At 34.3% G+C, this 144,179-nt stretch overlaps 1 protein-coding gene, 1 non-coding gene and 1 pseudogene across 8 annotated transcripts; 2 read left to right on the top strand and 1 right to left on the bottom strand.

The window, feature by feature from the left end:
• Positions 1-27,234: 27,234 nt before the first annotated feature.
• On the top strand, positions 27,235-99,458 carry LOC131182102 (putative disease resistance protein At1g50180; annotated as a pseudogene).
• On the top strand, positions 40,569-40,675 carry LOC131182714 (small nucleolar RNA R71). Its single transcript, XR_009150975.1, has one exon. It is a non-coding gene; the product is annotated as a small nucleolar RNA R71 (small nucleolar RNA).
• Positions 99,459-136,738: 37,280 nt separating the features above from the next.
• On the bottom strand, positions 136,739-138,713 carry LOC110651949 (FAM10 family protein At4g22670). Of its 7 annotated transcripts, none has more exons than XR_009150655.1 (6): positions 138,379-138,619; positions 138,241-138,292; positions 137,987-138,136; positions 137,641-137,870; positions 137,080-137,193; positions 136,739-136,966 (listed from the first exon to the last, which is right to left on the bottom strand). XR_009150655.1 is itself a non-coding variant. In XM_058151466.1 (6 exons), exons 1-4 carry the CDS (start codon positions 138,461-138,463, stop codon positions 137,823-137,825), a joined length of 330 nt encoding a protein of 109 aa, XP_058007449.1. In that variant the 5' UTR covers positions 138,464-138,686; the 3' UTR covers positions 136,739-136,966; positions 137,080-137,193; positions 137,641-137,822. The 7 variants fall into 7 exon arrangements, 3 of the variants coding, with proteins under 3 accessions (XP_058007449.1, XP_058007448.1, XP_058007447.1); XM_058151466.1 differs by having other exon boundaries at positions 137,987-138,131; positions 138,379-138,686; XR_009150654.1 differs by lacking the exon at positions 138,241-138,292 and having other exon boundaries at positions 138,379-138,615.
• Between the last annotated feature and the right edge of the window lie 5,466 nt (positions 138,714-144,179).

Genomic DNA, 144,179 nt, shown 5'->3' with positions numbered 1-144,179 from the left:
CCACAAGCTTCATCTTCACCTCTTCTCTCTGTTTTTCTCTCCCATGGCCGGCACACACTTTCCCCCCACCTTTTCACCATTTTTGTCAAGCTTCCAAGCTTGATTTCTCAAGCTTAATCCACCCAAAACCCATAGCCCACTTTATAAAAAATACTCTCCATACCCTAAGGAAGCTATAGATACCAAAAAGAAGCAAGGAAAGTGAAGTTTAATAAGTTACAAAAAAAAGGTTAGTGCTCAAAACTCTTAATCTCTTCTTTAAGCATGAAAATCATGCTAAACCAAGTGAAGATTTACATGAAATTAAAAAGAAAAATTTGGCAAAGAAACCCTTGAATTTAACAGCCCTAGAGGAACCATGAAAATAATGGATTTTGTTGGTTTTAGTTTAGTTAGCGAAGTTAATTAACAAGGTATTATATGTGGAAATTGATTTCATGGTTATATATGTGAATTTGATGTTTGAAATTAGGGTTGTACACTTGAAAGTGGGGATTTTGTGACATTTTTGAATTTGACCTAATTGTGTTGAGATTGATGATAATAGAAGTGACATGTATGCTTATTTGGAGTTTAGAGAAGGAGGAGATTGAATTTTGGGAGTGTCAAATTTTCTGCAGGTTGGGACTCAATGAATCAAGTGTGTTTGTTGAACCCTAACTGACAATGTGTGACTCCAATTGGTATGAGGCCAACTAGAGGTGTTTTGAGACATCTAAACCTTCATTTTTCAAGAAGAAACCCTACCCAAATTCTGTCAAAATCATGACCAATTCTCTGCCCAAACCCGGATGACCAAACACTGCCAACCCAAAAAATGACCAAATGAACAGTACATGTTCATTTGGTCATAACTCTTTCTATATTGGTCCAAATGACCTAAAATTTCATCAATGGAAAGCTTAGACACAGAGCTATACTTTTCATGAAGACCACTTGACCCAGTTTTGCCTTTAACCAATTCAAATTGTTAGCAAAATTTGGGTCACTAAAACTGCCAACCCAGAAAATGACCAAATGAACAGTACGTGTTCATTTGGTTATAACTCTCTCTATACTGGTCCAAATGACCTATAATTTCATCAATGGAAAGATTAGACATAGGGTTACACTTTTCATGAGGACCACTTGGCCCAGTTTTGCCTTTAACCAATTCAAATTACTAGCATAATTTGGGTCACTAAAACTGCCCACCCAGAAAATGACCAAATGAACAGTACGTGTTCATTTGGTCATAACTCTCTATATACTAGTCCAAATGACCTAAACTTTCATCAATGGAAAGCTTAGACATAGGGCTACACTTTTCATGAAGAACACTTGACCCAGTTTTGCCTTTAACCAAATCAAATTGTTAGCACAAGTTTAGTCACTAAAACTACCAACTCAAAAATTGTCCAAAATACTGTTCCTTTGGTATTTTGACCATAACTTGAGTTCTATAATCCCAAATTCAGTGATTCAATAACTGAAATTCAAGTTTAAACATAGAGGAGCAATTGTTATGAAGGAAGTGTGACTAAATAGACATCCTAACCTAGTCAAATTCCTAGATAAAGATAACACTTCAACATGAACCTAAAGAAAGGTTCATGGGAAAAATACTATATATGATAATTAAAATACTCATAAGAAAAATTTAAATATTAAAAATGATATGAATATGTAAATTAGGACTAATGTCCTATTAATATGAAATTAATGGTACCAATGAATAGTACTAGAAAATAGTAACAGTGAATAGTGCTAAATTAATTAAAAATGTTTAATTGCCCATAGTATACCTAGACTTATTTATTTAGTTGGATAAATTGGTATACCAATTAGGGACTATAGATAGCAGTACTGCCTACCGAGAAAATCATGAACTGACAATATATGTCTTGTAATGATTGTTCTATAGGCTATATGCCTACTTACTGGCCATTGTGCCTACTTTATTTCTGGCTTTACAAGCCTGACAGCGGGTCTCATACCCGACAGCTGGCCTCATGCCTGACAGACGTATACTGGATAGACATACGGCTGTCTAACCAGTATACACCCGTGCATCCAGCTTTTATAATTTGTTATAGGTTTCTTGGGCACTGATAAAAAAATTAATTAAGACTTAAAATACAATAAGTAATCATAAAATATCCCGATAATGTTAATTACTTTCAAAGAGCAATAAAAAAAATAAAAGACCTAGAAATTATGAGTTGCAGATATTATTTCAAATTGTTAAATTATTATTATTATAAATTATGCACCACTAAGTGTTATGCTTAGCGCGTTAGTTTTCCATTGCGTAGGTACTGGAGATCAGTCCCAGCAGCCGCAGCAGCAGCACCAGTAGTGCACTGACAGAGCTCTGACCAGATCTGCCACTGTCTAGAGTCACCTCACCGGTCTTTTGTATTTTGGTAGGGTCCATGTATAGACTATTATTTTGGTTCATTATGTTTAGTCATGATGTAATTACTAGTTTATGATGTATTTCATTTTGGACTTGAAATTAAACTTGAGATTGTAATGAAAACTTGTAATTTATTATCTATGAATTTCCATATGAATGCAATAGATGATACTTCCTTTTGAGATCTCATAAATAGTTGTGAATGATATGATAAAAGAGAATATGATATGGAAATATGTGAGATGACTATGAATATGTTAACAGGTGATTAGCGAAAACTCACCAGATGCTAATAAAACAGGGGAGGCTCTGTCCGGATCTCCACAGATATAAGATATATATAAAAAAAAAAAATTCTACACATAGAATACATGTTTTAAATGACATCAAAAGTTTACAATAGATATGATAAAATAATATAGGGTGCTCCGGCACCGAATGTGGCACTCATCGCTCGGCTACACTATAGAAGAGTGAGGGGCGTCACATTTTAGTGGTATCAGAGCAGAGGTTTAGGCTGTCCTAGACCTAGATAGATAGAAAGAAATAGTTGCATCACATGCATGGGCCTTTAAATAGAGTTGAGGTGACACTAATGTAGATTTCTTCTTTGTCTGTTTTATAGGATCAATGGCATCTGATCCTTCAGGGCACGGACCTCCAGGACCGATAGAGGAGGAAGTAGAGAGTCACACACTTGCTCCTAGTTGGGGGAGAAGTGGCAGTAGAGCATAGTCATCTCGAGGTACTGTGAGTAGGGCACAGCAGGCCTTCTATGAACAGATGACACAGTTGTTCTGTCAGATCACCGGAGCCATTCCCCAGCCATAACCACCTCCACCTCCACAGCTACAGCCACAGCCACCACCACCACTACCACCTGTACAGCCACCTCCACCCCCACCCCCACAGCCACAACTTATACACAGATCTCCACTAAAGAGACTATGAAAGTATGGGGCAGTTGACTTCAGAGGTAAGAGGGATGATGATCCAGCCACAGTAGAGTATTGGTTGGAGAGGACAGAGAGGCTATTGCAGTAGTTGCACTACACCCCAGAGCAGCAGTTGGAGTGTGCTCTGTCACTGCTACAAGAGGATACATATAGATAGTGGGTGACAGTATCTAGAGTAGTATAGCCTACACAGATCACCTGGGAGTTCTTTCTGGCTGAATTTAGAAAGAAATACATCAGTCATATGTACTTAAAGGCCAAAAGGAGAGAATTCCTGGCACTGAGACAGAGGCAGCTGATAGTCTCCGAATATGAGCGAGAATTCATGAGACTTAGCAGATATGCATTAGAGTTGATACCGACAGAGGTTGATAAATGTAGAAGATTTGAGGATGGATTAAATGACAACATCAGGTTGATAGTGACATCTCACCACTTCACAGATTTCTCTCTGTTGATAGCATCAGCCCTTGATGTGGAGAGAGTAAAAAATGAAGAGCAGTCTAGAAAGGATAGGCAACGTAAGAGGGGTTCTGGGTCTGGTCAGTCCGGTTCAGCAGATATGGGTAGTAAGAGGCCCAAGGAGTCTCAGGGTCAGACTCAGGGTCGGGGCAAGAAACAGAAGTCTCGGTTTGCTCCAAGGAGAGGAGGAGGACAATCTGGTGCATCAGTGGGTAGTTCACCTGGTGCAGCTACACGGGGATCAGCCCCACCACCTGCTTGTGTACATTGTGGTAGACCCCATAGAGGAGAGTGCAGATTGTTGATAGGTGGATGTTTCAGATGTGGGTCTATGGATCACTTCCTGAAGGATTGTCCACAGAGGAACACTAGTGCTCCCACTGCTCCACCTCAGATGGAGAGGTCTGCCCCAGCAGCACAGAGGGGTAGGAGACCTACGAGGCCTGATACAGCTGGCACATCATAGAGGCCTACTGTAGAGACAGTCTAAAGGTAGGACATTAGGGTAGCACCTCGTGCTTATGCCATGAGAGCTCGAGATGAGCCAGAGCCAGCTGATGTCATTAGAGGTACATTTTCTTTTTATGACCTGCTAGTATGTGCATTGATTGATCCGGGTTCCACACATTCATATGTGTGTATCACACCACCAATTGATAGAGGGGTATAAATAGAGGAGCTAGAGGAGGACATACAAATCACAAACCCTTTAGGCCATAGTGTCATGGTGAAAAAGGTTTACAAGGGTTGTCCTCTGAAAATACAAGGGTATGAGTTTTTGGCTAACTTGATTGAGCTACCATTCCATGAGTTCGATGTGATATTGGGTATGGACTGGTTATCACGTCATCAGGCGATGGTAGATTATCAGCTAAAGAGGATGTCAATACAGACAATAGATGGGGATGTGATTACAGTTGTGGGTGAAGGAACAGGTTGTCTTTCCACCATCATATCAGCCATAACAGCCAAGAGATTGATAAGAAAGGGCTGTAAGGCTTTCTTAGCACATGTGGTTGACACCAGGAAGACTAGCCCAAGCATGCAGGAGATACCCACTGTATGTGATTTTTCAGATGTGTTTTCGGAAGAGTTGCCGGGTTTGCCACCCGATAGAGAAGTGGAGTTTGCCATAGAGGTTGTGCCGGGTACTGCACCGATGTCCATTGCTCCATATAGGATGGCACCTACTGAACTGAGAGAGTTAAAAGTTCAGTTACAAGAGCTACTAGATAAGGGCTTCATACACCCTAGTATGTTACCCTGGGGAGCACCAATGCTATTTGTGAATAAGAAGGACGGTACCCTTCGGCTATGTATAGACTACCGGCAGCTGAATAAGGTGACTATGAAAAACAAATATCCTTTACCTAGGGTAGATGACCTGTTGGATCAGTTGAGGGGAGCTGGAGTATTCTCCAAGATAGATCTCAGATCAGGCTATCATCAGTTGAGAGTGAAGGAGACAGATGTTCCTAAAACTGCTTTCAGGACCCGGTATGGATACTATGAGTTCCTAGTGATGCCATTTGGGCTAACAAATGCACCAACAGCTTTCATGGAACTAATGAACCGTATCTTTCATCCCTACTTGGATCAGTTTATTGTGGTCTTTATTGATGATATCTTGGTGTATTCTAAGAACTAGGAGGAGCATGATGAACACTTGAGAGTAGTACTACAGACACTGTGGGAAAAGCCGTTGTATGCCAAGTTATCCAAGTGTGACTTCTGGTTGGATGAGATATCCTTCCTTGGACACATTGTGTCAGCAAATGGAATCAGGGTAGATCCAAGGAAGATTGAAGCAATAGTTGAATGGAAGTCTCCCAGAAATGTAATAGAAGTCAGAAGCTTTTTGGGGTCAATTGGATACTACAGGAGATTTGTGAAGGGATTTTCCCTTATAGCAGCCCCACTGACTAAGTTACTGCATAAGAATGCAAAGTTTGACTGGAATGATAAATGTCAAACTAGCTTTGAGAAGCTGAAGGCTATGCTTACAGAAGCTCTACTGTTGACACAGCTAGAGTCAGAGAAAGACTATGTGATCTACAGTGATGCCTCTCACAATGGGCTTGGGTGTGTTCTGATGCAGGAAGGGAAAGTAGTTGCCTATGCTTCTAGATAACCAAGGCCACATGAAAAGAACTACCCAACTCATGATCTGGAATTAGCGGAAATAATATTTGCATTGAAGATATGGAGGCATTACCTATATGGCGAGAAGTGTTACATCTACACTGATCACAAAAGTCTAAAGTACTTGCCAACTTAGAAGGAAATTAATTTGAGATAGAGGAGATGGATTGAATTCCTTAAAGACTATGGCAGTGTGATCAACTACCATCCTGGGACAGCAAATATAGTGGCTGAAGCCCTAAGCAGGAAGTCCATGATGGCATTGAGAGCATTGAATGCTCAGTTGTCTTTAGCATAGGATGGGTTACTTTTGGCTGAGTTGTGTGTAAAGCCAAGTTTGTCACAGCAAATACAAGAAGCACAGTTAAGGGATGAAAAGTTGCTAACTGTTATGGGCAAAACTCAATAGGGGAAGGAGACTGATTATGAGTTGAAAGGAGATGGGTGCCTGTACTATAAAGGCAGAATATGTGTACCAAGAGATGAGGAACTGAAGAAGAATATCTTGAAAGAGGCGCACAGTAGCTTCCATGCTATGCACCAGGAAGTACCAAGATGTACCAAGACCTGAAAACACATTATTGGTGGCCTAGAATGAAGAAAGAGATTGGTGATTTTGTGACTAGATGTTTGACATGCCAGCAGGCTAAGGCTGAACATCAGGTTCCATCAGGGTTATTGCAACCTATATCCATACCAGAGTGGAAATGGGACCGCATCACCATGGATTTTGTGACTGAGCTACCATTAACACAGAGGAAGCATGATACTATATGGGTAATTGTGGATAGATTGACAAAGTCAGCTCATTTCCTACTAGTTAGAACTGACTACTCATTAAAGAGATTAGCAGAAATTTACATAGATGAGATAGTCCGGCCACATGGAGTGCCAACATCGATCATATTTGATCGAGACCCGAGATTTACTTCTAGGTTTTGGAAGAGGCTACAAGAGTCTTTAGGCACTCGACTTCCCTTCAGTATGGCTTTTCACCCACAGATGGATGGACAGTCAGAACGGGTGATTCAAGTATTGGAGGATATGTTGAGAAGCTACATCATTGATTTTGAAGGAAGTTGGGGGAAGTATCTTCCATTGGTAGAGTTTTCTTACAACAACAGCTACCAAGCCAGCATAAAAATGGCTCCATATGAAGCATTGTATAGGAGGAGATGTAGGACTTCCTTATGCTGGACAGAAATGGGTGAGAAAAAAGTAGTGGGCCTAGATTTAGTGAGACAGACAGAGGAAAAAGTGAAACTCATCAGAGACAATTTGAAAGTCACCTCAGACAGACATAAGTCATATGCCGACCTGAGGAGAAAGGATATAGAGTTTGAGGTTGGCGATAAGGTATTTCTTAAGGTATCACCTTGGAAGAAAGTGTTGAGATTTGGTAAGAAGGGTAAGTTGAGCCCTAGGTTTATTGGTCCATACGATGTCATTAAGCGTGTGGGTCCAGTAGCCTATAGGCTAGCTTTACCACCTGAGCTGGATAAGATCCACAGTGTATTCCATGTGTCGATGCTCAGGAGATACATATAAGATCCTTCACATGTCATTTCAGCAGAGGAGATAATTGTGCAACCTGATTTGACATATGAAGAAGAACTAGTCAGAATCTTGGCACGGGAAGTGAAAGAACTCAAAAATAAGAGGATCCCACTAGTGAAAGTTTTGTGGAGACACCACAACACGAAAGAAGTGACATGGGAGAGCAGGGAGACGATGAGGCAACAGTTCCCTCAGCTCTTCACATCAGGTAAATTTCGAGGACGAAATTTTTATTAGAGGAGAAGAATTGTAACGCCCTCACCATAGGTAGTCCACAAATTTTACTGTTTCGACAACTAATGTCTATTCGGACAGTCAAAATGTCTGGAACTACACCTAAACTATAGTGAGGAGGCATAAATTGAAGAAATAAAAGTTAAGAAAATATAGGAAAAATTTAGAGAAAAATAAATCAAAGTTTAAAGGATTTATAAATTGGTATAAAATAATAAAAAAAACCCAATATCCATTATGAAGGGCATTTTGGTCATTTCACCCCCAGAAGTGAATTTTGACCCAAATGTCAAATTAAAAATTTAGAGAATAAAATAATTAACATAAATTAAAATTTATGAAATAAATTAGGAAAAGAATGAGAAAGAAAAGAAAAGAAAAGAAAAGAAGAGAAAAGAAAAGCTTATGGCATTTAAAAGAATTAAAGTACACAAAAATAAATAAATATATAAGACAATAGAGACAAAAGCCACCAACCACAAGTTTCTTCTCCACCTCTTCTCTCTCTCTTTCTCTCCCATTGCCGGCACACACTTTCCCCCCACCTTTTCACCATTTTTGTCAAGCTTCCAAGCTTGATTTCTCAAGCTTAATCCACCCAAAACCCATAGCACACTTCACAAAAAATACTGCCCATACCCTCAGGAAGCTATAGATACTAAAAAGAAGCAAGGAAAGTAAAGTTTAATAAGTTACAAAAAAAAACGTTAGTGCTTAAAACTCTTAATCTTTTCTTTAAGCATGAAAATCATGCTAAACCAAGTGAAGATTTACATGAAATTAAAAAAGGAAAATTTGGAAAAAAAAAAAAACCCTTGAATTCAGCAACCCTAGAGGAACCATGAAAATGATGGATTTTGTTGGTTTTGGTTTAGTTAGGGAAGTTAATTAACAAGGTATTATATGTGGGAATTGATTTCATGGTTATATATGTGGATTTGATGTTTGAAATTAGGGTTGTACACTTGAAAGTGGGGATTTTGTGACATTTTTGAATTTGACCTAATTGTGTTGAGATTGATGATAATAGAAGTGACATGTATGCTTATTTGGAGTTTGGAGAAGGAGGAGATTGAATTTTGGGAGTGTTAAATTTTCTGCAGGTTGGGACTCAATGAGTCCAGTGTGTTTGTTGAACCCTAACTGACAATGTGTGACTCCAATTGGCATGAGGCCAATTGGAGGTGTTTTGGGACATCCAAACCTTCAGTTTTTAAGAAGAAACCCTGCCCAAATTCTGTCAAAATCATGACCAATTCTCTGCCCAAACCCGGATGACCAAACACTACCAACCCAGAAAATGACCAAATGAATAGTACATGTTTATTTGGTCATAACTCTCTCTATACTGGTCCAAATAACCTAAAATTTCATCAATGGAAAGCTTAGACATAGGGATACACTTTTCATGGAGACCAGTTGACCCAGTTTTGCCTTTAACAAATTCAAATTGTTAGCACAATTTGGGTCACTAAAACTGCCAACCCAGAAAATGACCAAATGAATAGTACATGTTTATTTGGTCATAACTCTCTCTATACTGGTCCAAATGACCTAAAATTTCATCAATGGAAAGATTAGACATAGGGCTACACTTTTCATGAGGACCACTTGACCCAGTTTTGTCTTTAACCAATTCAAATTGTTAGCACAATTTGGGTCACTAAAACTGCCAACCCAGAAAATGACTAAATGAACAGTACGTGTTCATTTGGTCATAACTCTCTCTATACTGGTCCAAATGACCTAAACTTTCATCAATGGAAAGCTTAGACATAGGGCTACACTTTTCATGAGGACCACTTGACCCAGTTTTCCCTTTAACCAAGTCAAATGGTTAGCACAAATTTAGTCACTAAAACTGCCAACCCAGAAATTGTCCAAAATACTGTTCCTTTGGTATTTTGACCATAACTTGAGTTCTATAACCCCAAATTCAGTGATTTAAAAACTAAAATTCAAGTTTAAACATAGAGGAGCAATTGTTATGAAGGAAGTGTGACTAAATAGACATCCTAACCTAGTCAAATTCCTAGATAAAGATAACACTTCAACATGAACCTAAAGAAAGGTTCATGGGAAAAATGCTATATATGATAATTAAAATACTCATAAGGAAAATTTAAATATTAAAAATGATATGAATATGTAAATTAGGACTAATGTCCTATTAATATGAAATTAATGGTATCAATGAATAGTGCTAAATTAATTAAAAATGTTTAATTGCCTATAGTATACCCAGACTTATTTATTTAGTTGGATAAATTGGTATACCAATTAGAGACTACAGATAGCAGTACTGCCTACCGAGAAAATCATGAACTGACAATATATGTCTGGTATGATTGTTCTACAGGCTATATGCCTATTTACTGGCCATTGTGTCTACTTTATTTCTGGCTTTACAAGCCTGACAGCGGGTCTCGTACTCGACAGCTGGCCTCGTGCCTGACAGACGTATATTGGATAGACATACGGATATATAACCAGTATACACCCGTGCATCCAGCTTTTGTAATTTGTTATAGGTTTATTGGGCACTGATAAAAAAATTAATTAAGACTTAAAATACAATAAGTAATCATAAAAGATCCCGATAATGTTAATTGCTTTCAAAGAGCAATAAAAAAAATAAAAGACCCAGAAATTATGAGTTGCAGATATTATTTCAAATTGTTAAATTATTGTTATTATAAATTATGCACCACTAAGCGTTATACTTAGCGCGTTGGTTTTCCATCGCATAGGTACTGGAAATCAATCCCAAGAGCAAAGAAGCAGCACTGAGTGCACTAACAGAGTTTGACGAGCCGCCATCGCCCGCAGTCACCACCGGTCTTTTATATTTTGGTAGGGCCCATGTATAAACTAGTATTTTGGTTTATTATGTTTAGTCATGATGTAATTACTAGTTTATGATGTATTTCATTTTGGACTTGAAATTAAACTTGAGATTGAAATGAAAACTTGTAATTTATTATCTATGAATTTCCATATGAATGCAATAGATGATACTTCCTTTCGAGATCTCATAAATAGTTGTGAATGATATTATAAAAGAGAATATGATATGGAAATATGTGAGATGACTATGAATATGTTAACAGGTGATTAGTGGAAACCCACCAGATGCTAATAAAATAGGGGAGGCTCTGTTCGGGTCTCCACAGATATAGGATATTAAAAAAAAAAAAAATCTACACATAGAATACATGTTTTAAATGACATCAAAAGTTTACAATAGATATGATAAAACAAGATAGGGTGCTTCGGCACCGAATGTGGCACTCATCGCTCGGCTACACTGTAGACGAGTGAGGGGCATCACAAACCGATCCCATACTTAGTTAATTGTTTTCCATTCTCTTATTAGATGGGTTCGAATCAATGTTGGGTCTCCGGACCATCCTGCTTTACCTCTGATCTCTTTTTACAAATATTGCGGAACTTCATTTGGTTAATGCTATGATTGGGCTTCTCACTTGAATGCCCTAGATTTTCCAAAGTTAAGGTTGCTATCTGGTCTAATGATGATTCCGATCTTAAGAGTTCAAATCAATGTCCAATCTTTCCAATTCTAATGTTTTAAAGTCTTGCCCGGTGCTTGGTCGGGGCTTAGTCCGATCTCAAGCTTATGTGTAATGTTTTTCTAATCTCTTATACTTAGGCTAATGTCTGCTTTTAAGTTTACCGTCAGAATAATTAAGTACCCTTTCCAATCTCATCAAGAATTTGAACAGAAAAAGGACTTCAATTCATTTCAAAATAAAATTTATAAATCATTCGGCTAGAGGGTCTCCCATAGCCTGTTCTCTTAGTACATCATCATTCTCTCTCTCTCTCTCTCTCTGGCTCCTTGTCGCTCTCATCTTCGGCCTCTGTGGCGAGTTCATTCATCCAAGAGAAGTCCTCTTCAAGATACCGCTTCCTCAGCTTGGCCAAAAGGTCATTTTGGGCATTCACATAAGCCCCGGCCTCCTTTGTGGTGCTCTCCTCTTCCTTAGCTTGGAGTTCCTCGTCCTTGGCTCGAAGCGCTTCCTCCTTCGCCCGAAGGTCTTCAGCATAACGAGCTAGATCAACAGACCGACCAGCTCGGGAGTCTTCAAGTTCTCGCTTCACCTCCGCTATCCTCTCCTCATAATGCTTCATCCGATCTTCCATTCTAGCGATGTAGTTATTAGCAGAGGAGAGCTAAGCTTGTGCAGCTGAGGCGTCTTGGACTACCTTAAGAATCTCCTTCTTTAAGGTATGGGCTTTCTTTTTGAGTACGTGCTGATTTGTAATCGCCTCTAAGCCTAAGCTCATTGTGTGAGCTAAGATATCATCCATGCTCTCCTCTGCCAATAGGTTCCGATCTTCTTGGAAGTAGATGGAAGCTCCCATGACTTTGGCCAGGCCGGGATTCCCCCTTGTAGAGCGGTTCCTTTCCAGTGATTGGATCAAAAGCTAAGCACCCCGGGAAAGTGTCCTAACCATAGGACCCGAAGATTCTCCTTCCACATTAGAAGAGATCGGAGGAGGCAGGGGAGGCGGAAGCTCGATTTGCTGAGGAGCAGGAGTGACAACCTCTACCTCAGGGATCTGTTGCTCTTGAGATGGGGGAGGAGAGCTCGGCACCTCTACTAAATCACGATGAGGGGTATGAGCATCAACAACTGTGGCCCCCTTCATTTCCCGCACTTTTCTAGAGATCTCCCTCCTTCGCTTGTGGCTCTCCTTGGAAGTGTCGCTGCCTGCCATACCTGCACAGAGAGGAAGTCAGTGAGTTCGCTAAGATTCAGAGACCAGAGATATGGGTAGTGCCAAGGCTGAGGTCAGGGAGCTAGAGCTCGTATTCTTCATCAGTAATCAGCCACATCATCCAATACTTCAGTTCGGCCATCACCGCGTCTAAATAAGAGAATTTCTGGGTGGACGCCTGAGACTTTAGCTCTTTCACCATGGTGTCTTCGTCCTTGTTTAAAACGATCTTCTTTGAGATCGAAGCGACTAGGTGTTACCAACTCTGTGGGATACCCTCAAAGCCATTCCGAATCTTGGTCCTCAAAATAAAGAACTGGTTATTCCAATTCTTCACTGAAGAAGGGAGATCGGTAAAGAGGAAGCATTTAGGCTTAGCCTAAAAGAACCATAACTCATCATCCTTCCTTCGGGCAAGCTTATATAGCTCGGCAAAGACTTTAGCTGTGGGTTCCAGTCCCTTAGCTCGGCAGAGGCCCCAGAAATCTATTAGAGTCCGCCAGGAGTTCGGGTGCACTTGAGCTACCGAGACGTGATGGAACTTTAAGATGGCCTTGTAAAATTCATCCAAAGGGAAACGAAGCCCGGCCTTTAGCTTCTCTTCATACACCATGATGAGGTCGCTCTCATCGAAGAAGTGATCAGCCCGATGATCACCGTGGCATTTCATCAGTTCAAAGGAGTCAGTCCGCAGATTGTACTCCTGACTTATAGATTGGAGATCGATTTCTCTCAAGACTGAAGGAAACTCATCAATTGGCAAGTTTTCTCTCCTCAGAGACGCCCCTCGCCTCGATCCAGTAGCCGATCCAATAACCGGAATGATGGTCGTGCTGGTTCGATCGCCTGATCTAATCATATCGCCCTCTTTCGAGGTCCACGCTCTTTGACCCTCGGCATCACTCATTTTCACAGAAAACAAAAGAAATTAACCGAAAAGGCAATCAAAAACCTTACCGGAATGTGATCGGTGCCGAAAAACTTGAGAAAACGAGAGGAAACGTTAAGATTGCTAAGAGAAGTTTTGAAAATGACATAAGGAAATGACTGACTCACTTCATCCCTATTTACACTCATCTAGGCATTTAATGCTCATCAAGCCCCAAGCGGCGCATTGATTAGTGGAATCGGCTCGCTTTCCTAACACATCTCGGGAAGGTTCCAGAGACACAATAATGAAATCGAATAAATGAGATTGATTAGCTAGGGTTATCGGATTGGGAAAACTTTTAAAGCCACAGATCGGTTAAATGACGATTTAGTTAGAGATCAGATCAGATATGCACATCAGAGGTCGGAAAAATAACTAATGCAATAATTAAATAACAACCTTCAAATAAAATCTCATTTCATTTCTCAAAAGATAGGATTACATCAGATTGATCTCAAAAGATCGGATTACATTATTGGGGCGATCTCAAAAGATCGGATTACATCATTTGGGCGATCTCTATAGATCAGCACTATATCTTACCTAGCAGTGACCTATGTCAAAGGCTAGCCTTGTGGCTGAATCAAAAGATGTGTTTGATCAGAAAGCCAGCCACAAGTGTCGGATAGATGTACAGCTCAGATAGGGTGACTATGACTCTCATGATTATGAGCGGAGTCATCGCCGCTATCATCAACCAGAACCGAGCTGCAGTTGGGATGCCTGATGTGGTAGGGAGCCAAATGAACTTCAAGAGGCGGTCACTGACATTAAGATTGAAATTAACAATTCTCTTGCTCGAGATTGGTTCACCGGTTATACCGGTAAACCGATTCGAGATCGGCATAATCGTCACTTTCGATCTTGATCGGTAAATTAGTCTAATTCCCTCACTGTCATTAGATGTTGTCCTCATGGTTCTCCGATCGCCGGGATCATAAATTTTCAGGCGAAGGGCCAAGGAAACAGTCGGAAAAAGATCAAAAACCTTCACCATAATCAGAATTGTTACCGGAGAAGCTAGAATTGGAGAAATGGAGAAACTGGGGGAGGAGAAGTGAAGCATGAAGGGGATTTCTCATTGGTGTATATATATAGGGCTTGAGCATTTATTGCATGCAGAAATCGAAGCGTATGCATCGGTAACTGAAGAATCAATTGCTTTGACTAAAGCAGATCGGATAAGAGGAAAAATCTAGAATGGGAGAGATCGGGAAGCGATGAGAGACCTGATATGAAAGATCAGAAAAGGAGCAGGTCATAATAGAGATATCGAAAGGAGTAGAGATCGGAAAGCACAAAGAGGATAAAATGACTTTTGATAATCAGTGCCAAGTTAGTTAAAGCATTGCAGGCGGATCAAATCTTCACCGCACGCCTCATCTGTAGAAAAGCCTGCCTAGCTGACAGACACCAAAACAATTATGACAATCCTGTACACCTTGATCTCCACCATTGATCATACTTGTAAGGATGGACCAGGAGCCCTTGGATCAAAAAGCAGACGACAGGTCCGGCGCTTTTCATTCCCAGTCCTAGGATCCATTTTGTAAGGCAAGACCCTGAGCTGTTGGATTAAGAGAAGAAAAGGACAGATATTCTGAATGAAATCCCAACCCTCCATTTTGATTCTCTTTAATTCTCAGACATCGGATCATGTCCTTTTGAATCTAAACCCTCCGTCTCCCCAGGAGAGATCTTGACCCTTCATTGAGAGCACCCATTCCCTATAAATACCTGCATGTAATACTGTAGAAGGGATGGACAAAAAAAAGAAGGTGGTGATTATAGTGGAAAAGCTCTGAAATTTGATTCAGTCTTGCTACTTTGCCATTCTAAGCTTTCCTAAAATCAAGAAACTTCAGAAACCAGATTTCTTAAGTATCTCCATTGAAGGAGTTTTGGACCCTAAAATTCTTCATTTTCAGTGTTGGTTCACTACCCTGCGAGCCCATTTTTTTGGTTCAATTTTGTCTTCTTCGCCTTAACGTCAGCATATTATTCTACAAGCTTGACTTCATTCCGGACCAATTACCGTCGCTTCGGCTCAACTGCATTCTGACCTAGTTCTCATCACTTCGAAGTAAGCATTAGTCCTTCGACCATTAGCATTTAACTCTATAATATTTGTGGTTCCAAAGTTAGTTCAATAGCCTCAACCTCCCACAGGTAAGTGTCTAGACTGTCATTTTGCCGAATGTTCGTGTTTTATTTTATCTGTTCTTATTCTTGAAATTTCTATTATGTTCAATCGCACTAAAATCCCAACGTAGATTATACAGGCCGATAGTTATTTCCAGAGTCTACTTCTATCCATTCGTAAACATTATTTATCTTTTCTTAGTTTTCATTTCCTTCAAAATAAGTGTTCTGGTTGTGGGCAACTTGTAGGTAACTTAAAAGACATTGGTAGAAGAATCTTAATATGAAAGTTTTCGAACAAATAAAAATGACAAAAAGATAGTCGTAACAAAAAATCATACAGTAGGTCAGAGGAATAAGTTCTGAGGTCAGGCTGCGAAATGAGCCCAGGAGATAACATAATATAGCGGGAGTCAAGATAAGATAGGGTCCCAGACTAGTGACCAAAAGGGATTAGATATCGCCAGCCAAAGAATTCTGGTAAGGAGATCACATAGGAGATCAGCAAGAAGTTCAGTCTTGTATCCGCCCCCTAGTTATAAGGCATTAGTGGGTTAAGAGAAGCCTTGCACGGGTTTCTGGCGCCTTCTGGCGCTAGAATATTTAGTTCAAGGTCCTTACGATATGCGACCATAACAAACACTCTAAGAGGTCGGAGGATAGTTCTTACCTGATTCTCATTTAAATAAAACATGGAGATCGGAGGAGAGTTCTTATCCGAGATCCTTCTCTTAAAAAAAACTTTAAACCGAATACTCTAAGAGATCGAGGGAGAATTCTTACCCGATTCTCACCTAAATTTAAATAAAACATGGAGATCGGAGGAGAGTTCTTATCCGAGATCCTTCCCTTAAAAAAAACTTTAAACCGAATACTCTAAGAGATCGGGGGAGAGTTCTTACCCGATTCTTACCTAAATTTAAATAAAATGCAGAGATCGGAGGAGAGTTCTTATTCGAGATCCTTCACTTAAAAAAAAAAAAAAAAACTTTAAACCGAAGATTTTAAGAGATCGAGGGAGAGTTTTTACCTGATTCTCATCCAAATTTAAATAAAACGTGGAGATCGGAGGAGAGTTCTTATCCGAGATCCTTCACTTAAAAACTTAAAACCAAATACTTTAAGAGATCAGGGGAGGGTTCTTACCCGATTCTCGTCCGAAATCTTAATAATGTATGCGGAGGTCGGAAGAAAGTTCTTATCCGAAATCCCCCGCTTAAAGCCTTAATAAAATGTATCAAGAGATTGGGAGAAATTCCTTACCCAAATTATCTTAACTAAAAATCCAAATTAAAATAACACAACTTCAATACACAAAATAACCCTACCCAAAACCTACTCACTAAAGGTCTTCTCATGTACTCATGTTCTCGGGTAGCCCTGAATAGTGAAATATCCAATATTCCTTTCATCCACACGAAGGATTAACATCGTCACTCCAGCCCCCCCCCCCCCCCCCCCTCAATTACCAATTTTAATTTATGAAGAGCATAATGTTAAATCTGTTTATCCTCGTTGAGGGATGAGGCGGGGTGCCTAACACCTTCCCCGCCCGTATACGGACCCCGAACCTAGAATCTTTATTTTGGAAGTGGTTACTTTTAATTTATTTTCACAAATGGTTTTCTTTAATTTCCCTCAAAATTAAAGTGGCGACTCCTCACTTTTCCCACTTCAGTGAAGAGCTCCGTCCAGGCGACCGCAAAAACCCTAGCGATAGCTTGGCGACTCCACTGGGGAATTTTTTTTTTATGCCCTGGTTTAAAGGTCCAAAAACAGATTTAATTTTATGCTCATATATATTAAAACTGTAATTAGGAGGGTTTAATTTGTAGAATTCAAAAATCTTAATGTATATTGACTGTTATTATTCTTTCTAACCATTTTTGCCTATTTTGATTGTCTTATTTGTTACAGCAACTTTCATCTAAAAAGAAACTCCCCCCCCCCCCCCCATAAAAGGGAAGAGGTAAATATGTCCCTTCACACACTGATCACTTACATGATGTCCTCACACATTTCAGCCTTATACCCGGGCTTTCTTACCTTTTTAGGAGATAGGAGGCAGTCATGTAGCGATACCCGTGGGTTTTATCCCATTAGTATCCGTGAAGCCTTCTGCTCAGATTGAAACTCGTTCCATTTGCTGTGATACCCGTGGAATTCTCCCAATAGTATCATGGTGATGGAATGGGGCTCTACTGTTTACAGTAGGGGCAATTTGGGAACCTGTGGCTTTTAGAAAATTAGACCTTGAGCTAAACTATCACAGTAGCTGGAAGCCATAGCAAACTACCTCGTAAGATAGAACTATTCAATTAGGCAGAACTTACCCGGTATTAGGATTCTCCCTATTTTAGGACAAAAGGGACATACTTGCTCTCACCCTATTTGTGTTTTCTTGTTTTTTTTAGCTTTAAGGGTATTTTTGAACTATACTGTTAGGATGATCTACACATCTTTCTACTTTGATAGATGTGCGGATGTCGCCATGCCAGCAGTATAATTCAAAATTACCTAAATTTGTTCTGCTGACAAGTTTTCTCCACAGGCGTTACAAAATTGGGGTCTGTAAAAGGATAAACAAAAATTTTAGCATGGCTTCCTCGAGTCAGTCAATAGAAGAGGTTCCTGAACAAAAACAGAATGCTAGACCATGGTCCAAATCACTTCATAGTTCAGAGTCCTCGCAAAGTGAGGCCACCGGGGAAAACACTGGCTTGTTACCTTTGTTAGATCTTGTAACACCCTCCCGGTATCAACTCCGTACATTCTACTGTTCCGGTGACCGGTGTCGGTCCGGACAGCTAGAACGTCTGGAAAAATATTTAAATTAAAGTCAAGAACCATAATTAACTCAAATATTAGTAAGAAAAATTTAGTAAAAATTTTAGAAATAAAATACAGTTAAGTCAAAAGAGCCGGTGCCCAAGCGATGGGTAACCAGAGGTAAGTTGCGGTTCTCGCAACGAGGAGCCCTAGACCCAGGGGAAAAATTATAAAATAATTTTTGGGACTTCAGAGAAGGGTTATTGAGGTTCCCATGGCATTAGAATGCCAAGAAAATACCTAGAAAAATTTTTCAATCGGTACAGACGATTTAGACCCGTTAAGCCGAACGGAGGGCATTTTGGTCATTTCGCCTTCAGAGGTGATTTTTGGCCGACTTGTCCAGTTAAGTAAATAATTAATATGACATAAAATATGAAGAAATATTGCTAAAAATTAAATTGAAATGTGGTAGAAAAGAAAAGAAAAGAAAAATGAAGGAAATTAGGGATAATGACATCACATGATGTCATTTACATACCCTCCACCAATCACCATTCAATAAGTCTTTTTTTAAACAATTAAAAGAGACAAATGGACTCAAAATTCTGCTGTTTCCTTCTTCTTCAGCCAAAACGTGAATCTCTCCCTCTTCTCCCTCCATTGATTTTCAAACAAAAGCTTCATTTCTCATGCTTCCTCACCATATTTCCTCAAGACCCCAACACTAAAATGAATCCTTGGACCTAGAGGAAGTGTTTGGCAGCCAAGAGAGTACAAGAAAATGAAGATTTAACTTGGAGAAATCTGCCCTACAAGAGGTTAAAGTGAGGTTAGTGCCTACTTATATATATACTTCTTTGATTCCATGTTAGAAGCTTGAAATAAGTGAGAAATTGTAAATTAAATGAATAAAAGTTAAGTGTATGCATCCCTTGAATTTTTGGCAGCCCTAAGGAAGGATGATTTTGATTGTTTTAATGAATTTAGAGTGGATAGAAATGATGTTTAAGGTATGAATATGCATGGATGTTGAACTAGTGTGCTAATTGAGGTTTATGGGCAAATTGAATTGGACATTAGGGTTTTGAGAAGTGAAAAATTGATTTGGCTTATGAAATTGTTAGAGCACATTTTAATGGTCAATTAGTGACCATTTTAGGTAAGTTGACCATATTATGGACTGAAAAATAGGATTGCAAAGTGAAGTTGTAGGCTGCCCTAGGACAGCAGCAGAGGGACTGAAAATTCAGTCCACTTGCACTGCCATAACTTTGGCTGTGTAGGTCCAATTGATGTTTGGCCAATTGGACATGAAACTAGGCTTATAATGGCACATTTTTGCTGAAGAAACCATGCCCAAAAGACCAAAGCAAGAGGACCAAAACTTGGCCCCAATCCGGATACCCTGCAAACAGCCCCTGCAGAAATGACCAAATGAACAGTAACTGTTCATTTGGCCATAACTCACTGTAGAGTGGTCAAATTGACCTGAAATTTTTACAGCAACAAGATAGGATATAGAAAAACAACTTTCATGAAGAAACCTACCCCAAATTATGCCATTAACCCATTCAAATTATTGAACAAAGTTGAGTTATCAAACCTGCAACTCTGCAGATTTACATTTGAACAGTAATGTTTGGATGGCTATAACTCTCTCTAGAACAATTTGATTTAGTCACTTCTTGAACATATTGAAACCTAAGTCATGGTAGAACTTTTAATATGTAGTAAGTTATACCAAATTATGAACTTAACTTGGTCAAATTATCGACCAAAGTTGGACCAAAATCTGCCAAAACCCAAAATTTCAGCAGAACGAAGACAGTGAACAGTAAACCTATTTTGGCCATAACTTGAGCTACAAAACTTCAAATGGAGTGATTCAAAAAAAGAAATTCAACTAGACAAAATAAGGAACAACTTTCATGTTTACCATTTCTTCAAATTCCCACTGTAACAGTGCTTAATGGAATAGTAAAGTTAAGCTTCAAAAACCGAAAATTTTGTTTCCCTTGGTTTAAGCCTAGAAATGGTAATGGTAATCACTTCCAACAAGTTTTAAATACAAAATGTGGTATGTTTGGGGTGTTAAAACCAATACACCTATTTTCTATCCAAAAGTCAATATTTTTGTTGACCAATGAGGTGAATAGTGACACCAAAACCAAAAATTGGCAATTTTGCCAAAATGACCTAAGCTTTGAGAAAGTGACCAAAACTAACAAGTTTTGAATACAAAATGTGGTATGTTGGGAGTATTAAAACCAATGTACCTATTGTTTATGCAAAAGTCAACATTTTAGTTGACTAATGAAATGAATAGTGACATGAAAACTTGAAATTCAAAAATTGTAAAACTTAAAAATGCAAAATGCCCTAGTAGGCCTAATGTGATTGGTTTGGATAGTTTGGCATGCCAATAGGGTATTGTTTTAGCAGTACTGCGAAAGGAAAGGCTTTATGCCTGTATTCATGGCTTTATGCCCGTATCCATGGCTTCTATGCCCGTATTCATGGCCTTTATGCCGATTATGTGATATCATGGCTTTTTAGCCATACTGACTGCATACGTGGTTGACGCTCAAGGCCCCATGGTATGACGCCCGAGGCACCGCGGTGTCCAAAGTGCCAACGACTGTTATCGATCCAGTCATCCAAAGATAGGTTACTTGGGCATGGAAAAGTATAACTGTGATTGAACTGATTATTAAAGAAAATACGAAAATTAAGTATCAGGAATGATTACAAAAATACAAAGAAGCTCAATATCATGAAGAAAATAATTAACGAAATGCATGAAGAAGTTAATATCATGAAACATGATTAGCCCTCGACTAAGCAATAAGTTAGTAATTATTCATTTCTTATGAACACAATAGCAAGGAAATTATTATTTTTATTTGCATATTGTATTTTCTTGTATTATTGGCACCACTAAGCTTTATGCTTAGCGCCGCTTTGCAACGCGTAGGTAATCAAGATTTGGACAGAGGGCCCAAGAGACCACAGATTCGTAAGGCGATCACGATTCGCATAGTGTCCGTGTCACCTCACAAAGCTGATTGCATTGGTAGGACACTAGGTGTCATTTTGGTATTTTGTAATTGATCTTATTTTCTCATGTGTAAATGAACTTATGAAATGTAATTTGATGCTCATGTAAATAATGAGAATTGTGTTTGTAAATGAAAAAGTGAATGCTTATCTGTGATATATATATGATTATCACATGTGATGGATGATTGAGAAATGAATGTGAACTGAAAAATATTGAGATTTTGATAAATGGAGTTAAGATAATGGAATATGATTATTAGAAGTGTTTTTCACAGGTTCCGAAGAACTGTTTTCTCCATTTTTAGCCGGTACTCTGCCGGATTTTCTTTAAAATTTTCGGAACCTCAAATAAATTACAATTTCAATAAATGAATTATATTTCGCAAGTTATTTTCAAAACTATGATAAAAATGAATTAAGATAAAATAGAGTGCTCCGGCACACCGAGTGGCATTGATTGCTCGGCTACACTGTAGTCGGGTAAGGGGTGTCACAGATCTGAACAAGGTCGAAGTCAGAATGACCGATCTCGAGGGTCTATCCAGCAGTTAGAAATCGCTTCTCGATCACGTCAAGGCAAAGTTCGAGGAAAAATATGGGAGGATTGCGACCTTGATATGGGTTAGAGTCCAAGTTCCGGCACTAAAAGCTATGCTGTCAAGTTGGAATCCCAAGTATGGGGTGTTCTCCTTCAACTACATTGACACGACCCCCACTATGGAGGAATATTAGGTGCTGCTAGAAATCTCGTATGTGGCTCAGAATCATATCTACCTACACCTCGAGCATAGGCAGACTTGGAAACAGTTTGCGCATATGATGGGGATCCTCGCAGAAGAAGCAAAAGCAAGAGAAACTGTTAAAAGAGACACGCATGGGTGGTATTGGACCTACCTCAAAAAGCAGTTGGACTGGCACATCCAGAACAAACATGGGAGCAAGCTTCGTTGGTGCTGGCTCTAGGAATCTATGGCCTGATCTTATTCGCTTGGCCTTTAGGAATTATAACCTGCAGTGTCACAGAGATGTTCTGGGCAGTAGAAAAGCAAAAGGTCAACCCAATACACGCAATCCTTGCAGAGACCTTATTAACCCTTACTTATTGTCGATGACAAGGCAGGGGATCTATTAAGTGCTGTTCTTAGTTGCTACACCTTTGGATCCTCAGTCACATGTGTTCTCTTGAGACTAAGGGGTTAACTTGCTATCCTGACCAGCCGTTTATTGAGAAAATGGCTAGATTAGCAATCAATCCAAAGAATGAACTGCAGTGGCAAGAGCAGATCCTAAGCTTCAACGGTCACAATTACTACTGGAGGAAATTGTGGATGTTGGGTCAACCTATTTTGTTCAGTATAGGGAATAATCAGTCAGTATCTTTGATCGGAGTGACCAGATACACGAGTTATGCCCCCGGCTTTGGTAATGAGGTAGTTCGGTTCAACCCAATCCGCGCCCAGTGTTGAAGAATACCATCAAGTTCATTTCTATCATGAGCTCGGCAGTGAGGAAGAATTGAAAGCATTCCGTAAATTCTAGGAGAGCCTCACTATGATTGAAAGATCGCCTAAAGGGTCAAGCGCCATGGAAGATTACCTTAGATGGAGGGCCAGTAGAGGTCAGGCATGCCTAATTGCCGAGCCAATAAAACCTGAAGATAGCTCCCCTCATCAGAAAATCCTTTTAGAAGGAGCTAATGCTCGTTTGGTCAGCTCTCTACAAACTAAAATGATAAACTTAAAATGAAGTAATCTATTTTGGAGCAATTCCGGAATTAAGATTTCACACCTGAATCTTACTATGGATGTTATCTTATTTATTTGTTGGTTTTGAGAATCGTTTACCTTGATGGAAATCAGTCCTAAGGTATCCTAAGTCTTCTCTCAAGGTACCTAGGATGTATTCTAATTAACTTAAACCCAACCTTCATGGCGATCAAATTAATTAAAATCCCTTAAGATCTTTGACTAATTTTGAAGTTTCACAAAGGTATCAGCCTATGTCTAGGTCAGAATTCCTAGGTTCAAGATCTTATTTTCTAATATTAATCTTCACCTTTCAGTCCTTCAATTAATATCTACAATCAATACTAAGTGGGTACCAGCACATAGCATGCATTAAGATCACAAGAAATTAAATCAAGGAACAAATCTCAAATCCAATAAATAAAATTTAATGTTTATCCATAACAATGATTACAAGCATTACTCTCCCAATTCCAGAATATAAAAACTACTCACTCATGAGTTCAGCGAACATCATGATAAAAAGGTAAAGACAATAAAAAGAAATCATATAGAAGAAATAAAACAATAAAAATCCGTTTAAGGAGATGGAATGAAGGAACCGAAGAGAGTTTGCAGCTTTGATCTTGTGGGACTTCGGCTGGAGAACTCCCCTTGATACTGATATTCTTCTCCTTAAGATGGCTGGAGAAAGTGCAGAATGCGAGTCTCTCTAAAACTCCTCAAAGTGTTGTCCAAAGATCCTCCCTTTTTGGATGTTTTCTCTTTCTATTTATAAAAGCTCTTCTAGGGTTAGGTCATTTTGAGTCTCAAAGGCCTTAGGATTCTAATTTGAATCTGTAAACAAGAGTAGGAATTATGATTTGAAAACTGGCTGCCACAAGGTACACGGCCCGTGTGTCACTACACTGCCCAGGGCTGTGTAACTTACTGGAGCAGAATTACGGAGTCTTGTATTGGCACAGAGACTTACACGGGTCTTCGCTGGCTACACAGGCCTAGTTACACGGGCCGTGTACTTTTGTTCTCAGAAAGTTCTTCAAGCTTGTGCCTAGCAGAAACTTACACGGGTCCCTGCAAATTACACAGGTCCAATTACATGACCCGTGTACTTTTGTTTCTCCATTGGCTCTCTGGCTTTCGTCTGGCAAAAGGTTACAAGGGTCTGTGGCTTGGCTTACACGGCCCGTGTACTTTGTATCAGCAGAAATTCTGAGCCTTTTGACTTCTCCAAGCTTCCCTTTTGCACTCCTATACTCTGGGGGTTCACCCAAACACCTAAAATGATGCAGAAAATATGGAATTAAGGGCTTGATAATAGAAATTATAAAAACTAATAAAATCAACTACTATGCATGAGATTACTTACCTAATTGCTATGAGATAGTATACAATTGTGCTTAAAAACATCTATACAATTCAAGTATATCAAATACCCCCAAACTCAAACTTTTGCTTGTCGTCAAGCAAAACAAAACTCTGTTTTAAAACTCAATTCAGGGGATACTTAGGAATATAACCAACAATTTAATAAGCACAAAATTGAACTCCTCCAACCTTCATACCAATTACCTCTTTCAAGGCATAAGGGTTCTAATAGCTGCCTATTTAGAACTTCACTTCCTTTTTTTGTGCTTCAACTAATTATTCCTCTTTGCAAGGCCATTAATAAGTCACAAATAACCTATGTTATTAGGGTAAACTTGAGAAAAACTTACTCCCCCAAAATTTCTTCTTTTGTGAGTAATTGTGATGAAGTAACTCAATTCTAACTCCATAGGCATATCTCAATTTCCTATCTCCACTGATGTAGCATATACTTTTTAAAAGATCGAAAGGTCTTTAAAATGGTTGTAATGGGGCTAAAGGGATAATGACTTGGTTGCCAATGAAAGGTTTATAGGGAATGCAAATACAAGGATAGCATGTATGCATGAAATATTAAGTATACTAAGTTTATTTTACTAATTTTGTATGGAGAGGAGGGGCTTTTAGTTTTTATAGTGCCAAGCATGCTTCCATGATTCTTGAGACTTCCTTTTTCTCTTCTTTTTTATTTATTTATTTATGTATTTATTTATTTAAGTCCCTTTTTGTCTTCTCCCCCAAACTCATTGCTTTTGCTGGGTTAGGAAGGCAGACTTTTCTTTTGGTTTCAATTTCACACTTGCACTCTTTCTCAAGTTCTTCATCCTCTCTCCATTTTCTTTTTGCACTTTAATATACTTTTTACTTATGCATTTAGCTTCCTCAAAAGGGTATGTACGTGTTTAGGCTTGGGGTGTAACACCCTAGGCAAATCCCACATCGACAAAACACGGAAGAGATGCTGGGTTTATAAGTTGGTGGTTCGTAACCCCTAGTGACGCGTTTTAAAACCGTGAGGGCTTCAGCCCAGAGCGGACAATATCACTAGTGGGCCGAGCCATTACATTTGTGGTATCAGACCCGCTCCGCGTGCAACCTTGAAGGATAGTGGGGCAAACCTCAGCGAGGACGCTGAGTCCCATAAGGGGGGTGGATTGTAACACCCTAGGCAAATCCCACATCGACAAAACACAGGAGAGATGCTGGGTTTATAAGTTGGTGGTTCATAACCCCTAGTGACGCGTTTTAAAACCGTGAGGGCTTCAGCCCAGAGCGGACAATATCACTAGTGGGCCGGGCCATTACATTATCAACATGAACCTAAAGAAAGGTTCATGGGAAAAATGCTATATATGAAAATTAAAATACTCATAAGGATAATTAAATATTAAAAATGATATGAATATGTAAATTGGGACTAATGTCCTATTAATATGAAATTAATAGTACCAATGAATAGTACTAAAGAATAGTAACAGTGAATAGTGCTAAATTAATTAAAAATATTTAATTGCCCATAGTATATCTAGACTTATTTATTTAGTTGGATAAATTGGTATACCAATTAGGGACTACAGATAGCAGTACTGCCTACCGAGAAAATCATGAACTGATAATATATGTCAGGTATGATTATTCTACAGGCTATATGCCTACTTACTGGCCATCGTGCCTACTTTATTTCTGGCTTTACAAGCCTGACAGCGGGTCTCATGCCCGACAGCTGGCCTCGTGCCTGACAGATGTATACAGGGTAGACCTATGGCTGTCTAACCCGTATACTCCCGTATATCCAGCTTTTATAATTTGTTATAGGTTTCTTGGGCATTGATAATAATTAATTAATACTGAATATACAATAAGTAAATAGGAAAGATCCCAATAATTTTAATTGTTTCCCAAGTGTAATAAAAAAATGTAAAAGACCCAGAATTTATGATTTGTAAATATTAATTCAATTGTTTAATTATTGTTATTATAAATTATGCACCACTAAGCGTTATGCTTAGCGCGTTGGTTTTCCATCGCGTAGGTACTGAAGATCAGCAGTCGCCACAGTAGTATTTGGACAGAGTTTCGACCAGATCTGCCACCGATCAGAGTCACCTCACCAGTCTTTTGTATTTTGGTAGGGCCCATGTATAGACTAGTATTTTGGTTCATTATGTTTAGTCATGATGTATTTCATTTTGGACCTATAATTAAACTTTGAGATTGAAATGAAAACTTGTAATTTATTATCTATGAATTTCTATATGAATGCAATAGATGATACTTCATTTTTAGATCTCATAAATAATTGTAAATGATATGATACAAGAGAATATGATATGGAAATGTGTGAAATGAATATGAATATGTTAACACGTGATAGTGGAACCCGCCAGATGCTAATAAAACAAAGGAGGATCTGTCCGGGTCTCCACAGAAATAAGGTATATAAAAAAAAATTTCTACACATAAATTACCTTATTTAAATGACATTAAAATTTACAATAGATATGACAAGACAAGATAGGGTGCTCAGGCACCAAATGTGGCACTCTTGCTTGGCTATACAATAGACAGGTAAGGGGCGTCACATTTAGTGGTATCAGAGCAGAGGTTTAGGCGGTCCTAGACCTAGATGGATAGAAAGAAATAGTTGCATCACATGCATGGGCCTTTAGATAGAGTCGAGATGACACTAATGCAGATCTATTCTTTGTCTGTTTTATAGGATCGATGACATCTGATCCTTCAAAGCACGGACTTCCAAGACCGATAGAGGAGAAAGTAGAGAGTCACGCACCTGCACCTGCACCTGCGTTTAATCAGGGGTGCAATAGCAATAGAGCAGAACCATCGTTGGGTACTTTAGTAAGGACATAACAGACCTCCCTAGAGCAAATGACTCAATTGCTCCGTTAGGTCACTGGAGCTATGCCACCACCTCCCCAACTAGTATATAGGACCCCAGTAGAGAGAGTTAGAAATGATGAGCAGTTTAGGAGAGACAGGCAGTGCAAGAGAGGGTCTGGACTGGCGATCCAGTGCATTATGCTATAAGAGCAAGAGACCCAGGGGGTCTCTGGGTTAGATTCAGAGCAGAGAACAGAGGCAGAGGTTCCGATTTGCCCCGAGGAGAGGAGGTCAGATGAGTGTATCAATTGACAATTATGTGGGTCCTAGAGCACGGAGATCAATCCCGATGCCAGTTTGTGCACATCGTAGGAAGAATCACAGAGGAAAGTGTAGATTGCTAACGGGTGGATGTTTCAGATGTGAGTCCATAGAGCATTTTTTTTTTAGAGATTGCCCATGGAGGAGTGCTCCCACAGCTCCACCACAAACTCAGAAGTCTGCCCCGACAGTACAGAGGGGTAGAAGACCGATGAGACCAGAGATAGCTGGTACATCATAGAGAGCTTCAAGACTATAGAACACCCTGAGGCTAAAGTAGCATCCCGCATGTACGCTATGGCTCGAGAGGAGCCAAATCCGATAGACGTTATCAGAGGTATATTTCCTAATTATAATACCTTTAAGTATGTATTGATTGACCCTAACTATGTTCACCCCTATATATGCATTGTACCTCCTGTTGAAAGAGGATACTGATGATGGGTCAGAAGATGACATACTTGTCACCAACCCTTTAGGTCACCAGGTGATTGTAGATTATCAACCGAAAAGGATCGTGTTAAAGATAATAGATGGAAATGAGAAGGAGGCTGTATGTGAGATGAAAGAAGATGAGTACAGAACTGGTTGAAAAAAAAAAAAAAGATAGTCTATTGGGATATAGCGTGGTAACTATGCAATGCTCTTGATGTTTGTGCTGTAAGCTGCAGATTACAGTATCGACTTGGGACTATTGTGTAGAGCTACGTATTTCCAATAGTAAATCGAGATAAGGATAAGATTGTAGAACTAGGATTAATAAGACAGACTAAAAAAAAAAAGTAAAGTATTATAACACAAAAAGGTGAAAAGACAAGGAGATAGCGGTCCCTCGATTAATTACACTGTGTAAATTTCGAGGATAAAATTTTATTTAGAGGGGAAGAATTGTAACGTCCTCACCAAAAGTAGTCCGTACATTTTACTGTTCTGATGACTAATGTCTATTCGGACAGTTAAAATGTCTGGAACTACACTTAAACTATAGTGAGGATGCATAAATTAATGAAATAAATATTAAAAAAAATGTAGGAAAAATTTTGAGAAAATAAAATAAAATTTAGAGAATTTATTTATTTGGTACAAAAATAATAAAAATAACCCGATATGCACTATGAAGGGCACTTAGGTCATTTCACCCATAGAGGTAAATTTTGACATAAATGTCAAATTAAAATTAGGAAATAAAATAAATAACATAAATTATATTTATGAATTTGAATTTGAAAAATGAGAAGAGAAAGAAGAAGAAAAGAAAAAAAAAAGGAAAGAAAAGAAAAGAAAGGAAATAGATTTATGAAATTTAAAAACAATAAAGTACACATAAATATATATATATAAATACCCACAAAAAACAAAACCCCACCAACCATCTTTTTCTTCCTTCTTCTCTCTCTCTCTCTCTCTCTCCTCACCGTCCACCATGGGAGCTCTCTCCCTCCATTTTTGTCTTCCCTAAAGCTTGATTTTCCAAGCTTCCTCCTCACCAAAACCCATAGAACCCTTCATTAAAAATTTAGCCCACTCCATAAGGAAGCCATTGATAGTGAAAAGAAGAAGAAAAGTTGAAGTTTAACAAGTTACCCAAGAGGTTAGTGCACTAATCCCTCTTCTTCTCTTTATTAAACATGAAAAGCATGTTTAGCTAAGCATAAATACCATTAAAACAAATAGAAAATCTAGAGGAAAGAACCCTTGAATTTTTGGCAGCCATGGAACTTGAAGTTTATTGCTTTTAAGTGATGAAAAATGGTTCCATGAGAATGTGTAATTAGTTGAAATGTTTGGGTGTTTGATTGTGTAGTGTTTGTGTAAATTTGAAACTTTGAAAACTAGGATTTGTGTAAATATTGAGGACTTTGTGTAAAATGTTGAAATTGACCTATTAGGATGAGGTTGTTGCTTATAGAAGTGTATTGCATGCAAATTGAAGTAAGGAAGTTGGAGGAGATTGAGTTTTGGAAGTGTTAATTTTCTGCAGGTTGTGTTTGTTGAGGGCAGTGTACATTTTAGGCCATAAATAAAATTGTGTGACCCCAATTGGTATGAGGCCAATTGGAGGTGAAACTAGACCCAAAATAGCCCATATTCTATGAAGAAATCATGTCCAAATTCTATCCAAAACTTGACCTAAATTCTGCCTAAATTCGGATTACCCTGCAACCCAACCCAGAAAATGACCAAATGAACAGTACGTGTTCATTTGGTCATAACTCTCTCTATACTAGTCCAAATGACCTAAAATTTCACCCATGGAAAGTTTAGACATAGGGCTACACTTTTCATGGAGACCACTTAACCCAGTTTTACCTTTAACAAATTCAAATTGTTAGCACAAGTTGGGCCACTGAAACTGCCAACCCAGAAAATGACTAAATGAACAGTACGTGTTCAATTGGTCATAACTCTCTCTATACTGGTCCAAATGACCTAAAACTTCACCCATGGAAAGTTTAGACATAGGGCTACACTTTTCATGAGGACCACTTAACCCAGTTTTGCCTTTAACAAATTCAAATTATTAGCACAATTTGGGTCACTGAAACTGCCAACCCAGAAAATGACCAAATGAACAGTACGTGTTCATTTGGTCATAACTCTCTCTATACTAGTCCAAATGACCTAAAATTTTACCAATTGAAAGTTTAGACATAGGGCTACACTTTTTATGAAGACCACTTAACCCAGTTTTGCTTTTAACCAAATCAAATTGTTAGCACAAGTTGAGTCACTAAAACTGCCAACCCAGAAATTATCCAAAATACTGTTCCTTTGGTATGCTTGACCAGTTTTGGCAAAAATGCCATAACTTGGTCTCCAAAGCTGCAAATTGAGTGAAACTAGTGCCAAAAGTTTTATAAGACATAGCACAACAATTTTTATGTTTTGACCAAGCTCTAGAAACCATTGCATCCTAGGGAAAATATTAGCCAAATTTAGGAATTGAAATCTAGAAAATGTTAAGTTGAACCCAGAATGCCATTTGATACCTGTGTGTTCATTTGGCCATAACACCCACTAGGAAATTCCATTTGAGATTTGCCAATATGATCTAGAAACATGATACTTAGGGCTACAATATTGATTTAGACACCTTTGCCAAATTATAAGTGTAAAGACCCTAAAAAGAGGGTCAAACATAATGCCCTGAAGCTGATTTTTGCCCTTATACGACTGAGAGTCCAGGTTAATACATTGACCATAACTCACTATACCAAGTTTGAAAAATTATGAAATTGTACCTGGGAGTCCCATAAGGGGGCTAGATTGTAACACCCTAGGCAAATCCCACATCGACAAAACACGAGAGAGATGCTGGGTTTATAAGTTGGTGGTTCATAACCCCTAGTGACGCGTTTTAAAACCGTGAGGGATTCAACCCAGAGTGGACAATATCACTAGTGGGCCAGGCCGTTACATTTGTGGTATCAGAGCCGCTCCGCGTGCAACCTTGAACGATGGTGGGGAAAACCTCAGCGAGGACGCTGAGTCCCATAAGGGGGGTGGATTGTAACACCCTAGGCAAATCCCACATCGACAAAACACGGGAGAGATGCTGGGTTCATAAGTTGATAGTTCGTAACCCCTAGTGACGCATTTTAAAACCATGAGGGCTTCAACCCAGAGTGGACAATATCACTAGTGGGCCAGGCCGTTACATTTGTGGTATCAGAGCCGCTCCGCGTGCAACCTTGAACGATGGTGGGGCAAACCTCAGCGAGGACGCTGAGTCCCATAAGGGGGGTGGATTGTAACACCCTAGGCAAATCCCACATCGACAAAACACGGGAGAGATGCTGGGTTCATAAGTTGATAGTTCGTAACCCCTATTGACGCGTTTTAAAACCGTGAGGGCTTTGGCCCAGAGCGGACAATATCACTAGTGGGCTGGGCCGTTACATTTGTGGTATCAGAGCCACTCCGCGTGCAACCTTGAACAATGGTGGGGCAAACCTTAGCGAGGACGCTGAGTCCCATAAGGGGGGTGGATTGTAACACCCTAGGCAAATCCCACATCGACAAAACACGGGAGAGATGCTGGGTTTATAAGTTGGTGGTTCGTAACCCCTATTGACGCATTTTAAAATCGTGAGGGCTTCGACCTAGAGCGGACAATATCACTAGTGGGCCGAGCCATTACATTTGTGGTATCAGAGCCGCTCCGCGTGCAACCTTGAAAAATGTGGGGCAAACCTCAGCTACGACGCTGAGTCCCATAAGGGGGGTGGATTGTAACACCCTAGGCAAATCCCACATCGACAAAACACGGGAGAGATGCTGGGTTTATAAGTTGGTGGTTCGTAACCCCTAGTCATGCGTTTTAAAACCGTGAGGGCTTCAATCCAGAGTGGACAATATCACTAGTGGGCCGAGCCGTTACATTTGTGGTATCAGAGCCGCTCCGCGTGCAACCTTGAACAATGGTGGGGCAAACCTCAGCGAGGACGCTGAGTCCCATAAGGGGGGTGGATTGTAACACCCTAGGCAAATCCCACATCGACAAAACACGGGAGAGATGCTGGGTTCATAAGTTGATAGTTCGTAACCCCTATTGACGCATTTTAAAACCGTGAGGGCTTCGGCCTAGAGCGGACAATATCACTAGTGGGCCGGGCCATTACAAGGGGCTAGGTAAATAATATGGACAAGCAAGGAAAATCTAAGGGATAAATATAGGCTTCAAGTTGGCTACAAGGGGTATACATTTTAATTAAGGGTGGCTAAGGCTTAGTAAGGCTATAGCAAAGAATGCCTTAATCATTTCTTCATTAAGCATATGCTAGGATTTCACCTTGATAGGTCCAAGAGACATGTTCTAGAGCTGCTGAAGCATTCTTAGGTTTGCTTGTATTTCAAAAAAATTTTTCTCCTAATTTCACAAGTTCAATGTGGCAGATTAATGGCTATGAAGGGGTTTAACTAGTCTAGTTCCACTAAAGAGATTAGGTATTTCACAGACAACATGTTAGAATCCCTTTTTGTCTATCCAGATATGTTCATTCCTCTATCCCGTGGAGTCCAATTATTAGCTTACTAGAAATTGGTTATAGTTCTAAGTTTCACAATTCAAAGTTTAAAATTTTCAAAAATTTTCAATATTTTTCTAGTTTCTGGAATTTTGATACACAAGAATATTATAGCTGAATTTAAACAATGTAATGATATACATGTAATAATATGCACTGCATTTCTAGTTTCTGGAATTTTGATACATAAGAATATTATAGCTGAATTTAAACAATGTAATGATGTTCATGTAATGACATGCACTGTACTTATAGCCCCCTAAACTTAAACCTGACATTGTCCTCAATGTTAACATAATATGCAAAATTAGAGAAAATGTACACAAATTATAATAAAGCATATTATTTATTAAGTATTGAAAAGTTTGGACATAAAGCAAATAAAAGAGACCTACGATTGCAATCTAGGACTAAGGTATTCAAAATTTTACAATAAAGAACCTATCCTATAGTCTTAGGTCTAAAAGGTCTCTGATGGTGATGATAGTGATGCTATCTCCTCTTCATCGACCCTCTCCATTAGCATGTCCAACTTATTGTGGGCTTCAAGGAGGTTGTCCTCGATTGCTTGCATCCTGTTGTTGATTGTGGTCTCCATGCGCTGTAGGTATGTGAGTACGGGAAGTGGGTGGTAGTGTGTATGGAAGCATTCGAGCAGGGGACTCCTGAAACATGGGCTCTTGAGTTTCCACTTGTGGCTACGAAGTCTCGCCAGGTCCTTCTTGTGCTTCGTCTCTCTGAGGGATGGCATTCCCTTCGGCATCCAACAGGTAGCAGGTGTTGCCCACCTTCTTACATATCCCCATGGATATGCAAATCAAAATCTATTCTTGATGTTCCAATGACAGAACGCAGCCTGTGATGTCCTGGAACGAATCTGAAGTGGAGCACAATGGTTGTGACAAGGCCACCAAGCACGATGTGCCCGGTAGGCTGATGACAGAGGCGGCAGAGGTGGTTGCACAAAAAGAGTCGCTGCTGCAGCGTTGCCCAGTGACCATACACCACAAGAAGAATAGCTCATTTGCATTCACCACACCAAGGCTATCACCACAGCCCATGATGGTGTAGGCTACGAACCGATGCATGTAGCGTAGGGCTGGACTTGTGATGCCCATAGATTTTGGACTTGCTAGAGTTATACGGCTCCGTGTTCAGGGCAATGGAACTCCAGAAGTTGCTGTTGTTATAAAACATGCAGTTCCTAGAGATCTCTTGGTGGCTAGCGCTATCAAAGCTAAAGATGGCTTTGAACTCATCTATGTTCATTACCCGATCGACACCCAGGAGGTGAAATTCAATTATGCCTCTGTCTTCCCTGTCGGTAGGCCATAAGGTGGCCTTAAAACTACCCAAAAACTCCAATGTGGTGTCCCGGTATGCTGGGAACTGGAGTTGGGCAAACCTTGTCCACCCAATGCTATCAAGTAGCCCGATTTTCTCTAGCAATGCAAAATCTATGTATTTAGTGGAGCTTATTTTCTGGGTGTGAAGCCAGGTGCACATTGCCTTGTGGGCATCATCACGAAATCCCTAAGGAATGGAGATTTTCGGTTAGGGAGCGGCTTGTGGTTGGTGTCACGGTGGAGGATGGGCTAGTTGAGAGAGTTAAGGAGAGGCTACCCTTGTTCTTGGGTGTTGGGGTGCCGGCTGAGGGGGAGAAGGTGAGGATTCCCCTCCGTGCCTTGAGGAAGATCCCATTCTTCGAGCAGATCTCTTTACAGGGGCCATTGATGAGTTTTTGGGAAGGAGAAAAGTAGGGTTTGGTGAAGGGAGAAGAGATTTGAGGGGTTTTTATAGACTGGGAGGGGTGGAGATGAAGGGTTTTGCGAGGGGTGCATTTAAAGAGCCATTAGGACTCTTCGTTTCATGCGTTTCGCGCCCCAAGAGTCGCGTCTGCAACATGATACATGGGTCGTGTATCACTACACGGGTCCTAACATGTAGGGCCGTGTAAATTTCTACCTAGAAATTTCAAATTCTATCATAGTACACGGCCTGTGTAAATGAAGCTCTGGGACCCGTGTAACTTACTGCCTCTCGAGTTGCTTTGTTGGACGTGTTACATGTCCCGTGTCAAGTACAAAGAGGACCCGTGTAACTTTTTGTCTTCAAGCTATTCTGCTAGCAACATTACACGGTTCGTGTAAATTAGGCTATGGACCCGTGTAACTTTCTGTCTTCCTCAGAGGTATAATTGCAAGAAATTTACAGACTTCCAGAAAGTTACACGGGGCGTTTGAAACCAGTACACGACCCGTGTACTTTCTTATTTTCCAAATTTTTCCCAAATGAAAATTTTTGTTATCACAACACATGAAATGGATGCAAAGATTAGCAAATAGAGCTACTTCCCCGGTTTTGTTCAATCTTCTCTTTTGTGATTCTGACTTGGTGACTCCTCTTCTCTCTTGTTCTCTACTCCCTTTTTTTTTCTTTTTCCAGAAGGTCCTACAAAATGAAATGCTAATGAGTATGAAGCAAAAAGTCAATATGAAAAATGAAAAGAAGAAAAATTCAGAAAAAATTTTGGGTTGCCTCCCAAAAAGCGATTGTTTATAGTCTTTAGCTAGACTTTGCTTGTTTATGGTCTGTCAGTAGGATGGTTGAGGGTGTAATTGACTCCCATTTTTATGGGTTCTCCTTGAAAGTAAGGCTTTAGCCTCTGCCCATTAACCGTAAATGCTCCTGAGGTTTCGCTCCACACTTCTACTGCTCCATGTGAAAAGACTTGAGTGACCTTAAAAGGTCCAGACCATCTTAATTTCAGCTTTCCTAAAAAGAGTTTCAATCTAGAGTTGAATAACAGGACAAGATCTCCTTCCATGCCATTCGCCTGTCATGCCATGTTTTGGTTTTATCCTTGAAGATTTTAGCATTTTCGTACGCATCCTGTCTGATTTCTTCCAACTCATTCAGTTGTAGGAGTCTTTTTTCACTAGTAGCCTTAAGGTCAAAGTTTAGGATCTGAATTGCCCAGTAAGCTTTATGCTCAAGTTCGACAGGGAGATGGCATGATTTTCCATAAACCAATTGGAAGGGTGTTGTGCTAATTGGGGTTTTATATGCAGTGCGGTATGCCCACAGTGCATCATCTAACTTCATGCACCAGTCCTTCCTAGATCTATTTACAATTTTCTCTAAAATTCGCTTCAGTTCCCTATTTGAGATTTCTACTTGGCCGCTGGTTTAAGGATGATAAGGTGTGGCCACCTTGTGAGTCACTCCATACTTTTCATTAGTGTTGCAAATTATTGGTTGCAGAAGTGACTTCCTCCATCGCTGATTATTGCTCAAGGTGTGCCAAATCTTGTGAAGATATTCTTCCCAAGGAACCTTGTGACCACTCTAGCTTCGTTGGTTGGTGTGGCTATTGCTTCTACCCATTTTGATACATAGTCAACACTAACCAAAATATACTTATTTCCATGGAAAGAGGGGAATAGTCACATGAAGTCTATCCCCCATACATCAAATATGTCACGACCCAGGGATGGGGTTGGGACGTGCTTGTTCGACCAGCTACGCACTGGGGTGGAAACTTCGTGTCCCACATCGGAAACGGGAAGAAAAGATTTGGGCCATATATGTGGAAGCTTTCCTCACCTAGTCAGCGCGCTTTTGGGAATGAAACCTCCCAAGGGATAAATCCGTGAGGCCCATGGGCCAAAGCGGACAATACTAACTGGAGAAAGGATCAGGCCGTTACAATTTGGTATCAGAGCTGGACTCCCTCTAGTACGGTGTGTGGTGCGAGGACGCACCAGGCGGAAGCTGGTGGGCTTGTCACGACCCAGGGATGGGGTTGGGACGTGCTTGTTCAACCAGCTACGCACTGGGGTGGAAACTTCGTGTCCCACATCGGAAACGGGAAGAAAAGATTTGGGCCATATATGTGGGAGCCTTCCTCACCTGGTTAGCGCGCTTTTGGGAATGAAACCTCCCAAGGGACAAATCCGTGAGGCCCATGGGCCAAAGCGGACAATACTAACTGGAGAAGGATCGGGCTGTTACAAAATAACTCTTCCTCAAGTATACCATGCAGTGGTATTTCATTCCTACTTGAAGTGTTACCTATTCTTTGGCATTGATCACAAGCTAGGACAAAGGATCTCACATCTTTAAACAAATGTGGCCAGTAAAATCCTGCTTGCAAGATCTTGGCTGCCATTTTTGAGGTGCCAAAATGTCCTCCATAGAGTGATGAATGGCAGTGATGAAGGATACTTTCCATATCTTCCTCTGGTATGCATCTTCTTATCAGCCCATCATTACATCTCTTGTACAGTAGAGGTTCCTCCCATATGTAATATCTCACATCATGTAGGAATTTCTTCCTTTGCTGATAAATCATGTTTGGAGGCAGTACCCTGCATATAAGAAAATTAACAAAGTCAGCGTACCATGGAGCCTTGGAGAATGCAAGTAATTGCTCATCAGGAAATGAGTCATCAATTGGCAAATCCTTGAAGTCTCCTGTGTACTCCGATTTCAGCCTGAAAAGATGGTCAGCCACTATATTTTTGGATCCCTTTTTATCCTTGATTTCAAGGTCAAATTCTTGCAAGAGTAGAATCCATCGAATCAGCCTTGGTTTTGCTTCCTTCTTGTTCAAAAGGTACCGGATTGCAGCATGATCTGTGAATACAATAACTTTTGACCCAATTTGGTAAGATCTGAATTTATCCAATTGCAAATACTACTGCTAGGAATTCCTTCTCTGTGGTAGCATAATTGATTTGTGCATCATCGAGTGTCTTGCTAGTGTAATAAATGGCATGGAGCATTTTATCTTTTCTTTGCCCGAGCACAGCTCCAACTGCAAAGTCACTCGCATCACACATCACCTCGAATGGTAACTCCTAATCTAGTGGCTACATTATTGGTGCTGAGATCAGGGCTTCTTTGATCCTGTTAAAAGAAACAAGGCAATTTTCATCAAAATGAAAGGGAACATCTTGGCTTAACAGGTTGGTAAGTGGCTTAGCTATTTTGGAAAAATCTTTAATGAATCTTCTGTAGAACCCTGCATGTCGTGTTGGTGGTGGCATGTTTTCAATGATCTCAAAATTTGCCTTATCAATCTCAATTCCTCTTTCTAATATCAAATGTCCCAGAACTATACCTTCCCTTACCATGAAGTGACATTTTTCCCAATTTAGGATTAGGTTTGATTCTTCACATCTTTGCAATACCTTAGATAAATTAGCTAGGCAATCATTGAAAGTAGTTCTATAGACAGAAAAATCATCCATAAAAACTTCCATGATATTTTCAATATAATCAGAAAAAATAGCCATCATACATCTTTGAAAGGTAGCAGAGGCATTACAAAGATCAAAAGGCATTCTCCTATATGCAAATGTTCCATAAGGGCAAGTGAATGTGGTCTTTTCTTGGTCTTCTGGGTGAATGGGAATTTGGAAGAATCCCGAATACCCATCTAGATAACAAAAATAAGAGTGCTTTACTAACCTTTCTAACATTTGGTCGATGAAAGGGAGAGGAAAATGGTCTTTTCTGGTAGCATTGTTCAATTTCCTATAATCTATGCACATTCGCCAACTAGTGACTACCCTAGTAGGGATTAGTTCATTGTTTGCATTTTGGATAACAGTTGTCCCACCCTTCTTAGGAACTACATGTACTGGACTAACCAATTTACTATCAGAAATTGGATATATGATACCTGCATCTAACAGTTTTAAAATTTCTTTCTTGACTACTTCTTTCATGTTTAGGTCAAGTCTTCTTTGGTGCTCGATAGTGGGTTTATCGTTTTCTTCCATGGGTATCCTATGCATGCAAATTGAGGGGTTGATTCCTTTCAGGTCTTCTATTTTATACCCTATGGCCTTGTTATGGATCCTAAGTTCTCTTAATAATTTTTCCTCTTTTAACTTAGACAGGCTAGCATTAACTATAACAGGATATTTAGAGTTTGAGTCCAGAAATGCGTACCTAGCGAGGACGGGAGAGGTTTAAGCTCTACCTGCTTAGCGTTTTCCTAGAGCTTTGTCTTGGGTTGTTCCTCCTTTAACTCCTCCATCACGGAGGCTTTAGCTAGGGGTGGTAGGGGTGGATGAGCTGCTAGCTATTATACACAGGCTGCTATTTCTGTGTTTTCATCATTCACTGTGTGGCTGTGCACTATACATGCTTCAAGAGGATCTTTAGGATATGTCTTATAAAATTCCTCTTTAACTTGTTTGTCAATTATGTCAACCTTGAAGCATTCATCAGGTTCGAATTTGTGTTTCATTGTGTCGAACAAGTTGAATTCCACTTCTTCTTCTCCTACCTTGGGGGTTAGTCGCCCATTTTTTATGTCTATGATGGCTCCAGCAATTGCCAAGAATGGTCTCCCCAAAATGATAGGGATCTAACATCTTCTTCCATTTCAAGGACAACAAAGTCTACAGGAATGAAGAATTTGCCCACTTTGATAGGGATGTTCTTAAGTATGCCCACTGGATATTTAACAGATCAATAGCCAATTGCAATGAGATTATCGTGGGCTTCAGTTCTCCGATCTCCTGCTTTTTGCATATTGATAGAGGCATTAGACTTACGCTTGCCCCAAGATCGCAGAGGGCCTTGTCTATTTTCTTGTTGCCAATGAGGCAGGGAATGGAGAAGCTTCCTGGATCTTTCAATTTTGAAGGCAGTTTGTTTTGCAATATGGCACTGCATTCCTCTGTTAGAGCTACTTTCCTATAGTCTTCCAGCTTTCTTTTTTTTTTTTTACAGAATTTCCTTAAGAAATTTGGCATAGTATGGCATCTGAGAAAGTGCTTCAGTGAAGGGGATGTTGATATAAAGTTTCTGTAAAACTTCTAAAAACTTCCCAAACTGCTTGTCTAATTTGGCTTTTTCAAATCTCTAAGAAAAAGGTAGAGGAGGCTGGTATGGCTTTGGTAACTTTTTTTCTTCTTAACTTCCTCTTCCTGATCTTTCTTAGCTTCTCCCTCCTTTTTCTCTGCTTGGCTTTTAGATTTTTCTAAGGTCTCATTTGTTCATTCTTTCTCTAATTGTACTAGAGTTCTCTCACTCCTCAATGTAACTGCCTTACAATGCTCCCTTGGGTTCATCTCTGGTTGACTAGGCAGTTTACCAGCAGCCTTACTTGAAGAACTTGCTTGCTGAGCAATTTGATTCTTTAGCATCTTGTTATGGGTAGCTAGTTGGTCCATTCTAGAAGTCAGCTATTTAATCAAGTCATTATGTTATTGTTGAGCTGCTAGGAACCCTTGCATCATGGATTACATGGTCATCTTTGGTTCAGGTTGTTAAGGTTGAGGAGGAGGTGGTGGCTGTGCAAAGTTTTGGCCTCTATTCTGAAATCCAGGGGGTGCTGGCAGTTTATACCCCTGTTGCTTGTTTATTGGCTGGTTCTATTGATTGGACCATGAGAAATTTGGGTGGTTCCTACATATAAGGTTATAAGTGTTTGAATATGGATTGTTGGGTTGTCTCTGGTTGAAGTTTCCTCCATTATTCACAGAGTTCATCTGTTTTATAGAGGGTTCATTAAAGCTGTTACATTCTGAATATCATCCTCCATAGCTGTCCTCATGTTGAGTATTCATCCCTACTGCATTGGCTTGCATTTTATCAAGCCTCCTTGTGAGCTGATCAAATTGAGTATTTATCATGCTTAGGGCGTCCACTTCCAGGATTCCTGCTGTTCTCTTTGCATTTCTTCTTTCATTTGACCACTCATAATTATGGTATTCAACCCTCTCTAGAAGTTCAAGTGCTTGTATCACTATTTTCTCCATTAAGTCACCTTCTACAGCTGAATCAACTGTACTACTTGTAGAGGGTAGTAACCCATTATAGAAATTTTGCACTAGTAGCCAATCCTCTATGCCATGGTGTGGACATTCCCTCTGCAGGTCTTTATATCTTTCCCATGTGTCATAGAGTGATTCACTTTCCTTTTGTCTGAAGGTGTTGAGCTCAAGTCTCAGTTTTACAGTCTTTGCAGGTGGAAAATACCTTGCTAGAAAAGCTTGTGAGAGGTTTTCCCAAGTGGTGAACATTCCAGCTGGTTGAGAAAGTAACCACTTCCTTGCTCTATCTCGAAGGGAGAATGGAAATGTTCTGAGTCTTATGGCTTGACCAGACACTCCATTCATCTTAAATGTGTCACAAAGGGCAAGAAAGCACTAGAGGTGATAATGTGGATCTTCTGTTGGTGAACCCGCAAACTGGGTTTGTTGAATCATTTAAAGCCATGCTAGTTTTAATTCAAAGTTGTTGGCTTCCACTGTGGGTCTAGTGACACTAGGCTGAAATCCTTAGACAGATGGAGCTCCGCAGTCTCTCAAGAGTCTTGGTCTGTCATTATTATCAGCCATGGTTGGAATTTTAGGATCTGTTTTATTGTGCTCTTGATGTTTTCTTTCTCTCTTGATGGCTCTCAGAGTTCTGTCTATCTCTAGATCACAGTCCAAAATTTCTTTTTCTGGCATTGTTCTGGTCATATACCAGATCGGGCACCTAAGAGAAAAGAAAAGGAATAAAACAAATCAAACAAAATTAGGTAATAAATACAATTGCCCAAATCAGCTAATTTGCCTATCGCTCGATATTACTAAAGCCAAAGTCCTTGGCAATGGCGCTAAAAACTTGTTTGCTGGTTTTACAACCACTGCAAGTGCATAGATCGCTAATAAGTAATAAAGTGATGAGTAAAGTATCGTTCCCATGAGGAATTTGATTAGTAAGTACCAATCTACACAGTAATTTTGACTGTTTAGGCTATCAAACAATGAAGGAATGGAAGTTGTCTATTTTAAACACTAAAATGATAAACTTAAAATAAAGTAATCTATTTTGGAGCAATTTCGGAATTAAGATTTCACACATGAATCTTACTATGGATGTTATCTTATTTATTTACTGGTTTTAAGAATCGTTTACCTTGATGGAAATCAGTCCTAAGGTATCCTAAGTCCTCTCTCAAGGTACCTAGGGTATATTCTAATTAACTTAAACCTAACTTTCATAGCGATCAAATTAATTAAAATCCCTTAAGGTCGTTGACTAATTTTGAAGTTCCACAAAGGTATCAGCCTATGTCTAGGTCAGAATTCCTAGGTTCAAGATCTTGATTTTCTAATATTAATTTTCACCTTTCAATCCTTCAATTAATATCTACAATCAATACTAAGTGGGTACCAGCACATAGCATGCATTAAGATCACAAGAAATTAAATCAAGGAACAAATCTCAAATCCAATAAATAAAATTTAATGTTTATCCATAACAATGATTACAAGTATTACTCTTCTAATTTCAGAATATAAAAACTACTCACTCATGAGTTCAATGAACATCATGATAAAAAGGTAAAGACAATAAAAAGAAATCATATAGAAGAAATAAAACATTAAAAATTCGTTTAAGGAGATAGAATGAAGGAACCGAAGAGAGTTTGTAGCTTTGATCTTGTGGGACTTCAGCTGGAGAACTTCCCTTGATACTGATATTCTTCTCCTCATGACAGCTGGAGAGAGTGCAGAATGCAAGTCTCTCTAAAACTCCTCAAAGTGTTGTACAAGGATCCTCCCTTTTTAGATGTTTTCTCTTTCAATTATTAATAGCTCTTCTAGAGTTAGGTCATTTTGAGTTCCAAAAGCCTTAGGAGTCTAATTTGAATATGTAAACAAGAGCAAAAATTTAGTTTTGAAAACTGGCTACCACAAGGTACACGACCTGTGTGCCACTACATGGCCCAGAGCCGTATAACTTATTGGAGCGGAATTGCGGAGTCTTGTACTAGCACAGAGACTTACACGGGTCTGCGTTGGCTACACAAGCCTGGTTACACGGGACATGTACTTTTGTTCTTAAAAAGTTCTTCAAGCTTGTGCCCAGCAGAGACTCACACGGGTCCCTGCAAATTACACGGGTCCAATTACACGACCCGTGTACTTTTGTTTCTCCATTGGCTCTCTAGCTTATGTCTAGCAGAAGGTTACATGGGTCTGTGGCTTGGCTTACACGGCCCGTGTACTTTGTATCAGCAAAAATTCTGAGCCTTTTGACTTCTCCAAGCTTCCCTTTTGTACTCCTATACTCTGGGGCTTCACCCAAACACCTGAAATGATGCAGAAAACATGGAATTAAGGGCTTGATAATAGAAATTATAAAAACTAATAAAATCAACTACTATGCATGAAATTACTTACCTAATTACTATGAAATAGTATACAATTGTGCTTAAAAATATCTATACAATTCAAGTGTATTAAGCAGCATATGGGCATTAGACACTACTAAAGGGATTGGGACACAAGCTACAATTATCTAAAAAAAAAAAAAAAGATGGGAGTAAAAACCTGAAAAGGCTCTCCTAGCAAAATGAGAGAAAATGGTGAAAACTTGAAAAGGGCACTTTCTGCAAGATGAGGGGAAGATGAAAATCCGAAAAGGCATCCAGAAAAGTGATTAAAAGTGGCAAAGGAAAATAAAGAAAGAAATGGAATAGAAGAAGATAAAATACCTTGTCTTTGGAACTGATATTAATAGCTTCAAGATCAGGCTTAAGTAAACTCTCAACTGAGCAAGATTTTTCATCAGATTTGCTTTGAAGTCTAAATATTAATAAAGTCTTGCATATTTTGTTCTTATTTAGTCCCATCATAGTTATTAAATTCAAAATTTACATATTGGTAAGTAGTTATTAATTAAGCATTCATTATATGCTTGGCTTTACCTTAATAAATAGATGCTCTTAGCAAGCTCAAAATCAGCATATTTATTTATTGAGAAGGTATATGCCCAGTGATAACTATTCGCCCTTACCATCTACAAACTCCAATTTGCTTTTTTTTTTCTGCATTTAATTTTCTTGTCATCAATCTCTGGACTCAAGGTCCATGTTGATTTTATTTTCTACCGTTTACTCTTTATGTCATCAACCTCTGGATTCAAAGTCCATGTCAATTTTATTTTCTATCATTTACTTTTTGTGTTATCAACTTTTGGACTGAAAGTCTATGTTGATTTTAATTTCTGCATTTACTTTTTTGTTGATTTTAATTTCTGTATTTACTTTTTGTGTTATTAACCTCTAGACTCAAGGCCCATGTTAATTTTAATTTCTACATTTAAGTTTCCTCTGGATTTAAGGTACATGTTGATTTCATTTTCTACCATTTACTTTTCGTGTTATCAACCTCTAGACTCAAGGTTCATGTTGATTTTAATTTCAGTATCTACTTTTCATGTCATCAACCTTTGAATTCAAGGTACATGTTGATTTTATTTTTTACCATTTACCTTTTCATGTCATCAAGCTCTGTGTGGCACCCCTTATACGACTACAGTGTAGCCGAGCAAAGTGTGCAATATTCGGTGTCGGAGCACCCTATCTTATCTTACTTTATTATTTTAGTAGTTTTGAATTCGTTTAATTTAATATCAATTATTTTTCTATGGAGAAACCAGAGGAGTTTCCCCTATTTTATTTCTATTTGGCGCATTTCATTATTCACTTGCTTGAAAATTCAATAATATTTTCAAAATAAAATCTTATCCACACTAATTATAATTATCTCATTAATTCGAATATCCTCTATATAATTCAATTTCATATTCATTTCCATTCATTCTCAACTCATACATGATAATTTTCAATCTTCATTAATTTACATGAGATACAATTTAATTACATATGAATTAATCAATTTATAAATTTACATCACATAAATATTACTTACAAATTCTTAATTTACATTACAACATACGAATTACAACATACGAAATATTTATACATACAAAATACATAAAGTGATATACATGGGCCCTAGCTACATGCATTGCTGAGGAGGTGACAACCTTTGACACTCTGCAGATTTGGACTTCCAAAATTCCCAGTCAAATGTCCATTGCTGCTTAGTGGTGCAATAATATAACAAGGAAATAATATACAAATAAGGATAGAAACAAAACATAATTCGGATAATTAAGATTCATTTATACTTCACATGCAGTTTCTAAAATTTAATATGTTTTATCCTAATTTAGTATTCTTTGGAAGTGTTTATTTCGCCAATTTACAGCAATAATGTACAAAGAAAAAATGATCTAAAAATAACAATTTATGCTTATATTATTATGTATGTCACGTTTGCAATATTTATTTATGTTATAATTTTCTTTGCTAATCTTTTAGCATTTTCTCAATACTTTCTAGGTTGTCTCAGATTATCTCATAATAAGTAAATTTTAATATCGGTCCAGTTCATTTTGATTCTTTCTAATAAATAACTATTCTAATTTATTTTAGGTCATCTTACTCATTTATTTTATTTAATTCCTAATATTTTTAATTGCTAATATTCTTAACTTATTTCAATAAATTTCACAGCCCAAGTAACCTACGACAGACTGACTAAACTGGATAACGGGTCGTTGGCACGGGACACCGCGGTGCCTCAAACCGTCATACCATGGGACGCTGAACGTCAACCACGTATGCAGTCAGTATGGCTAAAAAGCCATGATAACACATAATCGGGCATAAAAGCCATGAATGTGGGCATAAAGCCATGAATGCGGCCATAAAGCCTTGAGTGCGGGCATAAAGCCATGAATACAGGCATAAAGCCTTTCGCAGTACTGCTAAAACAATATCCTATTGGCATGCCAATCTATCCAATCTGACACACATGTCTAGGCGATACATGGGCACATTAGTACCATTAAGAGTTTATATTTTTCATCGTTTCATTATATTTTTCATTTATATTTTTTTATAGCATTCTAATTTTGTTTGTAGTGGAAGCATAATTTCCAAATTCACATTTCTAGGTAATTTATACATTCATCGTAATATTCATACTAATTACAATTCATATTTATTTGATTTCACGTACCATTTACATTCAAAACATCTTTCCTTTCTCTCTTGATGAGAACCTAAATCCTAAATGATACTTTTATCTCATTTATACATTCAACAATCTATTCATGTAAAGTACATTTCATACTTCAAGTTGTATTACTTATATATTATGAATTCCACTAGTGTTGGGAGTATAAGTCTCAATTACCTATTCACAAGATTTTTTGTGTTCATTAAGTCATTCAAATTCACCAATTACAATATATATATATATATATACACATTACTTATAATGACTTCTTTAATTTCTTTTATTATTTCTTATGTCTTGAATGTTACTATTCACACATTACTATTCACTCAAATTGTTGACTTTTCATATATAATAGGTGTGTTAATTCCAATTGCACTAAGATCCCTCATTTTGGGTTCTAAATTTGTTGGCATTGATTGCCAATTGCAATTCAAAGACTTCTAAAAGTATTTCCAAATTTTCAGTTTTTATGTCCTATGTTTACTGTTTCATTGGTCTATGCTAAAGTGAGAATTTGGCTAATCTTTCTCCATGAAAGTTGTTCCTTTATGTATCTAGTTTTTTTTTTTTTTTTTTTTGTTGAATCACTCCATTTGGAGTTTTGTAGCTCAGGTTATGGTCAAATGACCATAACTGGTTCATTTCCTAGTTCTGGTTCCTTAGCTAACCAAATTTTGTAGTTACACTTTTCAAAAATTTATTGACCAAGTTGCAGTCACATTTAGGTCTAGTGCTCTTCATCGAATTTGTTTCCCTATCTCTTATGGTCACTCAAAATTTTGAATCACAATTTTTCAAGTTTTGTAGAATTTATTATACCAATTTAATTGGCCTAGACTCTAGTACCCTATGTCTTCAGGGTCTAGGTTTAGGTCAGTGACTACAAGTGGATTTTTAGGGTTCTTACATTCATAATTTGAAGAAAGTTCTTAACAAAAAGTTAGAGCCCTGTCTCTTAGGTTTCTGAAAAGGTATGGTTCATCCTAAATGGAGTTTTCTAGTGAAAGATATCCTATAAACACTAATCCGGGGTCAGATGGAATTGGGTAAATTTCTAGGTTTGGATGTACCAAGTTCTTTTAAGCATTTGACCTATTCCTTTGGGTCCTGGGTTTTGGCCAAAAGACCAATATTGTAAGCCGATGTCTTATAAAACTTTTTCCATTGGTTTCATTGCATTTGGATTTTTATAGACCAAGTTATGGCCATTTTACCAAAGCTGGTCCGATGAGCTCTAGTCCAGGAAATTCTGGGTAGAATGGTTCAGGTCACTTTGGTGACCTCACTTGGGCCAGCAATTTCATTTGGTTAGAGGCATTTCTGGGCTTGGTGTCCCAAATAAAAGTTGTAGTCCTATGTCTAAAATGACACAAAATCAGGTCATTTGGACCTGTCTAGAGGAAGTTATGGCCAAATGAATATGTATTGTTCATTTGGTCAATTTTCTGGTTCAATGTCTGGACATCCGAATTGGGATAGTAAATTGGTGAACTTATAGACAGAATTTATGCATGGTTTCTCCATGAAAAATAGAGCATTTTGTCCTAGGTTTTATCTCTAATTGGCCTCACATCAATTGGAGCAACACAACTCTAATTATAACTCAAACAATACACTGGACTCAAAGGTCCGAATTTCCTGCATAAGATTCAACACTCCCAAATTCAATTCTCCCAACTCTGCAAACTTCATTTGACCTACATGGCACTTCTAATGATCATTAAATCAACTAAACATCATTACTTTTAAGACACACATCAATTTCCCCAAAGCTAGGTCAAAAACCCTAACTCACATTCCTCAATTCCTGTAAACATATGCCAATCAATTTGTTCATCACAATTACTCATCAAAATCACTAATAAACACAAATAATTTTATCAAAACCATCAAACCACAACTCTTATCATGGCTGCCAAAATTTAGTAATTTCCTATCCCTATGAATTTCTTTTAATTTCATATCAATCTAACTTAATTTAGCAAGCTTGTCATGCTTAGAAAAGAAATAAAAATGAATTAGTGCACTAACCTCTTTTAACCACTTTCTTGGCTTGTTAAAACTTTGAATTTTCTTCACTTTATAACAATCAAAAGCTTCCTCTTAGTATAGGAACTAACTTTAGTGAAGGCAAACTAGGGTTTTGAGGTGAAGAAAGCATGGAAATCAAGCTTAAAGCTTGATGAAAATGGAGGAATTAATGGATGGCCGGCTACTTGAGGGAGAGAAAGTGAGAAGATGAGCTGAAATTTTATGTATTTATCTCTAATTTTATCTCTTAAATAAATTTGTTAAATGGTGTGTCACACCTTACCCCTCTGTAAGGGATAACATGATCCCGTAGTATACCTAATGAATTACCAACTCCGTCTACTGATAACCCATTAAATACACTACAAGGGATTTTAAAAACTTTTCTTACTTCTTTTACAGTGGTGAGCACTATTTACAGGTGTTAAAAACTTTGGTGAACTGAGGTGAAACAACTAACTCATTTGATTTATTTGGAATTTCTGTAGAAATTTTGGCAGAGTGCCATCTGTATTTTGGACAAAACAGTTATTCAGAAAACCTGTAAAAAGCACTTCAATAATTTTCCCAAATCTCAACTCCAATGCATTTCTCAACACAACAATTTATCAACACAATTCCATAGGAATTTTTCAAAGTCCGAGATAAGGAAATATAATACAACTTTTACAATCCAAAACACTCATAATTAATTTACAACTTCAAGGTATAATTTAATTTACAACTGCTCAAAACCAAAAACAATATGTACATACAGTGTCATACATTACAGTACAAAATGCAAAATACTGGTATACTCATAATACCAGGAAATCCTCATTTGGATGTATATGCGGCCTAGTCTGCTGCCTGTCTCTCTACTGCGGCGACAATAAAGCTATCATTTGAGACAATGTCTCAGTGGTGCACAACATTAACCAAATCCAATTTAAATCACAATTCATAAGTCATGTAAATAGTGGATACTTAAAATCATAATTAAATTCAAGACAATAATTGTCAACAAGAATTTAAACTCCATTTCTCAATATCACAATAATTTTCCATAAGTCAGATCAGGTTTGAATTCAAAAGACAGTATATGTCAATGAGAGTTTAAATCCATTTCACAATCTCACAATACACATCAATAAATCACACACAGCTTAATCATGATCCATAATTCAATTCATCCCAAAAGTCGATGACTAATGAGGACTAACATGGCTAGCTAGCAAAAATATGAGTACTCATTCTATTCGTCCTCAACAGCACACACCTCAACACTTCACCAGAGGGAATTCAATTCATCCCACTAGACAAGCTAGAGAGGAATACAATCAATATACATGATAGCTGTGGTTTCAAACCATTTCTAATGCTTTTTAATCAATAAGTATCCATCAATGTCATTCAAACCATTTTTCACAGTTTCAAACTATTCACAATATTTTTCAATCAATAAATATTCCTCAAACACATTTCCACAATTTAAAATAATGATATACAAATAATCAATATTTATTTCCATTGAAAATAATTCAAAAGAAACAGTTGTTGTGCACAAACCTCTGATATTTGTCTCCTGGTCTTGACTCAGTATTTCTTTCCCTTTTGCTGAGTCCTTGTTAACTGAGAAACACAATTTGAAGTGTTTCAGTACTAAATTAAATTGTCTCTATCGATGGGGTCTGGTAAATAATACACTGAACTCAATTATTCGCTTAATCACCTAATATACCGACCCTCGATGCGTTTTAGGTAAATTAGGTTTTAATGTCGTTAATTTGTCACACTCGATAGGGTTTTAGGTTTGGTATGTTTTACCAAAGTCATTTCCTCGCTTAGTGCATTTTAATGCAAATTGCTGGATTCCGGAACACTGGTTTGACCTAACCGGACGATCTAGTTCCCTCGGTTTTCTGGTCTCGGTCGAAACTACAAACTTGTAGATCTAGGTCTTATTGCACGCGGTGCAAAATTTCAGGTCAATCCGAGTTAAGTAGACCAAGTTATGGTCATTACACTATTGCTGGTCAAATGGTACCATTTTAGGTCAATTTTAGGTCAAAGTGGTCAATTCTGGTTCGGCCAGTTTTTGGACCCGAACTTGTGCAAGTTGTTTGACTTGCTTATGGTCATTTCTGGGCTTTGGTGTCTTCATAAGACTTGTAGGTATGGGTCTTAACTATTCTTGGTCAAAATTTCAGGTCAATTGGACCTGGTTTGAGTGAGTTATGGCCTAAACACTCACTGCTGCCCAATTGGTCATTTTTCAGGTCCTAATTGCATCTAATCCGAATTGGTCAAATTTTTAGGTCACCTTGCAAGCAGAATTTTGGCATGGTTTCTCAATGAAAGTTGGCACATTTTGTGCCTAGTTTCACCTCAAATTGGTCTCATACTAATTGAGGTTACACATTCAAGGTTATAGGCCAAAATATACACTGCCCTTAATATGCATTACACACCCCAACTTCAAATACACACTTACCTTTGCAAGGTTTACTTCCATACCCTACCAAACTGTTTTGGCACATTACCAACAACATTTTCTACATAACATTAGCATTATTTTGGGCAGATTCCAATCACCCTCAACACACCAAATATCATTCACAATTACAATTTCTAAGTACCATTACAAACACACCTAAACATTTCAAACTTTACATACACTTTACAACATTCATTCACATACATATCATCAATCCTTCTAGGTCAATATTCTGCCCACTCTTCCTTCAATATACACCATTTCTCAAGTGTCCACAAGCTGCCACAAATCATTCATCAACATCACATTGCCGTACCATATGCCAATTCCCATCAAAGTGCATAATTCACCATATAAACATGCAATAACTCACTAAGTTACTAAATCACCATTATTAACATTCTTTCCCATCAATTATATGCACAAATACCTCATCATAAACGTGACCCATGGCTGTCCAAAATGGAAATAATAATAACCCTTCAAACTCAAAATTTTCCTCCACCAAACTAACACCCATAACATAAACATAAACTTTAACAAAGAACTTCTCAAAAATGCAAACTTACCTTTAATTGTAAATTGCTAAACCTTCACCAAACTTCCCAAAATTGGTATCAATATCTTCCTTGTGATGTGTAGACAAATTTTAGTGAAGAACACTAAGTGAATGGAGTTGAAATGGAAGGAGGGATCAAGCTTGCATGAAAATGTCCATGGAGTTTTCTCTCCCTTCATTCACGGCTTGGATGGTAAATGAAGAAGATGAAGTGGCTGCTGGACATAGTGGACTTACATCAGCCCCATAATGTGTTTATTTTATTCCCTTAGTGGTCCACTTACTCTAATTAATTCATATTATAAGTTACTTTCACTTAATCCACATTTAACCCATTATTTCCACTATTTATTTTAGGTACCATCAAATTAATTTTTCATTTCATTTTCTAAGTGTAATACTATTTATTTTTAATGGACATTTAGGTCAAAAGACAATTCGGGATGTCAAATGACCATAATGCCCCTGTTCGGGTGGCTTTCCCGATTTTTCGGTAATACCGTATTTTGTCTGTTTTTCGATTTCTCACTTTTCTTTGTACTAATTATTTAATTTTTCTTTGATCTTTCTAATGATATTTACTCTTCAACAATGGTCTATTTAAGTCCTAAAAATGTTTCCCAGGGTTCCCCGCAGTCCAGGGTTAGTCAACGGTCCACGCCGTGACTTCTCTTGATTACCCATCGCTAGGTTTCCCGGCTCGTTTAACTTGATCACATTTCTTTGCTATGATTTTTCCTTTGTTTTTCTTGTGTTTTCTTTTCTTGTATTTTATTATTTTATGTCTCCTCACTCATATCGAAGTACGGTTCTAGGCATCCTAGCTGTCCGGACAACACTGGTCACCGGAGCAGCAGAACGCACTACCGAACTTTGGGGTGTTACATGGTGATTGGTGGAAAGAATTTAATTGCATCATGCTTACACATGCATGATGTCATTATTAAACTTTTTAATTTTATTTTATTTTCTTTTATTTTCTACTCATTTTTAATTAAATTTTTAGCAATATTTATTCACATTTTAGACTATAATAATTATTTACTTAACTGGAAAAGTCGGCCAAAAATCATCTCTGAAGACGAAATGACCAAAATGCCCTCCGTTTAGCTTATTAAGCCAAAATCGTCTGTACCGATTAAAAAATTTTCCTAAGCCTTTTCTTGGCATTCTAATGCCATAAAAACCTCAATGACTCTTCTCTGTAGCCTCAAAAATTATTTCATGAAATTTCCCCTGGATTTAGGGATTCTAGCTGCGAAGACCACAACTTCCCATTAGGTTAACCATCGCTAACCAGCTCATTTAACTTTGTTGTATTTTATTTCTAAAATTTTTCCTACATTTTTCTTATTAGTATTTGAGTTATTTATGATTCTTCACTCTAGTCTAAATATTTTTCCAAATGCTCTAGCTATCCAGACCGACACCAGTCACCGAAACAATAGAATGTACGGAATTGCTATAATAAGGGTGTTATAATTCTTCCCCTCTAACAAAAATTTCGTCCTCGAAATTTACTGGATGTAGGTATCTAAGATAATTCCTTTACCTTTCTACTGCTCTCTCTGTCTACTCCTTTTATATATATGGTATTTTTAAGTCTTTTTGAATCTATCATTATACACTTAGGCATATCATAAAGGAAGGATACTTTACCTCAAATTCACATTTAGAGCACCTTGCTCCTCTCCGGCTTGGGTAACATTTGGCAGTGGTGTTACTGTTGCACCTGGTCCTTCCATGACCTCTGTCTGGGTCCGTGGTAAATTCCTCTTACGATAATCTTTCAGACGATGGTCCATGGCCCCACATCTATAACAGGCTCCAGTCAATCCTCTACATTCAACTTTATGTCAATTGTTACAATGGCCACATTTTCTTACTAGTCCTGGTGCACTCACTACTGGTATCTCTGGTTGACCTCTTCTGGGTATAGGCCTGGGTCTAGGTCTCCTACTTTGATCAAATGTCTGACTTAACTGTTCTCTCAGCCTCTTATTACTAGACTATCCAAATTTCCTCTTTTGCTGATCACCACTTCTCTTCTGTTCCTCTTCATGAACACAGCTAATATATTTCTTTATGAACTCTATCAGAAAGAATTCCCAAGTTACATCGACTGGTGGCACTACCTTGGTTATGACATCCCACCACTGATATGCAGCTTCTTGTAACAATGAAACTGCATACTCCAAACTCTGTTCTGGTGTGCAATGGAGCTGTTGTAGGACTCTTTCACTCCTTTCTAACTAATACTCAGCCGCTGAAGAATCGTCTTCCTTTCTACCATTGAAATCTACAGCTCCATACTTCTTAATTTTTCCTAGAGGTGATTTTCGCTAAGATGGTGGTGGAATAACCCCAGTCATCTGCTCAAACAAGGCCTGTTAGGATTGTACCGGCACCTCTTGCATTGGTGGTGCAGGATCTCCCCGATTTCCAAATTCATTACTAGTCGGGATACAACTTACTACTTCTTCCTTTACTGCCCTCTGCAATTATGAGTCCATACCTTAACCTAAAATAACCAAAGAAAACAGATCTGCATTAGTGTCACCTCGACTCATGTGAATGCAATGCATGTTATGCACACAATCTTATTTTATCTATCGATGCCTAGTGTGACACCCCTTACCCGTCTATAGTATAGCTGAGCAAGATATGCCACACAGTATATCGGAACACCATATTTTATTTCAATTATTTTTATCCTTCCTTAATTTATTTCTTCATGGTTATGGAGTGAAATTTGTGAACTTGGACTCATTTAAGTCATTTATTAAAATTATAAATTCATTTGAGGTTCCGAAAATTTTATAGAAAATCCAGCAGAGTACCGGCTAAAAATGAAGAAAATAGTTCTTCGAAACTTGTGAAAAACACTCCTAAATATTCATCCATATTCTCAAACTCCAATAACCATCAACATGGTCTCAACAATTTTCAACAATTTCTCATCAATTTCTCAAACTTTCCAATCATTCAATTCACATCATATTTATACTCAAATCATAAATAAATACTCAATTTTCATTTATGAACACTATTTATAGATACTTTCAATAATACATAATCACATAACTTTTAATATACCTGACAAAATAAAAGTTTAATTACAAAATTTACAAAGATACAAAACACAAAATACAAAATATAGCCTAGCATCCTACCAATGCACTGTAGTTGACAGGTGACACAGGACACTAGCAGATCTGACTCTCACCCTGACTGGGGTCTACTGGGATCGCGCTCCGTATCTCCAGTACCTACGCATAGCAAAAAGCAACGTGATAAGCAATAATACTTAGTGGTGCCAATAATAAAATAAAAAGAACTAAAAGAAAATAAATATGCAGTGTGTATATTGATGTCTCATGCAGATAAATTTTTGGTAATTATTTGTAGTCTTATTTATTTAGTACTTGTTATATTCATTATTTCCTTAAATTTATCAACTTTCATTTTTGGTTGCCCAAGTAACCTATACTGGATGAATGGACTGGATAAACGGGTAAACTGGCACTTGGTATCAAGTATCTCAGGCCATCACACCATCGGTCACATGTGTATCTCTTAGTGTGCAACAGAATAGCTGATAAGCTGTAATAAATATTAGGCACAAGGCCAAGTATCATCATAATATCAGAATGTCTAAAAGCCATAAAATTACAGAATGGCATAATGCCATGTGCAGTATTGCTAACTGAACCCTATTGGCATGCCAACCTATCCAAACCAATCTTACTAGGTGTACAAGGGCATGTTACACTTTTAAATTTTACAATTCTTGAAATTCAAGTTTAAGTGTTACTATTCATTTCATTAGTCAACTAAAATGTTGACTTTTGCATAAACACTAGGTACATTGGTTCTAATACTCCCAACATACCACATTTTGCATTCTAAAGTTGTTAGTATTGGTTGCCAATACCATTTCTAAGCTTAGTGTTAGTTATTCATAATTTTCAGATTTCAAGCATTATGTTTACTGTTCCATTGGTCATTTGTAAAGTGAGAATTTGGCAAAGTTGTCTTCATGAAAGTTGTTCCCTGTTGTGTCTAGTTACATTTCTTTTTTTGAATCACTCCATTTTGAGTTTTGTAGCTCAAGTTATAGCCTAAATACCATAACTGGCCGGATTGCAAACTTTCTAAATTTTCTGGACAGAACCAAATCTACAGTGTTTTGTGCACTAACTGCAGGTCAATTTTTGAATATGTTATGATCAAAATTGGGTTAGGTTTCTTCATGAAAGTTGTGGGTCTATGTCTCATCTTTCTGCTGGTAAAATTTCAAGCCAATTGGACCTTTCTACACTTAGTTATGACCAAATGAATAAATACTGTTCATTTAGTCATTTTGCCCAGACAGAATGCAAGTCACCCGGATTAGGGCAATTTTTAGGTCAACTTAGTTTCGTTTTCTGGGCAGGGTTTATACACTAAAGTTGTGCCATTATGTGTCTAGTTTCATGTCCAATTAGCCTTGCACCAATTGAACCTCTACAACTCCATTTATAACTGCCCAAACCTGCTTGACTCATACTCAGTCCTACAGGTCACCAAGGGCAACACACCAAATTTCAACTCCAATATCCTTACTGACTTCAATTCTTCCTCACACACATTCAAATGGTCACTAATTGACCATTACAAGGTTAATAAACCACCACATGAGCAAACCCTAATGTTGTTAAGTGTCCACATTTTTCATGTTCATACATGCCTAAACTTTGCATTTCACTTACACAACTAGGTTCAATCACTCATTTAATACTAAGGGCTGCTCATCACCACTTTGCTATCAAGAAAATTCACCAATCCCTAACTAACCCTAGCCGCAAAAATTTGCAAGGTGCACACACACACATGTTTGTTTTATTTTCTTACATTTCCTACACATTTCATGCCATTAAACATGAATTAAAGCAAAAGGAGTAAGAGTTGGACACTAACCTTGTTGGAGCAGAATTTCTCCCTTCGCAACCTTCAGTTTCTTGGCTTTTCTTGGCAGCCAAACACCTTGCCAAGTTGTGTAGATAAGTTTTGTTGAAGTGGACTTAAGGTTTAGGGGAGTAGAATCAAGGTTTGGAAGAGGTGAGGAAACTTCTTCAATGGAGAAAAGGAAATGGCAGCCGGCTGGTTTTGGGAAAGACAATCTGAAATGTTTTCTTTTTTTTTTTTTCAATTTAATGAGGCTTTATCCTTTTAATTAGCTTGGCAATTTCCCATTGGTTTGGATTTTATTTGTTGTAATTTTTAATTCATGTATTATGACATCATTACTTAGGTAATAATTTCCACTTAAATTTTCATTTTCTTTTCTTTTCTTGTCTACTTATTTTCAATTTAATTTTTAGCAATATTTATTCACATTTTATGTCATGATAATTATTTGCTTAACTGGACAAGTTTGCCAAAAATCACCTCTGAAGGCGAAATGACCAAAATGCCCTCTGTTTGGCTTAATAGATTAAAATTGTCTGTACCGATTGAAAAATTTTTCTAAGCAATTTCATGGCATTCTAATGCTATAGAAACCTCAATGACCCTTCTCTGGAGTACCAAAAATTATTTTATGAATTTTTCCCTCGGTCTAGGGCTCCTAGTTGCAAGAACTGCAACTTCCCACCAGGTTACCCATTGTTAGGGCACCGGCTCGTTTAACTTGATTGTATTTTATTTCTAAAATTTTTCCTAAATTTTTCTTATTAATATTTGAGTTAATTATGGTTTCTCACTTGAGTTTAAATATTTTTCCAGACGTTCTAGCTGTCCAGACCGACATTGGTCACTGGAACAGTAGAATGTATGGAATTGCTACAGCGAGGGTGTTACAACTCTTCCCCTCTAATTTAAATTTCGTCCTCGAAATTTACTGATGCAAACAGTTGAGGGAACTGTTGCCTCATCGTCTCTTCACTTTCCCAAGTTGTCTCCTCGGTGTTGTGGTGCCTCCAAAGCACTTTCACCAGTGGAATCTGCTTATTCCTCAACTCTTTCACTTCCTGAGCCAGGATCCGTATGGGTTCTTCTTCATATGTCAAATCTGGTTGTACTTCAATTTCTTCCATGGAGATGACATGAGAAGGATCTGAACGGTATCTTCTTAGCATAGACACGTGGAACACATTGTGGATTTTGTCCAGCTCTAGTGGTAAAGCTAGCCTGTAGGCCACTAGACCCACACGTTCAATAACTTCATATGGGCCAATGAACCTAGGGCTCAACTTACCTTTTCTTCCAAACCTCAGTACTTTCTTCCACGGTGACACCTTGAGGAACACTTTGTCGCCAACCACATATTCTATTTCTTTTCTGTAACACCCTAGGCAAATCCCACATCGACAAAACACAGGAGAGATGCTGGGTATATAAGTCGATGGTTTGTAACCCCTATTGACGCGTTTTAAAACCGTGAGGGCTTCAGCCAAGAGCGGACAATATCACTAGTGGGCCAGGCCAGGCCAGAGCGGGTTTGCTATCTGATACCACAAATGTAATGGCCTGGCCCACTAGTGATATTGTCCGCTCTGGGCTGAAGCCCTCACGGTTTTAAAACGCGTCAATAGGGGTTACAAACCATCGACTTATATACCCAGCATCTCTCCCGTGTTTTGTCGATGTGGGATTTGCCTAGGGTGTTACAATTTCTCTTCAGGTCAGCATAGGATTTTTATCTGTCTGAGGCAACCTTTAGATTGGCTTTGATTAGCTTTACCTTCTCCTCAGTCTATTTCACCAGGTCTGGCCCTACCAATTTATCTTCACCCAATTCAGTCCAGCACACTAGAGTTCTACATTTCCTCCCATACAGTGCTTCATATGGAGCCATTTGGATGCTAGCTTGGTAGCTATTGTTGTATGCAAATTTTGCCAGTGGGAGGTATCTATCCCAACTTTCCTCAAATTCAATGACACAACTCCTCAGCAAATCCTCAAGTACCTGACATATATTTCATGTTATTATTATTATTTTAGTTCAATATTTGTATTAGTTCAATTGGTTTCAATTGTTTACCTGGATTACTCTTTCTAATTGCCCATACGTCTGAGGATGGAAAGCTGTGCTGAAGTAGAGTTGTGTACCCAAGGATTCATGCAACTTCTTCTAAAATCTCGATGTAAACCTTGGGTCTCGATCAGATATGATGGAAAGTGGAATTCCATGCAGTCTAACTATCTCACTGATATACAATTCTACTAACTTCTCCAGTGAGTAGTCAGTTCTAACTGGCAGAAAGTGTGCTGACTTCGTCAATCTATCTACTATTACCCATACTGCATCGTGCTTCTTCTAGGTGAGAGGTAGACCACTTACAAAATCCATGGTGACCCGATCCCATTTCCATTCAGTTATGTGTATAGGTTATAGCAAACCCGATGGAACTTGATGTTATTCCTTGACTTGCTGGCATGTCAAGCATTTAGCCACATAGTTAGCTATGTCCTTCTTCATACCCGGCCACCAATAATGAGGCTTCAGATCATGATACATTTTTGTACTTCTTGGGTGCATAGCATAAACACTGGCGTGTGCCTCCTTCAAGATATTGGCTTTTAATTCCTCATCATCTGGTATACGGACTCTTCCTTTGTAATACAGACACCCATCTGCTTTCACCTCATAGTCAATTGCCTTCCCTTCTGAGATTTTACTCATAATAGTCATTAACTTTTCATCTGCCTTCTGCCCATCTAAAATCTGCTATAGCAGGTTTGGCCTCATTTGCAACTCAGCCAAAATAGCTCCTTCTCGAGCCAAAGATAGATGGGCATTCAATGATCTTAAAGCTGTGATGGATTTTCTGCTCAAAGCATCAGCAACTACATTTGCCTTCCCAGGATGATAGTCAATCACACAATCATAGTCCTTCAGGAACTCAATCCATTGCCTCTGTCTGAGGTTGAGCTCCTTCTGGGTTGGCAAGTATTTCAAACTTTTGTGGTCCGTGTAAATGTAGCACTTTTCACCATACAAGTAGTGCCTCCATATCTTCAATACAAAGATAATTGCTGCAAGTTCTAGATCATGGGTAGAGTAATTCTGTTCATGTGGCCTCAGCTGCCTGGAAGCATAAGCGACCACCTTCCCCTCTTGCATCAATACACACCCTAACCCATTATGAGAGGCATCACTATAGACCACAAAGTCCTTTCACGACATCGATGTGTGCTAACTGGTGCCTCTGTCAACATAGCCTTCAACTTCTCAAAACTGGCCTGACACTTGTCATTCCAGTCAAATCTGGCATTCTTGTGTAACAAATTCGTCATTAGAGTAGCTATTAAAGAAAATCCCTTCACAAATCTTCCGTAATATCCAGCTAGCCCCAAGAAACTTCTGACCTCAGATGTATTCCTGGGAGACTTCCATTCCATCACTGCTTCTATTTTCTTGGGATTCACCCTAATCCCATTAGCTGACATTATGTGTCCAAGGAATGCAATTTCATTCAACCAGAAGTCACACTTGGACAACTTAGCATATAGCTTCTTTTCTCTCAAGGTTTGTAGAACAATCCTCAAATGCTCATCATGTTCTTCCCAAGTCTTGGAATACACCAAAATATCATCAATAAAGACAACTAAGAACCGATCTAAGCATGGATTGAAGATATGGTTCATAAGGTCCATAAATGTTGCTGGTGCATTTGTTAGGCTAAAGGGCATCACCAGGAACTCATAATGCCCATACCAGGTCTTGAATGCAGTCTTTGGCACATCTGCATCCTTCACCCTTAGTGTCACACCCTACCCCTCTGTAAGGCATAACATGATCCCGTAGTATACCTAATGAATTACCAACTCCGTCTACTGATAACCCATTAAATATACTACAAGGGATTTTAAAAACTTTTCTTACTTCTTTTACAGTGGTGAGCACTATTTACAGGTATTAAAAACTTTTGTGAACTGAAGTGAAATAGCTAACTCTTTTGGATTATTTCGAATTTCTGTAAAAATTTTGGCAGAGTGCCATCTGTATTTTGGACAAAACAGTTCTTCAGAAAACCTGTAAAAAGCACACTTTAATATATTTCCAAATCTCATCTCCAACATACTTCTCAACACAACATTTTTCTCAATTCAAATCCATAGAAATTTTTCAAAGTCTGAGATAAGGAAATATGATACAATTTTTACAAGTCAAATAACTGATAATTAATTTACAACTTCAAGGTACAATTTGAATTTACAACTGCTCAAAACCAAAACAAAATATACATACAGTGAATATACATTCTGAAGACAAAATGCCAACCGTGATATACTCACTATACCCAAAATCTCTCGTTGGCGGTACTAGCGCCTAGTTCTGCATCTGTCTACTGCGGCAATAAAAAGCTATCGCTGAGACAATGTCTCAGTGGTGCACAACATTAACCAAATACAACTTTAAATCACAATTCATAAACCATATAAATAGTGGATTCGTAAAACCATAGTTAAATTCAAGACAATGAATGTCATAAGGAATTTAAACTCCAATTCACAAATTATCAAAATTCATAATAACACAATTTAGTCAAAAAGTTTAAGAATACCGTATTGCCAATTCATACACAATTTGATCAAATTCTTTGAATAACACGATGTTGCCGATCAATATCACAATTTGATCAAATAATCGAATAATATCGTTTTGCAAATCAATAACACAATTCGATCAAATAACTGAATAATATCGTTTTGCAGATCAATAACACAATTCGATCAAATAACTGAATAATATCATTTTGCAAATCAATAACACAATTCGATCAAATAACTGAAGAATACCGTGTTGCCAATCAATATCACAATTCGATCAAATAACTGCAGAATACAGTGTTGCCAATCAATATCACAATTTAAGCCATGACACAATTTTTTTTTCGTACATGCCGTGTTGTACACCACGACAAGACATACTCACCCCAGTAATCGAAATCAATGAGGGAGGAAGCTAGCTGAATAATGAGTACTCATCCACACTCACCTCAGACTGATAAGTCAAAGAGGAAGGAACATAATCATACTCACCCCAGACTGATAAGTCAAAGAGGGAGGAATAATCACACTCACCCCATTAATGGAGGAGGAACATAATGTGATGTCATGCCAATTGTGAATCAAAACAATTCCAAACATTTTATTCAAATGATCCGAAGAATCCAATAAATTTCCAAAGTTATAATTTCATTCACAAAATGGCAACACAATTCGTAATTCACTTCAATTTCCACAAAAACCATTTACAGTGCTTTTCAATCAATAAGTATCCATCAAATACCATTCAAACAGTTTCTCACAGTTTCAAATCATTTATAATGCTTTTTAAGCAATGAATATCCATTCAAGTACATTTCCACAATTTAAAACAATAACATACAAATAGTCATAATTTATTTCAATTGAAAATAATTCAAAAGAAATAAATATTGTGCACAAACACGATTTAAAACAATAACATACAATTTATCATATGAAATATTATTCAGAACAAAATCAGTTGAAAACTAGTTGTGCACAAACACAATTTAAAACAATAATGTACAATAGTCATAATTCATTTCAATTGAAAAATTCAAAAGAAATAGCCGTTGTGCACAAACCTCTGATGACTGTCTTCCTGGTCTGGACTCAGTGTTTCCTTCCCTTTCCCTGAGTCTTTAGTAACTGAGAAACACAATTTGAAGTGTTTCAGTACTAATTTATATTGTCTCTATCGATAATGTTTGGTAATTAATTCACTGAAAGCTATTATTTGCTTAATCACCCAATATATTGACCCTCGATGTGTTCTAGGTAAATTAGGTTTTAGTGTCATTAATATGTCACATTTGATAGGGTTTTAGGGTTGGTACGTTTTACCAAACTCATTTCCTTGTTTAGTGCATTTTAATGCAACTTGCTGGATTCCGGGATACTAGTTTGACCTAGCCGGACGACCTAGTTCCCTCGGTTTTCGGGTTTCGGTTAAAACTACAAACTTGTCGATCTATGTCTTATGGAACGCGGTGCAAAATTTTAGGTCAATCCGAGTTAAGTAGACCAAGTTATGGTCATTATACTATTGCTGGTCAAATGGTATCAAATTAGGTCATTTTTAGGTCAATTTGGTCAACTTTGGTTCGGCCAGTTTTTGGACCAGAACTTGTGCAAGCTTTTTGACTTGCTTATGGTCATTTCTGGGCTTTGGTGTCTTCATAAGACTTTTAGGTATGGGTCTTAACTATTCATGGTTAAAATTTCAGGTCAATTGGACCTGTTTTGAGTGAGTTATGGCCTAAACACTCACTGCTGCCCAATTGGTCATTTTTCAGGTCCTAATTGCACCTAATCCGAATTGGTTATTTTCTTAGGTCACCTTGCAAGCAGAATTTTGGTATGCTTTCTCAATGAAAGTTGGCACAGTTTGTGCCTAGTTCCACCTCCAATTGGTCTCATACCAATTGAGGTTACACATTTAAACTTATTGGCTAAAATGTACACTGCCCTTGGTTACTTTGCTCAACACACATCAATTACACACATTTACCTTGCAATATGTTTACTTCCCTACCAAATCTGTTTTGGTACATTACCAAAAACACATTCCCCTTTACATTAACATCATTTTGGGCAGATTACAATTATCCTCAATACACCAATTAACACTCAATTTACAAGTTCTAAGTACAATCACATACACACCTAACCATTACAAATTTTTGCATATACTTTACACAACAAGTTCATATACATATCCATCAATCCTTCTATGTCAATATTCTGCCAACACTTCCATGAATACATACATTTATTCAAATGTCCCCAAGCTGCCGAAAATCTTCTTCAACACCAAATTGTCCTACAATTCATCAATTCCCATCCAAGTGCCAAAAATCACCATATAAATATGAAGTAATTCACTAGGTTTATTAAATCATCATAACTAACATAATTCTCATCAAATATATGTACAATTACTTCATCAATACATGATTACATGGCTGCCCAAAAATGGATATCTCAATACTCTTCAAACTTAAAAATTTCCTTCACAAAACCAACACCCATAACATGTATACAAAGTTTATCAAAGAAATCTTCAAAAATGCTAACTTACCTTATGGTTGGAGCTTGTTAAACCTTGCTTAAACTTCTTAAATTTGGTATCAAACTCTTCCTTGTGATGTGTAGACAAACTTTAATGAAGAACCCTAGGTGATTGGAGTTGAAATGGAGGAGTGCATGGAGCTTGATTGAAAAATGGCCATGGAGGATTTTGGGGAGTTTTTCATTCACGGCAAATGGAGGTTTCAATGTTGAAGATGATCTTTTAGTGGAGCAATCTGCCCACTTATGCTTATTTTTAATTCATTTTATGATTCTTAGTGGTCCACTTACTTACTTTAAATCATATAATATGTTGAATTTCCACTTATTCCACATTAAACCCTTCATTTTTGCTATTTACTTTAGGTACCACTAAACTAATTTTTCATTTTATTTTCTAAGTGTAATATTATTTATTTTTAATGGACATTTAGGTCAAAAGACAATTCGGGATGTCAAATGACCATAATGCCCCTGTTCGGGTTGCATTCCCGATTTTTCGGTAACACCGTATTTTGTCTGTTTTTCGATTTCTCACTTTTCTTTGTACTAATTATTTAATTTTTCTTTGATCTTTCTAATGATATTTATTCTTCAATAAGGGTCTATTTAAGTCTTAAAAATGTTTTCCAGGGTTCCCCGCAGTCCAGGGCTAGTCAACGGTCCACTCCGTGACTTCCCGGTGCGGTCACCCATCGCTAGGTTTCCCGGCTCACTTATTCGGTTACATTTCTTTGCTATGATTTTTCCTTTGTTTTTCTTGTATTTTCTTTTTTTGTATTTCATTATTTATGTCTCCTCTCTCATAACAAGGTGTGGTTCTAGGCATCCTAGCTGTCCGGACAGCACTGGTCACCGGAACAGCAGAACGCACTACCGAACTTAGGGGTGTTACAATTCTCCCCCCCTTAAATAAATTTCGTCCACGAAATTTTTACCCAGTAGCCATCTTACAATAGTCATACGTTTATTTCTCCTTTCTATATGATCGTAAGACTTTTAACAATCTAATACAATGTTTAATTTGTTTGGATAACACCAATCTCCTCTTACTATTATGCTGTCTAATATTTTGGTTCACGTTGCTCCTTGAATGACCCTTGAGGTCATGTTAGAATCATTCATCAGTCATTGGTCCTCTGACCATTCTAGTCCATAGTCTTCCTCACATTTGTAATATTTCTTTGTTACACATGAATCAACTGTTCAATTCTCTACTTTCATAACTCTTTTTATCTGTCAATATTCTATAACTTACTTCCTTTTGTACTGAACTATAACCTTTCGATATTTTAACTTTTGAGTTTTAGATCCCTAAGTAGGATTTTCAAACTTATTTCTAACAATTAAATTCTGTCATGGCATAACTATACCAAAACAGATGCCATTGGCAACTATTCTTATCTAGGTGTACTATCGGGTAGTACGTAGCTCTACACAATAATCTCAAGTCAGTACTGTAATCTGCAGCTTACAGTATAAACATCAAGAACATTGCATAGTTACTACGATACATCCCAATAGATCAAACTTTGTTATCTTTTATTCTTTTTGAATTCACTGATATTCGAATCTTATTCTGATTACAATATCCATTAGCAATTTCTAACAGTAACCTCCTTGCCCTCATCTAGAGCAATTCCATTACTGCATCTTACATTTACGTCCTCTTGCCTTACATTAAGTAGGCTCGCCAATTAGCTTATAATTTTATGGTGTGTCAGCAAATACTTTTCGCCGATAAACTCTTCCAAAACTAATTTCACTTGTTATCACAATCCTTATCCTAAAGGACAAGACTAATGCATCAAAATTTATTTCCCTAACCTCCTGTACAATAATACAAGGAGATTTCCTCCCGTTAGTGCATATTTATAATGTAATGTACTGTATGTATCAAACATTTGAGCAGTTGTAGTTACCGACATAAAGATTTCAATTTCACAGTTCGAAATTCACTTTAAAACCATTGCTCTGATACCACTAAAACATGTCACACCCTACCCCTCTGTAAGGCATAACATGATCCCGTAGTATACCTAATGAATTACCAACTCCGTCTCATCGATAACCCATTAAATATACTACAAGGGATTTTAAAAACTTTTCTTACTTCTTTTACAGTGGTGAGCACTATTTACAGGTATTAAAAACTTTTGTGAACTGAAGTGAAATAGCTAACTCTTTTGGATTATTTCGAATTTCTGTAAAAATTTTGGCAGAGTGCCATCTGTATTTTGGACAAAACAGTTCTTCAGAAAACCTGTAAAAAGCACACTTTAATATATTTCCAAATCTCATCTCCAACATACTTCTCAACACAACATTTTTCTCAATTCAAATCCATAGAAATTTTTCAAAGTCTGAGATAAGGAAATATGATACAATTTTTACAAGTCAAATAACTGATAATTAATTTACAACTTCAAGGTACAATTTGAATTTACAACTGCTCAAAACCAAAACAAAATATACATACAGTGAATATACATTACAGTACAAAATGCCAACTGTGATATACTCACTATACCCAAAAATCTCTCGTTGGCGGTACTAGCAGCCTAGTCTGTCTGTCTACCTGCGACAGCAATAAAAAGCTATCGCTGAGACAATGTCTCAGTGGTGCACAACATTAACCAAATACAACTTTAAATCACAATTCATAAACCATATAAATAGTGGATTCGTAAAACCATAGTTAAATTCAAGACAATGAATGTCATAAGGAATTTAAACTCCAATTCACAAATTATCAAAATTCATAATAACACAATTTAGTCAAAAAGTTTAAGAATACCGTATTGCCAATTCATACACAATTTGATCAAATTGCTGAATAACACAGTGTTGCCGATCAATATCACAATTTGATCAAATAACTGAATAATATTGTTTTGCAAATCAATAACACAATTCGATCAAATAACTGAATAATATCGTTTTGCAAATCAATAACACAATTCGATCAAATAACTGAATAATATCGTTTTGCAGATCAATAACACAATTCGATCAAATAACTGAATAATATCATTTTGCAAATCAATAACACAATTCGATCAAATAATCAAGAATACCGTGTTGCCAATCAATATCACAATTCGATCAAATAAGCTGCGAGAATACGATGTTGCCAATCAATATCACAATTTAAGCCATGACACAATTTTTTTTCGTACATGCCGTGTTGTACACCACGACAAGACATACTCACCCGATGTCGAAATCAATGAGGAGGAAGCTAGTGAATAATGAGTACTCATCCACACTCACCTCGGTGATAAGTCAAAGAGGAAGGAACATAATCATACTCACCCGGTCGATAAGTCAAAGAGGAGGAATAATCACACTCACCCCATTAATGGAGGAGGAACATAATGTGATGTCATGCCAATTGTGAATCAAAACAATTCCAAACATTTTATTCAAATGATCCGAAGAATCCAATAAATTTTCAAAGTTATAATTTCATTCACAAAATGGCAACACAATTCGTAATTCACTTCAATTTCCACAAAAACCATTTACAGTGCTTTTCAATCAATAAGTATCCATCAAATACCATTCAAACAGTTTCTCACAGTTTCAAATCATTTATAATGCTTTTTAAGCAATGAATATCCATTCAAGTACATTTCCACAATTTAAAACAATAACATACAAATAGTCATAATTTATTTCAATTGAAAATAATTCAAAAGAAATAAATATTGTGCACAAACACGATTTAAAACAATAACATACAATTTATCATATGAAATATTATTCAGAACAAAATCAGTTGAAAACTAGTTGTGCACAAACACAATTTAAAACAATAATGTACAATAGTCATAATTCATTTCAATTGAAAAATTCAAAAGAAATAGCCGTTGTGCACAAACCTCTGATGACTGTCTTCCTGGTCTGGACTCAGTGTTTCCTTCCCTTTCCCTGAGTCTTTAGTAACTGAGAAACACAATTTGAAGTGTTTCAGTACTAATTTATATTGTCTCTATCGATAATGTTTGGTAATTAATTCACTGAAAGCTATTATTTGCTTAATCACCCAATATATTGACCCTCGATGTGTTCTAGGTAAATTAGGTTTTAGTGTCATTAATATGTCACATTTGATAGGGTTTTAGGGTTGGTACGTTTTACCAAACTCATTTCCTTGTTTAGTGCATTTTAATGCAACTTGCTGGATTCCTGGATACTAGTTTGACCTAGCCGGACGACCTAGTTCCCTCGGTTTTCGGGTTTCGGTTAAAACTACAAACTTGTCGATCTATGTCTTATGGACCGCGGTGCAAAATTTTAGGTCAATCCGAGTTAAGTAGACCAAGTTATGGTCATTATACTATTGCTGGTCAAATGGTATCAAATTAGGTCATTTTTAGGTCAATTTGGTCAACTTTGGTTCGGCCAGTTTTTGGACCAGAACTTGTGCAAGCTTTTTGACTTGCTTATGGTCATTTCTGGGCTTTGGTGTCTTCATAAGACTTTTAGGTATGGGTCTTAACTATTCATGGTTAAAATTTCAGGTCAATTGGACCTGTTTTGAGTGAGTTATGGCCTAAACACTCACTGCTGCCCAATTGGTCATTTTTCAGGTCCTAATTGCACCTAATCCGAATTGGTTATTTTCTTAGGTCACCTTGCAAGCAGAATTTTGGTATGCTTTCTCAATGAAAGTTGGCACAGTTTGTGCCTAGTTCCACCTCCAATTGGTCTCATACCAATTGAGGTTACACATTTAAACTTATTGGCTAAAATGTACACTGCCCTTGGTTACTTTGCTCAACACACATCAATTACACACATTTACCTTGCAATATGTTTACTTCCCTACCAAATCTGTTTTGGTACATTACCAAAAACACATTCCCCTTTACATTAACATCATTTTGGGCAGATTACAATTATCCTCAATACACCAATTAACACTCAATTTACAAGTTCTAAGTACAATCACATACACACCTAACCATTACAAATTTTTGCATATACTTTACACAACAAGTTCATATACATATCCATCAATCCTTCTATGTCAATATTCTGCCAACACTTCCATGAATACATACATTTATTCAAATGTCCCCAAGCTGCCGAAAATCTTCTTCAACACCAAATTGTCCTACAATTCATCAATTCCCATCCAAGTGCCAAAAATCACCATATAAATATGAAGTAATTCACTAGGTTTATTAAATCATCATAACTAACATAATTCTCATCAAATATATGTACAATTACTTCATCAATACATGATTACATGGCTGCCCAAAAATGGATATCTCAATACTCTTCAAACTTAAAAATTTCCTTCACAAAACCAACACCCATAACATGTATACAAAGTTTATCAAAGAAATCTTCAAAAATGCTAACTTACCTTATGGTTGGAGCTTGTTAAACCTTGCTTAAACTTCTTAAATTTGGTATCAAACTCTTCCTTGTGATGTGTAGACAAACTTTAATGAAGAACCCTAGGTGATTGGAGTTGAAATGGAGGAGTGCATGGAGCTTGATTGAAAAATGGCCATGGAGGATTTTGGGGAGTTTTTCATTCACGGCAAATGGAGGTTTCAATGTTGAAGATGATCTTTTAGTGGAGCAATCTGCCCACTTATGCTTATTTTTAATTCATTTTATGATTCTTAGTGGTCCACTTACTTACTTTAAATCATATAATATGTTGAATTTCCACTTATTCCACATTAAACCCTTCATTTTTGCTATTTACTTTAGGTACCACTAAACTAATTTTTCATTTTATTTTCTAAGTGTAATATTATTTATTTTTAATGGACATTTAGGTCAAAAGACAATTCGGGATGTCAAATGACCATAATGCCCCTGTTCGGGTTGCATTCCCGATTTTTCGGTAACACCGTATTTTGTCTGTTTTTCGATTTCTCACTTTTCTTTGTACTAATTATTTAATTTTTTCTTTGATCTTTCTAATGATATTTATTCTTCAATAAGGGTCTATTTAAGTCTTAAAAATGTTTTCCAGGGTTACCATGATCCGAGCTAGTCAACGGTCCACTCCGTGACTTCCCGGTGCGGTCACCCATCGCTAGGTTTCCCGGCTCACTTATTCGGTTACATTTCTTTGCTATGATTTTTCCTTTGTTTTTCTTGTATTTTCTTTTTTTGTATTTCATTATTTATGTCTCCTCTCTCATAACAAGGTGTGGTTCTAGGCATCCTAGCTGTCCGGACAGCACTGGTCACCGGAGCAGTAGAACGCACTACCGAACTTAGGGGTGTTACAATTCTCCCCCCCTTAAATAAATTTCGTCCACGAAATTTTTACCCAGTAGCCATCTTACAATAGTCATACGTTTATTTCTCCTTTCTATATGATCGTAAGACTTTTAACAATCTAATACAATGTTTAATTTGTTTGGATAACACTAATCTCCTCTTACTATTATGCTGTCTAATATTTTGGTTCACGTTGCTCCTTGAATGACCCTTGAGGTCATGTTAGAATCATTCATCAGTCATTGGTCCTCTGACCATTCTAGTCCATAGTCTTCCTCACATTTGTAATATTTCTTTGTTACACATGAATCAAGCATTCAATTCTCTACTTTCATAACTCTTTTTATCTGTCAATATTCTATAACTTACTTCTTTTTTTTACTGAACTATAACCTTTCGATATTTTAACTTTTGAGTTTTAGATCCCTAAGTAGGATTTTCAAACTTATTTCTAACAATTAAATTCTGTCATGGCATAACTATACCAAAACAGATGCCGTTGGCAACTATTCTTATCTAGGTGTACTATCGGGTGATACGTAGCTCTACACAATAATCTCAAGTCGATCAGAATCTGCGACTTACGGTATAAACATCAAGAACATTGCATAGTTACTACGATACATCCCAATAGATCAAACTTTGTTATCTTTTATTCTTTTGAATTCAACGATATTCGAATCTTATTACGATTACAATATCCATTAGCAATTTCTAACGATAACCTCCTTGCCCTCATCTAGAGCAATTCCATTCTCGCATCTTACATTTACGTCCTCTTGCCTTACATTAAGTAGGCTCACCAATTAGCTTATAATTTTATGGTGTGTCAAAAATACTTTTAGATAAGCTCTTCCAAAACTAATTTCACTTGTTATCACAATCCTTATCCTAAAGGACTAGTCACTAATGCATCAAAATTTATTTCCCTAACCTCCTGTACAATAATACAAGGAGATTTCCTCCCGTTAGTGCATATTTATAATGTAATGTACTGTATGTATCAAACATTTGAGCAGTTGTAGTTACCGACATAAAGATTTCAATTTCACAGTTCGAAATTCACTTTAAAACCATTGCTCTGATACCACTAAAACATGTCACACCCTACCCCTCTGTAAGGCATAACATGATCCCGTAGTATACCTAATGAATTACCAACTCCGTCTACTGATAACCCATTAAATATACTACAAGGGATTTTAAAAACTTTTCTTACTTCTTTTACAGTGGTGAGCACTATTTACAGGTATTAAAAACTTTTGTGAACTGAAGTGAAATAGCTAACTCTTTTGGATTATTTCGAATTTCTGTAAAAATTTTGGCAGAGTGCCATCTGTATTTTGGACAAAACAGTTCTTCAGAAAACCTGTAAAAAGCACACTTTAATATATTTCCAAATCTCATCTCCAACATACTTCTCAACACAACATTTTTCTCAATTCAAATCCATAGAAATTTTTCAAAGTCTGAGATAAGGAAATATGATACAATTTTTACAAGTCAAATAACTGATAATTAATTTACAACTTCAAGGTACAATTTGAATTTACAACTGCTCAAAACCAAAACAAAATATACATACAGTGAATATACATTCTGATTACAAAATGCCAACCGTGATATACTCACTATACCCAAAAATCTCTCGTTGGCGGTACTAGCGGCCTAGTGCTGTCTACTGCGGCGACAATAAAAGCTATCATTGAGACAATGTCTCGATGGTGCACAACATTAACCAAATACAACTTTAAATCACAATTCATAAACCATATAAATAGTGGATTCGTAAACCATAGTTAAATTCAAGACAATGAATGTCATAAGGAATTTAAACTCCAATTCACAAATTATCAAAATTCATAATAACACAATTTAGTCAAAAGTTTAAGAATACCGTATTGCCAATTCATACACAATTTGATCAAATTCTTTGAATAACACGATGTTGCCGATCAATATCACAATTTGATCAAATAATCGAATAATATTGTTTTGCAAATCAATAACACAATTCGATCAAATAATCGAATAATATCGTTTTGCAAATCAATAACACAATTCGATCAAATAATCAATAATATCGTTTGCGGATCAATAACACAATTCGATCAAATAATCGAATAATATCATTTTGCAAATCAATAACACAATTCGATCAAATAATCAAGAATACCGTGTTGCCAATCAATATCACAATTCGATCAAATAGCTGCAGAATACGGTTGCCAATCAATATCACAATTTAAGCCATGACACAATTTTTTTTTCGTACATGCCGTGTTGTACACCACGACAAGACATACTCACCCCAGTAATCGAAATCAATGAGGGAGGAAGCTAGCTGAATAATGAGTACTCATCCACACTCACCTCAGACTGATAAGTCAAAGAGGAAGGAACATAATCATACTCACCCTGCATCGATAAGTCAAAGAGGAGGAATAATCACACTCACCCCATTAATGGAGGAGGAACATAGTAACAGTGTCATGCCAATTGTGAATCAAAACAATTCCAAACATTTTATTCAAATGATCCGAAGAATCCAATAAATTTCCAAAGTTATAATTTCATTCACAAAATGGCAACACAATTCGTAATTCACTTCAATTTCCACAAAACCATTTACGTGCTTTTCAATCAATAAGTATCCATCAAATACCATTCAAACAGTTTCTCACAGTTTCAAATCATTTATAATGCTTTTTAAGCAATGAATATCCATTCAAGTACATTTCCACAATTTAAAACAATAACATACAAATAGTCATAATTTATTTCAATTGAAAATAATTCAAAAGAAATAAATATTGTGCACAAACACGATTTAAAACAATAACATACAATTTATCATATGAAATATTATGAAGAACAAAATCGCTTGAAAACTAGTTGTGCACAAACACAATTTAAAACAATAATGTACAATAGTCATAATTCATTTCAATTGAAAAATTCAAAAGAAATAGCCACAGTGCACAAACCTCGATGATGTCTTCCCGGTCCGGACTCGGTGTTTCCTTCCTTTCCTCGAGTCTTTAGTAATCGAGAAACACAATTTGAAGTGTTTCAGTACTAATTTATATTGTCTCTATCGATAATGTTTGGTAATTAATTCACTGAAAGCTATTATTTGCTTAATCACCCAATATATTGACCCTCGATGTGTTCTAGGTAAATTAGGTTTTAGTGTCATTAATATGTCACATTTGATAGGGTTTTAGGGTTGGTACGTTTTACCAAACTCATTTCCTTGTTTAGTGCATTTTAATGCAACTTGCTGGATTCCGGGATACTAGTTTGACCTAGCCGGACGACCTAGTTCCCTCGGTTTTCGGGTTTCGGTTAAAACTACAAACTTGTCGATCTATGTCTTATGGAACGCGGTGCAAAATTTTAGGTCAATCCGAGTTAAGTAGACCAAGTTATGGTCATTATACTATTGCTGGTCAAATGGTATCAAATTAGGTCATTTTTAGGTCAATTTGGTCAACTTTGGTTCGGCCAGTTTTTGGACCAGAACTTGTGCAAGCTTTTTGACTTGCTTATGGTCATTTCTGGGCTTTGGTGTCTTCATAAGACTTTTAGGTATGGGTCTTAACTATTCATGGTTAAAATTTCAGGTCAATTGGACCTGTTTTGAGTGAGTTATGGCCTAAACACTCACTGCTGCCCAATTGGTCATTTTTCAGGTCCTAATTGCACCTAATCCGAATTGGTTATTTTCTTAGGTCACCTTGCAAGCAGAATTTTGGTATGCTTTCTCAATGAAAGTTGGCACAGTTTGTGCCTAGTTCCACCTCCAATTGGTCTCATACCAATTGAGGTTACACATTTAAACTTATTGGCTAAAATGTACACTGCCCTTGGTTACTTTGCTCAACACACATCAATTACACACATTTACCTTGCAATATGTTTACTTCCCTACCAAATCTGTTTTGGTACATTACCAAAAACACATTCCCCTTTACATTAACATCATTTTGGGCAGATTACAATTATCCTCAATACACCAATTAACACTCAATTTACAAGTTCTAAGTACAATCACATACACACCTAACCATTACAAATTTTTGCATATACTTTACACAACAAGTTCATATACATATCCATCAATCCTTCTATGTCAATATTCTGCCAACACTTCCATGAATACATACATTTATTCAAATGTCCCCAAGCTGCGAAAATCTTCTTCAACACCAAATTGTCCTACAATTCATCAATTCCCATCCAAGTGCCAAAAATCACCATATAAATATGAAGTAATTCACTAGGTTTATTAAATCATCATAACTAACATAATTCTCATCAAATATATGTACAATTACTTCATCAATACATGATTACATGGCTGCCCAAAAATGGATATCTCAATACTCTTCAAACTTAAAAATTTCCTTCACAAAACCAACACCCATAACATGTATACAAAGTTTATCAAAGAAATCTTCAAAAATGCTAACTTACCTTATGGTTGGAGCTTGTTAAACCTTGCTTAAACTTCTTAAATTTGGTATCAAACTCTTCCTTGTGATGTGTAGACAAACTTTAATGAAGAACCCTAGGTGATTGGAGTTGAAATGGAGGAGTGCATGGAGCTTGATTGAAAAATGGCCATGGAGGATTTTGGGGAGTTTTTCATTCACGGCAAATGGAGGTTTCAATGTTGAAGATGATCTTTTAGTGGAGCAATCTGCCCACTTATGCTTATTTTTAATTCATTTTATGATTCTTAGTGGTCCACTTACTTACTTTAAATCATATAATATGTTGAATTTCCACTTATTCCACATTAAACCCTTCATTTTTGCTATTTACTTTAGGTACCACTAAACTAATTTTTCATTTTATTTTCTAAGTGTAATATTATTTATTTTTAATGGACATTTAGGTCAAAAGACAATTCGGGATGTCAAATGACCATAATGCCTGCTCGTTAGTTGCATTCGATTTTTCAGAATAATCGTATTTTGTCTGCTTTTTCGATTTCTCACTTTTCTTTGTACTAATTATTTAATTTTTCTTTGATCTTTCTAATGATATTTATTCTTCAATAAGGGTCTATTTAAGTCTTAAAAATGTTTTCCGTGGTTCCATGATCGTATTAGTCAACGGTCCACTCAGTGACTTCCAGTCATGATCACCCATCGTTAGGTTTCCCGGCTCACTTATTCGGTTACATTTCTTTGCTATGATTTTTCCTTTGTTTTTCTTGTATTTTCTTTTTTTGTATTTCATTATTTATGTCTCCTCTCTCATAACAAGGTGTGGTTCTAGGCATCCTAGCTGTCCGGACAGCACTGGTCACCGGAACAGCAGAACGCACTACCGAACTTAGGGGTGTTACACTTAGCTGATGATACCCTGACCTTAGATCAATTTTGGAAAATACTCCTATTCCCTTCAACTGATCAAACAGATCATCAATTCTAGGCAATAGATACTTATTCTTCACAGTCACTTTATTCAACTGCCGGTAATCGATTCATAACCTCAAAGTCCCATCCTTCTTCTTCACAAACAGCACTGGAGCTCCCCATGGTGACACACTGGGGTATATGAACCCCTTATCCAGCAACTCCTGTAACTGGATTTTCAGTTTCTTCAATTCTGTGGTGCCATCCTATAAGGAGCAATAGAGATTGGTGCTGTACCCGGCAGTATCTCAATAGCAAATTTGACTTCCCTTTCGGGTGGCAAGCCAGGCAATTCTTTAGGGAACACATCTGGGAAGTCTCTTAATGTGGGTATGTCACACAGATCTGGCTTAGCCTACCTAGTCTCCACCACATGTGCTAGGTAGGCTTCACAGCCTTTTCTCATTAGTTTTCTTGCAACTGTGGCTAAGACAACATTAGACAAGAAATATGTCCTTTCTCCCACAACTGTAATCTCATTACCCTCAAGAGTTTTCAATGAGATCCTCTTTAACTTATAATTAACCATTGCCTTATGACGTGACAACCCGTCCATTCCCAAAATCACGTCAAACTCATAGAAAGGCAACTCAATCAAGTCTGCCAAGAATTCATACCCCTGAATCCTTAACGGGCAACCCTTGTACACTTTGTTCACCACTACACTGTGGACCAATGGATTAGTGACCAGGATGTCTTGGTCACTCTCCCCTACTAATATCCTCCTTTCTACGGGTAGGTTGATGCAGATGTATGAATGAGTGGATCCTGAATCCACCAATGCATGCATAGAGGTATTGTAAAGGGAGAACGTACCCCTGATGACGTCCGGGGCATCTTGCTCCTCCTGAGCTCTTATGGCATAGGCTCTGGTAGGTGCTCTACCCTCAGGCCTCTCTGCTGGCTCAGATGCAGGTCTCTGTGATGATCCCACTACCTCAGATTTGCCAGATTTCCTACTCCTTTGAGGCGTAGGAGCAGGTCTGTCTGCTTGTGTTGGAGCAGTTGTAGCAGTTCTGCGTGGACAATTCCTTAACTGATGCTCTGTCGATCCACACCTTAGGCAAGCACCCGTCACTCTCCAACACTCCCCCTTGTGCCACTTTAGGCAATATGGACATGCAGAAGATGCTGGGGCTGGTCCCCTGAATCCCGTCCCTGGAGAACTGCCCACTGATGGTGTGGACTGACCTCTCCTAGGGGTGAACTATGGCCTGGGCCCCTGGGACTGACCGTGACCTTGTGGTTGACCTAAATGCTATGCAAGTGGACCTTTGAAATTTTTTCCTAGTGCAGAAGATGAGCTAAACTGACTCAGGCTCTTCTTTTGCTGTCTCTCTCTTCTGGTCTGCTCACTTATTCTAACATTTTCAACTTTTATTGTAGCTTCCACTAACTTGGTGAAGTCTGTGATTCCCAAGGCAGTAATCATGATCTTTATGTTATCATTTAATCCCTCTTCAAATCTTTTACACCTCTAAACTTCATTAGGGACTATCTCCCTTCCATAATGACTCAGTCTGACAAATTCATTTTCATACTCTGCCACTGTCAGCTGTCTCTACCTCAGATTAATGAACTCTCTTCTTCACTCTTCTAGGTATACACTACCCACATACTTCTTCTTGAATTCTGAGAAGAAGTCCCAAGTTATTTATTTCTAGCTGCACTTCACTAGACACTGTATCCCACCATTGGTAGACATCATCTTGAAACAAAGATACAGCAGCTTCTAAGTTTTGCTCTGGAGTGCAATGGAGTTGTTTTAAAACCCTTCCTGTTATGTTTAACCAATTTTCAGCTACAACAGAATCATCTTCTCTCTTGCTAAAAAAATCCACTGCTCCAAATTTTCTTAATCTTTCCAAATGTGATTTCTGCTGTGGAAGTGGTAGTGGTGGTATTACCCCAGCTGCTGCAGGCGGAGCATGACTCTCCACTTCCTCCTTAACTGCCCTCTGAGATGTGGGGTCCATATCCTATTCAAAATAACAAAGACAAACAGATCTGCATTAGTGTCACCTCGACTCTTATAAATGCAATGTATGATATGGACTCTATCTAGACCCAGAAATGCCTTAACCGTACTCTGATACCACTAAATGTGACACCCCTTACCCGTCTACAGTATAGCCGAGCAAGATATGTCACACAGTGTACCGGAACACCATGTTTTATTTCAATTTTTTTTATCCTTCCTTAATTTATTTCTTCATGGTTATGGAGTGCAATTTGTGAAATTTGACTCACTTAAGTCATTTATTAAAATTATAAATTCATTTGAGGTTCCAAAAATTTTATAGAAAATCCAGCAGAGTACCGGCTAAAAATGGAGAAAATAGTTCTTCAGAACCTGTGAAAAACACTTCTAAATATTCATCCATATTCTCAAACTCCAATAACCATCAATATGGTCTCAACAATTTCTCATCAATTTCTCAAACTTTCCAATTATTCAATTCACATCATATTTATACTCAAATCATAAATAAATACTCAATTTTCATTTATGAACACCATTTATAGATACATGACATAATTTTCAATATACATGACAAAATAAAAGTTTAATTACAAAATTTACAAAGATACAAAACACAAAATACAAAATGTAGCCTAGCATCCTACCAATGCACTATAGCTGAGAGGTGACACAGGACACGTAGATTTGACTCTCACCCTGACTGGGGTCTACTGGGATCGCGCTTCGTATCTCCAGTACCTACGCACAGCAAAAAGCAACACGCTAAGCAATAATGCTTAGTGGTGCCAATAATAAAATAAAAAGAACTAAAAGAAAATAAATATGCAGTGTGTATATAAATTTTTGGTAATTATTTGTAGTCTTATTTATTTGGTACTTGTTATATTCATTATTTCCTTAAATTTATCAACTTTCATTTTTGGTTGCCCAAGTAACCTATACTGGATGACTAGACTGGATAAACGGGTAAATTGGCACTGGGTATCAAGTACCTCAGGCCTTCACACCATCAGTCACATGTGTATCTCCTAGTGTGCAACAGAATAGCTGATAAGCTGTAATAAACATTAGGCACAAGGCCAAGTATCATCATAATATCAGAATGGCTAAAAGCTATAAAATCACATAATGGCATAATGCCATGTGCAGTACTGCTAACTGAACCCTATTGGCATGCCAACCTATCCAAACCAATCTTACTAGGTGTACTAGGGCATGTTACACTTTTAAATTTTACAATTCTTGAAATTGAAGTTTAAGTGTTACTATTCATTTTATTAGTCAACTAAAATGTTGACTTTTGCATAGACACTAGGTACATTGGTTCTAATACTCCCAACATACCACATTTTTCATTCTAAAGTTGTTGGTATTGGTTGCCAATACCATTTCTAAGCTTAGTGTTAGTTATTCACAATTTTCAGATTTCAAACATTATGTTTACTATTCTATTGGTCATTTGTACAGTGAGAATTTGGCAAAGTTGTCTTCATGAAAGTTGCTCCTTATTGTGTCTAGTTACATTTCTTTTTTTGAATCTCCATTTAGAGTTTTGTAACTCAAGTTATGGCCTAAATACCATAACTGGCCAGATTGTAAACTTTCCTGATTTTCTGGACATAACCAAATCTACAATGTTTTGTGCACTGATTGCAGGTCAATTTTTGAACACGTTATGATCAAAATTTGGGTTATATTTCTTCATGAAAGTTGTGGGTCTATGTCTCAACTTTCTGTTGGTAAAATTTCAGGTCAATTGGACCTTTCTACACTGAGTTATGACCAAATCAATAAACACTATTCATTTGGTCATTTTGCCCTGGCAGAATGCAAGTCACCCGGATTAGGATAATTTTTAGGTCAACTTAGTTTCGTTTTCTGGGAAGGGTTTCTACACCAAAGTTGTGCCATTATGTGTCTAGTTTCATGTCCAATTAGCCTTGCACCAATTGAACCTCTACAACTCCATTTATAACTGCCCAAACCTGCTGGACTCATACTCAGTCCTGCAGGTCACCAAGGGCAGCACACCAAATTTCAACTCCAACATCCTTACTCACTTCAATTCTTCCTCACACACATTCAAATGGTCACTAATTGACCATTGCAAGGTTAATAATCCATCACATGAGCAAACCCTAATGTTGTTAAGTGTCCACATTTTTCATGTTCATACATGCCTAAACTTTGCATTTCACTTACACAACTAGGTTCAATCACTCATTTAATACCAAGGGCTGCTCATCACCACTTTGCTATCAAGCAAAATCACCAAGCCCTAACTAACCCTAGCTGCCAAAATTTGTAAGGTGCACACACACACATGTTTGTTTTATTTTCTTACATTTCCTACACATTTCATGCCATTAAACATGAACTAAAGCAAAAGTAGTAAGAGTTGGACACTAACCTTGTTGGAGCAGAATTTCTCCCTTCACAACCTTCTGTTTCTTGGCTTTTCTTAGCAGCCAAACACCTTACCAAGTTGTGTAGACAAGTTTTGTTGAAGTGGACTTAAGGTTTAGGGGAGTAGAATCAAGGTTTGGAAGAGGTGAGGAAACTTCTTCAATGGAGAAAAGGAAATGGCAGCCGGCTAGTTTTGGGGAAGACAATCTGAAATGTTTTCTTCTTTTTTTTTTCAATTTAATGAGTCTTTATCCTTTTTATTAGCTTGGAAATTTCCCATTGGTTTAGATTTTATTTGTTGTAATTTTTAATTCATGCATTATGACATCATTGCTTAGGTAATAATTTCCACTTAAATTTTCATTTTCTTTTCTTTTCTTCTCTACTCATTTTCAATTTAATTTTTAGCAATATTTATTCACATTTTGTGTCATGATAATTATTTACTTAACTGGACAAGTGGGCCAAAAATCATCTCTGAAGGCGAAATGACTAAAATGCCCTCCGTTTAGCTTAACAAACTAAAATTGTCTGTACCGATTGAAAATTTTTCCTAAGCAATTTCTTGGCATTCTAATACCATAGAAACCTCAATGACCCTTCTCTGGGGTCCCAAAAATTATTTTATGAATTTTCCCCTAGGTCTAGGGCTCCTAGTTGCGAGAACCGCAACTTCCCATCGGGTTACCCATCGCTAGGGCACCTGCTCGTTTAACTTCGTTGTATTTTATTTCTTAAATTTTTCATAAATTTTTTTTTATTAATATTTGAGTTAATTATGGTTCCTCACTTTAGTTTAAATATTTTTTCAGACGTTCTAGCTGTCCGGACTGACACCGGTCACCGAAACAGTATAATGTACGGAATTGCTACAGCGAGGGTGTTACACCTACGAACGCCTAAATCGTGCTCTAATACCAATAAATGTAACATTTCATTATTCACCTGCTTGAAAATTCAATAATATTTTCAAAATTAAATCTTATCCATACTAATCATAATTATCTCATCAATTCGAATATCCTCTATATAATTCAATTTCATATTCATTTCCATTCATTCTCAACTCATATATGATAATTTTCAATCTTCATTAATTTACATGAGATACAATTTAATTACATATGAATTAATCAATTTAAAAATTTACATCACATAAATATTACTTCCAAATTCTTAATTTACATTACAACATACGAATTACAACATACGAAATATTTATACATACGAAATATTACATAAAGTGATATACATGGGCCCTAGCTACATGCATTGCTGAGGAGGTGACAACCTTTGACACTCTGCAGATCTGGACTTCCAAAATTTCCAGTCAAATGTCCATTGGGTTTTAGCTTCAGTACCTGCGCGAAGGAAATAATTCCATCGCGCTAAGCATTGCTGCTTAGTGGTGCAATAATATAACAAGGAAATAATATATAAATAAGGATAGAAACAAAACATAATTCGGATAATTAAGATTCATTTATACTTCACATGCGGTTTCTAAAATTTAATATGTTTTATCATAGTTTAATCTTCTTTAGAAGTGTTTATTTCGCCAATGTACAGTAATAATGTACAAAAAAAATGATCTAAAAATAATAATTTATGCTTATATTATTATGTAAGTCACATTTGCAATATTTATTTATGTTATAATTTTCTTTGCTAATCTTTTAGCATTTTCTCAATACTTTCTAGATTGTCTCAGATTATCTCATAATAAGTAAATTTTAATATCGGTCCAGTTCATTTCGATTCTTTCTAATAAATAACTATTCTAATTTATTTTAGGTCATCTTACTCATTTATTTTATTTAATTCCTAATATTTTTAATTGCTAATATTCTTAACTTATTTCAATAAATTTTACTGCCCAAGTAACCTATGATAGAATGACTAAACTGGATAACGGGTCATTGGCACTGGACACCATGGTGCCTCGGGCCATCATACCATGGGACACAGAACGTCAACCACGTATGCAGTCAATATGGCTAAAAAGCCATGATAACACATAATCGGGCATAAAAGCCATGAATGTGGGCATAAAGCCATAAATGCGGCCATAAAGCCATGAGTGCAGGCATGAAGCCATGAACACAGGCATAAAGCCTTTCGTAGTACTGCTAAAATAATACCCTATTGGCATGTCAATCTATCCAATCTGACACACTTGTCTAGGCGATACATGGGCACATTAATACCATTAAGAGTTTATATGTTTCATCATTTCATTATATTTTTCATTTATATTTTTTATAGCATTCTAATTTTGTTTGTAGTGGAAGCATAATTTCCAAATTCACATTTCTAGGTAATTTATGCATTCATTGTAATATTCATAATAATTACAATTCACATTCATTTGATTTCACGTACCATTTACATTCAAAACATCTTTCCTTTCTCTCTTGATGGGAGCCTAAATCCTAAATGACACTTTTATCTCATTTATACATTCAACAATCTATTCATGTAAAGTACATTTCATACTTCAAGTTGCATTGCTAATATATTATGAATTCCATTGGTGTTGGGAGTATAAGTCTCAATTACCTATTCACAAGATTTTTGGTGTTCATTAAGTCATTCAAATTCACCAATTACAATATATATATATATATATATATATATATATATATATATATATATATATATATATATATATATACACATTACTCATAATGACTTCTTTAATTTCTTTTATTATTTCTAATGTCTTGAAGATTACTATTCACATATTACTATTCACTCAAATTATTGACTTTTCATATATAATAGGTGTGTTAATTCCAATTGCACTAAGATCCCACATTTTGGGTTCTAAATTTATTGGCATTGACTGCCAATTGCAATTCAAAGCCTTCTAAAAGTATTTCTAAATTTTTAGTTTTTATGTCATACGTTTACTGTTTCATTGGTCTATGCTAAAGTGAGAATTTGGCTAATCTTTCTTCATAAAAGTTATTCCTTTATGTATCTAGTTTAATTTATTTTTTTGAATCACTTCATTTGAAGTTTTGTAGCTCGAGTTATAATCAAATAACCATAACTGGTTCATTTCCTAGTTCTGGTTCCTTAACTAGGCAGATTTTGTAGTTACATTTTACAAATTTTATTGACCAAGTTTCAGTCACATTTAGGTCTAGTGCTCTTCATAGAATTTGTTTCCCTATGTCTTATAGTTACTCAAAATTTTGAATCACAATTTTTCCAGTTTTGTATAATTTATTATACTAATTTAATTGGCCTAGACTCCAGTACCCTGTGTCTTCAGGGTCCAGGTTTAAGTCAGTGATTGCAAGTGGATTTTTAGGGTTCTTACATTCATAATTTGAAGAAAGTTCTTAAAACAAAGTTAGAGCCTTGTGTCTTAGGTTTCTGAAAAGGTATGTCTCATCCTAAATGGAGTTTTCTTGTGAAAGATATGCTATAAATACTAATCCAGGGTCAGATGGAATTGGGTAAATTTCCAGGTTTGGATGTACCAAGTTCTTTTAAGCATTTGACCAAATTCCTTTAGGTCCTAGGTTTTGGCCAAAAGACCAATATTGTAGACCTATGTCTCATAAAACTTTTTCCATTGGTTTTATTGCATTTGGATTTTTATGGACCAAGTTATGGCCATTTTGCCAAAGCTGGTCAAGTGAGCATTAGTCCAGGAAATTCTGGGCAGAACGGTTCTGTTCAGTTTGGTGACCTCACTTGGGCCAACAGTTTCATTTGGTTAGAGGAATTTCTGGGCTTGGTGTTCTTAATAAAAGTTGTAGTTCTATGTCTAATCTTTCCAATGACACAAAAATCAAGTCTTTTGGACCTGTCTAGAGGAAGTTATGGCCAAATGAATATGTACTGTTCATTTGGTCAATTTTCTGGGTTCAATGTTTAGACATCCGGATTGGGACAGAAAATTGGTCAACTTATAGATAGAATTTGGGCTTGGTTTCTTCATGAAAAATAGAGCATTTTGTCCTAGGTTTCATCTCCAATTGGTCTCACACCAATTGGAGCAACACAACTCTAATTATAACTCAAACAATACACTGGACTCAAAGGTCTGAATTTCCTGCATAAGAATCAACACTCCCAAATTCAATTCTCCCAACTCCACAAACTTCATTTGACCTTCATGGCACTTCTAATGATCATTAAATCATCCAAACATCATCAATTTCAAGACACACATCAATTTCCCCAAAGCTAGTTCAAAAACCCTAACTCACATTCCTCAATTCATGTAAACACATGCCAATCAATTTGTTCATCACAATTACTCATCAAAATCACTAATAAACACAAATAATTTCATCAAAACCATCAAACCACAACTCTTATCATGGCTACCAAAATTTAGTAATTTCCTATCCCTATGAATTTCTTTTAATTTCATATCAATCTAACTTAATTTAGCAAGCTTGTCATACTTAGAAAAGAAATAAAAATAAATTAGTGCACTAACCTCTTTTAACCACTTTCTTGGCTTGTTAAAACTTTGGATTTTCTTCACTTTATAACAATCAAAAGCTTTCTCTTAGTATGGGGACTAACTTTAGTGAAGGCAAACTAGGGTTTTGAGGTGAAGAAAGCATGGAAATCAAGCTTAAAGCTTGATGAAAATGGAGGAATTAATGGATGGTTGGCTACTTGAGGGAGAGAAAGTGAGAAGATGAGCTGAAATTTTGTGTATTTATCTCTAATTTTATCTCTTAAATAAATTTGTTAAATGGTGATTGGTGGAAAGAATTTAATTGCATCATGCTTACACATGCATGATGTCATTATTAAACTTTTTAATTTTATTTTCTTTTCTTTTATTTTCTACTCATTTTTAATTAAATTTTTAGCAATATTTATTCACATTTTAGACTATAATAATTATTTACTTAACTGGACAAGTCGGCAAAAAATCATCTCTGAAGACGAAATGACCAAAATGACCTCTGTTTGGCTTATTGAGCCAAAATCGTCTATACTGATTGAAAAATTTTCCTAAGCCTTTTCTTGGAATTCTAATGCTATAGAAACCTCAATGAATCTTCTCTGGAGCCTCAAAAATTATTTCATGAATTTTCCCCTGGATTTAGGGCTTCTAGCTGTGAAGACCGCAACTTCCCACTAGGTTACCCATCGCTAGGGCACCGGCTCATTTAACTTGGTTGTATTTTATTTTTAAAATTTTTTCTACATTTTTCTTGTTAGTATTTGATTTATTTATGATTTCTCACTCTAGTCTAAATATTTTTCCAGACGCTCTAGCTATCCGGACCGACACCAGTCACCGGAACAGTAGAATGTACGGAATTGCTATAGTAAGGGTATTACACTCTGGACTCATGGTCCATGTTGATTTTAATTTCTATATTTACTTTTTCTATCATTAACCTCTGGATTCAAGGCCTATGTTGATTTTATTTTCTGTCATTTACCTTTTCATGTTTTCAACCACTAGACTCAATGTCTATGTTGATTTCAATTCTGGCATTTAATTTTCATGCTACCCACCTTTAAATTCAAGGTCCATGATGATTTTATTTTCTACTATTTATTTTTCATTTCAACAGGCTCTAGACTCAAGGACCATGTTGATTTTATTTTTCTGTAATTTTTTGTGTATCAAGGTAATTTATTTTCATATTCATCAACTTCTCAAGTTTATTTTATATGTCAATAGTGAGTTGCATTTTCTTTTCATATTTCAACCTGCCAACTTTTGCATCTCAAATATTTTGGGGTTTGACTTAGTGTTATGTTTCACCCATCCAAAATATAAGTCTATGTCGTCACATGTTTCCTATTTGAAAGAAACTCGAAATTCCTTTTTTTCATTTCCTCTAGCTGAAAACATGTAAAGAGGGGTAGCTGTAGACACTATATTTTGTCCAGGCATTTTAATAAAAATAATAATAATCAAATTTTGATTCTTTCTCTATGGCAATACAATTGTTAATTTTAAAACAAATTTAAGTTCCAATTATCAAATTAAACCCACCTTCAATTTTAATTTTCTTTTGAGCCTAATAAAATTTTAATTTGAAATTTATTTTAATTTTCCTTTTCATCTCCAATTCTTAATTATATTATTTATTTATTTATTAAGAAAAAAGTTCTAATTTTAATTAAAAATAATAATAAAATATACTTGTGTACCAATTTTAATCTTGACAATCAACTTCATGAAAAATTAATTTTAGAAAAATTGAAGAAAATTAGTAAAGTTGTTTCAATTAATCCCAATCCTTAATTTTCTTTTTAACTTTATTTCTTAGCCATTAGATTTAGGAGAATAAAAATAAATTTAATACTTTTAATCCTAACCTTTAATTTTCTTAGTGTTTAATTTCCACCCTTAGATTAGGAATTAGTTAAAGCATTTTGTACCTTTTAATCTTGACCCTTTATTTTTGTAAGAATTAATTTAGACCTTAAGATTAAAAGGTGAAAAATAACAAAAATAATGCAAAGTGATCTTAGCCATCCATTTTCTTAGAGTCTAATTTTAGACCCTTGGATTAAGAGTTAGTCAAAGTAATTTTGTACACTTTAATCTAGCCCCTTTATTTTTGTAAGGATAAATCTAAACTCTTAGATTAAAAAGTAATAAAATAAAATAGTCTCAAATTAATCATAGCCATTAAATATTTAGGGAATCAATTTTGGACCATTAGATGTAAAGTTTGTTAAAGGGTAAAAAGACAAATTTAGTACTCTTTAATCTTGACCCTTGATCTCTTTTGTAAGGATAATTTCCCCAACATTGAATCAAAATTAGTTAAAGAGATAAAAACAAAATAATGTACAATTTAATCTTAGCCCTTACTTTTTGTAAGGATAATTTTAGGCCATTAGATTAAAAAGAAATAAAAAAAAAAATTAGTACTTATCAATCTTAGCCTTTAACTTTTTTTCTCTTAATTTTTGGCCTTTAGATTAAAAAAAATAAATTAATTAAAAAAATAAAAATAAAATTTAAACCTTTACATGCCAACCATGCATTTTTTTCTCCTTAAATCCACACTCTTTATTTTAGGGTTTTGAACCCTCTATAAATACCCAATTATTGTTGTTACAAAGGGGGAGGAAGTTTCAGAAAAGTGGTCTTCTTGGAGCATATGTGTATGTGTGTGTGTGTGTGTATATATATATAAAGGGAAATCCAAAACATTTCTATCATTTTCGTTGTACCCTCTCCTTTGCCTTCTCATTCTCTGGCCAACACCACTCTTATAGGCAGTCTTCGATCAAAAATCAATTTCCACTCTTGAATGAAGTTGTTAGCATAATTATAGCAATTAGCATAATTATAGCAATTAGATTAATTACTGTAATTATGCTAATTGCTATAATTATGCTAACAGAAGTCTTCCATAAAAATTAGTTTCCTTTTAATCTTTAATGCTATTTCTTCCCACAAAATCAAAAAACCTAGTTAGTTCATCACCTCATTGTTCCCTCTTTTCCTTGAAATCAACAAATCCATTTTTGCACAAAACAAAGTAGGGATAGATCTATTGTGAAGCTTGGTTCGAAAACATCATGTTCTTCATTCCAAGTCGTCTTTTGTGGTGTGGGTAAAGACAAAACTATAATCTTATGTCTTTTCAAATTTTTTTTAAGTCATTTTTTTTCTCTCATTTGGGTACTGATTTTCTAGTTGAGTTTGGTTAATAAAATGGGCTTTATTTTAGTTTCATGAATCCTTATTAAATAATTCTCTGTAGATATGTATATATTGCGAATGTCTTTAACGTGGCTTAATATTGTCAATTTGAGAATGAAATTTTATGTTGTTCTAGCTTTAGGATTGAATTTGGAACTTGATTTGATTGGCAATTTTTGAGATTCTTATGTACCAATGTTTTGCACTACCTTCATTCATAATCGTTTAATTGATTTAGCATGATTTTTGCTCGTAGATCTCTATAATTTCTTATGAGTGCTATGTGCTTGTAGATGCATCCAAGTGGTTATGCTTCTGTTATTTTGAAAACTTGAATCCATGCTTTGTTGGCTTGTTGGGAAAGAATACTTAAAATGCAATTGGGTATATGAATGAAAGTTGGGTAGTTCATTTATTAAGAAGATAATCAACTATAATGTTGTTTCATTTTCTGATGTTTTTAGTGAAACTTAACAATCGGTCTAGATGTTTTGTATCAATAGTGCCTCCTTGCTAATAAGACTGAGGGGTGAAATATTAGTGAATACTAAGGCTTTGAAGTGTAATAATCACAGTAGACACCTTAATATCATGGCCTTTACTATTGTAATATTTAAGCTTATAGATTATCTTTGCACTTACATCTGCGTTAAAGGTGTATTAGTATGCTAGATAATTATTTAAGGAGACATGTGATGCTTTTTTTTTTTTAAACTTTAACATTCTCTCGTGGCTGCTTTAAAATTGTATTAGGCATTATCAAAGAAAAGGTACTTTTATTTCATTGTTTGTCTTGTCTTATATGTCAATGCTAATAATAATTATAATAATTCTAGAATTAAATTCATATGAATTTTAATTGATAATTTGTCTTAAATTAGACCACCATTTTGGGATAAATTAAATTGATACCCTATTAATTAAATTTATCAATTTTTATATTAATTATCAATTTAATTGTTGAGTCTTATTTTAGTAATTTCTTTTTCTCAATAAATTAAACTAATTTGGCTCTTAAAGTGTTATTTGGTTATATTTAATGGTGAAGTATTGAGTGGCTGAGGGAGTAGCACTTTAACTATTATACTTGGAATTGGAAAACAAATTTTGGTTTAATGGCAACTTTGTCTTAAACCATTAAAAACAATTAATAAGATTAAAAAAAATTAAAATACCTTCTTATTTTTTTGGTTTAACGGCAAGTTTGTCTTAAGTTATTCAAAATATTATTGAAACATAACCTGTTTATGCTATTGGGTTCAAGGGAGAGTCCTTCATTGAACTCTTAAAATCTTTTTTTATACATAAACATGCTCTTTTATACTCTTGGGTTCAAGAGAGAGTCCTTTCTTGAACCCTTAAAATCCTTTTTTTTATATATAAACATACTCTTTTTGTACTCTTGGGTTCAAGAGAGAGTCCTTCCTTGAACCCTTAAAATGTTATTATTTTTTAAACATACTCTTTTTGTGCTCTTTGATTCAAAGGAAAGTCATTTCTTGAACCCTTAAAATCTCATTTTTATTTAAACATACTCTTTTTGCACTCCTAGGTTTTAGGGAGAGTCCATCCTTGAACCCTTAAAATCTCATTTTTATTTAAACATACTTTTTTTTCTTTTTGCTCCTAGGTTCAAGGGAAAGTCCTTCCTTGAACCCTTAAAATCCTATTTTTATTTAAACATACTCTTTTATGTTCAAGAGAGAGTACTTCCTTGAACTCTTCCCAGAATCCTATTTTTATATATTTTTTATGCTCTTGGGTTCAAGGAAGAGTCCTTCCTTGAACCCTCCCTAAATTTACGTTTATAAAAAATACAACAATTTCATGTTCTTGGGTTCAAGGGAAAGACTTTCCCTAAACCTATACTAAAGTTTTATTTTATCAAAATATAACTTTTTCTTATTTTCTTTGGTTCAAGAAACAGTCTTTCCTTGAACTCATCCAAAATTTTATCTAAGCTTGCCCTTTCTTCTATTCATGGGCTAAAGTTTTATTAAATATAACATTCTCCTATTTTTGATTCAAGGGAGACTCCTTCTTTGAACCTTTCCCAAAATTTGAATTTAAAGCATTTTTTTCATTGTTTTATTTTTAAGAAAATTTCCATTAACTCATACCCACCATTCTTCGAAATTTGATTTTAAATTTTGCATTTAATAATTTCTCACTTTTGAATAATGCTACATAAATATTGACTTTAATTTTAAAAATGGTCTAATATTTGCTTTTGATTAAGTTATCAAATATTCGAATATGATTGTAATTAAATTAGTATAAAATAAATATTTAATTGGTTCGAGACCTAACTTTGGAATATAGCGCCTTTGTTAGTAGAACCTAATTGTACTGGCTATGTATTTTGTTTGTATTGAGGAGCGAGATGTATGTATAGATGTGCAGGCCAAAATGACATTTTTATGCAAGTTGATTTCTATTGAAAATTGGGTAATATTCAATTTTTAGGAGAAATTCTACCAGATTTTCAGTAAATTTGTAAGTAATAAATGTATCAAATGTGTTAATAATTTGATAAATTGAATTAATATAGATAAGGATTGACAGTTGATTATACTAATGATGGGACTTTGATTTGTTATTAGAGAGTCCTTATTAACGAATAAAACTCTTTAGGTATTAATCAACACATTTCCTTTAGAATTGAAGTTTCAATCGAAGGGAGTGAAAATCTAAGCTCATTTTAATTCAATTTTATTGATTTTTTTTTAATCATATAAGTAGCATGTATGCATTTTTATGAAATGTTTACTTCACACACGACACCCTCTATTATTTGGACACCGACAATAAGATTAATGATGGGTAAGCTGAGAGTCCTCATTACTCATTAGAAATCTCTAAGAACCAAATGATACATTTTTCAAAATTAGAGTCTTAATTTTGAGGAGGGGGGAATTTTATTAAAAAGAAATAAATCATATGCATGACATTACCGTATTACTTTCGACTCCATTTTAACAAAAATAAATTTTAATCAATTTGTTTTTTTACTATAAAAGGGAAATTAATATGATACTTTTGAATTTATTTTCTATAAAAATGATAAACAATCTTGCTTAAAGCCTGTTTTATCACATATTTTCTCAATAAAACCTAAACACATGTACTCGTTGGAAAATACTCGTTTTCTTTAAAAAAAATGAAATGAAATGGCTTAGTAAAATAAAACAAAGTAAAATGAAATGGCTTCTACTTCAACAATGGGATGAAAACAATAAAGAAGAAAAAGAAAATATATTTAATTTTAGTAAAATTTAAATTGCAAGTTTATTTTTTGCCTCCTCTTTTATTTTCAAACAAAATTTAATTTCAAGGACATTTAATTATCAACAAAGGTTTCAATGTCCACATTTTACTTACTTCTAATGCAAAATTTAATTTTTTCTCAAATGATTCAAGATTTACATTTTTAATTACCTTATAGTTTTTGTGTATAAATTTATTACAGTTTTTTTTTTATTGTCAAACTTAGAAGCCTCATTTTTTTTTTAAAAAAAAAAAAGGGACATTCTTTTATGTTAAAATTAATAATCTCTAATTAAACATTTTTTTAAATTACTTAAAACCTAAATTGTTTTAAGAAATATATATAAAAATAAAATAAATAAAAAATAATAATAATAAAATGGAGTCAAAATTCACTTTTAGCTTACTTTTGTATTTAACTTTCCCTAATAGCGAACCAGTTAGTGTTCTTGCTTTTATGCAGCTTATCTTTTATAGGGCAAATACAAGGAACCAATATCATAATTTAAACTCTAATAAAATTATAGGTATTAAATTATTATGAACACACTTTTAAATTTACCTATCCTATTAAGGGATGATGTGAAGTACCTAACACTTTCCCTATACGTGTACAGACTCCATATTCTAGATTTCTAGATTAGAAGTGGAAAACATTTTTTTTCTAAATTTTTAAAAATTAAAAGGTTTTCTTAAATTTTTCCTCAAAATTAAAGTGATAACTCCTCACTTTCCACTTCAATGAGAATTGTCTGGAGACTGTAAAACCCTGGTGACATACCATTGCTTCAACTAATTTATGTATGCAATTTTATCTTCATACAAAATGGTTGGAATTTCCTTTTCGGCAAGTAGACCACACGCACTTATAATATGCTAAATCATTGTTCAGAACCAAACACATTCTCAGCTTGCTTCATGAATTGCTAAAATTTCTACATGGTTAGAAGAAGTACTAGCAATAGTTTGCTTTTTAAAACACCATGAAATAACTATACCTCCACATGTAAATAAATAGCACGTCTAGGATCTACCATTATGTGGATTAGATAAATAACTTGCAAATGCATAACCAATCAAATCTGATTTGGACATGTTAGTAAATTATAAAACCATATCCATTGTTCCTTGAATATATCAAAATATCTATTTAACTCCATTCCAAAAGTAGAACTATATCTTACTAACAAATTAACAGAAAAGGCTACATCAGGCCGAGTATGATTAGTGAGATATATTAGTGCCCTGATTACACTAAGATATGGTACTTTAGGACCAAGAAGTTCTTCATTATTTTCTCAAGGACAGAAAAGGTTCTTTTTCTCATCAAGTAACCTCACAACCATTGGTGTACTTAATAGATGTGATTTATCCATATAGAATCATTCTAATACCTTAATTATATAAGTTGATTAATGGACAAAAATGTCATTTTTCAAATGCTTAATCTGAAAGCCGAAACAAAACTTTGTCTTCCCAAGGTCTTTCTTCTCAAATTTTTTTTTTCAAAAACTCTATAGTTTTGGAAAGCTCTTCAGGAGTTCCAATAATATTTAAATCATTAATATAAACTGCAATAATGGCAAACTCATGATCAAATCTTTTTATAAAGACACATGGACATATAGGATCATTTTTATAACCTTCTTTTAACAAATATTCACTAAGATGGTTATACCATATACAACCAAATTGTTTTAAACCATGTAGTGCTCTTTGCAATTTGATAGAATAAAGTTCTCAATAATTTGATTTTTGTGCTTTAGGCAACTTGAATCCTTCATGGATTTTCATATAGATATCTTTGTCAAGTGAGCCATATAAATAGGCAGTCACTACATCTATTAGATGCATTTCAGTGCTTTCATAAATTTCTAGACTAAGCAAATATTTGAATGTAATTGCATTTATTAGAGGAGAATATGTATTTTCATAATCAATGCCAGGTCATTGTGAAAAGCCTTGTGGAACAAATTGTGTTTTATATCTCATGATCTCATTTTTCTCATTTTGTTTTCTCACAAATATCCATTTGTATCCCATTGGCATGACATCTTTTGGTGTTTGGACTATAAGTCCAAAAACTTTACATTTTTCAGTGAATTTAATTCTGCCTTGATTGCATCATTCCATTTTAATTAATCATTTATATGTCTACATTCTTCTATAGACTTAGGTTCTTGATCCTCATCATCTTTTACAATATTAAGCGTTATATTGTATACAAATATATTGTCAACAACTATATCTTTTTGGTTCCATCTTTTTCCAAATGTGGCATAATTTATTGACTCTTCATTTTCATTGATTTCAATTGCCGGAATTTCTATTGGAAATTTATTAGTTATTTCTTGGATCACTTCTGAAGTTTACTCTTCTTTAGTTTTCACTTCTAAAGTTGCACCATCTTGAATTTTTGCTCCTTTTCATTTTTGAGGATTTTTATCTTTAGAATCAATAGGTCTACCATGCTTCAGGCATGCCATAGACTCATTAGCAGTAGCAGTTTGTGCAATTTGTCCTTTAGGGACTTCAATTCTAATAGGAGCATTTGCAGTTGGTATATGAGATTTAGTTACTCTCTTTAGGTCAGTAAATGTATATGGCAATTGAGTTGCAATATTTTGCAATTGAATTGTCTTTTGAACTTCTAGTTGATACTACCTTGTGTGAGGATCAAGATGTGATAATGATAATTCATGTCATGTAATTTCTTTTCTAGTTACTTATTCTTTCCCCTTAATGTTGGGAAAACTAATTCATCAAATGAAAATCGACAATTCTAGCTATAAATAAATCTCCTGTCAAAGGTTTTAGATATTTGATTATAGAGGGAGATTCATACCCGCCATATATTCCCAACCTCTTTTGAGAACCATCTTAGTGCATTATGATGGAGCAATTAGAACATCCAAAAATTCTTAGATGGGAAATATTTGGTTCCTTACCAGAAACCAACTCTAATAGGGAGAACTTATGATAAGTTATTGGCCTAATGCGTATAAGTGTTGTTGCATGTAAAACAATATGTACCCATACAGAATAGGGAGTTTTATTCTCATAAGTAATGGCCTTGTAATCAATTGCAACATTTTAATACATGATTCTGCCAAACTATTTTGTGTGCGAACATAAGTAACAGGATGTTCAACACTTATTCCAATTAGCATGCAATAATCATTGAATGTGTTAGATGTAAATTCACTAGCATTATCAAGATAAATTATCTTAATTAGATAATCTGGAAAATGTGCTCACAAGCGAATTATTTGTGCAAGTAATCTTCTAAATGCCAAATTGCGAGATGATAATAAGCAGACATGCGACTATCTAGTTGATGCATTAATTAAAACCATAAAATATCCTAATCTTTCAACAATATAATGCCAAATCTGGTGATAATATGTATATATATTTTTTAATAATAGTTTTGTTATTTTGCTTAGCCATATGAAGACATGAAATTAATTCAAAATATTTCTTAAAACCCTTTTTATGGTATTGCTATTGTAGGCGCATATTTGAGGCATAAAAAGTAGAGAATGTTTTCTTCCATATTAGTAATTTGTTCTCCACATATTTTAATTAAGAACTGATTCATAACTGAGTTATACTCAGCAAACTCTTTTAGAGTTCAAGTAAATCTTTTACTATAAGATATTTAACTGTCACCACTTCTGGTGGTTATATTTTTTTTTTTTAATTATTTTAGAGTCCAAGTGAGTCTTTTATTGTAAGATATTTAACTGTCACAAAATAATAATAATAATGAAAGAAATATGAATTTTAATATATAATATCCGTGACAAATAGTTCTTGCCCATAATATCAAGAGTCACAAGCTCAAGTTTTGACAAATTTAACATACTATCATAAAGAATTCATGAAACAATTGTTATAATAAAAGATCAACAACAAAATAACCTTAGAACACTACTAATAATTTTTTGATTTGCATAGCAATATTTCCTTCTAGTTAGGTTATCGTAAACCACAAGCTGTTCAATTGTTCAACTTTAGTGCTTTTGAAACCAAAAGACTATCTTAGAATAAAGAGAGCATAAGGCTAAAGAATAAATTTATAAGAAAGAAAGATTTATGAAAGAAGACTAAAATAAAACTTAGAAGAAAGAGAGAAAAGTATTCAGAGAGAGAGAGAGAGAGAGAGAGTTTGTCTTCTTTCATTTCATTCAAGTATACAAAATATCATATAAACTACCTTAATTTATAGGTATATAACTAATAAGAGCAATTTTTGAATACATTGGAAGAGTATAAAAAGTATTGCATGATGAAGGATATAGGAAGAATTTGAAAGACTTGTATGAAAAGGTTTAGGAGTTAATAATGCAAATGGACATCCGCATTTAATATATTCACGATAAAAAATTATTTTTACATTGCTAAGTGATGTAGTTAAAATAGTTCTCTCCTATAAACAGGTAAATAGAAGGTATTGAAATACTTTTTTTTTATTATTCTTTGACTAAAAACTCGGCCCTCTTATTCTATTTCTGCTAATTCTCATTTTCTTCTCTTTTAAAAATATTGAAATTCTAAAATTAAATGATATATTTATTTTTTTTATAAAATTTTTTTATTTACAAATATATGCATTAATAATAAATATTCTTCCTTTTTTTTCTTGTGCTTTGTTTTACAAGCTGATTCTTTTGAGTAATAAAGCTAAATTTTGCTTAAAAAAATAAAGTATTAAAAAAATAAAGTAATAAAATTTTCACATGTTTTAAGTTTTACTTCCATTTTAATTTTTTTTTTATTTTTATTAATACGCCTGCTTTGATATAAATTAAAATTGTGCCCCTTTTTCCTTCTACATGCTGCATTGTAGTTCATTCCTTGCATTGAAAGTTTAGAAATAAATTCATAAATTTATATGGTGATTCTATCAAATAATTTTTAATATAAAGTATTCATAACAATCTCCAATAAAAGAATTTCAATATTTAATTTAGGTTATAAATAAATAATTTTACTTTAAATTTAATGCCATAGGAAAATATAATAACTATTGGAGATATAGACACACATGTTGATTTATTCATTATATAAATTTGTGATTTAATTTTTTTTATGTAATATTCTTTTTATTTTTTTATATGTAATATTATATTATCATAATATATTATTTTTAATAGCTAATTAAATTTTAGTTATTCATTAGTATAGTTGTACTTTACTTCTAATTAAAGTTAGTTCAAAATTATTCGAAAATAAAATTAAGAAATTTTATAATTTTAGTAAATTAAAATATTATAAATAAAACATAATACTCGTTATGCATAGTTGTGATTTAACTTTTTAATATGTAATTTTCTATTAATTTTGTATATAATATAATATTACTATATAATATATTAATTTTCAATAACAAATTTTTAATACGCTGCGTTCGAATTTTTTTATTTAAGAATATAAATAATAAAAAATTGTAAAAATTCCTTTTTCAATATAATAAAGTTCATTCATTTAGATTATAATGTTTGAAATTTTTTATTTAAACATTTAATGTACTACTAACTCTAAATGAATATTATGAAAATGCTCATAAATATTATTTTGTAATATTTTAAAATAATGTTAACAATACATACTTTGTAGTTTTTAAAAAATACATATTTTGATGATAACAATAGTAGTATTTATAATGAAATAATAATAGGTCAATTAAAAGTATTTATTGTTCTAACGTAGTAGTGTTTATAATAAAAAAATATATATGTATAGAAAATACTTACAAATATTACTAAAATAAATTAACGTGCTAAAATCCTTTACTATTTTTTAAAAGTAGTGTTCATATATAAAAATTAATAAAGATGTAAAAAAACATTTGTTATCAATTTTCTTTATAATGTATGCATTTTAGTTCCTATTGAAATAATTTTAATATATTATCACTAAGTATAATTGTTATGAAAATAATATTAAAATTTTAATTTACTCTCATAAACTTGCTATGGCATGTTAGATTGACTTTTTTAAGACAAATAAAATTAAAGGAGTTTATTTTAATTGAAGTTGAGTGATACTTAAGTAGAAGGATGCAATTAGCTCAATATTCTAGCATCGCTTCAAGTAAGCAAGGTTTCTTCATGTTTCTTTCTACTTGAAAAACGTTATGGTTGTGTTCTAAGGAGATTGATTTCAGTTCCTTTTGTTTCTGTTCAATATTTCAATTTTTCAAACAATTGTTCATGAATGCCACTAACAAGAACCTTACCTAAAATTGATAGAAAGTAACAAGACTGCTACCGTTACAAAGGAATAAAAATGTTTCAATGTGAAAGAATCTTGATTTGTGGTTGAAATTGAAAGCTTTAAAAAAATGTAGAATTGAAAGGGCTGATTCACTTGTTATTGTCTAATATTAGTGTAGAATTTCTTAACATTGAAACATCACGGGTACCGATACGGAGGCTCCAGTTAGAGAAGTAGAGCACATTAGGTTAGAGGATAGAAAGAAAAAAAGTGGTAGACCTAAATTGACTTGGAGGAGAGTAGTACAACATGACTTAGAAGCATTACACATTTCTAAGGATTTAACCCAAAATCGTTCAGAGTGGAAAAAGCGAATCCATATAGCCGACCCCAAATTTTTGAGATAAAGGTTTAGTTGAGTTGAGTTGAGTTGAAACATCACGGGTACCGATAACTACATTATTAGAAGAGATCACTTCTAATCTGAGCATCTATTCCAGTTTAAGAGATCATTTTTAATCTTTTTCCAGATGTCATGATTGAAAATATAATTCATTTCTTCACGATTACGAATTTGCTTATGTTTATGTCTTCCATGTGATAGTGCCACTATCTAACAATTGTAAGAGAAATTCCCCTGATCTTTACATTCTCGATGCAATGGTTCCAGCCGGCACAAACAATCTCTCTTCTTCATAAGTTAGCTTTCTGGTAAGATAACTGTGATGTGATAAATAATAATAGTAAGGAAGGCTACAAACAAAATTCCGAATCCTGAGCATATCATCCAACTTTTGGAATTTTGTTTATAGCCTTGCTTACTATCATTATTTATCACGTGTCAGTTCTCATACCAGAAGACAACTTATGAAGGACAGAGTAATTGTATGTATCCTGCTGTAAGTATTGCATAGAGATGTAAAGATCAATCAAATTTCTCTTCCTATTACAAGATGCTGGCACTATCACATGGAAGAGAGAATAAAGAGAATATATACATTATTTCAGAGTAATTATATCTCAATTAATAATAAATAAATAAAACAATAAATAGATGAATCTGTAATAAAAATGAGTAATTTTTTTTTGATATATACACACAATTAATTATTAATTTCTATTTTAGTTCAATTTATGACGAGTTTCATTTAAAAATACATAAATATAAATTTTTATTGATGGAATGTGTGTATAATTTAGAATAAATATGCAATTAATTTGTTATATAAGGATGATTTTTTTTTTCACCAAGGGAGTTTGACCTGACAGCTGGAGGTTGTAATTAAAAAATAGATTTTTATTATGTGTTATTTAATTTCAAAGTAATTTTTCCTATATGTATTTATCTTCAATCTTAAAAATAGTATTTAGAATAGTTTTTTTAGATATAATTAATTTTGAACTTAGAGTTTCTCATAGTCTTAAAAATGACTTCGATATATATATATATATATATATATATATATATATATATATATATATATATATATATATATATATATATATTTCAAACAATAAATTTTATTATTATTTTTTTTCATTGCAATCAAATAAGTTTGAAAATTAAATAAAAAATTCCACACGTACGTTATTGTCCACTAAACAAACCGCAAGGCAATGCTCCAAAAGTCACGCCCACACGAAGCTGTGCTCATTGCGGAAAGTAGTGAGAAATGTGACCCACCATTGTGGCATCTTGGACAGGATTAAAGCAGTGAAAAATTGGAAGATTTTCTCTTTTTCTGTTACTAGTGATGCATTGAAAGTGCCTGCCCACCTTCTAATCACATAACAAAGTTTAAGGAAAGATGAAGAAATCAGCTTAGAGAAAAAAAAAAAAAAAAATTACCACCATCAACCTCCTTTGATAAACAGATACCCCTGCTTATCCAAAACAGTGCAAACTCTTTACTTTTCATTTTTCCGTTCTTGCTAAGAAGTAGTAGAAGAAGAAGACTGGCCGAGGCTGTTGTTTCTGTGGCTGTTGAAAGAATTGCTGATTTGCCCATACCAAAAACAGTTTTTCTTGATGATGTGCGGGATGAAGTCGAGCGGTTGCAAGCTGAACTGAAGCGAATGCAGTGCCTCTTGAAAGATGCAGATGGCCATCAAGATCAAGATGAGCGCGTTCGCAACTGGGTTGCAGAAATTAGAGACCTCACTTATGACGCTGAAGATGTCATCGATACCTTCCTTATTAAAGTTACAAGGGGCAGAGGAGAAGGCGTACTTGGATTCAGGAAGAGGGCTCGCTTCATGTTCTCTAAGGCTTTCCATCTCCATGAACTAGGGACCCAGATCACATCTATCCGAGCTAAGATCGGAGATCTCTCGACAAGTTTGCAGACTTATGGTATCAAACTTATTGATGGAGAGGGGCCTAGTTATGGGAATGAGAAACAACAACGATATAGAAGATCGTATCCACATGCTGAGGAAGAGTTTGTCATTGGCTTGGATCCCGCAATAAGGGATGTTAACGCTCAATTGATGATGGAGGAAGAGCGAATACGTGTTGTTTCCATAGTTGGCATGAGAGGACTGGGTAAAACCACTCTTGCTAAGAAAATATACAATGACACTAAGCAACACTTCGATTGTTATTCTTGGAACTTCATATCTAAGAAATTCTCCATCAATGATGTTTTGGTTGGAATCCTGATGAATGTTGCATCTGGTAAGGATAAATCATAGCTGGAAAGGATGAATGAGGAAGAGCTGGTTAAAACACTTCACAGTACGTTGGAGGAAAAGCGTTACTTGGTGGTTCTTGATGATATTTGGACAACTGAGGCGTGGGATTGTTTGAAACCTGCTTTCCCAAAGGGTGAGAAAGGGAGCAAAGTCCTACTCACCACCCGTAATAGGATAGTGGCTTCACATGCCGATCCATGGAGCTCCCCCGTAGAACCACCTTTTTTGACAGATGATGATAGCTGGGAACTTCTCAATAGTAAAACATTCGCAAAAGACATCATGATGGAGCGCAGTTGCACACCAGCATTTGAAAAATTGGGAAGGGAAATGGTGAAAAAATGCGGAGGATTGCCTCTTGCAATTGTCGTACTTAAGAGGCTTATTGGCAACAAAGAAGTCATTGAACGAGTGGGAGGTGGTGCATGGAAGCCTTAATGCACAATTTGTCGAGTGGAAACAACATCACCAATATGGAGGAGTGTATGGAATATTAGCTTTGAGCTATCGTGACTTGCCTTTCCATATGAAACCATGCTTTCTCTATGTTTCTCAGTTTCCAAAGGATTGGGAATTTCAAAAAAGTGAATTGATTCGAATGTGGATGGCCGAAAGGTTTATATTGCAACCGCCAATAGAAGGAGAAGAGACCATGGAAGATGTGGGTGAAGGCTACCTGGAAAAGCTTGTGAGTAGATGTATGGTTCAAGTAAGCCAAAGAGATCACACTGGAATAGGCGTGAAAACTTGCAGAATTCATGATCTGGTGCGTGATATGTGTATTTCCAAGGCAAAGGAGGAGAATTTCGGGCAAATGACCGTACTAAGGCAACTCATAATGGAAAAATACCAGAATAGGCTAACACCAAAAAAAATTACCAAGAGGGGGCGGGTTGCAGTGGTCACAGCGTGGGACGTTATTCAAAATAGCGTCTGAACAAGGGACGCTATTATGAATGGCACCCGAAGCTTGGACGCTAATCATATTAGCGTCCGGAATGAGCCACTGCAGCACGCGAAGAATATTGCGTCCCATCTGCTCCGGATGCTAATTATATTAGCGTCCCGTGTCCTCCCGAGCCTCGCTGCAGCCTCCTCCCACCCAAGCCTGGCCTGCCGCAAGTCCAATCTGCGCAGGGAATCTTCCTGCACGCGGGACGCTATTTTTATTAGCGTCCCATGCTGATCCGCCCCGTCCAATCTGTTCAGGAATCTTCAGTGAAGGTGGGACGCTATTTTTATTAGCGTCCCGTGTTCATGCTGATCACCATTTCTACTCCTGCTCTCTCTCCCTGCGCTCTCATTTACTGCTTTCATTTCGCCCTCAAGCCCCTCGCTCTCGTTCATTCCTCGTCCATCGTCTCCCTCGCTCCTTCATTCCCTCATCCATTGTCTCATTTTGGTGGAGCAGCTTGATACGGTGTGTCCGCAAGTGCACGGGTCACAGTAGTATAGTTTTAAAAAAATGATATCGATCCCACAGGGAATTGTGCTTAAATTGGAAATAAAAGTATAAGCTAATTAGAATGACAAAAATTAAAGATGTAAAATGAAATTTCAAATTAAGACAAAAATTAAAGATGTAAAATGAAATTTGGAATTAAAATTTGTATTCGAGGAATTAAAACTAAATCAAACAATTAACTAAAATTAATTAAACTAGATTACCAAAAATTAATGTGGAATTTCTATTTATGAAATTTGAGAGGAATTAAATCTAAATTCAATAAAAATAAAAATAAAGTGATTCTAGAGATTGGATTTAAATTGGATTTAAATTTAAATTGGATTTAAATTGAAATTGCTATTTATGAGATTTGGAGGATTTAAATCTAAATTCAATGAAAATTAAATTGATTCTAGAGATTGGATTTTCTATATTGTTTGCATGTGGTTTATCCCTAATTTAGCCAAACACATGAGAATTGCAATTTTGAGGGAAATCAATTCTTAAATTTTTGAAACCTTTTTCAAGCATCTCAAAGTTGGTTTTCATTAAATCAAACCCTGTTTTCACGGTATTTCAAACCTAACAAAAACCCATTTAAAGCTCTAATTGATTTTTGGAAAGTTCCCCTTAATCTTCTTAGCTTATTTCTAACACCAAGAAAATAAAGTTTATTGCAAGATTATCTATCCCCAATATTCACTTTTCAGTCCATCTATTAAGGATTAAAACTTAACTTAATGAGGGCCCATTCATCAAGCAAGGCAATAAGCACACAAGCAATAAATCAAAATATAACAATCTTCATTTAAATGGCCAAATCAGTTCAAAACCACAAAACAAATCAATATTTACAAACCCATCTCTAGAATCTCAATCAACTACTCATAAATCATTGTTTAAAGACAAACCCAAATGAAGAAATGAAGAAATAATGGAAATGTAAGCTAAAAGGGGTAGAAAAACCCAGCAAATTTGCAGCAGATTCTGCTGCACAAAAGTGCAGAAAACGTGATCTGCAGCTGCTGGAAAAAGAAATGCAGAAAGTGCTCCCTTCTCTCTTTCTAATCTTGCCAAAAATGCCTCCCTTGCTCTCTATTTCCAGAAAGTGATAAAATGAGTCTTTATATAGGCTAAGGGTCTGCCCTAGAATGGGTAAAAGGGGGAAGGTTCCAGAGAAAGTGAGGTAAAAGTCGAGTAACGGAAATGCCACGTCAACAATTTTCCAGTAAAAACGACATAAGCCGAGTCAGTTGTGTCGCGGGTTGTGTCGCTCTCGGCGTGAATATCTGACGATCGACACAACCTGCGACATAAGCTAATTCGGTTGTGCTGCAGGTTGTGTCGCTCTCGGCCATTTTTTTACTCAACTTCAAAATTTTTTGCAATTCGATTTTAATCTCCTCCAAATGGCTACTCTGATCAAAATACATCAAATTTCTCCAAATTTACCCTACAAAACAAATAAATTCCAAAAATTAAACTAAGAAAAGTGAAAATTGCAAAATTGACTAAATATATACTAATATCTATAATAATGGCTATGAACAAGGGTAAATTATGTGCAAAAATTACACCTAAATGATGATCTAAAATGCATGCATCAAATTCCCCCATACTTAAACTCTTGCTTGTCCTCAAGCAAAATTTCATTAAAACTCATTTGGAAGGGAATAGAATCAGTCTTTGAAAACACAAAAATCACAAATCCAAACCACCAACTTACCTCTAGCCACCAACATTCCAAGTTCCCACCAGCCAAAGCACAAAGAATGAAGTAAGCACTCTCAACTATTACAGAATAGCTAAGAATTAACCAATCAACCCAAGCAACAAATACCAACCAGCTACAAGAGTTAATTGTGCCAAAACAAACCTAAATGAAATAGATAGCCAATGTGTCTCAAATGGATGGTGAGTAATGTATGGAAGATTATGTTGCCAAACCCATATGCAAGCATAAAAGATCTAACTCTACTAATGTAACAAGCATTTTTCAAAGAATCATTAGGTCTTTTTAAGGGTTGTAATGGGGTCCAATAAGGTAAAATTGCGGTTAACAAAGAAAGGGAATAAGGTAAACAAAATATGAGAATAATATTAATCATGAAACTCATAGTGCATCCATTTTTTTTTTTCTTATTTTTTTTTTATTATTTTTTTTTTTTATCAAATCAAGAGGAAAGAAATTCACAATGAATCTCAAGTGCTATCACAATGATTATACAAAGGGACTACTTTTTATGCTTATTTATTTTATTTTATTTTGATTTTGTATGTGTCCCTATTTCATGTCACACCCAAAATTACCTTTGGGATATTTTGGTGACCTTTTCAACTTTTCACAATTACTCTAGCACTTTTCAAGATGTTTCAATCCTCCGAGATTTTTTTTTTATTATTATTATTTTTTATGCACTTAATTGCTAAAATATTATTCTCATAGATAGGTGGTAGTGTTTAGGTTTTATGGCTAGGTAAATGATTTGGGTTCCAAAGAAATTAGGGAATTAAGGTTCAAGGGGGTTTGCAAGGGTTAAAATGAAATTAAGGTAGGTTAAGGCTAAATGTGAGGTTTAAAATATGAAGAAATGCCTAAATCATATTCTTATCAAATGCAAATTAAAAATTTCGCTTTGAAAGATCTAAGATGCTTGTTCTAGGAATGGTGAGACGACAATGACCATTTTCTTTCTTAAAGGCTTATCCAGACACTTAAAACTCAAAATAATTAATCAGAATCTGTATACCTAGATGAATGTATTAATTTTCAGCTATTAAGTAAGAGAAAGAATAATGCTTAAGACTTTGTACCCAGCTGGAACTTTCATTCCACTAACCATCTAAAGGCAAGTTGGATTGCTTGAATAAGTGGCTTATGGAATTCAAAGACTGGTTTAAAAATCCAAAAATTTTAAATGAATAAATGAAATGCATGAGTGTAAATGTCAAGTCAACCTATATGCAACTAAGTATGCATAACTAAGTATATGAGGCTATATGCAAGTGTATGTATGTGAATATGTACAAGTATGAAGTAATGAATGTGTCGCTATATGCAAATGAAAAAGGAAAAAATAATTTTTGCAAAAAAATTTACCCTCTCCCCCATACTCAGAATGAACATTGTCCTCAATGTTAAAATAGTGCAAGGAATGGGATAATTTGGCTATATGTGCATAGAGAATTATTACCCTGTTGCATAAGCGGTAGCACAACTTGTGTTGAAAGTGACACAAGCTGAGATGAGAATTGTTACCTCATTGAAGTGCAGCCAATTTAATTAGATAAAATTTGGACAGCTGCTGCACTCATTGCAAAAGAAACAGTGCAATGGAATCCATTAAATCAATTAAACTCAAAAATTCAGAATAGGGAAGTTAAGCGCAGAAAATATAATTATCAAGTGTAAATTCTGAAGGAGCATATTAAAGCAAGTGAGCAATGTACTAGAGATATAAAAGAAAAATGTATTTTATGAGGAACCAAAAAAAAAACAACACAAGCAAAATATTAACTAAACAAGTTAAAAACACTAATGAATTAAGCAACTAAAATAAAGACATGAAATTTTTTTTTTTTTTTTTTTTTTGGGTTAGTGGGCTTTTTTTTTTTTTTTTTTTTTTGGCATGGGGAGCTAACACAAAAACAAATTTTTTTTTTTTTTTATGCTCATTTGCTTGCAATGAATTGCATCCCATCTGCACAAGGAAATTAGAACAATGTTAAACTCTGAATAAGGAGTATAGAAAAACTTAAAAACAAATATATATATATATGAAAGAAATAAAGAGTCAATGAAAAATTGGGAGTTATGCACAAAAATGCTAAGTTTAGGTCTTTAGCTTGACCATACCCACTCAAGAATTTATGGAGAATGAGAGAGATAGCAAGTTGCTATCTTCTCAATTGGCTCACCAACTGAATAGTGCCTCAACCTTTGCCCATTTACCTTGAAATTACCTGATTTTTCACCAAAAATTTCCACAGCACCATGAGGTAAAATTTTCACAATTTTGAATGGACCTGACCACCTTGATTTTAATTTTCCTGGAAAAAATTTCAACCTTGAATTGAATAAGAGAACCAAATCTCCTTCTTTAAAGTCCTTTTTCTTGATATGCTTATCATGCCATTTTTTAGTTCTTTCTTTATAGATCCTAGCATTTTCATAAGCATCAAGTCTCAATTCTTCTAATTCATCAAGTTGCAAAAGTCTTCTGTGTCCAGCAGCTTGTAAATCAAAATTGATTGCTCTAATGGCCCAATAAGCTTTGTGTTCTAACTCTACGGGCAAATGGCATGATTTCCCAAAAACTAACCTATAAGGTGTAGTTCCTATGGGGGTTTTAAATGCTGTTCTATATGCCCAAAGAGTGTCATCTAATTTAAGGGACCAATCTTTTACGGACTTATTGTGATTTTCTCCAAGATTTGCTTGATTTCTCTATTTGTGATGTCTACTTGGCCATTTGTTTGAGGGTGATATGGTGTGGCAATCCTATGCTTTACCCCATATTTTCTCATCAATTTTTCAAATTGGTGGTTGCAAAAATGGCTACCACCATCACTGATTATGGCACGTGGGGCACCAAACCTGGTCAAAACAAATTTTTTCAGAAATTTCACCACAACTTTTGCATCGTTGGTAGGTGTAGCAATAGCTTCTACCCATTTAGATACATAGTCCACCCCTACCAAGATATATTTATTCCCATAAGAAGATGGAAATGGCCCCATGAAATCAATTCCCCACACATCAAATAATTCGACTTCTAATATGGACTGTTGGGGCATCTCATCCCTCTTGGAAATGTTGCCTACTCTTTGGCACCTGTCACATTTGCTTACAAAGTCTCTCACATGTTTAAACATATTAGGCCAATAGAAACCTGATGTCAAGACTTTTTCAACAGTTTTTGAGACACTAAAATGACCACCATATTCAGAGGAATGACAATGGTAAATAACATCATGCATTTCTTCCTCTGGTATACATCTCCTAATTATTCCATCATTGCATCTCCTAAACAAAAGAGGTTCTTCCCAAGAATAAAATTTAACATCATGCAAGAATCTTTTCTTTTCTTTAAGATAAATCAGGTGGCAAGACACCACAAGACAAGAAATTCACAATATCAGCAAACCATGGAAGTGCAGAATTCAACACATACAACTGCTCATTCATGAAAAACTCATCAATTGGCACAATTTCATCATCTTTATTTTCAGTTTTTATCCTAGAAAGGTGATCAGCCACCACATTCTCAACACCCTTTTTATCTCTTATTTCCAAATCAAATTCTTGAAGTAATAAAATCCATCTAATCAACCTAGATTTAGCTTCTTTCTTGCTCATTAAATACCTTATTGCTGCATGATCAGTGAAAACTATTACCTTTGAGTTGACCAAATAAGAACGAAATTTATTGAGTGCAAATACTACCGCAAGGAACTCCTTTTCAGTTGTAGCGTAATTGACTTGAGCTTCATCAAGGGTTCGGCTTGCATAGTAAATGGCATAAGGTTTCCTATCTTTCCACTGGCCAAGGACAGCTCCTACAGCAAACTCACTTGCATCACACATAATTTCGAATGGCAAAGTCCAATCCGGGGGTTGCATGATAGGAGCTGTTGTTAATGCCATCTTTAACCTGCAAAAAGAAACCATACAATCTTGATTAAAATCAAATTTAACATCATGATTCAAAAGATTTGTTAAGGGTTTAGCAAGTTTAGAAAAATCTTGAATAAATCGCCGGTAAAATCCGGCATGTCCAAGGAAACTCCGCACTCCTTTGACAGTGGTTGGAGGGGGCATTTTTTCAATAATTTCTATTTTAGCTCTATCCACTTCAATTCCCCTTTTTGAGATTAAATGCCCTAAAACGATCCCCTCTTGGACCATAAAGTGGCATTTCTCCCAATTCAACACTAGATCATTATCAGCACATCTCTGCAAGATTTTAGACAAATTAGTCAAGCATGAATCAAAATTAGTGCCATATACTGAAAAGTCATCCATGAAGACCTCCATAATTTCTTCAATAAAATCAGAAAAAATAGCCATCATGCACCTTTGAAATGTGCCAGGCGCATTACATAATCCGAATGGCATCCTTCGATAGGCAAAGGTGCCATAAGGACAGGTAAAGGTAGTTTTTTCTTGGTCATCAGGATGTATTGGAATTTGAAAGAAACCAGAATATCCATCTAAGTAACAAAAGAATGAATGCTTGGCTAATCTCTCTAACATTTGATCCATAAAAGGAAGAGGAAAATGGTCTTTTCTTGTGGCATTGTTCAACTTCCTATAGTCTATGCACATTCTCCAACCTGTAACAGTTCTAGTGGGTATTAATTCATTATTCTCATTTTTAACAACTGTCACCCCACCTTTTTTTGGTATAACATGCACAGGACTAACCCACTCACTGTCAGAAATAGGGTAAATAATTCCAGCAGCTAGTAATTTTAGGATTTCCTTTTTCACAACATCCTTCATTGTAGGATTTAATCTTCTTTGATGTTCAATGGAAGGTTTACTATTTGGCTCAAGGAAAATCCTATGCATACAAACTGTTGGACTAATTCCCTTTATATCATCAATTGTATAACCCAAAACTCTTCTATATTCTCTCAAAACTCTCAACAATTTTTCATTCTCAATATCAGTCAAACATGCATTAATTATAACAGGATATGTTTCATTTGGTCCAAGAAAAGCATACCTGAGGTTGGAAGGAAGAGGTTTAAGATCTACCTTTGGGGCATCCTCTACCTTTAATGATGGTGGTTTGATCTCTAAATTTTGCACTTCTTCAAGTTGAAAAATTGTGGCTTCAGGATGTGGTGGAGAGCTCTCCAAGTGTTGTGCAAAAATAGCCATGTTGTGATTATCATCATCAATGCTCCCACCATGGACTAAGCAATTTTCAAGTGGGTCTTGTGGATAGCTTTTTCTAAAATGCTCTTGAACAATCTCATCAATAATGTCTACCCGCAAACAAGACTCAACTTCTTCATGTTTCCTTTTCATGGCAGGATTGATGTTGAATATCATTTGATCATCTCCCACTCTAAGTGTTAGTTTCTCACCCTTTACATCAATTAATGCACCAGCTGTTGCCAAAAAGGGTCTTCCCAATAAGATAGGAACTTTTGTGTCTTCTTCCATATCCAAAATGACAAAGTCCACCGGAATGTAAAATTTCCCAACCTTGATAGGCACATTTTCAAGAATGCCTTCCGGATACTTAATTGAACGGTCAGCCAATGATAGATACATGTTTGTGGGCTTCAATTCTCCCATATTCAACTTCTCATATATTGAAAGAGGCATTAGGCTGACACTAGCTCCAAGGTCACATAAGGCATTTGCCACACAATTATCACCAATATGACAAGGGATGGAAAACACACCCGGATCTTTGAGTTTGGGAGGTAACTTCTTCTGAATTATAGCACTGCATTGCTCTCCCAAGTTGATGGTGTCATAATCTTCTAGCCTTCTCTTGTTGGAAAGAATCTCCTTCAAAAACTTGGCATAACTTGGCATTTGGGATATTGCCTCAGTGAATGGCACATTGATATACAATTTCTTTAGCACTTCAAGGAATTTGCCAAATTGTTTGTCTAGTTTATGCTTGATGAATCTTTGAGGGTCGGGAAGGGTGGGCTTGTAAGGTCTGTGGGATGTATGGTTTCTCTCCCTCATCTTGCTCACTTTTGCTTTCTTCTTCTTTTTCATTTTTCTTGCTCTCAACTGAATTTTCTTCTTTTGTGCTCTCTTTTTCTTCTCTCTTGTTTTCACTCTCTTGACCAACTTTTTTACCACTTCTCAAGGTCACTAACTTACATTGTTCATGAGGGTTTTGTGGTTGGCTAGGTAGTTTCCCATAGGAATTGCTTCCTGATGAGCTTGCTTGTTGCGCCAATTGAGTCTCCAACATGCGGTTGTGGACTTGTAATTGATCCATGGTTTGTCTCATGTGTTGCATTTCTTCCTCCAATTTGCTATTCATCTTGCTTTGTTCAGCAAAAAATTTCTCCATCATGCTTTCCAAGGATGGCTTCGGTTCATGGGATGGAAGGGATTGTTGTGCTCTTCCTTGATATCCAGGTGGTGGTTGTCTTGTGGGCTGAAATTGAGGCTGAAATTGAGGTTTATTCTGCTGCACATACTGCTGGTTATGAGGATAATTTGAGCTTTGGCCTTGTTGAGCAAAAGTTGCTTGTGGTCTCCATGTTGAGTTGTTCATATTAGAATAAGAATTTCCCATAGGTTTTTGTTGATAACCTCCTGCATAAGCAGCTTGCTCTTGCAAATAATCATCACCATAAGAAGAATAATCAACTCCACAACTTTGAGTTCCATCTGTGAAGGCAACTTGTTGCATAGTTGTAGGAGTTGAGGTTGTTGCCTTTGTGCAAAAATCACTAAGAAGCTGAGTCAACTGATCAAATCTTGCATTCATGTAGCTAACTGAGTCAATTTCATAAATCCCAGCTTTCTTTGGCTCAAGTGCTCTAGGATTTCCCCATAAATGGGTATTATGAGCAATCTTCTCTAATAGATCATAGCATTCTTCACTTGTCATTCTCATGAAATCTCCTCCTGCTTGTGAATCAATTGTGTTTCTTATGGTCGAGTAACTCGTGTAGAAATTCAACAATCATCCATTTCGGTATTTCATGATGAGGACATTGCATTTCAAGATCCTTAAATCTAATACAATATTCACACAAAGTTTCATCATCCCTTGGTTTAAAAGCTACCATCAAATTCCTCAAATGAGTAGTTTTCCCAGGTGGGAAAAATTGAGATAGAAAAGCTTGAGATAGTTGCTCCCAAGTAGCTATAATAGCTTGTGGAAGTGAGTCATACCACTCCAATGCTGAATCCCGAAGAGAAAATGGAAATAAGGTGAGCCGAATAACTTCATCAGAAACTCCAGGTTGTCTTTGTGTACCACATATCATCAAAAATTTCTTCAAATGAGAATGAGGATTTTCAAGTGGGCTACCTCCAAATTGTGAATTCTGAACCATTTGAATAAGACCAGTTTTTAATTCAAATTGATTAGCTCCAATAATAGGTCTGTTATCTCTCACATCAGTACATCTAGGAAAAGCATAGTCTAACATGGATCTTCTTTGAGGATCATTTTGATTAGCATTTTGCCCGTTTTGCTCGTTTCCTCCATTATCTCCACCAATAGCTCTATTTTGATTCTCCATATTTTCTATTGTCTCCTCTTGCTCAAATATTTGTTGTTCTTCTTTTTCTGCTTCTTTTCTTCTTTTGTATTCCTTTTTGTTGGCTCGACAGAATTTTTCAATTTCAGGATTGAACAACAATTCAGTATCACTTGTGCTTTTCGATCGTCTCATAAACAAGAAAAGTACCTGAAAAACACAAGGAACAATAGTGAAAATAAAAGAAAATAAAAATTCTAATTAGCTTAAAACAATTAAAATCCAACTTAAAACAAACAATTCCCCGGCAACGGCGCCAAAAACTTGATACGGTGTCCGCAAGTGCACGGGTCACAGTAGTATAGTTTTAAAAAAATGATATCGATCCCACAGGGAATTGTGCTTAAATTGGAAATAAAAGTATAAGCTAATTAGAATGACAAAAATTAAAGATGTAAAATGAAATTTCAAATTAAGACAAAAATTAAAGATGTAAAATGAAATTTGGAATTAAAATTTGTATTCGAGGAATTAAAACTAAATCAAACAATTAACTAAAATTAATTAAACTAGATTACCAAAAATTAATGTGGAATTTCTATTTATGAAATTTGAGAGGAATTAAATCTAAATTCAATAAAAATAAAAATAAAGTGATTCTAGAGATTGGATTTAAATTGGATTTAAATTTAAATTGGATTTAAATTGAAATTGCTATTTATGAGATTTGGAGGATTTAAATCTAAATTCAATGAAAATTAAATTGATTCTAGAGATTGGATTTTCTATATTGTTTGCATGTGGTTTATCCCTAATTTAGCCAAACACATGAGAATTGCAATTTTGAGGGAAATCAATTCTTAAATTTTTGAAACCTTTTTCAAGCATCTCAAAGTTGGTTTTCATTAAATCAAACCTGCTTTTCACGGTATTTCAAACCTAACAAAAACCCATTTAAAGCTCTAATTGATTTTTGGAAAGTTCCCCTTAATCTTCTTAGCTTATTTCTAACACCAAGAAAATAAAGTTTATTGCAAGATTATCTATCCCCAATATTCACTTTTCAGTCCATCTATTAAGGATTAAAACTTAACTTAATGAGGGTCCATTCATCAAGCAAGGCAATAAGCACACAAGCAATAAATCAAAATATAACAATCTTCATTTAAATGGCCAAATCAGTTCAAAACCACAAAACAAATCAATATTTACAAACCCATCTCTAGAATCTCAATCAACTACTCACAAATCATTGTTTAAAGACAAACCCAAATGAAGAAATGAAGAAATAATTGAAATGTAAGCTAAAAGGGGTAGAAAAACCCAGCAAATTTGCAGCAGATTCTGCTGCACAAAAGTGCAGAAAACGTGATCTGCAATCTTTGGAAAAAGAAATGCAGAAAGTGCTCCCTTCTCTCTTTCTAATCTTGCCAAAAATGCCTCCCTTGCTCTCTATTTCCAGAAAGTGATAAAATGAGTCTTTATATAGGCTAAGGGTCTGCCCTAGAATGGGTAAAAGGGGGAAGGTTCCAGAGAAAGTGAGGTAAAAAGCTGGAGTAACGGAAATGCCACGTCAACAATTTTCCAGTAAAAACGACATAAGCCGAGTCAGTTGTGTCGCGGGTTGTGTCGCTCTCGGAGTGAATATCTGACGATCGACACAACCTGCGACATAAGCTAATTCGGTTGTGCTGCAGGTTGTGTCGCTCTCGGCCATTTTTTTCTCAACTTCAAAATTTTTTTGCAATTCGATTTTAATCTCCTCCAAATGGCTACTCTGATCAAAATACATCAAATTTCTCTAAATTTACCCTACAAAACAAATAAATTCCAAAAATTAAACTAAGAAAAGTGAAAATTGCAAAATTGACTAAATATATACTAATATCTATAATAATGGCTATGAACAAGGGTAAATTATGTGTAAAAATTACACCTAAATGATGATCTAAAATGCATGCATCACAGCTCGGGTGGAGCAAGAAGGAGAAGAGTAAGGTGCAGGCAGTGGTAGATCACAAGCAAAGAAAGAAGAAATTTGAAAAAAAATTATATTAAGGTATGTATTTTGACTGTTTAATAATTTTTAACATATAATATATGAAATGCTTAGGTGATAATAATGTATATTATTGTGAAAAAAATGTAATATTCCTTAAGAAATAAATTTTTGTTACAAGTTTTAACATGCAATATATAAAATGCTTGAGTGTTAATGTAATTATTATGCTGAAAATAATATATATATATATTTTTTTTATGCATGCATGTTGGTATGTTTTTGAGCAAGTTGATATATATATAGTAATAGCATAATACTGATAAAATGAGTATTAGTTATTGGGAAAAATAATACAAAAAATTATATTTTTAGTGTATAATAGTAAAGAAGGTAAAGAAAAAATAATATAAATTTGTAGTATTAAGAAAATGTTAGGAGAGAGAAAATAAAAATTATAAATGTAAATTATGTTACAAAATAAATTTTATATTAAGTCATATAATTTTTGTATCTCATAATATAATAGTTTAATAAGTTAAACAGAGAATATTAGTATAAAATAAAATAATAGTTTAAGTTTTTAAAAATTAGTAAAAGCTATAGAAGAAAGGGAAAAATTAATAGAAAATTGAGTTCATAATATATTATAGAAAATGATGTAATAAAAATAAAATATAAATTTATATAAAATATTAATAAAAAATGAGAAATTAGTAATATAAAAAATTGCCAAAAAAAATAAGTAGCATTTTAATTAAAATGTAATTATTAGAAATAAAATATTAATTTAATTTATTAATTAAAATTAAAAGAATAGAAAAATTAGTAATGTAAAATGTTGTTGAAAATAATTTCTTTATTAATAGAAAATTGTGTTCATAATATATTATAGAAAAGGATGTAATAAAAATAAAATATAAATTTATATAAAATATTATTAAAAAATGAAAAATTAGTAATATAAAAAATTGCCAAAAAAAAATAAGTAGCATTTTAATTAAAATGTAATTAATAAAAATAAATTATAAAATTATATGATTTATATATTATGGAAGAAATAAAAAATAATAAAATAAAAAAAATTGGCGAAACTCAATATAACAATTAATATGTAATTATTTAAAAAAATTAATATTATTAAAATATGATTAAAAAATTAAAACAAGAGTAACATAAAAATATGTCGAAATCATTGCATATTTAATTAAAATATAATTAGTAGAAATAAAATATTAATTTATTTTATTAATTAAAATTAAAAAAATAGAAAAATTAGTAATGTACAATGTAAAACGTATTGTCAACCAGACCGTTTATGCTGATAGTTGTTACGATTTTTATTTTATCAGAAATGTCAATTCCAAGTTTTGCTACTTTATATTGGGATGGAGAAATCATTATGAATGATGAAGGCTATGAATATTATGGGGGTTCATCAACCGTCATTACTATTGGTAAACGTATGGATTTTGGTACTTTAGGAATGAAAATTGTCCGTGGAATTAATCTTAAAGGTGGACATGAATTTATATCGAAAATCTTATTCAGACAACCCATTGAAAAAAATGGCTCATTTAAATGGGATTGCATGGGTTTGACAAACGATGACGATGTGAATATTATGTTTAATTACATTGATGAAATTGGAGGTATGTCATCGATTGAATTATATATTGAAATTTTTCGACCAGCTCAGAAATGTTGTTGATGAAGCGGGCCCATCAAATAATTGTTACACTGAAGCACTGAAGTGTACGGATGATTTTGAATCCGCTAGCAATGATTATTGTCCTGATGATGATGAGGATGATGCGGAGTCTGATGAAGAATGGATTGATAGTGATGACTGGGACATGAATGAGGATGGTGGTCATCATAATGAGTTAGTAGTAGATTTGCCTTTTTACTATAATACTCATGTTGCAAACCCAATAATGCCGCTTGTCCCTCCTCCGCCTTATAGTGAAATAGATTTTTCATTGCTAACGGTTGATCCATGGTCAACACCACAGTGTAGTTCAATGTGGGATCCATTAAAAGAGTTTGAATTAGGAATGATATTCTCATCTAGAGAGGATGTCCAAAAAGCTGCCAAAGAATATCATTTACATAGGCACCATGAGTTTTGTAATGAGGAGACAAAGAGTAGAACATATGCCATCAGGTGCAAAGACACAACGAGCAATTATAAGTGGAGATTGCGTGCCTCACGAGGGAAAGGAATTGATATATGGAAAATTACGCGATATAATGGACCACATACATGTGTTAATCCATCACTGTCACAAGATCATAAGCAATTGGATAGCAAATTTATATCTGATTTCATTCTCGCCATTGTACGTGAACAACACAATGTGAAGATAGTAGCGTTACGATGCAAATAAAAGATAAGATTGGATATATGCCAAGTTATCGAAAGACCTGGAAGGCTAGGCACGATGCAATTATTAAGATCTTTGGTGATTGGGACGAATCTTACGGAAGGTTGCGACAATTTATGCTTGCTTTGTGCAAACAGAACCCTGAAAGTATGTTCTTGATTGAAGATGATCCTTTTTTTGTTAATAATAGATTAGATCCTGCTTATCGGGTTTTCGATAGAATGTTTTGGGCATATAAACAAACAATAGAAGGATTCAAGAACTGTCGACCGGTTATATTCATAGACTCAACTTTTTTATATGGAAAGTACAAAGGATGTTTATTTTGTGCAACAACACTTGATGGTAATAACCATATTTTCCCAATTGCGTGGGCAATAGTCGACAGTGAAAATACAAGGAACTGGGATTGGTTTATGTCTTGTTTGAGGGTGTTTGTGACAGATCGTAATGGAATATGTGTTATATCAGATAGACATATTGCCATAAAAAAGGCAATGAATCAAGATTGGTGGCAGCCTCCTGCTGGGCATCATCGATACTGCTTAAGACATATCATCAGCAATTACAACACAAAGTTTAAGAATACTAATATGAAAGAAGCTCTCCAAAGGCGAGTTAGTTTTCTAAGTTGACTATTTATTGTTATCAGAATCTAAATATAAAGTTGACATGTGTATCCAACAAATAACATGGCTTTTTTATTTTTACAGCACAACAATTGGAAAAAAAAAATTTTTATGAGGCCATGAACACAATCAAGAATGAGCATCCTGATACATTTGAATGGGCTACAAAGATACCTTTGGAAAAATGGACACGTTCTCATGATGGAGGGAAACGTTATGGCTCCATGACAACTAATACTGTTGAGTCTGTTAATGGAATACTCAAAGGGATCCGTGCTTTACCCATAACTGCAATGGTAGAAAAAATATTTTTCCAGTGTGTTGATTATTTTGACACACGCCGCACGACCCTCCGTGAGCAACTGCAAATGGGCTTCAAATTTACACCAAAGATGTCGTCAAATATTACTTGACAATTTAAATGAAGCAAGCTCATATAATGTCCGAATCTTTAACCGCGATTGTGGTGAATTTGAAGTTTGGAAGGGAAGATCTGAAACGAAGCATGTGGTCAAACTTGATGAAAGGCAATGCACATGCAAGAAGTTTGAAGAAATATGCATTCCATGTTCTCATGTGATTGCCGCATGCCAAGCAATGTCAATTAATTATGAGCAATACGTTTCAAATTATTACACATTGGAGCAAACACTTAAGTGCTATGAGTGGCAGTTTCATGCTCTTGGACATCCTGATGATTGGCCAACAGATAATTATCCAGTTCTTCTACCTGACCCAACCCAGAAAAGGTCTAAGGACGACCAATTTCGTCAAGGAAGAAGAATGAAATGGATTGGAGTGTAAATCATTGTTCGTTATGTCATGTACAAGGACACACAAAAAAAAATTGTCACATGCGAAGGAACAACATAAGTTAATTATGTTAATATGTATCATTATTATAAATTGTTGCGGAATGTATTTATTTTTATATTTTAATTTTATGTGTAAATGTAACATGTTTTATTATCAAGTACATTATCTCCCATAATGTTTGCATTATCATGTGATTCTCATATATTTATTTGTGCTCCATTTTGTTTATGTCGTAGATAATATAATGGCTCGTATAATGCGCACTCCAAAAAGGATTGTCAATCAACAACAAAGAGCAAGGGTACATGGACTAATTAAGAATTTGATTAATCTACCAATGGAAGTAACACCCTCAACTACAGGGAATTACCTACTCTGCATTGTTAAGCATATGATAAAGGTCAACGGGCTCATTCAACAAATCATATGGGAAGGAGAGCTATTAACAGATAAACCTAGATATTTGGCTTTAAGGTCAGCTTTTAGCTGTATCTACGACAAGGGTATACTTGACCGCGTATGGCAAAAATTAGAAGCTAACCGTACCCCATCATATTTACTGCTAATTAAGGGATTCGCAAAAGAATATGCTAGTTGGGTCGCTACGCGGACAATGTGTCGGTCAAGTGGTATAAAAATTCGTGATAGTAACAAACATACTCTGTTGAAGCCCATGTTACCTAAAATCAACTACACATTGGACAAAGACCTTTATGATGAGCTAATTAGATCATGTCCTGTGAATCAAATAGTCAGGGTGACCTAATTAGTTGTAATATTTATATGTGTTTTTCATGTATATTTATATGTTTTGATGATGTACTCAACAATATTGTACTTTTAAGTAATGTATTGACTATGTTTATTTATATAATTTAATTCCTTCATTATATGTTTTTGTTACCATTCGTGTATTAATTAATGTACAAGAAACATATGTGCATTGTTTTACCTATCAAAAGATCCATTGAAAATGTATATTTTGTAATACTAAATAGGTATGACTACACAACAAGAAAGAAGAGATTACATTGTGCCTGGTCCAATTGATAAAGAGCTTCTTCGACTCCAGCCACAACACCGTTCTGAAGGGATTTGGAATGGTACAGTTGAGCATGAAGTGGTTACATGCAGGAGGCAGGGGCTAATATTACATACTGACATTGATGACCGAATTGTTCCTCATCTTCGTGATTCTGGATTTATTAGTATTGCTAGACTAGGGTTTTTTTCTCTTGATTGGCACCTGATCAGTGCTTTTGTTGAGCGATGGCGACCGGAAACCCATACGTTTATGATGCCAATTGGTGAGTGCACAATCACTCTTCAGGATGTCAGCATTATTTCCGGTTTGCCAGTACATGGGTCTGCTGTAACTGGAATGTCACGGGCCGACTGGCCAGAAGTTTGTGAGACATTATTGGGAGCTAGACCACCCCCAGAAATGATCCGAGGACATACACTCAAATTATCGTGGCTAGTTGATGAGTTTGGAGATATTCCACATCAAGCTGATGATTTAACCGTATTATGGCATGCAAGAGCATTCATATTACGACTCATTAGTTCGATATTTCCCGACAAGACAAACTCACGTGTCAACTTGATGTTTCTACCCCTTCTAGAAGACTTGAGGGAAGCTGGGACATACAGTTGGGGTGGAGCTTGCTTAGCCTTCCTTTATCGTGAGCTATGCCGTGTTGCTGTTACTGAAACAAAGGAGATTTCAGGACCACTATTCATTTTGCAGATCTGGGCTTGGGAGAGATTTAAAATAATCTCTCCATCAATAAGGGATCCATCAGCTCCTCATGATGCACCTCTAGGTGCTAGGTATGTCATTAAATTTATATTTTTATCCATTAAGCAATGAATAAATTGCCTTTTATTGTATTATATTTTTAATTTTCTTATCAACTAACAGGTGGAGTAAAGCTCGACAAATCACTGAAGTAACAACTCATGTACTGCCACAAATTTGGTACAACCTTGACCGGATGCGACCTGAAGATGTAATAATATGACTTAAAATAATATGTTATATTTTTCCGTACCTTTATAATCACTTCATGTTTTGCTAATATTCACTTGCAGATCACTTGGGAACCATATAGTGAGGAATTATTGGATGAGCTGCCAGACATGTGTATCCAAGGTCGTCCCAGTTGGAAGATAGTGGTGCCATTAATTTGCTTTCATATTATTGAATGGCACCAACCTGACAGAGTCATGAGGCAGTTTGGTTTGGCCCAGCCTATTCCAGCACCACCGATGCAAACAGATGAGTTGCACGATATTACTCTCCGACTCAATGAGAGTAATTGGGCACACAACCATGCAACATATATTCATCGTTGGAATAGGCGAGAACAATATATTGTTCAAGGGCAACAAATGGGACAACCACTCCACCATGATTCTGAATATATGGAGTGGTACCGTCGAGCTGGTAGACGTTGGATCTCAATAAGTGGAGCTGCTATTGGTTGTGTGGTAATGATTAACAACATGTATTTTTTTCATTATTAAATACTTATAATAATAATTTTGTATTTTTTAACATAAAATGTAACGTTATGTATATATTTTTTATTTTTACAGGAGGACGCAATTGAGGATTGTTTGATAAAATTACAAAATCCATCAACACAAAACGTGGCAGAAGTTAAGCGTACATTAAGAAAAATGATGATTGCTCTGGAACAAGAAAGTAGGCTTTGCCAAATGCCACCTCCTCAGTCTGCACCTCAAGCAGCAACTTTTAATGATGAATTGGAAGAGGACCAACCCATCAACCAACCTGGCCCCTCACGTAGACCAGCACGACGTCAATCACGTCCTCCTCGACGTCGTCAACATCAAATGCGTCAATCCTCTCCACCTGATGATGTTATGCCCCCACCTGTCGCATTTCACCCTTTCTGCATGGCATCAGCGCCTGGTCCTATTCCCTTAGCTCCTGCACCGTCTCATCCTAGTCCATCCACAGTATTCCAACCATATTCAGAAACTATCCCCCCACATTATACTGGTTGGATGCCTACCCCATCAATACCTGGCCCATCAACACCATGGATGACATATCATTCTCATGTGCAAAGCAGAAGCACATTTGACTTCACTGAGAGTCAGCAGCCACATACACCAATGAGTAGCTTATTTGCTCCATTTGGCAGACCATCTAGCATTGGGCCATCACAATATGCTTCGAGTCAATTTGGCGGATATGGTTCAGATCAATACTATGCACTATATCAGTCTGGTGCCTTAGGCCATATTCCATCTGGTTCCTCTACTCTGCAGTTAACATCAAGTAATAAGTGGCGTAGAATTGCTATTCATCCTCGTATATCTGGGCAAGATGAAAGCAAAGGGGAGTTCTATGTACCTTTGTTAAAAGGTGGTGATTCACATCTCCGCTCTCTTTTCTATTTCAGTGAACAAGGTGTGTTAAAGTTGACAAGCGGTTGTTTCATTTTAGACAGTGAGTATTATATGACAAGACAGCAAGGAAGGTGTATTTTTTAGAATTTTAGACTGCTAAGAGTTTTAAAGATTGATAATATATGTCAATATAGTCATTGCATACCTAGGGAAATTGGGCATTTGATTCATTTGAGATATCTTGGACTGAAAGGTACTGATATGGATGATAGAGCTAAGAGACTATTTTCATCAGCTTTACCATCATCCATAGGTAATCTACGGAGTTTATATACCCTTGATCTACGACATAATTATGAAATTATACTACCCACTGCATTATCGAAACTAGAATGCCTGAGACATCTGTTAGTGAATGAATATTCTACAAAGCAGTTTCAAATGGATAAATTGAGACACCTGGAGACTTTGAAGTGAGTAATTGCAAAGTATCTAATTAAAACAAATACAGTGCGGAGATTGACCAATCTCCGAAATTTAGCAGTACAATTCATGAAAAAAAGAGGAAGTTGAGATGGTTCTAAAATCTCCTATTTTTGGATTAGGCCGTCTCTGTTCCTTAAAGATGAAAATGCAAATGCAGATGCAGATCTTCAATTCATTTCCTAATTTGCAACCACTTTCTGGCCTTCATCGTCTTACAAAATTGGATTTACATGGAGTCATACTAGAATATCCACATTCCCTACATCACAACCTGGAACACCTGCCAACAAGCCTTGCCAAGTTAACTTTGGGGTATTCTCAATTAAAGCGAGATCCGATGGGCATTTTGGAGAAGCTGCCATATTTGAGAATTTTGCAGTTGGATTGCGATTCATATGAGGGGTATAAAATGGTCTGCTCTGCCCATGGGTTTCCTCAACTTGAGACTCTTACTCTTGAAAGTTTAAATGCACTAGAAGAATAGGAAATAGAAGAAGGTGCAATGCCATGTCGCAAGACTAAACAATTGGTGGATCTACAAAAACTGGTCATGATTCCAGAAGGAATAAAATGGATCACCACCATTCAAGAATTAAAAAATAGGATGAAACAAGAATTCAAAAAGAGGGTTCAAGTCATAGACGGAGCAGAAGGAGAGGATTTACCCAAGGTGCGCCACATACCGTCTATCTCATTCTACTGAGTGACAAAGCTCAAAAAACAATAATGACAAGGTAATTAGCCATTTCTCATCTTTTATTAGGATAACATATGCATACATAAGTCCAATTAACTTTTTTTTTATTTAATTATTGTAAATCTTTCTTTTTATTTTCTAGTCTATAGCTTTATTTTATTCCGTGTTTTATTGATCTTTAATTTAAATAGCTAGCTTGGTGAGGTATCTTAAAAAAAAAAAAAAAAATTGTCATGTGCATGAGTAGGAGAGGATTGAATAATACATATAATTTCCACTAAAACAAAATTATTCTAAACTAGTTAACCCTTTATATATGTAGGCATTGAAAGATTGATGAATTGATGGCAAACTCAGAATACATGAGGTGTGGCAGACTTGGCTTTGATCAGTTGTTTTTGGGGTGTTGTTTTTGTGTTCTGAGTCAGTTTGAAGTCTTTCAAAAGCTTTATATCTCATTTACCATGCATAATTGTATATTATTTTTGAAGTTTATGTTAATTCTATTTTCCCACTAACAAAATGACGTATTGCAAATGCTTGGCAGTATTTTCAACGTATTGTATAAAATATTTATGGTTATGTAATTGATATACCAAATCTAATGTATACTGTATCTTGTGGATTCACAAAGGTCATGATTAGTGGCAAGGGAATTAAGAAGGTTGGAAGCTAGGAATTGGCATGCAAAACATAACTTCACAAGTAACATCCTCGTACTCTTGAGAGGCTAAAATAATTGGAAGTGATCCAAATGACAAAACATATACAGAAGTACTTATCATGTCATCCATACAGTCTGCTTAGTTACCATCCACATATCCCTCTAGCTTTATATTTCCACCCTTCAAATGCCATATCTCATGGGTAAAAATAAAAAATTATAATTTTCTACTCTATCAAAAATTTTATACCTAATAACTTTAAAATAATTAATAAATATATAAATCAATTAAGATTATATTAATAAATATAAAATAAATTCACATGTCTCATAATGTTAAAGATTTATATAATGTAAATAGTATCATTATTATGTGCAGATTCTTATTAGACCATTTCTATTTTTTTTTTTTTTTCAGTAGTTAATGGCATTTGATGGGTGTAGAAAATGTTGTAGAAGTTTCAGAGTTAAAGAATTTCAAATGGTAAGCATATGAAAAGATGGATGATTGAGGAAAATCTTTTGATATTGGTATTTTAGTTTTAAAATATTATTATGTAAATTTTGTGGACTTCATTCCAAATTTAATAGGAATGGGTTTTAGTTATAACCAATTCCATATAATTAAGTTCCTACGATTGAAATCTAAATTTTATTTAAATAGACCACACAAAACAAAAAATTCAATTAAAATTTCACAAAATTTTGTGCAATTTAATTGAACCAAACAAGCTCAAATTGATTTGAGCATCGATTACAAACAAATGTTTGCTGGAACATCTACATCAAATGAAGAATGCAATCTGATCGAAGCTAATCACTAAAAGCTAGACCATTCCTTCTCTCTCATCCTTCTCATGTTTCAATGCTCTCATTCTCATTCTCTCTCTCTAGCCGAATATCTTTGTAAATCTGAATAAATCTACCTGAATCTCATCATATTCATGCGTATTTCTTTCAAAGTTATCAAATAGGAAATAGGAAGACACGATCCTCTTAAAAAGAATAGGAAGATTTGATAGGATCACGGGCAATAATTTTGAAGGGGAAAAAAAAAAGCCTAAAATAGAGATGTTCTTGTGAAGAGGCATGGGTAGAGGAAACACAAATGACGTTATTTTACTTGTGGCATGAGCAAGAAGACATGGGGAGAAACATCAAGTAAAAACGACACACAAGGAAGAACAAAAAAAAAACACTCAAAATAGACAAGACAAACAAAGATAACAAAAAAAGACTAAAATCTCCCAATACAATAAGCACATAAGAAAGGACATATATGTAATTTGAAGATTCTCAAATCAATTTCACTTGTAATTTGAAGCTCTAAAATACTTTTAAAAGATTATTTTAAAAGTAAAATTAGTCAATGATACCCATCCATAGATTCGCTTATACAAGCTGCAGCTAAAGTTGCTAATTCAGTTGGTTATCAATTTTTATTATTTTATGCAATAGCTCGTGTTTCTAGATTATCATTCTACTTGTTTAGACTGGTGTTTTGTATACTTATCACAGTTGATAATCTAGTCACATATTTTTATCGGTATGATACATGAGTCCTAGCATATCTTTTGGCATAATTCACTCATTTAACGCATAGTTAAAATTGTAAAGCCATGGTTTATTACTTAAGAGATATATTTTTCGTTTTCAACCTTTCAGCTGAGTCCCTAAGAGCACAAGAGTCACCAAGTGTAAAACTCCGTGGATGGCCCTTAACATAAGTATTTCATCTCTCAAAAAAGAAAAGTTCTTCTTCAAGTTGATGTTTCTCCAAGAAAAAACCTATAAATTCTAGACAAACTCATCAGAAATCTACTTCAATGGCCATCCTGTAAATATGACGATATAGGGATTGAACTAAAGAATAAGCCTTAGCAAGACACTGCAAGAAAATATAGATATCTCCCTTACAATACCGAAACAAATGCTCCACAGATGTAACTAAATACCTCCCTTTCACAAAACCTATTCTATTTTTACAAAGGAAATCTAGAGTCTCAGAGAATGAAATTTTGCAGTCATCAAGAACTCCTTCTGGCATATTCCATAGCATTTGAAGAACAGGATCAACAGAGAAGCTCTCTTTAGTAGTTTCCATCTCTCTGACAAGTTTCCTTGGTTTTTTTTCAAGTTTTTTATTATTTCTCATCAAGGCCTCTAAAGAATCAAACTTTCTATCCAAACTATTAAAATAATGGTTCAAGTAATCATCATGCATCATTAATCAATCCCTAGGATGCCCAATATGAGCACAGAAATAGGGACAATTCCCAAGGAGTTGAAGGAATTCGTCAATCTCTTTATTGCTTAGTTCATGAGATGGGTAGCCATGGAAAGAGTTGCAAGGGGGCCAATGTAGACCATTAGGTACAAGCACAATTTTCCTAGAAAATTTGGAGACAATAGCTTGTCATTATAGAGAGATGTTTCTAGGAAAGTAAAGGTGGGAACTTGAAGGTCCTTTTGAGGTTGTTTTTCTTCTATTTCCATCAAGCCATGCAGCAATATCATCTCCATGTTCAAATACTTGAATGATTTGCTAATTGAGTTTAATTAACGAGCACCTTCTTATTCATGATAGATTTAATCAATCATGCTTTATATATATTGGTTGACCAACGGAAGTTGATAGACAATATTATATAAAGAAGCTTTTCAGGTTACATAAAATATTGGTTATTTATCCTTGTTAATAATGAACTTGACTCTTGAGCAGTTCAGCCTAAACTTCGACTCCAAGCTGAAGTTGGTCTCCAACCTTTTTAAAATTCTAGAAATTTTAGAAAACAAAAAAATAATAAATAAATAAATATATATATATATATATATATATATATATATATATATATATGTGTGTGTGTGTGTGTGTGTGTGTGTGTGTGTTTGTGTGAACGAATGAGAATGAGAGCGCAGACTTTGAATGAATTAAAATATTCTTAAAATTATTGTTATAAATTACTACTTATTAATAATAATAATAATAATAATAATAATAATAATAATAATAATAATAATAATAATAAAAGGAAGTAGCACAAAATCTAAAGGATTTACTCAACTAAATATTAATTTAGTATAATTTAAATTAAAATAGAAATTATAATTAAATGTATTAATTGAAAACCAAATTAAAATAGTATTAGAATTCATAATTAAATTTAAATTTATACATTATTTATTTTATTAAATTTTAATTTAATTTAATTCAAATTAAAATAGAATTGTAATTTATTATGTAAAACATGAATATGATAAACAAAGAATAAACATCAAGATTCCAAAAACAAGATTCCAAGAACAACACCAAGTTCAAAAACGAAGCACATCCAAATTTAAGGAGGAAAACACTCATAATAAAATCGCCACAATTTAGTTTAGGATTTCTAATTCCTATTTAATTAGGATTCTAAGGGATAATTACAGTCATAGCTTTTTCAACCTAATTTAAATTGTTATTCATTAACAATTTTAAAAGAAAAGAATTGTATATATAGATTTTTTTTTTTTTTTTTTGTCTGGTGGAATCCACCTACTAAATATATGAGTCTTATATATTTATATCTTAGTAGATCAAATCCAAGCAAGAATTTCCCTTATTTATACATCTATCTTTTATTGGATTTTTTGTTCACTGTATTCAGAAACTTCAGCAATGCCAACAGAGATTGGTGCATCTGAGCACATTGTTCTGATAAATATCATTTGGAACTTCAACTTTCTTATATAGCACTGTTAGATCTAATTAAACCTCCGCTTTCTCAACTGCAATCTGACAAACACTTTGCATTTGCAGGAGTCAAAAGTTAGCATTTACATTGCCAAAGAACTCAAGTTCCGTGGTACATATGCTCCTCTAACCAATATATTTGATACTGCCATTCAATAAACCGGGGATTAAGAATATATCAAAGAAAACTCTCTTCAGGTATAGAACATGCCTTTACAGATTTTAACTGCGCGTTAAATGAATAGGTTTTGCCAGAAGATATGCTTGTTGTCACTCTAATTCCTTTGTAATGTAGTCCATGTAGGCTTCTTCCATTCTTCATCCAAAGACACACTTAATGGAGATCCCCTTCTTTCCAGCATATGTTGATTTTCAACCCTCCACGCGCCCTTAATCCATTTACAGATCCATTCATCCATTTATCTCGGGGTAGTGGAGGAAGCAGGTACAAATCATTCAAGGTACTCTGGATGAGCATTTCTGCAACTGCTGCTATAAAACTGAAACCACAAGTTGTAGAAATAACATCTATTGATCATTAGTCTTATATGCACATGCATATGGGTGGTCCACATGAAATTGGTGCTGCCTGTATCAATCAAGAACATTTAAAACTAGAACCTTTTGAGAGAGAATTTTGAGATTCAAGCAAATAAATAAATAAACAATCAACAAGCAAACTGTTGAACCAAATAGAGAGGTGAGGCTACTTCTAGTCATTCAATAGAACATGATTAGTAGATGATATGTTCCTAGGCAAACTAATGCAATTTGATCCAACAAAGTCTAAACACATTCATTGATAATACAATAATGCAGCTTACCCAAAGTTGGCATAAATCTGAGAAGGAGGATGTCCTGCAAACAAGTTGTTGTACAGTCCACCTTCAAAAGCTATTTTATGGTCTGGATCCACCAGCTTAATCAAATGCTTAACCATCCTATATGCATGCTCGCTGTTGTGTAGACATGCCCACAGAGCAATTTTCCAAGTGGCTGACCAACCTGGACCGTCCTCTCCTGTTTTCATAAAAATAATAATAATAATAATAACTATAAGAAGCAAGACATTGGTATATGCATATTGCTTTATGCAATATAATAACTGTTGCACACATTAATGAACCAATAAGTTTTAAGACCTTACATTTTAAATATAGAAGTACAAAATTAATGAATCATTAATAGGATGATTGATGAATCCTTGAATTCACCATTCAAGGACAACTAATAACTCGTGCAGTCTTCATTGGTTGAGTTGTTGAGGGGGCTTTTTACATTGCTGCTCACTTAGTATTTATACCTCTGTTTGTAGGTGCTTGATAGATTCTGCAAGACCCACCTCACATTCTGTAGATTCTCAAAACCCACTTCATGCTCTGTAGATTATGGAAGGTAACTGTCAATTCTTGATAATTTCTCTTAACTTCTTATAATTCCTTTAAACTGCTTTCTTTGGTAACCACTCACTATCAATAATTTCTTTTGTAAACTATCTTCAAACCTTTAATTCATTAAGAGCCTATTTGGTTTAACTGTTGAATACAGCTGATAACTGTTAGCTGATAGCTGTCACTGTTAACCGGTAGTTGATGATAACTGATTTATGTTAAGTGTTTGGTAAAATTATATTTAGTTGTTGCTGTTGATATGTGAAATAAATAATAAGAGTAAAGATTATATAATTTATTTTATTATTAAAATAAATATGAAATTATAAATTTATTATATTATATTATTTATTTTATTATTAAATTAAATATACAATTATCAAATTAATATATTATATTATTTATTATATTATTAAAATAAAATTATAATTATTAATTTATTATATTATATTATTTATTTTATTATTGAAATAAGAAAATAATAAAAAAAATTTTAAAAATAATTAAATAATTTTAAAAATATAGATAAAATAATAAAGTAATTATTATTATTGATAAAGAAAAAACTTATAATTAATTTTAAGTTTTTAAATATAAATAAATATTTTATATTTTATGTTATTAATAAAAAACATTTAAAAAAAGTTGAAATGTGTTAATTAAAATGTTAAAATTATAAATAAAAAATATAAAAGTATTAATAATATTAATTTTTGAGTAAAATAAAAAAGGATAATACGTCAAAATAAAAAAAAATCAAATCAGCTATCAGCCGAAAAAAAAAAAACTTTAAAAGTAGAGCTGATACAAACTGCTGCTAATGGGTACCATATCAACTACCCATTAGCTCTCAACTTTATTTTTTTAAACTTACCAAACTCTTTAGTTCACCTGTTTAAGTGTCTATCAATTATCAGTTACACCCAGCACATGAACCAAATACTCCATAAATTAATTAAATAAAATTAATTAAATTAATTAAAAAAACTAATTTAATCTAAAAATAAATAAATAAAATTAATTATTTAGTTAATTTAATGAACATTAACACAACGGTTCACCTGCTAATCTCTAAGAAAAGCAGGGAGTAAGTACAAGTCTTTTGCCGTACTCTGCAGCAAATTTATGCAATTGCCAATACATATATATATATATATATATATATAATTGAATAGTCAATCCATGACAAATAGATGTTTGACCATTCGATCTGTATGCTCACTATTGTATAGACGTGCCCACGGAGCAGTTTTCCAAACCATTGACCATCCTAGACCTTCCTCTCCTGTTTAAAATAGAGAATGCTTCCTTTAGTAAAGTCCAGAAGACCATAAAGTTTCACACACTAAATGAGTGCAAGTCACTAAAATTTAGGATCTAAGAAATAGAATTTAATATACTGAGAACCGTCGGATTAGTAAAATATTACCAAATGTGATTATCTATATATAGGGTTGTTGATTGTGCAATATGAACCAGTTTAATTTCTTATTATTTTAAAAATTATTTAAAATATATTTATGCTTTTCAAATAATTTAGGCTTATTAGAATTTATCATATATAATTTAGGCTTATTACAACAGCCTTGCTTATTAAAAAAAAATTAGTTATTTAATTTTACAACTCTTACATGTTCCTCTACCTAATCTCACAATCCTGATAATAATAACTATCTCGATTTCCACTAAGAAATACATGAAAATCAAATTCTAAAATTAGAGAGGTCTTTCATGCTTTAAGCCAGGTCTTTGACTATGCATTGATCCAAGCGATTTGTCTAAAGAGAGAAAGGATAAGATGTGATGTAATATAGGCTCTAGCAATTTTGATACATGACAAATCTTTTCTTGTTTGATATATTATATTAGAAAATAATGAACTTAAATAATTTAGTTTACGTAACAGTAATAAATTATAACTATATATGATTAATTCAAAAAATAATAAAATTTTGAGAACAAAATTTAATTTCTATTTGGTTACTGATTACCCACAAGCTATGCTATTTTACGTTGGGAATAGTTGTATGATATTAACACATTTAAGTTCAGTGAATTATTTATAAAATTGAGCTATTTTACTAGTCACAAATAGTTAATTAATTGTTGATATGCATTTCCTTTATGGAAACCAACAAACAGTAAGCAGTAGCTGGTCGCCACGTATATATATGAAGCTTTCTCAACGTCTTTTACTACACTCTTTCTATTGAATGAAATAGAATATTAATTAATTCCATGAAGACAACATCACGTAACAACTTGTGTGCTTGGAAAAGTACGATTTAAATTACAGATTGAGTCATAAAATAACAAGTTTTACATTAGGAGCTTAAGTTTAGCACAATAAATAAATAAATAAATACTCACATGAATTTTATTTTAATAGGAGAAATGTCCAATTTTAAAATTAATTAAAAATCAATTTTTTTATCAAAAATAAAAGTTTAAAATAAATAAATAAAAAATCTAGTACAAGCAAGCTTAATTAAAATTTCAATCCTATTAACAAATATAATTTCAATTGAATATAAATATTTATATAATTTAAAAAACTCATTATTAGTTTTAATACGTAATTTTTTATATTTATAATAACTTAGAATTAATCACAAATTTAATATTTAGTAAAATTCTTTTATGTAAGAATAGCAATTACTTTATCTAAAAATTAATTTAAAAAATATAATTTTATAGATTTAAAAAAAAATTCTATAGCATATACATACAAACTTAATTTTTATAAAACTCAAAAGAAGTATATATATAGAGAGATATAAATTTATTATTTTTAATGAGTGATTCAAGAAAATATTATTAAATTTTGACACTCACGAAAATCATATTATATAAATTCTAACATCTCGAATTTTATAGTCTCTAACTTCTATGTATAATAAACCACTATGTAGAATTTTCAAATATATTTCTTTTATTTTTTATATTGTATTTATATAATACTGTATAATCCAATAATTGTATTTATGATCATACATATTTTTTTACTTGTTACTTTATTTTAATATTTGTTAAAATTTAAAAAATATTTTTTATTTAAAATAATTATGTAATATCCTTTTAATAAATATTTTTATGAATTAAAAGAAAATAAAAATTAATAATTTCGGTCATCAAATTAAATTTTATAAAACCTATGCTTTATTTATTTATTAGCCAACTCTAAATTTCAAGGCATATGGTAAAAGACTCAAGAACTCTGTTAACCAATCACTTCTTGATTCTTTTTCTGGGTCCACCTCCTTTTAAAATGAATTCGTACATTGCTTTCAAATACCAATGCCTGCGAACAGAAATTTAAATGTGTACTCCTAAAGCACATTAACTTAATGCATAATAATGCATTTTAGGTGAATTTACTCATACTTTTACCAATAACTTCATGCTTTTTAAGCTTGAATGAAATTTTCATTTTTTAAGTTAATGGCTTATAAAAACAAGAGATTTGTTAATTTGAATATACAAAATCGTTAACCATTTTTTCAATAATACTATTAATCATTAATCATAGTAATATTTGCTCTTAAAATTAAAGCTAAACTCGATAATCTTAAGAATTTACAACCTGTTGCAGATCCTAATAATGGTTTATCATATCTTTTCAAGGTCAAGAAATTAATTTTATTTATGTAAATATTTTATTTATTTTTATTTAATTTTAGCAATAAGTCAAAAAGAAATTTATATATACTCTACCCACCAAATAATGAAGTACAGGGTAATATTTTTTGTTATAATGAATTTTTTTTGTTATAATCATTATTATTTTATATTTTTTATTGGTCCAATAATTTCAAATCATTTAAATTGGGCCATTAACATTGCCCAATAAAAATTAATTTACTAAAAAATAATTTAAAGATATATTATAAAATTGCACTAACAAGGTTATGCCCCTCACAATTTTTACTTCATAAGTAGTAAAATTTTTATCGGCGACCAATTCTAATATAGCCTAATTATTAGATTAACTTAATGTATTTTATGTGATTAACTTAAAGCATATTATCTTAATGTATTTTAGGTGATTTTACTCATAATTACCATATTTTACCAACAATTTCATGCTTTTTGGGCTTAATGAAATTTTTATTTTTAAAATTAATGGCTTATAAAAATAAGAAGTTTGTTAATTTGACTATGCAAAACCATTAACTATTCTCCAAATAATACTATTAATCACGATAATATTTGCTCTCAAAGTTAAAGCTAAACTCGATAATTTCAATAATTTATAGCCTGTTGGGTCCTGAAAATAGTTTGCCATATTTTTTTTAGGTTAATAAATTAATTTTATTTATGTAATATTTTATTTATTTTTATTTGATTTTATTTACAATATTTTTAATATTTTTTATATGAGAGTTGAAATAACTGTTAGGCAATAATTAAAAAAAAGTTTGTATATACTCTACCCACCAAACATTGAAGTACAGGGTAATAATTTTTGTTATAAAGAATATTTTTTGTTATAATCGTCATTATTTGATTTTTTTTAACCGGTTCAATAATTTCAAAATATTTAAATTGGGCCATTAACATTGCCCAAAAAAAATTAATTTACTTAAAAATAATTTAAAGATAAATTATAAAATTGCACCCATAAGGTTATGCCCCTCACAATTTTTAATCTCAATAATTTATAGCCTACTGAGATCCTGATAATGATTTATCATATCTTTTTAAGGTTAATAAATTAATTTTATTTATGTAATATTTTATTTATTTTTATTTGATTTTATTTACAATATTTTTAATATTTTTTATATTATAGTTTAAATGTACTCACTATCAAGCAATAAGTCAAATAAAAATTTGTATATACACTATCCACCAAACAATGAAGTACAGGGTAATATTTTTTTGCTATAAAGAATTTTTTTATTATAATTGTTATTATTTGGTATTTTTTATTGGACCAATAATTTAAAATCATTTAAATTAAGCCATTAACATTGCCCAATAAAAATTAATTTACTTAAAAATAATTTAAAGATAAATTATAAAATTACACCCACATGGTTTTGCCCCCTCACAATTTTTACTTAATAAGCAATAAAATTTTTATCGGTGACCAATTTTAATATAGTCTAATTATTAGATTAACTTAATGTATTTTAGGTGATTTTACTCATACTTAGCATATTTTACGAACAACTTAATATAGCCTAATTATAAAATTGCACCCTCAAGACTATGCTCCTCACAATTTTTACTTAATAAGTAATAAAATTTTTATCGGTGACCAATTTTAATATAGCCTAATTATTAGATTAACTTAATGTATTTTAGGTGATTAACTTAAAGCATATTAACTTAATGTATTTTAGGTGATTTTACTAATCCTTAGCATATTTTACTAACAACTTCATACTTTTTGGGCTTGAATGAAATTTTTATTTTTAAAATTAATGGCTTATAAAAATAAGAAGTTTGTTAATTTGACTATACAAAATCATTAACTATTTTCCAAATAATATTATTAATCATGGTAATATTTGCTCTCAAAGTTAAAGCTAAACTTGATAATCTCAATAATTTATAGCCTGCTAAAGTCCTAAAAATGGTTTGCCATATTTTTTCAAAATTAATAAATTAATTTTATTTATTTTTATTTGATTTTATTTATAATATTTTTTATATTATAGTTGAAATGTACTCACTGTTAGACAATAAGTCAAAAAGAAGTTTGTATACACTTCACCCACCAAACAATGAAATACAGGATAATATTTTTTGTTTTAAAGAATATTTTTTTGTTATAATTGTCATTATTTGATTTTTTTTTTATTGGTCCAATAATTTCAAAACATTTAAATTGCGCATTAACATTGTCTAATAAAAATTAATTTATTCAAAAATAATTTAAAGATAAAATATAAAATTGCACCCACAAGGTCATGCTCCTCATAATTTTTAATTTCAATAATTTACAGCCTGCTAGGGTCTTGATAATAGTTTGCCATATCTTTTTAAGGTTAATAAATTAATTTTATTTATTTAATATTTTATTTATTTTTATTTGATTTTATTTACAATATTTTTAATAATTTTTATATTACAGTTAAAATGTACTCACTGTCAGGCAATAAGTAAAAAAGAAGTTTGTATATACTCTATCCACTAAACAATGAAGTACATGTTATATTTTTTGTTATAAAGAATTTTTTTTTGTTATAATTATCATTATTTGATATTTTTTATTGGTCTAATAATTTCAAAATATTTAAATTGGGCTAATAACATTGCCCAATAAAAATTAATTAACTTAAAAATAATTTAAAGATAAATTATAAAATTGCACCCTTAAGGTTATGCCCCTCACAATTTTTACTTAATAAGTAATAAAATTTTTTTCGGCGACCAATTGTAATAAAGCCTAATTATTAAATTTTTTAAAAAGTGGCCATTAAAATATGTGGTTGACTAATTTAACTAATTTGACGGATATCAATAATTAACTATAATATTGGCCAATAATTTAAATTTAGGTCTAAGTATTATAATCACTAGACTAGATTGGCTATGCATAAACTAATAATATTATTACTTGATTTTTTTATTGGCCCAATAAAGAAAAAATATAGAACATTTTTAGGGTCTTGATAATAGTTTGCCATATCTTTTTAAGGTTAATAAATTAATTTTATTTATTTAATATTTTATTTATTTTTATTTGATTTTATTTACAATATTTTTAATAATTTTTATATTACAGTTAAAATGTACTCACTGTCAGGCAATAAGTAAAAAAGAAGTTTGTATATATTCTATCCACTAAACAATGAAGTACATGTTATATTTTTTGTTATAAATAATTTTTTTTTGTTATAATTATCATTATTTGATATTTTTTATTGGTCTAATAATTTCAAAATATTTAAATTGGGCTAATAACATTGCCCAATAAAAATTAATTTACTTAAAAATAATTTAAAGATAAATTATAAAATTGCACCCTTAAGGTTATGCCCCTCACAATTTTTACTTAATAAGTAATAAAATTTTTTTCGGCGACCAATTGTAATAAAGCCTAATTATTAAATTTTTTAAAAAGTGGCCCAATTAAAATATGTGGTTGACTAATTTAACTAATTTGACAGATATCAATAATTAACTATAATATTGGCCAATAATTTAAATTTAGGTCTAAGTATTATAATCACTAGACTAGATTGGCGATGCATAAACTAATAATATTATTACTTGATATTTTTATTGGCCCAATAAAGAAAAAATATAGAACATTTTTATGGGTAAAAAGTATGTTAGGTCAATCTTTTAAATTGATAGTCGGGCTTAACTATAATGGCTAAATTGTGACGATTATAACAATTAGATATATAGCGATAATAAAAAGATATGTAATCCATACTTAATACGAGGCTATTTAAGATACTAAACAATAATCTTACTTAAAATAAATTTAATAAACTAGACAACCTGATAATAGTTTAATTGTCAAAATAGACCAAACCTTTATTGACCCATAAAATTAATAAGTCCATATTTTAATTTTATTAGGTCCAATCTAATGTGGGTTAATAAAAACTAATCTTTTAAAATTAAAATATGGAGTCATTAATTTTTTAAATTGTAAGTACTTGTCAATATAAATTCTCTTTATATGGACAAACACATTCAACATACCCACAACTTATTTTTATTTTTAAATTTAAATGTAGTTAAAATTTTACTTGGTAAAATCAGGATACAAGCTCATTGCCCATAATGTTGGTATTCATGCTAGGGGAACTAATTTTCATAATTGGAAAAAATTGCGGAGACTTCAAGTCCCCCTAAAGTGAAGAATTTTTTATGGAGGGCGTGCGACAACATCCTTCCGACAGTAGAAAGGTTAGCGCATGTCAATATGCATGGGTCTTGCTTGAGTTGTGGCAATATTGAACATTCAACTCATACCTTGATTCATTGTCCAAAGTTTTGATGTATATTCAGGTTGCCTCATGTTAGATGAGTTTAGTAGATTTTTTTCACCATTTATTTGAAACTCAAGGGTCGGATTCTTTTAGCCAAGTTGAGTGTTGTTGCTTGGAGCATTTGGTCTTCAAGGAATTTGTTGTTGTGGCAGCAGCAGTATGTGGCCTATTAGGAGATTGTTTCATTTGCTCTTAAGGCTCTTGCATGATTATGAGCCATCAAAAGATTGAAGGGAGGCTCTTTCAATTGCTTCCCCTAAGTTGGTTTTAGTAAATCATTGGACTAAGCCTGTTGAGGAAAGGGTCAAATGCAACGTTGATGCTGCAATTTTCTCAAAAGAGAGTCAAATGCGGTTTGGTGCTTTTCTAAGAGACAATTCAGGAGGGTTTGTTGCTGCTATTAGTGGCTATTAGGCAGGCTGTTGTACTGTGGATGTGGCAGAGGCATTAAGCCTTCGCTATGCTCTGTCTTGGTTACTAGATCATGGGATTGATGATGTGGATTTTGAGCTTGATTCACAGCTTGTTGTCTTTGCTATGGAATCTTCTGAAGAGAATCAAACCAAGTTCAATGGTGTTATCATGGACTGCAAGTTTCTTTTTCAGCAAAGGAGTAATTTCTCTATAAGCTGAATTAGTAAGCTAATCAATAGAGTAGCTCATGCTACTTGAGATGCCTTATATTTTTATAGCCATTTGCTTTGTATTAAACTCCAAGCTCATGCATTGCAAGATTGTTTTGAATAAATTTGATTCTTCCAAAAAAAAAATAAAATAAAATATGTAGCATATATATTAACTTATGAATTATTTTGATAAAATTTAAAATATATACTAAAAGTGAGAAAAATAAGCAAAATTAAGAGAATAAAAAATCATCAGAGTTAAATATATTTTTTTTAACTTTAAACAAGAAGTTCATTTTATTATTTTAAAATATCATGTCATGTAATTTTGTAATTTGACATATTTGCTTTTGCATTATGGATGTCTTAGTTTCAATTCTTATAAAGAAAAATTAAAATTTAATCCATATTTAATTAATAAAGATTTATAGATCCACACCAGCTAAATATATTTGTAGTTTCAAATTTTAAATTCATTATTATTGAAATAGAAAATTAGTATTTAGTCACTACATTTTAATAAAATTAATTATTTAATGCCTCTATTTAAAAAAATGCTATTTAATTCTTACTTCTTTGTCTATGAACTATTTATTCACTGTTTTATTTTAAAATAATTTTTTTGTTTATATTATTCAAATTAAATGGTTAACAAATTTAAAATTACAAGAACTAAATAGTTGTATTATTGAAATTATAAGAATTAAATAATTGATATATTCAAAATTACGAGAATTAAATAATTATATTATTCAAATTATAAAAATTGACTAGTTAAGTTAGAAAGAATTTAGTTTAAAAATAAAGGCATGGCCTAAAAAATTCATGAATTAAAAGGTAATTTAAAAAATAAATAAATATAAGAACTAAATAGTAAGAAAACAATCTGTTACCAAAAAAAAAAAAGTATGAAAACAATCTGGCATATATGATTAAAATTATGCTACCAGGCCAGATAAACAGAAAAATCCATGAGGCCGAAAGCAACCATCCAAAATTAATCACAAGCTTCAACATCAAAAATACTTTCATAAGGGAGCTGGATGGCATAGGATATTGCCCACAATTCTTGCAATTTGAGCCATCTACCCTAGGTTTAACTTCATTGGCCTGAATAAATGAGTAAAGCAACCATCAAGATGGGTTTAATTAATATATTAATTGCAATAAAAAATTTAATTAAAAAGCCTTTGTTTGGCTTTGCAAGACATAATTCAATAAAGAAACAATAGCCCCAAGAGTGTCCTTTTCAAAATTTCCTTGGGGACATAATCCTAAGAAACAAGCTCAAATTCACTCAATAATAGGTAATTATTACTCGAGGTTACGAGTTAATTTATAAAAGCCATTCCAACTTAATTTTTCTTTTAAATTTATTTAATTTTAATTTTAATTTAAATGTCAATAAAGTTTCCATAACTAAATATTATCTATTCTTAAATTATAATCTAAAATTCATGTTATCAGTAAATTAAAGATTTACATATTATTGCAAATAAAAAATTATTTCTCTTTACTCACATGTCTCTTTATTTCATATTTTCTAATTAAAATTTAACAAATTTCAAATATTTAAATTAACAACAACAATATAATTTAATTATTTTAATATTTTTAATACATTTTGAGATTTGATTTTTAAAGTTTTAAATTAATTTTTTTTTACTATTAAATTTAGTGTAACTATTTATTTGTAATTTGAAGGAATAAATTGAAATAAATGATGGTGCTCTATTGAAATTATAATTATTAAATAATATTACATTAGATACATTCCAATCCAATAATAAAAAAATTTAAATTTAAAACTTTTAAAATAAATCTCAAAATGCATTAATAATATTAAAATAATCAAATTAATAAATTATATATTTCTTAAATTTCTACAATTATATATATATATATATATATATATATATATATATATATATATATATATGAACAAATGAGAATGAGAGCTCAAACTTTGAATGAATTAAAATAATTTTAAAATTATTGTTATAAAATTACTTCTTAATAATAATAATAATAAAGAAGTAACACAAAATCTAACGGATTTACTTAACTAAATATTAATTTAGTATAATTTACATTAAAATAGAATTATAATTAAATGTATTAATTGGAAACCGAATTCAAATAATATTAGAATTCATAATTAAATTTAAATTTATATATTATTTATTTTATTAAATGTTAATTTAATGGAATTAAAATTAAAATAGAATTGTAATTTATTATGTAAAACTTTAATATGATAAACAAAGAATAGACATCGAGATTCCAAGAACAACACGAAGTTCAAAACAAAACTCATCCAAATTTAAGGAGGAAAACACTCATAATAAAATCCCCAAACGATCCTGACTATCTTCAATGCTAAAATTGATTTTTGACTTTGAAAAAGATTCTGAAGCTGATGCAAAGATGGAAACTTCCTTCGCTCAGCTGCAACAGCTACTTCAAAAACCTGAAAGGAAAAGGTATAAAACCTCAGAAAATAAGTTCTAAATAGTTTTTGTAGCATTAAATTCTGGAATTAATACTGGAATCTAGCATCTTCAACATCTCTAATTGCTGCCATTACATCCTCAATCCATCATTATATACTACAATCCCATCAACATAATATTATTGAGGAAAAAAATAATAATCTCATTTATAAACAACTAAAAATTCCCAATTATCTCTATGATCTCAATGGTTTGGACAAGTTCCATACAAACACAAATACCAATAAACAAGACAACACAAAACAGGGCATGAACCTTGTCAAAAATGGGCTCTCAGTAACTAAAATTGGAGAACTAATAATGCAGTCTTAACTCAAAAAACATTTGAATAGTCCATATTTCTAGGATAAGTCGTTACCATTATCAACATCACCTGCAGAGAAGTAAATAGCCAATCAATTAATCTCCACAATTCCCAATATTTATTAATTGCACACAATAACAAAGCAAACCTTAAACATAATGGAGTCTGATAAGAACAAATACCAAAGTTAATTTGAGTTCACACCAGCATCCACAGGAGGTTCCTCCATCATTGTTATTGGTTCTTTGTCGATAGGCAACAACATCCTCTTAGTCCAGCATGTTACAATTCATTATCTGCAACTCACTTTGGCCAATAAGCTTTGCAGGTAACACAAATTGTCCAGCTTTAAAAATTAATAATCCAATAATCGAATATATAATTCATAATCATGATATCTATATATATATATATATATATATATATATATATAGAGAGAGAGAGAGAGAGAGAGAGAGAGAGAGAGAGAGAGAGAAACAATTTCACCATCTTGATCCTCAATTTGATGTTTCAATTATAGGCGAGCTTGATGTTTATTTTTACTATCATGCTGTTCCCTTTTTTCTTTATTTATTGTCTTCATAAAAAATCGACAAAATAACATTATTAATTATTGCTGTAATCCACAGGATTTACACATATAACTTAAGCCAGACTGTTCCCTCTCTCTCTCACCCCTCTTGTGTCACACACCAATCCCAAGCAAGTAAACTACAACTTTTAAACCACTAATCAACATTTACCTCTGGTTGCATACACGGTTGCTGAAGTTGTATCGATGGAAATAGCCTCTAATAAGTGGACAATGGCTTCCTCCAATTTACGTGCAATGCAAGGAAACAACAGATTCTACAATCATATCCTTATAGAGCAGAAAATCAAACCATATAACACTAACATTATAAATAAGCATCTACCCACACATTCATTCTAATTCCTTCAGAGATGGCCTCCATGGCTTTGGGTCACCCATCTGCAAACAGACATTCCCATATGCCATAGAAGGGGGGAAAACATATGCAAATAATTATCAGGTTCCATGAATAAAATAAAGTCAAACGCACAAAGGATGAAATTCACCAACAATACCATCTGAGGAGGATCATTATGAGGCTCAACAGTCTCGCCCTCAATCTCAATGCTCGATTCGATTAGCTCGTCCTGCACCTTTTCTTCCTCTTTGGGCTCTCTTTGTGGTCCATCCTTATCCTCAATGTCCTCATCCGCGCAATAGCTTTTCTTTAACCCCAAATACATCAAACGTTAACACGTAAGAAAATAAATACACAATTGCACATAACTGAAAAAGAAAAACAGTGGAAAGGAAGCAAAAAAAACAGCACCGATTTGGAGCCTGCGTGATTGTAAGAAAAGGGAGAGAGCTTAGCACCAAGACTGAAGGGATATATCCGAGAAAACCAAAAATCAGAGAAGAAAATAGAGAAAGAGAGTGAAACTTGAATATATAGGAAAGTTTTTACCTCTTGATGTAGTCGCGGAAGAAGGAGAGGAAGGATCACTAAGAATGGAGGGATTGGATTTGCATTGTTCGATGAAAAGCTTCATTTCTTAGTGTTTAGCTGCGTACATTTTGCGTCTGGTATTGCAGAGGGAGAAATTGATCAAAGCATAGAGAACGGAGGAAAAGAAACTGAGGAGACAAAGCGCAGAGAATTCCTGGACGAAGTGGACTGGGTCAGACCCATGCAAGTCGGGAATGATCTCGAGCTTGAGAACTTGATGTGAAGGCAAAGTCCAAGTCAGACAGACCTATAAGGCCCACACGGAGAGTAGTCTGGGTCCATGATCGCTCGAGAATCGAAGAGCTCTGCGCTCGATTTGCTCATGCCCGAAAACCCCCAAGTCTTAAATCAAATTTAAAACACCGTAATGTTCGTTGTGTCTGAAAGCCCCTGAATTTTACTGTTTAATTTAATTTCTTAAACTACCTCAGCGTAAAAATTAAAAAAAAAAATTTTTTATAATTTTCTACTCTATCAAAAATTTTATACCTAATAAATTTAAAATAATTAACAAACATATAAATCAATTAATATTATATTAATAAATTTAAAATAAATTCACTGTAATGCTCTTATTTACATAATAAACAGTTAGAAGACCTGAGGTTTTTTTCCTAATCAATTTTTTTTTTTTTTAATTACAGAAATTTACCACATAATTGGTATACGATATATTCATGATTTTTGTAATAAAATTCTTACTATACCTATAAAAAAAATTATGTCTATGAAATTGTTTTGCAATAATTATTAAATATGGAATATGAACACTATAAAAAAAATATCAATGGTTTGATAGTTAATAAATATATTAATGGTAAATTTACTATTTACTGTCTCGTGCAATTCTTTAACATACTCCTTGATGAGAAAGTTTGATTCTTTAGAAGAACTTGAAGAAAAATCATGGAAGCTTGTCAGGTAGATTGAGACTACTATTGGTCCTATTCTTCAAAAGCTGTAATATGCCAGAAGGAATTCTTGATGGCTGCAAAATTTCATTCTCTGAGATTCTGGATTTCCTTTATAAAAACATAATAGGTTTTGTGAAAGGGAGGTATTTAGTTATAGCTATAGAGTATTTGTTTAGGTATTGTAAGGGAGATATTCATCTTTTCTTGCAATGTCTTGCTAAGGCTTATTCTTTAGTTCAATCTCTATATTGCCATGTTTCTAGGATGGCCATTGACGCAGGTTTCTGGCATGTTTGTCTAGAATTTGTGGGCTTTTTTGGAGAAACATCCATTTGAAGAAGAACTTTTCTTTGTTGAGAGAATTCATGCAGGATAAGGTGATTTTTATTAAAAATTTCTCTCTTTCAACGGGACCTTTTTACCTTGGAGGTGGATACATCTCCTATATGTTAGTAGTATGCCTAGGGCGTATTATTGTATTGTATCTTGTAAATATTTATTTCTCATTAATGACAAATATATTATTTTCTTTAAAATTTGAATGGTTTGAAGTTAATTAAAAATATCCCTTAATATCTTGTTAGATATTCTATTTTTAAGTCATTAAGAATATGAGTGACAGAAATATTTTAGTACAAATATTATAAATTTCTGTTCACAATCTAGGATACTTCATGGGCATGACTTATCCGAAAAGATTGTCACTTACGTTTATTTTCATGAATTAGTATGAGATACTAATATGATGAAATGGTGAGTTTCATGCCATATGATAAATATGGTGGGCACTTATAAGATAAATAGGCCAAACCAATGACACAAAAATGACTTGTACATGGAGTTTACTCTTGTCAATACAAGGTCATCTAGATCAGACTAGTACACATAATCCCTTGACCTAAGATAACATAGTTATCTAGTATATAGGCGATTTGAGTTTGATACTGCTTTCATGCTTGTACTATGTATGAGTATATGACCATGTGTTGACTCTGACTAGTTATATATGGAGATAGGCATTAGTTAAAATGTGATCCGTTACCCTAAGTAAATAGGGATAAAATCCTATGTTCATTTAATTGTTCTTGATAATTCAAGTTTCTGGCCAGGACAAATAAACTTAGTCAGAAAAGGGTTTCTGACTGGAAAAGTCTTATTAATCAAGAATTAAAATTAAAAGTGAACATATGATTCTAAATAAAAGAGTTTGACATGAACCATGACTTTAGCTGGAATCAGAATTTTGTAACGGAGAGATTTTAGTGCATGGTATATATGATCAAGGTTCATAAATTGGGGATTAATTCATAACTAATTGGCATTCATAGTACATTATGCTAGATGTCAACGATGATTTATGAGGACTTAAATGAAAAGGAAATTTTATTTTATGTTTGAAATAGCTCCAATAATATTGAGGAGTTAATATTATTCTCATTGCCAATTAGTAATAAATCTAGTGAGTCACACACATAAGAGCATTATGATCAAAGAGATCCATATAAAAAAATCTTATATGTCTAGATGTTATAAAATCTATATCATGTTTACTATATGTTAGCCATGTTTACGCACATATGAATGATTTTATATTATGTAATAAAAAATTTTATGTAATAAAAAATTGAATGGATTCCTTTTTCCAAAATTACAATTATTCATTATAAGAAATTCGTTCTTATAGGTAAATGCTCAATACCCAAGTAGGCCTAAAATGTGATCATGATCAAGTACTTTTTGGATCGTCTCAGACCTTTCAATTGACTTTTATCTCAAAAAAATATCGAGATTTTTTGCATATAAATTATTTACTTGTTACTAATATAGTTTAGCTCCTGTCATTCTTTAGATCCCTTATTCATATACAACATCTTTTTCTTTTATCAAGGGTTCTACTAATTGATATGTTTCTACAAATAATTGAAATTCAATTTCTTGATTTGTATCTTAAATTTTTGGAAACTTATAAAGTCCCTGATCAATGAACCTACAAAATCCTTCAAATTGTAGCTGACTAAATCCAGGTATTATATACATTCCCCCATTTCCATCTCTGAGCATTTTGTTTTTCCTGTTTATTAGAAAAAGATCCCATTATTGGATCATTCTTCTTTCAATTATATGGATTGGGGTCCTGAGCTAAGCCTTGTCTAAGGTTTGGAAATCTTAATGCCATAATACCTTTCAAATCCTCCTAGCCATTATCCTACTGCAATACTTCTTGCTAAGAAAAGCGTCCATATTGTGGCAATTCCACCCAGAAAGTAGTGGGTTGCTCTTACAGCACATCCTTTTATAATGCTCAAGGCTCTAGGTTGAGTAGTAGGAGCAACTTTTAATTATTATTATTATTATTAGTTTAAATATTTAAAATTTATTAAATTTTAATTAGAAAATATGAAATCAAGAGATATTTAAGCAAAAACAAATAATTTTTTATTTGTAGTAATATGTAAATATCAAATTTACAGATAATATGAATTTTAAATTATAAAATTATAACCTAAGAATGGATAATATTTAGTTATGTGATACTCAAATTAAAATTAAATAAATTTAAAAAAAAATAAATGAAATGATTTTTTTAATCTACAAATCGTTATTTGGGCCGAAGTAGAAGATGTTAAACTTCTTGTCATAGTCCTATTTTTCTAATGGGAAAATATATAGGATTCAAGCGAGCATGCGGCATTATTGTTAACGGATTCACGAGTAACATCTTAAGCAACATGGTGATTTCTTTCTTTCTTTTTTTTTTTTTTTTCTTTTTTTGCCCAGTAAAATATTATTTGTAATTTATCATATAATATAAACTACATTCTTGGGCTATATTGTTGGTATTTTCTTTATTATTGGGATTTTCCAGAAAATGAGGCATACCCAATCTGTTGGAAGGATGTACATTATCATTTTTGTTAAGACTGGTTGATTGAAGGACCTGAAGGGTACCTGGAAAAAAATCCATCAACTTCTCCAGAACATTCATTTGCTGCTCTGGAGGAAGATTGCCAGCGTACATGAGCTACGCGTCAACCATGGACATGGCAATCATAAAAGAAGTATTTTATGCAGTTATTAACGGATATAAAGAAGACTGTCAAGCAGAGCTGAGCTGAGCTGAGCTGAGCTGATGAGGGGTGAAGGAGTTGAAGTTTAACTTATTCTGTCAGTTAGTTAGTTTCGCCCCTGTATTTAAGTAGTTAGTTACTTACTTGTATATAAACAGATGATTGATCAACGAAAGGTCAAGTTTTCAGTTCCACTTTCATTTCTCGTTGTGGTATCAGAGCAATAACTGTTGTTCTCCCGATTCTTCTTTATTCACAGATCTCATATCTATTCTTTGACAGTTATTTTTCTTTCTTTGTTGATCTCTTTATTTTGTTCATCTGATCTTCTTTATATCCAGTAATAACTGCAGCAGTTATCTTACTGCTTAAAGCAATATGCATATACCAATGGCTTGCTTCTAATAGTTCATATATATCCAGGTTGGTAAACACCTGGAAAATTGCTCTGTGGGCTCATCTACACAACAGTGAACATGCATATAGGATGGTTAAGCATTTGATTAAGTTGGTGGATACAGATCATGAGATAGTTTTTGAAGGTGGACTATAGAGCAACTTGTTAGCAGCACATCCTCCTTTTCAGATTGATGCCAACTTTGGGTAAGCTGCGTTGTTGTATTATCAATGGATGTGTTGCAAACATCAGAATAACTTATCAATGAATGTGCTTAGCCTTTGCTGGACCAAATTGCTTTAGTTTGCCTAGAACATATCATGTATTAATCATGTTCCGATTTAATGACTAGAAGCAGCCTCACCTCTCTGTTTGGTTCAACACTTTGCTTGTTGATCGTTTATTTATTTATTTATTTATTTATTGAATCTCAAAATTCTCTCTCAAAAGGTTCTAGTTTTAAATGCTCTTGATTGATACAGATAGCACCAACTTCAAAAGGACCACATATATGCATGTACATACAAGACTAATGATCAATAGATGTTATGTCTACCACTTTTGGATTCAGTTTTACAAACGCAGTTGCAGAAATGTTCATTCAGAGTACCTTGAATGATTTTTACCTGCTTCCTGCACTACCCTGAGATAAATGGATGAATGGATCTGTAAAAGGATTAAGGGCACGTGGAGGGTTGACAGTTGACATACGCTGGAAAGAAAGTGATTTCCATGAAGTTTGTCTTCGGATAAAGGATGGAAGAAGCCGACATAGACTACATTATAGAGGAACTACAGTGACAGCAAGCATATCTTCTGGCATAATTTACTTATTTGACGCACAGGTAAAGTGGGTAATGGTATGGCCTATGGGAAGGTTTTCTTTGATATATTTTTTGTTTTGAGTTTATTGAATGGCAATATCAAATATATTGGTTAGAGAAGCAAACAGTACATCTACCAAGGAACTTGGTTCTTTCGAATGTAAATGCTCTTTTACGCTATCTTTGGTTCCTGCAATTGCAAAGTAGTTTCTTATTTTGTACTTGTCATCCAATCCTCTAATTAGTACTTTTTCTATCCAATTATCCAACTATTCTGATAATTATAGTATGGTATAATACTTGAGATTGACATGTTTTTGACATGATAGTTACTTTATTTATTGAATTACTGTCAATGAGAAACATTTCATTGAACAGAGGAAAGTTAGCCAATGAGATCTTGATTTAATGGAAACAAAGATATTGCACCTCACCCCAAGGAAAGTTCCCCACAGTTCAGTGCGTCATCGTTGAAGCTATGGCTATTTGACATGATTTGCTTTGCACAATCACCCAATATGGCTTAGGATCGACAGGGAAGGCAATTTGATCTCTG

The sequence above is a fragment of the Hevea brasiliensis genome, chromosome 8 (assembly GCF_030052815.1).
Source record: "Hevea brasiliensis isolate MT/VB/25A 57/8 chromosome 8, ASM3005281v1, whole genome shotgun sequence".
NCBI lineage: Eukaryota > Viridiplantae > Streptophyta > Magnoliopsida > Malpighiales > Euphorbiaceae > Hevea > Hevea brasiliensis.
Note: the sequence above shows the minus strand (reverse complement) of the source record. Positions and strands in the feature narration are given on the sequence as shown.

Coding starts and splice junctions, on each gene's coding strand:
- LOC110651949 (XM_058151465.1), bottom strand. CDS start 138,463: ATGAAGCTTTTCATCGAACAATGCAAATCCAATCCCTCCATTCTTAGT. Junction 138,293..138,378: donor TTCCGCGACTACATCAAGAG/GTAAAAACTTTC, acceptor ATATCCCTTCAG/TCTTGGTGCTAAGCTCTCTC. Junction 138,132..138,240: donor ATCACGCAGGCTCCAAATCG/GTGCTGTTTTTT, acceptor GTTAAAGAAAAG/CTATTGCGCGGATGAGGACA.